General features: G+C 32.9%; 2 protein-coding genes across 2 annotated transcripts; one reads left to right on the forward strand and one right to left on the reverse strand.

Annotated features, from left to right (window-relative positions):
* Positions 1 to 5,857: 5,857 nt before the first annotated feature.
* On the reverse strand, positions 5,858 to 7,206 carry LOC106110318. Its single transcript, XM_013292086.1, has one exon. It carries the CDS (start codon positions 7,202 to 7,204, stop codon positions 5,891 to 5,893), a length of 1,314 nt encoding a protein of 437 aa, XP_013147540.1. The 5' UTR covers positions 7,205 to 7,206; the 3' UTR covers positions 5,858 to 5,890.
* Positions 7,207 to 34,839: 27,633 nt separating this feature from the next.
* On the forward strand, positions 34,840 to 121,602 carry LOC106110350. Its single transcript, XM_013292149.1, has 3 exons — positions 34,840 to 35,643; positions 99,485 to 99,810; positions 119,832 to 121,602. Exons 1-3 carry the CDS (start codon positions 35,493 to 35,495, stop codon positions 119,982 to 119,984), a joined length of 630 nt encoding a protein of 209 aa, XP_013147603.1. The 5' UTR covers positions 34,840 to 35,492; the 3' UTR covers positions 119,985 to 121,602.
* The last annotated feature ends 4,880 nt before the right edge of the window (positions 121,603 to 126,482 follow it).

A 126,482-nucleotide genomic window follows, 5' to 3' on the forward strand; every position in this document is an offset into this window, starting at 1 on the left:
GTTAACAAACATCATCATCACCAGCTCACTATACGTCCCACCGAGAGTCTCGGAGTCTCGGAGTCTACCCTAAAGTTAGGGTACTAGACCATAGTCAACCACGCTGGCCCACTGCCGGATGGTTGATAGATGAAGTTTGCATCACAATGTTTTCCTTCACCGTAAGAACGTCGTGTAAATTATCTACGTATGAAAAATCGAAAATCACATTGGTACAGCGGGATTCGAACCCATCACCTGTAGATTACAAATCAAGTGCTTATACCACTGAGTCACTGACTCTCCTTGTTAACAATAGAAACATTTAAATTGTAGAATTATCCAATTACAATTGATTTAAATTAACTAAAATTTAGTCAAATGTAATTTAAAGAAAACATTTTTGTCTAACATAGAATTAAGTCCATGGTGTATGTACGTCTTTACGATTCACAAACACTATACTGCAGATTGTCACAGTCTAGACAATGTACACCAGACGCCATAGATTGGTTTAGCTTGCACTGCACTACCCACCGAAATTGTACTTATCTATATAACTGCACTCTACTAATTACATCTTTCATTTGTACGCAATTCATTTTAGTAAAACAATGACATGCCTTTTGTTTCTAATCTAGTAAGTTATAACACGTAAATAGTTTTTTTTTGACAATTCTCTTATGGCAAAATTTTTATTTCACACTAGATTTCGACCGCGACTCCGTCCGCGTGGATTTTAAAAAAAGGTAGAAGCCTATTTGTTCTTCCAGACTATCCTCTACATCTATGTCAAATTTCATTGAGTTCTGTTTAGCCGTTTAGGCTACAAACTCTAACAAACATCCATCTAAACTTTCGCATTTATAATACTAATAAGGTTTAAAAAATAGCAAAGAGTCTTGTGAAAATTTAAACTAAGTTTCATAATTCAAACACAACCCTACCAATTATCATCTTTTAATAAAATAAAAATGCTACTCTCATTTCAAAAATCTGTGCTTGAAAAACAAACACGCCATAAACTACGCTAAATACTGTTTCGCATAGCAACACTATTTATGACTCACTTGTATTTATAAACACGCTGTATAACATGATGCAACAGATAAGGCGAGTACACACCGGCGTTAGCTTTTTTCACCGGTGCCTATTCGTACCAACCGTTCTACTTTGCGACCGTATGACTCATCTGTCGGGATAAAACGGAAATGTATGGATGCGTGTTGAATTTTAATTATTTAATTTTCATCACGTAGTTTGATTTCTTAATGAGTCATAGTTTTTTTTATTAAAACTGCTAAGGTGTTAAAATGTATTTTTTTATAGTATGATAGATATTTATCAATGAATAATTTTGAAGAACTGTTTTTCACATTAACTGACTGAGTAATTTACTTAGGGCCTGTCCCACCAAATTGTAAACTGTCTGATAACAATCCAACGTGGAAAATATGTGATGAAAATGACAATGTCGTCATTTTCAGCTACCTGAGCCTCTATCAGTCAGTAGTGGGACTGGTCCTTAATATTATCATATTCATTTCATACTTAACGTAATCAGTCATTTCATTTTTCGTTAATTTATAAAAAAAGAAACAGTATTGGAATGTTAACATATATCTAGTTCTTAATTGAAATAGTTAAAATCTACGACAATAGATCTTTTAATACCAAATGTGTAGTCGACTCAACGCCATTCCTTGTCCTTCCGCACTGTTGACCAAACCCGAGACGATGTCTTCAAACATTTTTTTTATTTGTTTGACGCCGAAAATATTTAACTCCTAAACGATTCAAATTATAATTAGGAACTTTTGAATAGTTCACATCGACCACGCACTTGTATCAATTTAAAAAATTACATTTGAGATATTATAAACTTTATTGCCTTTGAAATAGAGGTGTATGTTAATTTGATAAGTGACAACATAAGTTTGTTTATTGGATTGACTTGCGGTTGACCTGACAATGTTAATAGGGTCCAAATGACCAATATTAATCTTAAAATGTCTCCTATTGTGACCGAATGATTGCCTCTACCGTGCTATGATTTAATTTATTAACTGTTTAGTTGTAGCGGAGATGACTTTTCAAATACACGGATTTGACAAAGATGAATTAGATTTAATTATAGTTTTTTTACAATGCTTTACTTTGTGGTAGGTCTATTGGGAACAGAAAGTTCGATCTTTTTTGTCAATGTTTTGTCCTTTTTTAATTTAACGATAGATAATTTAAACTTAACTTACTGGAAAGTTAATTATTATATGTATTTTTTATATTAACTATTACAAATCTAACTAAGAATATGAATGTGAAAGTTTAGATGGATGTCTGTTAGAGTGTTTAGTATAAATTGCCGAACGGATTTTAATGAAATTTGAAAGATATAGAGCTTAGTCTGGAAGTCGTCCACGCTGACGGAGTCGTGAGCGAAAGCTAGTATCTAGGTATAATAATGTTTTTTTTATTGTATATGTACTTGGTAAATCCACTTAATAACTATAACATCCTATATGCACTCGGGCGATAACAGAAAGCCGGTACTACACTATTGGCGCAAAAAATGTGTACGGCGAGCGCACGGCATCATACATTGTATCTAGATTAGTTAATGAACTACCCTCAGGTTTAATAAAATGTAAAACACAAAAAAAACATTATGCATAAACTGAAATAATATTTATGTACGCAAGCCACTGAAACGCTAGTAAAAAACCATTGAGTTTTATTTAGCGTTTTTTTTTTAGATTAAGCTAGATTTAATTGTTTTTGTATTGTTAAAAGAGAAATAATAGAAAAAAAACTATGTAAAAATATTTATCTAATACTAAAAGCATGTTAATAGTTGATTTTTGTATTATTTCCTAGAAGTAAATTAGTTTTTTTTAATACAAACCGAACTACAATGGATTTAGTTCAATGTATGAAGCTGTCATTTACCTGGACAACTGCAGTATACCTTAATTACTTCATCTGCGAAAGTTTTGCGATATGCAGAACGTCACTATATTGGACGATATCCACCGCTTTCATTAGTACGATGGCAGAACTTTGAATTTAATCAGCCAGAAACTTACGGTAACGTTGATTAGTTCTGGTCAGTTTTAAACTCGTCATCGAAGTTGACTATTGTTTTGTTTCATATGATAATGTGGTGCACCCAAGAGATTAACTAAATTCTCTTGATCTTATTTTTATAACAACTACATAACTCACGCCTGTAACTCAGATGGGTAGACAGCGACCACGGATCTCCATTTGACGTAATCTCCCACTTCTATATTTACACATCAAAGTTTAAATTATTTATGAGTTTGCAGTGTATTTATTTATTACTTTCCTACTTTGAGAATACTGAAAAACTAGTTTTCGTCCGCGACTCCGTTCGCGTGGATTTTAAAAAATAACACAAGTGAGTAGACTATGTATTCTTCCAGACTATCCTCTATATCTCTATCAAATTTCATCAAAATCCATTCAGCCGTTTAGGCTACAAACTCTGACCAACATCCATCCATCTATACTTTCGCATTTAAAATTTTAGTAGGAATAAAGTATTTATGATTGAACTATTTGCTAGTAATTACTTTTACTAGTTCCTTTGTTTTTATTTGCATTTTAAAAACAAATTATTAAGCAAAAAGTAATAATTAAGTAACCCCAACTACAAAACGGTGTTTTAATTATATAGTAATAAGACAAAGGGTAGCCAATTTTATTTCACAATGAAATATTTGAAACCATATTAATTATTTTCTGTTTTGAAGCCGAGTCCTTATTGAACATAAAGCCACCTCGGAAAAGTTTGTAATATTGCCCCGCCCCACTTGTGGCTGTTTGAAATATTTTCAATTAGAAATTTTCCGCCCAAGAGAGGTGTCCCTTTATTTCATTTACCTCTACCATTTTCAACATAAAAGGTAACTTAACCCAAACGTAAAAGTCATATAATTTTAAACATTGTTAAATTTAAAAACATTTATTTTTAATGTAATATTTCGTTTATATTTCTTGATACCATTTAAAATTAGTCCAAATATTGACGTAAGTCGAAAAGTGGTTTTCAAACTCACGACCTCTACATTAGTATAGTTATTCCATTTGGTGGTTTATATTCAAATTAAGAGTCTTGTGTAGTTATCTTAATACTAGGCTTCGGCTGATTCTGTTGCAATTAAAAAAAAATAACCTATGTATTCTTCCAGAACATATTCTGCATCTATGCCAAATTTCATCGAGATCCCTTCAGCAGTTTAGGCGACAAACTTTAACAAACATTCGTTTTTTTAATGATAGTAAGAAGTAAGATAAAGTAGTTGATACAATCAAGTTATCTAATTACTATAAATAATTAATATTGAGTTCGGTTGTACACATTTTGAACACACTTGTTCTAATATTTAACAAGGATTGTTAAAACTACCATTTTGTCGTGCTATGATATGTTTGATTAGAAATAGAATACGGTTACCCCTTTTTGAGTTTGTATAGCTTGATGGTTGTTTCACCAAATATACGAGTATATAGTGCATTTTATGTCGAGTCTGAATTAATTTATCTAATTTATAAAGCTTAAACATTCAAAGTTAAATTACTATTATAATGTTTTAATTAAAATTCGCAATACTTTATGCAAATTTTTGCTTTCAAAGTTATGCTCATTGTCTGACATGACTCACTCTCTAATTACTCCCATTGGCATATAAGCGTGATGATGATTCACTACCTGTGGGCTATCACGAATATTCGTGAGAAAGTTCGTAACGTCATAGATTTGCAGCGTCTTCCTGGCGCAAAATACATCGACAAATCTACAAATGTCAAATTACGAATACGTTCTAACAAATGTCACGCAACTTTTCGCAATAGACCCTCTGTCAAAACTGTTTCTACAGGGTGTGGTTAGTTAATCATTACATCATACGATAATTTTGTGAATAAAAAACGCACATTTGCATAAAATAAGTAAATTTGTAACGATTCATGTTAATTCCGTTTATTACTAAAAAAAATATGGAAATGGTAAGTAAATTATATTTTTGTATTAAATAATACAGTTCTTAATTTAGAGTTTGATACCAAACGTAATATTTGCCTATCATATTCTGTAAGGCGTTGTGAAATTACAAAGTTTGTGGATTTAAAACTTTTGCAACTTAGAAAGACAGGCGAAAAGAGAGGGAGTGAACAGAGTGAGATATAATATCAAATGTCAGATTGAATGTAATCTTGTGATCTTGCGTAAAAGTGAAATGAGACATACAACAGTCATACATTAAAGTTCACATAAAACAATGAACTTTTTCAATACAATGCAGTCCTTTTAAGTGATGTCCTGATTACGAACTTATTCACGCTCACGGGGCGTAACGCGTAAATTGCGGCCGTCAAAATAACGCTAATAATTACAACGATTTAGTACAAAATGCAACATACTCTGTGCAGTTGATATTCCCTTATAACGTTAGTAATAGAGTTTAAATTACTGATGTTATCGTTGAAATTAAAATTGTATTTGACACGATATGTGTGCCAAGAGAACAGAGAATTGGCCGTGTTAAATATCGCAAACGATGATCACTTCGAGGAAATCTCGTTTTCACTGATTGCGTTTTGTTTTCGTTTTTGGCCACTGTTCTAAATCGCGTAATTAATACCAAAATATGAAAATCATTCAAAAATCTAATAAACAGGCTCTTGTTACCTTTTAACTTTTAATAAGAAGAATCCTTCCTTTTTAAAAAATCTTAGCTGTATATTATGTTATGTTGTTCATCTGTTAATCTTACCAACTTGCTGACTGATTGGTTGGTCTTCTTGTTATTCAATAAAATTTATTTTAGAGTAATTTTCTTTATTGTACAAAAGTAAATTAAAATAACCACGAGAGATTTCTGGTTTCAAATCAATAATATTCTTTAGGACAAGGTTTCTTACATGGCTTGTAACTGCCTTCGGAACAGAGATATGACCTTACTTTTTTGGCTAATGGGCAATCTAATCTACCGCATGGTCCATGCACATCTCTCTTGTTAACAAATTGTCCGTGTTGATATTTACCTTTTACAGTTTGTCCGTGGATAAACTGATGTTGACTACCACGGTAGTCCATTCGTTTCGGACAATTTGTACCTCCACATGGACCCTTAGGGAAGCCCATTGCTAGTATTGTAAGCTCACTTGATGTAAACGGCGCGGTATACTCTTCGTATACAACTGGTTCTTCTTCTGGTCGTATTGGCTCTTTACTAATATCAGGTGCACCAAAAAAGTATGCTACAGGGGGTAGAGCGTCAATAGTAGTTCCATCCCAATGCCTTACTACTTCTAAATCTTTTAGCTTCAATTCATCATTAAGATATTTACGTCCCGGTATCCGATCCATCTCCGGTAAAGCAACGAAATAACTGATCACATTATTCCCCATACAAGTCAATCGAATGTAGAATTCTATTTCACCAGAAGGTTTTAAATCCTCCTCGCATTGTAAATATCTTGTCAGTTCTATAGTATTGCTTATCATTTCAGTTTTTGAAGTATCTCTGAATTCACCTTTATCCATATTCACTGGGTTTAATTCTGCAGATCTTTTTAGACAGTCAAAGAAAGAATCGTGCCAATCGACTTTGCAAAAACCTATACAGTTAAATTCTTGGTCCCTGTTCCATACAGTAATAAAAATTGGTGTTTGGCTGAGAACTTCTTCGAGTTTTGATGGTCGTGATAAAAACATGACTGAATTACCTACACCGAAGTATGGCGGTTGAGGTAATGGGTCTGAAGGTAAAACTAGCTTTATCGGAGCAACGCCTTTTTTACCTTTCTTTGGTTTTTTAGGTTTTGCTTTCTTTTTACCTTTTTTTTCTGGAGGTGGTGGTGGTGGAGGAGCTACGAAGTTGTCATGTGCTACGTAAAAGTCAAACAGAGGCAGACAATTCATTTGCAACGTACAAGTTTGCATATATTTCATTTCTTCTTCAGATGGCTTCGGGGGTTCTTTGCCCTTTTTACCTTTGCCTTTACCTTTTTTCCCACCACCTTTCCCTTTCCCTTTACCTTTACCTTTTCCTTTAGCTGCGGCTTCCGCTGCCGCCAATGCTTCTGCTTCCCGCTTTCGTTCTTCTTCTTCCAGTTTTAGCTCATATTCATCCTTCTGAGGTGGTTCCACTTTTAATATAATCTTTTTTACGAATACTTCTATCATGAAAATTTGTTCCATTATTATTCCTGTATATAGTAAAAAGTTATTTTAACAATTACTTAATTTACTTTAAAATAGGTACCAATAATAACTAATCAATTAGATTGTTATCACCACCTTTTTAATTTATTATAATACCTATTTTTTTTTGTTGTCGCGGGGAATGCATTTACGCACTTAACCGTCCATGCTGCGGAGGCAGCAGGGACAGTTTCGTGTGGGACTCCCGGCCTTAATCCCGGCCGGACTACCCACTAAACCCCGCGGTGTTCTCCTTCGCCGGGCCGTGGCATCTACGTTAGTTTATAATACCTATAATGAAAACACTTACGTTGGGTAACTTTTTTCTTTTTTTCTTAAAAATAAATATGTGATTTTTAAGTATCATTTGAAGTAATTTTTTTTATTTTTCCATTTTTTTTCACACTTTGGATTTGTTTTAAGTTTTATGAAGACATGTTTGTTTATATACAGTGTTGAATTTTGTTGACATTAACCTAATAGATTTCACATCAAGATGACATATGTAACAAGAGTTGTCATATGTCAGAAAATATTTGAAACCTACATGGATTTTGAAAATTATATGTTGGCGCTAGTGTGCTATCGTAATTTAATTTGCTCGCAACATAAGAATACAATCTACAAAATAATCTTCCACATAAAAAGCATACAAAACATTGAGGCGTAGTCGAGTTCAAGCGCCGGGGTCACGTTTACGCACGCGGACAGCGTAGACGGGGGGAGCGGGGGAGAGTATACGCGGGGAGGGGACATGCGCCTGCGCAGCCGCGCTACGCTATCACGGACTAAGTAACCGTTGGATGCATACGTATAATTTAGTTTATTTACTGTCCGTCAGCGCATTTCTTGAACAAAAACATAATCTTTTGAGTGAAATATATGAGAAAATACAGAGAAATATATTTGAAAATGCTATCATATTATTACATTACATTCTACAACTATTACATTGTTCAATTATTTAATAGTTATTACAGAGACTACAGTCGAGGTCTCAAAGGAGTTTGTTGTCCTACTTAAGTTATTTTGTTTATTTTTTTTTAATTAACACATCAACAGTAAAGCTTTTGGGATATCAGACTATCAATAATACAAGACGGATAGATCTCCCTGTCTCGCTCTAACTATAGGTATTTACATTTAGAATCGCGAACGTCATTTGTTTCGCAGTCCACTGCGGTCAGGATGCGGGTTATACATTATTCAAAATCTATACTCTTTGAAGACTACAATTTAAGTTCATATAGAAATTACTTTACGAACCAGAATAAAAGTAAAAATCATGGTACAAACATGATTTTTTTTTGTTTATGTTTTGTACACTTTTCTTAAATAATCGTGTATTAATAAATTCAAATCTAGATTAAACATGGTTAAAGAATATTCTGATGTCAATAAACTTATGAATTAAATTACGAAATGATATAGAAGTTCCATTGTTACAATAAAATCAAGTTGTCTAATAAAAAAGGTTGGTATGAAATAAAATTTTCCGTTTGGTCTGACGATCGATAACGTAGGGCAAGTTGAAGTGCAGTGCGGGGGAGGGGCTGGGTAGGTGCGGAGGAGGTGCGGGAGGGCGCGGGGGAGGGCGCACAACCGGTAGCGAGCGCATCGCGCAGCTGCGCGAGCGCAGGTTAAGGTCGCGGCTATACTGGAAACGTGATTTGCTTATTGTCATTATTTATGTAAAATAACCGTATTTTAATTGTACGCGAAATATAGGAAGGTAATATTTGAGAGTCGATGCGATAAAAGCCCAAACATAATATTAATAATGCGATGTTTAAAATAGATATGTTTAAAATAATAAAAAAATATGTTTGTTAGAGTATGTAGCCTAAAATGCTCAACGGATCTAGATGAAATGTGCCACAGATGTAGAAATTATTGTACATGAACACATAGGCTATTAATACATTTTTTACTTCGCGTGGAGGAAATCGCAGGAGAAAGCTAGTAGCTTATAATTGCAATTTTACAGTTCTCGAAAGTATATGTTGCCACATTCTCTCTAAAGTTATCGATAGAAAAATACCACAAAATCATAATTCATTCAGTACATTCCTTGTAAATGTTGATTCATTTCTGTAACTTGATAAGTTTAAAGTAAGGTTTGAATGACTCAAATACTCGGTAACACATTTCTATTTTGTAGTAAATGCAATGTGTCATTGCTGGCGTTTGAATATTTTATAAAACCATACGATATCTACTTTGTACTAAGAATTGTAATTCAAAATTACTTTTATGGTTACGAGTATTAAACAGAAATGAACATTGTATGCTTTTTTGGTGTGTATAAAAGTGTGAACGCACCCTTAGTAATCTTATTGTAATAAATAGGTACATCGAAATGAGACGATGGTAAGACTTTATTGCCTTTGTACTGGTATAGGCGTAGCGTTTCTATAAAATACACTCTATACAATCTTACTAATGTTATAAATGCGAAAGTTTAGGTGGATGGATGGATGGGATAGATGAATGTTTGTTAGAGTTTGTAGCCTAAACGGCAGAATGGATCTCGATGAAATTTGGCATAGATGTAGAGAATAGTCTGGAAGAGCACATAGGCTACTTGCTTTTGTTTTTTTTATACCGCGCGGACGGAGTCGCTGGCAAAAGTTAGTACTGTTATAAATGCGAAAGTTTAGATGGATGTTTGTAGCCTAAACTGCTGAATGGATCTCGATGAAATTTGGTATTGATGTGTTTTCCGAATTACGTCCTATATTCTACAGTTTTACCAAATTTCATCCAGATGTATCGGTTCTGAATTTACGTGGTAATAAACATCCATCCATCTAAGCTTTCGCAATTATAATATTAGTAAAATAAAATAAGAAATAATTTAATTTAACAACATGAGTAAGTATTACATCCAGACACCATTTTTTATTAGAGAGTTTTCATGACTCCACCCTTAAACTCTTAAAGAACTATCCATCTGTAAGTGCACCAGGTTTTTTTTATAATTGATGTTCAAATGTTTTGTTATCATTATAATACCATTCAAGTATTTGTCTTCGACATTTAATACACCTTGCAGTGCACGTACTATCTGTACCATTACTTTTTATTTCCTACTGAGATGCACGAGTGAGATGTACAATTTGCCACAGGTTGGGAAATGATATTATGTATGTAACATCTCTTTTCTTAGTAAAAACACGTGGAGTCACGGACAACAGCGTGTTTGTAATAAATTAAATTATTTTAACTTTAGTGTACTATAACAGGTTGAACTATGAGCATTTTTTTTATTTTTTATTTTATAATATATAGTGGAAAACGAGCAAGCGGTTGCCTGAAACCACCAAAACGGAAAGCGGCCGCTGCCCATAACATCCGCAATTGCAGATGCGTTGCCTACCCTAAATTGACGGAGGAGAAGACGCACATAAAGAGGACATTTCCCCTTCCTATGCGTTCCCTCCACCGTCAAATCCACTTTTCCTTTTGCTCTTAAGAAAAGGGCGGAAAGGAAAAGGGACTAAAATTAGGTCTCCGGCACCACACTCATCAGACAAAAAGCGGAATTGCTCCCACTTCACGTCTGTTTTCTGTGTGGTCGTGGTATTACACCGGGCGAGCCGGCCCAGCAGTGCGAATATGTTAAAGCGGGCTCTACCACTGTTAAATATTATATTTTCTTGTAAAATGAAATAGCTTTTTAATATCATCAAGTTTGTAATTGAAAGACAAAGTTTCTCTACGTGTTGTGAAACTGTTTAATGTCCTCATCAATATCAATTGAGAGTTTCGTTCCCTGTGGAGAAAAGTTTAAAAAATTAAATGAAAAACGTTGTTGCAAAGTTGGAAAGAAGAACGACGAGTGTCATTATCGATTTTTTTTAATATCCGTATGAAATTAGGTAAAAAGAAACTTAGGATGCTGTTTACGTGAATATATTGAAACAGTATAAATTACTCTGTAAGAAGAGTGTACTATGTTGATTTTCAAGTTTAAAAAAGAACTCGTAGTAATGATTTACAAACAGAAAATTCATTAAGAAAAAAATAGATAACTTTTTCCTAACAAAGTATCAATAATAAAAATATATAAAATCTTCACTGACAACTATCATCATCATCACCATCATCAACATTATCAGCCTTTGTCTGCCCACTGCTGGACATAGATCTTTCCCAATGCAACCCCTTAATTGAACCAACGGCGGAACCAGAGGGGGGTCATGGAGGTCATGACCCCCCTGAGCTGGTTGGTCAAGAATTTGACAAAATACATTTACATATTTTGTCAAGCTCTTAACTTGACCACGACTATGTGACCCCCCCCCCCCTTTAATGTTGTTAATGTTGGATCCGCCCTTGAATAAAACCAACAGTGGCATTGATCTGTACTCAATATAGACGCATGTTATCTATTCAAAGTTTTATTGCAATGATCAACACAGAGTTAACAAATCACCCCCAGCACAGGTGGCGCTGTTTTCACAGACTACCCGGCCAATGTTTGCGCTTCAATTAAAACAAGGAATAATAAACACGAGGTGGTCATTTACGTTTGCTGTAGTTGGTTTTGAACTTAACGATTTTGTTGTACAAAACATAAGTGACAAGAGTTTAAAAATTCAATTAAAAACTTGAATCAAATCACATTATAATTTAACATATGAAGATAATACTTGAAAAACAAACGAAATGTACAACCTTGAATACCTTTGTTAGATAATACTACCGTTAATGAAAACATATAGAAATCATTCTTGTCTATTATGTTCATAGCTTTTACGTCAACATAGAGATGAAGCAGCAAATACTTGAATACAATTAATAATCGACTATGTTGAACTATAATACATCACAGCTGTTTTAACCTTTATAGATTTACATCTTCACTTTATTGATTTCAAAACAACTCCTTAGTAAACATTACATATTTTTCACGCTGCCGTTTATAACTTGGACCAAACAGCAAGGATTCCAGAAAATTTATTGGATCTGATTGAAAATATTGTCGGCTGGTTCATTTTATGTGCTTTCTTAAATTACGTTCATGTTTACTGATGGCAAATTATACTTAACATAAATCTTTAAGATGAGGACAAGACTATTATTAAAAAACGACATTAAATCACAAAAAGAACACTAAGTTCACGGGATTTATTAAGATGTTAACAAGTCTTGTTCAAAGTTTTTAAATAAGCGTTATGTTTTTAAATAAATAGTAATTTGACTGTGATTTTCAACAGTAGACTCCACTCTTGTGACTTGCACATATCTGCGAAGATATTCAAAGATATGGGCGAAGTCAAACCTCAGTGGGCCAGTGTGGATGACAAAGTAGGCACCGAACTTATTCGTGGACGTAGAGTAAGCTGATGGTGATTAAGTGTTAAGAATCAATGTAGATGGCTACAAACGTAAAGGAAGACCGAAAAAAGTATAGATGGATTGTGCGAAAGAGGACATATGTGGATTCAGATATGACAACTTATAGAAATGTATGGAAGAGCAGCACATACTGTGCAGACCCTTCGTAAGGATAAGGGGAAGTTGTTGAGGATGATTTAATTATATTCTATTCTTCACTTCACACTTCACTATATTCTATTCTTTACTTTATTTTAAAACCTTTTTTCAGCAGATTTTCTTATTTGCTTTAGTATTAAGGCACCATAATAACACCATTTTATATGTTAATTTTGATTATGCATGGACCATTTTAGACATTAAAATGCAAATATTTTGCAAGACTTCAAACATCACGTATAAACTCCATAGTAATTGATTTAAGTCACACATTAGCGAAACTGTCCTAGCCAGTAATAACAGTTCGTGTTTAGTCTCAAAACACCTTAGGACTAAAACAAACTGAGTCGTACAAACATTTGTGTCGAGGCGCCAATGCGAACTTGCGACGGGTTTAATTGACAATAGAAAGGTTATATTGCCTGATAGTTTAGAGGTCCTGTATAAACAATGAATATAATCAAATAATAATTTAGTTAGCTAATTTAATTATTGAATTAACTATTTGGCAAACTGCTCCTGACTTCCCCCGCATGAAATTAAAAAAAATACCCATGTTACTAGCTGATAACATAGCTTTTTAATGGTGTAATAATTTTTGAAAATGGTCCAGTAGTTTTCGAGTTATTTCAATTAAAAATACAAATCTTTCCTCTTTTTAATATTAGTATACATTTAATGCCACAACTAAAACAATGTTAATAAAATTTATTGGACAAAAGAAGTTAAAACAGGGGAAATAATTTACAGAAAACAATTGAAGAAAGAGTAGTGCCAAATGAAAAAGCATATTAGATAGATATTAGAGAAAGTCCCGGTTCGTTCTTTTGGAATCCCAAGACTTAATCGCACTCGATGATAGCCACTGCGAGGATTTTTTTGAGTAAAATCTCACATAACCTAATCTCACAGAATATAGTGTATCATTTGATAATTCCCTTCCCGTGACGAAAAAGATATAAGACAGGAAAATTTTATTAAAACCTGATTAGTAACACAATGAAAAAATAAACCATTTGATTACTAAATGGGAGAATATTTTTCGTCATAACTGTACAGAAATCTACTCAAAGCATGAAAATTCGAAGCTTACTCAAACCACGACCTTTCGCTATCAAAGCGACCATAACAAAAGACGTCTGTTTTAGTTTGCACGAAACTAATTGGTTATGCAAAATTTGAGTGGCCCATCCAAGTCCGGGCCAGATAGGATGGAGATCAACGTAAACATGGCGCCGTCGACAAAATAATTGGAGCCCGTCGGATGAATTTTATTCACAAGTGGCCTTTGTCTCATGATCCGGATAAGCGTTTGGTTTTTTTAATTATATTTTTTTGGCGAAAGTGCTGCCTGTAAATTTACCTTAGTTACAAATTTATGAGTGTCATTAAATATCTTTTGAAGTGGATTATTGTTCACATTTTGATGTTTTTTTTAATTCTTAATTAAAAATTACAATACAAATTAGATTGCCATTTTATAACAATGTTATAAAATTCTAAAACAATCACGTTTAATCAGATTTTTAAGAGAGTTTTTAAGTAAAAAAATACTAGCTATATTTATAACTCTATTTTCAATTTAACAGTGACGTCACGCCGGATCCATAGCATTTGTCCGTCATTTTTTACGTTTATATATTTTTTGTTAAAAACCCATAGAGTTGTAAAAATAAATGAGGCTTCGCGAACGTTGGGGCGAGGACAATAGTTGGGTCATTATACTCGGCCATTTGAAGCGACTTCGATTGCAGGGGAGGCCGGGGTCGGGCGAACAACCTGACATCGAGTGACGGATTAAAACTCATAGATTTAATGCAAATACAAAGAGAGTTTTTAGTATACGTATAATATGGTTTTTGCCCATGTACTTGTTAAACAGAATGACAAGTAACAGATGATAAGTAAATATTCCACTAAAACAATACCAATGCCAAAGTTTAGATGGATGGATTGGCGTTTGTAGCCAAAATTACTGAACGAATCTCGATGAAATTTAGCATAGATGTAGAGGATAGTCTGGAAGAACACATAGACTACTTTCTTTTTCTATTTCACTCGGTTGGATTCACTAGCTAGTACAATTATAAAATTATTTATATCCTCTTACGATTTCTATAATTTCATTCTGCTGAGATTGTATGAAAGGAAAATGCGTTCAAATTATTTCCCTATCAGCTAACAAGGCGTCGCCTTCCAAAAATTATTTCGTGTATCGTTACATTAATTTTAACTATAAAGCCTGAATTCCTGTTTGCCACTTAAAGGGGGACTCCAAAAGGCCTATTCAGATGTGGTCGCTATAAAAATTTGAACGAAAAACTCATTCAAATGTGAAGGGAACGCGTAATTGTTATTTTTAGTGTAGCGACCGATGTCATGGTTTAGAATATATATTAATATTATGGAATAGATATTACGTAAATTAATTTAATTTTAACTTATATACACAGATGTTTTTTTAAAAGCTAGTTTGTTCGAGAAAATTGTGATTTGTGGCGTTAACATCGTCCACTGTGTTCTTTATATTCGAATGTTATACTTTGTTAAAAATCATTATTTAAGAACGTTTTATTTCTTAGAGATGGGGTAGAGTAAAATTATAGTATACCTTTTGATATTATCTTGTTTATGACTCAAGAACAGTCCCCTAGTGTGTCCCTACCTTTCTATTTATTGTAATTGTTATGTTTATTCCGGTGTAATACCGCTTGTACGATTTGACGTTTAAGATGGCGGTGTAGAATTATTTCAGGCAATATGCTTTCCTACATAAAGAGGCTCAAGAAATTTAAACATTTTTCAAAGCAACTGTATCTCGAGAAAGTTGATTTTTGTTCATGTTTTGATTGTCTAAATCTTTGTTAAGGGTATAAAAACTAGAATCTAATTACAATTAGCACTTAACTATTGTACGTACTCGACCATAACGAGATAATCATCTTAAAAAAGACACGTATGTAGCGCGTGTCGTGAAATGAATACATTTTGAAGCAATTAACCATTTAACTAATTTATTAATGCTATACAAAATCATACCACAGTCCTTATCTCATTTGAATTAAAGTTCAAATTCGAATTAACATTTTGATTTAGACAGTAAAGATAAGTTGGTTTAAGAAAGAAATACTGAGCATTTACAAGCGATTATTATTGAAAACAATGATCGTGGGAATATTGTAAGTATAACGGGGAAAGCAGACGGACTATTGTATGCTGAATCATAATGTTCAGCTGCAAATATGTATGTAGAAATGTTAATAAGAAACGGTCTGTATTAACTTCCAAGCATTTACACTGTCTTTTTAAACTGTTTTTTTAAACTGTCGTATTTATAATTACTTATGAGTGTGGAGGGACACCGGTAGAGGTAGACCTAGAAAGAGATGGATGGATTGCGTGAAAGGTGACATGATGAAGGAAGAGATGACAGATGACGTTTGATAGTTATGTGGAGGACAAAAGCCTGCTGCGCCGACCCTACGGGAGTAGGCAAGGAGGAGATGAAAGATGAATGATGGGTTGCTGAAATTTTGCATTTATTTTTTCATTACCATTCATTACTGATTCATTAGTACTAGGTTGAACTAAGTTTTCTAAGGTGTAAAACTCAAGTTACGTATTTCCGAAAGGCATTTCATGATGTTATCGAACCAGTAACACTAACGAAATGTTAAAAGTAGCTGGGAAACCAACCATATGGAAGATAAGTAAGAAATACAGATGTTATTACATGTATTGTAGGTAATTATTTTCATTATTAATCCAAGAGAACGCCTTCCGTCTATTCGACTTCCCGTAGACTTAACTCGAATACTAATACCAAATAAACTGATCTATCGTACCAAATAGAGTGAACGAGTAATCAATATTTAAACAGCAATTACCTAGATGGAATCATGCTTCCGTAACTGCAAGCTCTATAAGCGAGCTTAAATTGAAGTTCAGTTATAAAGCTCTGAGGAGATTGTCGATAGCGTCGGAAATGATAACTCAATACAAGTTACTGTAATAATATCTGCTTATAGTTTGACCAAGAATATAAAAGCTGTCACCACATTAGGGAAAAAAATGGTACTCATTTATTTTTGAACATAAGATAGTGATTTAATAAAAAAGTTGATTGAAGCGCCTACACATTAGGATTTTTACCTTGGTTGAACTATACTTAAGACACACAGGCTCTTAATAAATGTTGAAGTTTGTAGACCAAAACATTTTTGATATGCGAAATTTTAAAACTAACATTCGGTCAATTCAATAGTTTTATCTCCATAATATTTATGCCCTGTATTTTATTTATTTTTTCACTACAAATAACTGGACAATTCTACAATATTTGTATGTCAATGAATTATATTACATTATTTTCTGCTTTATGTATTTTTTCCTCTATTTTTTTTGTATATTTTCTTTTAATACTACTACACTACGGAACGTACATCGCGTGTTAAAAGGCATGAAACAAAAACGCATCAGGAAGTTTGTTGCGTTTATGTTAAACGAATTTAACTTCTATTCCTTAGAGATAAAGTTTAATTTAAATGCATCACTTCTTACACACAATAGGTGTAGATTCATTTTTCCTGCTTACACGACTGGGTCAAGTTCAGACCTGTAGCTGATTGTAAGAAGTTCGTATAATTAAGACGTAACTGTAACGAAACAGTTACATGGAAAAGTGTGTTTCCACTGTCATCGTACATGTATCAAAACATTGAGACGTCAAAAACTGAGACGAGTATATTATGTTCTTGTTCAGGGTTTGTGATAGTAATTCTTGGTTGAATATACGATGGTCTTTTTTGTGTATGTTATAGTAAAATTACTCTAAAGGACACTTAATATATTATGTCCATTTAAATCAATTATCCTGTCAATTTAGTGATCCCTTATGGAGCATTTATGTGCCCGTAGTATTTATTTTACCAGGATGTAATTGTTGTAATAAAGTTCATATTTTGAGTTTAAATTTAGGAAGACCCTTAACCAAAAATACACTTAACTAAGAATGCTTTATTTGGTAAAAAATAGGCATTGATTATTTATTTGTTGTATAATTAATCACTTATCTATCCAATTTGTTGTAACAATCTGATTAACAAAGTACAATCGGGAAATCTGGCGGTGCTTTAAAGAAAAAGCCATTATCGTTTAAACGTTCTACGAGTACACATTGAGACATCTAAAAATAACCAATAGAACGCAGCTTATAAATTTGTCTGTACGAAAAACGGTCGTTTGCATAACTCACTCCTACCTAACTGGTTATAAGAAGAGACAGAGTTTACGTCATTGCATGGAACGAACCTATTGTACTGAAATTGGTATACCGCGAATTGCCGCCTCTGTACATGCATAAATTTGTTAAGTTCCCTTCGCTATGTATCTGGCTTGTTCTAATTATATTGCCAAGGTTCTGGCTTCACTCTATTGTCTTTGTCTAATGTTTAAAATTAGAATACAGATTAGATATTGTTTAGATATCTTGGCCAATTTATTGGCAATTATCTTTTGCACGTTCTGTCTAATAATTGTTTGTAAACAAAGTTGTCGTATACAATAGATAAATTCTGTTTATATAAAGTATAGCGTAAATTCTACGTATAACATAGCTACAATATAGCTTAAGACAGATATTTTTTACTAAGTAACTCGATGCAATTTGGTCTAGATGTAGATCATAGTCTGGAAGAACACATAGGCTACTTCCTTTTTTAATTCCGCGCAAACAAAGTCGCGGACAAAAATTAGTATGTTATCGAAAAAGATAAACTACACATAATTTCTAACGACATTTATTACCATTCTTAATTTACTTCCTCTTGCAGTTTGATTTATATTTCCTATTAAAGGAAACAATATTAAATAAGTCATAAACTTCAGATGAACGCCTTTATCTATTCTCTAGAGGTTAGCAGCGTGTTGTAAATCCAATCGGCTTTAAAATCAATCTCCACAGTGAGGGAAATACCAACAAATTAAACGTTAGTTATTACGTGGTTAAGCTACTGAACGACTCCCGTGACTGCTTTTATGTTTGTTTGTTTTTATATCTTTACATTTTATTGAAGTTACCTTATAAAGGATGCTTAATTAACAATTATGTAAGTCAGTTTGATTAGTATAGGTTAGTTGAAATTATGTTGAATACATCCGTACGCGACTCCGATTGCACAGTTAAAATAACTTAAGAACTATAGAGAGTATCGAAATCCGTTGTGCTGTTTTGGGGATATTTAGCTATGAATATCCATCCAATTAAGCTTTAAAAATTATAATATTAGTAAGATTAAAAAGAAAAATGTCAAAACTTAAAATCTTTGCAGTTCGCATTAAGAAAGTTTGAACTCTGTATTAATCCATAGTGATATTAGCTTACTAATGTCCAGTTTCTCAGCTACTTTTAAACATTCGTTAGCGTTATGGTTCGATAACTTCAAGAAATGCGTTTCCGAACTACATAATTTGAGTTTTACTCCAATGAAAATTAACATAACACTAAGGAATCGCTAGGTTCATCAAATAAATAGAAACTTCAGAAACCCAGCATTATTAGATATAATCGCTTTCTAAAAAAAACAAAGTTAAATTGTCATTTTTGTCACCCGACATTTCACCTATTATCCTAAACTCGGAGACGAATAATAAACTGCCTTTAACTACCAATAAAATATTTAACAACGCTCCGTTACTGAGGAAGCCTGATCAACGATACTTGATGTTTTTTGGTACTCAAACAACCATTATTACTTGACCCCTCCATCCCTACGTTCGGTTTAAAATTACCACCATTTCTCGCGCCACATCATTCGTGAGGGGTCAATTTTAATGGTTGAAGATTATAGGATGTTTTTTTATGGTACTATTTTAAAATATGCCATCTTAAACGACGGCACGGCTTTACAATTTATGGTGAACGTAATTTTCCTTGCTTTAAGACAATGGTTTTAATTATAAGAAGCGATAACTGTACAGAGCATTAAATGTTTAGTGTCATTTTGATTACCACGTTTTTACATTTGCGTATTCATTTCCATCTTAATGTGAATAAAACCTTATTACGAATTATACTTTGACCTGACATTAAAAAAAAATCTTTAAATCTACTCTCGTCCATGTTATCCTTCGTTAAATTTTCTTTAAAAACAGACATACATAGAGGTCCTTGAAGAAGCGAACTTGTTTCTCAAATCTTAACGCATCTGTAGTTTTTCTGATGCTGAGGATGTCCATGAACCTGGAACAGTAGCTCAGCATACCCGTCACACTTCTTTTAAACAAAACAGACATAAAATTATGTTTTCATATTTGATTTCTGACAGTAAAAATTCATATTAAGATGTAAATGTCAAAGTAAACAATCAACCATATTATAAAGGTACTTCTCCTTGTCAACATTCGTCACTTTTGTCAAAAACTGAACATGTAAATAATCAACCATATTATAAAGGTACTTTTCGTTGTCAACATTCGTCACTTTTGTCAACAACTGTACATGTAAATCCACATAACACTGTAATTGCTGTAAAAACACATAAAGCTAAAAATAAAGCGGTGTGTACACTATACGTCAAACTTAACGCAATAAACAATGTCCAAAGAACCGAGTGGTTATAATTGTCAGCTTTAAACATCGTAACTGCGGTGGTTTAAAGTTAACTTATTGTGTGATGGTTTATTAATACCGACTTACTGTGTGAGAGGGAAGACATGCTGTCTCTTTCTTATACTTTGCATGTTTAACAATAGGTAAATGAACTAGTTATTGACCACATTAATTACTTAGTACTCTATTTTTCAAATAAATATTATAAAGCGCTGCAATTGATTATTCAAATGATTTATTTTATACAAGCTGTTGCACGTGACTTCGTCTACGTGAAATTTAAAAATAACAAAAAAACGTTGCCTATGTTACGTGACAACCTAGCTTTTAATATGTAAAAGATTTTTTTAAAAAAGGTTAGTAGATTTTGAGTTATTTAAATACATAAAAAATCCGAACACATAAATCTTTTTTCTTTATTATATAAGTATATGATAGATATAATAAGAGTAAGGTAACATAAAGGTGAGTAAAAATATAGATGATGTAATAAATTATTTCTTTATTCATCTTACTTATATTATAAATGCGAAAGTTTAGATGGATGGATGGATGGACGGATGTTTGTTAGCGTTTGTAGCCTAAACGGCTGAACGGATTTCCATGAAATTTGGCACAGGTTTAGAGCATAGTCTGGAATAACACATAGGCTACTTTTTATCCCGGGATAAGTTACGGTTCCCGTGGGATTCATTAACTTAATTTTTTAATGTTTATTCGATCATTCTGCAACGGTTCAACATTTCTTATTGAAATTTGGCACAGATGTAAAACAAAATCTGGAGTATACATGGGATAAGCTTCATCCCCGAGGTATCCGGTTCCCGAGGGATACGTAGCTTTTTGTTTTTTTACATAGTTCGTATGTTTTCTATTACCATGCGGACGAAGTCGCGGGCAACAGCTCGTATAAAATAATAAAAAAAACATTTAGTTAGAAACAGATTTGACAAACGATTTAATGCCCTAAATATGCAACGGTCTTTTACCCGCAGTCCGTGCCTGGGAAAATCCAAATGAATCCATAAGTAAAACACCACGGATCATTAGATTAACGATGTCACAGTAATTGAACCTACCATGCGATACTATTATTAACTATTGAGTATTAAAACACAAATTAAGTCCAATGCTGAACCGAAAATATGTATATTATGACATCACATTAGAAAATAGGAACCTCAAAAATTAAGACAAGTCAAGAGCGTCGGTGGCTCAGTGGTTTAAGCACTTGACTTGTAATCTATAGGTCTTGGGTTCGAATTTTAAACGTACATAATTTACCCGACGTTCTTACGGTTAAGGAAAACATCATGATGCAACCTACACATATCGGCAAAGAAATTCAAAGATATGTGTGAAGTCAACCCGCAGTGGGCCAGCGTAGTTGACTAAGGCCTAGTCTAGGGCCTAGCCTAGGGTAGCGACTTTGTTTTCCACTCTAAAGAGATTCTACTTAATTCGTAAAAAAAAACTGTACAGGAGCCATTTACATGTTAAATAAAGGTATTTCTTTGCCGATATAGTAGGGAAGTAAAGATGCGAGTGAGACCAAATCTCTTACGCAAAGACAATACTTTTGGTGATTTGGATGTTGGGCCTTAGTAATATCTAGTGATGAATTGGTCCTATTGCTCCTGAACTAATTGATACAATAATTTATGATCTTATTTTAATTCTGTTCAACAGTAAATGTAGTTCATACAAACAGTATCTGCGGTTAGCGGGCTTTATGACCGGATGTGAGGTCACGCTTTTCAATAGATTTTATTATACTTTCGTGCGCCTAACGAGTCTTTTAGGTGTCATTAGATAAATACGAAGCCATATCCTGTTGTGTTGAAACATTTCCTCTGTTATTATTGATTTGAAAACAGGTTTGACTGTAACTATTAAAACCCGAGCTTCCTTTAAGTTAATATTGTTTTTTTTTTTTTAAATTATTATTAATAAACTATGCATTTATAAATTCTGAATAAGAGTGCACCTTTGACTAAACTATCGCACAACTTTTTAGTCGCGCTTTGATTTGTATGGAGGTGCGCAGACTACTCGATTTTTACCACAGTTGTGCCACTGAACAGTCGAATAGGCTGCGAAACAATCGACAATCGCACAACAGAAGCACGATACTTTAGTCAAAGGTAGCCCGGTCTTACACAATATACATTAAGAAATGGATTTGAAACTTTTAATATAGTTTTTTTACTTAATAATCAGCACAAAGTTTGTACACCTATTGTAATAAACATAGAGTAATAATAACTAGAGAGTACAGTTTATATTGGTCTGTCTTGAAAATATATAACTAAATACGTATGAAATAATACCATGTTCTTAATAGTGAAGAAACATCATCATATTTAAAAACCGATGAAGTATAGCTGCGGGTGAATCAATAAATTTAGTTAAATCGTCATACGTTATTTTAGCGCGCGTCTGTACACGGACACGCGAAACTTACATTAGTGTTTGTACAGATTATGTGTAGTTTCACTTTTAACATATGTAATTTTTTAAGTGCGTATATATTTCATAGTTGAAAAATCTAGAAATAGGGGATGTAGAAATAGAGCGAACTAAATATAATCTAGAGACAAGTTAGTATTGCAATAAAATCCCACATATCGTTTTAATGACAATCCAGTGTTCCAAAATAATTACTTTTAAAATTATTTATATTAATAATTTTAAAAGTAATTATTAATTAATTAATAATTAATAATTTTGTTTCGTGAAATGTTTCACTGTAAAATGTAATTTATTATAACACTAGTTGTTCGCGACTTTGTCTACGTGAAATTAAAAAATATATCCTATGTTACTTACAGATAAATTACCTTTCTATCGGTGAAGGAATTTTTAAAATCGGCTCAGTAGTTTTTGTGTGAATCAAATACATACAAAAATCCAAAATAAAAATCTTTCCTCTTCATATTAGTATAAACAAGTGAGCAAATTCAAAGTGACATTTCAATAGTACGATATTAAAAAGTATCATATTGTGTACAGACATCTACGGGCTCCTAAACCATAACGCGGGCGTAAGTGATTTTTTTCGGCGCCGAAATTTGTCACTGTTTAAACGCCGATTGTTAAACTGTTTGCTCTTAAGCAATTATTGTCGATTAAAATCACAATAAATACAAATTTTGATTCCACTTGCAGGATACTCGGAAAGCATTGATTGAGCAATTTTGAAAATAACATGCTCTTATTTAGTGTCAGTAGCGATAACAATCAGTATTACGCCAGCTTAAGTAATATTAAAGTAACAGAATTTGGATGAAATGACAGCACAAAACTTAATAACACATGTATAAAAATCAAATCGTCGCCAATACATTAAAAGTATTAATTGGCGAACACATATAATACCAACGTTATAAAGAGGAAAGATTTCTATTTTTATATTTTTGTGCTATGAAATTTAAAAAACTACTGTGTCGATTTCAAAAATTCTTTCACCTTTAGAACTTTTGTACAGTGGTAGAGCCCACTTTAACATCTTCGCACGAATGGGCTCGCCCGGTGCAATACCACGACCACACAGAAAACAGGCGTGAAGTGGAAGCAATTCCGCGTTTCGTCAGATGAGTGTGTTGCCGGAGGCCTAATTTTAATCTCTCTCCCTTTCCACTCTTTTCTTAAGAGGAAAGGATAGGAAGGAAAAGTGGATTTTACGGTGGAGATGCATAGGTAGGGGAAATGTCCTCTTTATGTGCGTCTTCTCCTCCGTCAATTAAGAGTAGGCAACGCATCTGCAATTGCGGATGTTTATGGGCAGCGGTCGCTTTCCATTTCGGTGGATTGAGGTGGCCGCTTGCTCGTTTGCCACCATATATTATAAAAAAAGAAAGGTAATTTAGCTGTGAGTAACACAGCCTAGGTCATTTATTATGTTATAATTTAACGGGGACAAAGTCTCGCGAAATTAACATAAAAAAAAAAATAATTTCATTAGTATGATATGTAAGCCCGACGTAGTAAGATAACCTCAAAATGACGATAGTCTGAACAAAAACTTGCCAAGTAATCATACAAAACCAGTTAAAACCGTACAGAACTAGTAAACACAGTAACATAGTACGACAGACGCGATAGCAAAAAACTAATCAATTCACTGTGAAGCCTCTACAAAGCCAATTTGGCCCAACTTTTTTTGTACTTTCGAATAGAGAACACCCTTTTGCACAACAGGTAGATATTTAAATCACATCTAAAATAGACTTTATCCATTTGGAATACGGTTGATATTCGTTATTTTTTATAAATTAGATCCTGACCTACCTAAAAGTTTTTGCAATGAGACCTTTGTCGTGCCTGCACGTGTTCAAGCTCGATACCAGAGCTTTTATGTTTGTGTAGAAGTTCGTACACATTCGACCGAAGTGTTTGTTTGAAAGGAAAGTTATTCTTGTAACTTACTCTTGGCTATTGTTATTCTATCATATTTCAAGTTGAAAGAGTTCTTGAATAAGTTAGTACAAAAGTTAAGGTTCATACAATCGGAAGTAAATACTTATTCAGAAATGCTTTAATACTAAAAATATTACTTAGGATAAGTTGTATTATAAGCACAGTTAGCTGAATATTGTTTAAATGACGAATTAAAGAACCGAAATGTTCCGAAGAATTCATAAAATATGGCCACACCTGTGAATAAATTTTTTGAGTGTCTAAATTATACTTCTGAAATATATTCATATAGATGTACTAGCTTTATTTTACTATTTACATTTTTCAAATTATCAATTGTAAATGTCAAAATGACATGACATGATGACAACCTTGCTTCCTTAATGTTGGCAGCAACTTATGGTCTCTTTCACATCTTAGGGCTTTTATCCAAAATATTTACCCCCTAAGTTTAATGGCGTTAAAATATATAGTCTAAAGCATGACGCAAGTGTAGGGCTTTTTATTAAAAGAAGAATTATTCAAAAATATTCTGTAATTGCTGACATCTTAGGCAACAAAGAAGTGTTTGTTTACGCTTAATTATAATAGAGAAGAAAAGATACAGATTACAAACTACCAAACCAATTTAAAAATAACTTAAGAAGACTAACGCATAAACGGCCGTACTAGAAATAGACAAGACTTACGGAAGCATTTGTTCTTAAAAACAAAACACTATTCAACAATTGAGATATCGATGATCATTTGTTTTTAATGATAAATAGAAGCAAGTCGATGGTGTCAAGTCACTCCCACGCGGATTGAGGATAGAAAGAAAAAAGCAAGGCCTAATCCGAGGCGATACAAAGCGAGTCAGCTGTGTAAACATCGTAAGTCAGAACCGCTTCGGTCGCTTCCACTTACAATTACGAGCAATTTTGTTATTAAGCTTTGTAATAGATTATTTGTCTTATAGTATTTGATATTGAATCGTAATAAAAAGACGTTTTTTTTAGACATTCATTTATGTATAAAGCGGTATTTATCTCAAATTACGGTAGCAAATTTTAAACATTGTGGTCACATTCCACAAAAAAAAAAACATCGAAATCTTCATTGTTTTCATTAGTATTAAATAAATATTACGTATCAAACATTTAATACGAAATACAATAAGCAAATTATGACTAAAAATAGATTACAAATAGACCGATAAATATAAATCAATTTGCCCTCTAACCAAATGTTTTCAAAGGACATAAAATGACCGAATCTGGCATCGAGGCTGTTTTGTATAAACAAGCCCTAAAGCCCTAGATCGCCGGATAACACTTAACCGTCATTCAATCAACCTAGATTCAGTTTAACTGCCTCAAGCGGATTCCTTTGTTTTGTAACCGGTCCTAACCGGTTTTCCATTTTAGGTTATAAAATTGAGTTTGCAGATTTGCCGGCACTCTGAAATTTAATTCAACATAAAATTGAAATCTAAAATTTTACAAGATTTTTAATAGATAATTTAATTATGACATCACTAGCTTTCGCCTGCGACTCCGTGTGCGTGGAATAAAAAAACAAAATTAAGTAGCCTATGTATTCTTCCAGACTATCATCTACATCTATGCTAAATTTGAGCAAAAAACGTTCAGTCGTTTAGGCTACAAACTCTAACAAACATCCATCTAAAGTTTCCCATTTCTAGTATTAGTATGATTTGATTTTGTTTTCATATTTACAATGTTTTCCAATGAAAGTGAGAATATTGTACTAACATTGTATACTGCCTGCATATTACGCATTGCTTATTCCGGTTTTTAAACGACCAATAACTGGGTAATTTCCTTTATCTACACAGTCTAATGGATCGGCTGTTATCTGTTAATGGGTTTACAAACTTTCAATTTTTTCGACTTTGTGTTTTTAAGAGCACGAGCACGCTTTTGACTAAGCTATCGCACAACTATTTAGTCGCGCTTTGATTATTGAGCTTATATGGAGGTGCTTACTACTTGATTTTTAGTTGCAACTAAACAGTTGAATTGGCTGCGAAACAATCGACAATCGCACAACGGTTTTGTAAAAGGTGTGCGCTCGCTCTAACCATCCATCGAGTTTGTTTTTGTACGTGGGTTATATATCGCGTGGTTCGTTATCGGTTTTGAGGTAAACGACTGTTGAATAATAATTAAAAAATACAACTTTAAAGTACCAGATTATCATTTTTACGTCACTAAGATGTCGGTTGTCATCCAAGAAAGGAATTTTTAATTCTGGTTCTAGATATTGAATTGCATCGATACTATCTAGATTTATGTCGCGATGGAAGCATACCCGAACTAGTTTAGATATGAGTTTAGGAGCAAATTTCCACTCTTTCATTAAAACAGGGTTCCTAGAAATAACAAGTTATACAGCTCTTTTAGTTCACAAGATAATCTATTACTACACTGTTACGTTTTTTTTTTACTTTACGATTTGTTTGTCAATATTTGTTACTTTATCTCCTGTCTGCAATGTCCGGAGGGTCAGAAAAACATTTTTTGTATCTCTCAGCTGTGGACGGTAGTTTTTGTGCTTCTTAATGTAACCTTGTTTCTTGTATTTAATGGTTTATTGCTCCCTTAAAATAGAGGTACAGATAAGCAATCATTAAAAGTAAACAAAAGTTAATGAATACCTGCTTTAGACGTCTATACTAATATTATAAGGAGGACAGATTTGTATTTTTAAATTTTTGTATGTATTAAAATAACTCAAAAACTACTGTAGCTATTTCTAAACTTCTATCATCATTAAAAAGATTTATTACTGAGTAACATAAGCTATATTATTTACTATTTTTAATTACACTTGGACGAAGTCGCGAGCAACAGCTTGTAGTAAATGTTAATATGTACTCTAAATACACTTTGGTGTAAAAAAAGACGCGTTATTCCTTTACACAATAATTGCATAATTAATTACATTTGAAAACAATGTAAAGGATTTTTAAAGCGACAAACGTTCGCTCTTATATGGCCAGTACAAGATTTCTCCATTAAATTCCCATGGCTTTCGAACGCAGTCCACTGTAACGGAGCCTCGACTGGTATTAAAGTCCACTGTCCACGCGTGGTAAATAATACGGATTGGTGAAATAACAGGTGCCGCGAATACGACGCAATCTACCGCCATAACACCGGCGCGTTGGATTAAATGTATATCACATAGAGCTGTAAAAACATTTTTAGATATTCACTCTCACTAACATTGCACTAGAAATCTTGAACGTAATGTCGAAGGTAACTAAAATTATATCGTAAAGCAGGATTAACAAACTTTGTTACATTCCCATAATAACCTTTTAATCTGTTAACTAAAAACTTTGATCCAAATTAAATCTAATCTAGCTATTAAACAAAAATAAGAATACTTTAACTATAAGGTAATTTTACTAATATTATAAATGTGAAAGTTTACATGGATGGATGGATGGATGTTTGTTAGAGTTTGTAATCTAAAGGGCTCAACGGATTTTGATGAAATTTGGCATAGATGTAGAGGATAGTCTGGAAGAACACATAGGCTATTCACTTTTGTTTTTTTTTTCATTCTACGCGGACGGAGGCGCGGGCGAAAGCTAGTTTAGAATAATTATAATAAAGCGTAAACGCACACTTCTTTGTTGCCTAAGATGTCAGCAATTACAGCATATTTATGAATAATTCTTTTTTTAATAAAAAGCATTACTCTTACATCACGCGTTAGGCTATATATTTTCACGCACTTAAACTTAGGAGGTAAATATTTTGGATAAAAACCCTAATGTGGGAAAGGGACTATAAACTACAAGCTGTCAACATCAAGGAAACAAGGTTGTCATTTAGGCATTCGAATTTTGACATTTGACAAATATAAACAATGAAATAAGTAACATTTCATGCGGATAAAGCCGCACGGGAGCTGCTAGTTTAGAATAAAGATTATAATTAAAAAAAAATTAAAAGTTGATAACATTGTTTAGGTGTATACCCAGTTTCGATATTATGCATTAAGATAAAGGTGTAAAAACAACTCTATGTGATATAATCGTTTCGTATATTAAACATTTCACGGGCCTGGACTACACTAATCTCCACGCATCACTCGTATTGCCATTTATTAACATCTACGCTATATCCCAAACTTATATCAATTCATAAAACGTGTCGTGTTTTTTACTATATTTTTTTTCGTTTTTTTTAAAGTGTTATAGCGAAGGGTGAAAGGATATTTGTTTCAACCGCCATTTTAGGCGATAGTGGCTTATATACCTATATATTTATTTAGAACCAGCGAATTTAAAATATGATATAAATACTGAAGTAACCAGAATTATAGTAATTTTAATCTAGAAGCTGTCTAAAAATCTTTCAATTGACATAATTTTCAGGATTCGATTTTATGTTTTTTTTTTCTAAACATGAAAAATTAAATGGCTCTCCTGTACATTTAACCTATTGGCGCTTAAATAAATCGCCTTTCACCCATCGATATCTCATATTCATTCTTATCCTTGACGGTCAAACCTTAACTGCTTCCCTCATTATTCTCTTTTATGTTTTACTGAGTTTCAAGGGCACAGCAAGGGCCCCAACAAAGCGTATTATTGTTATAGTGGAAATTTGTCTAGTATCTATAAGCTGTTTCAAGTTAAAACCTTAATATTAAAATCTAAAACAATATTCAAATGCATGCGTGCGTTTGAATGTTTTGTACACATTGAGATGACGAGGAGCAATCAAGAAGACGCAGTTTTTAAATAAGTCTGTTCGGAAAAAATAAACAAAGCTACATGCTTTTTATTATTATCCCGTGGTTTGCGCAACAGCTACCGAATTATACGAGTAAGAAGAGGCGTTGTTTGACTCGTTGCGAGGAGCAAAACAATTATTCTGTAAATGGAAGACCGCGGAATACCGCGACTGTACCTATCCTGAAAAGTATGTATTTGCACAAAAACTAATAAAATACAGATTTACACGTTCGCCATATTGAAAATCTGACTATATCATCCCCTCACTGTCAGTTTTCATTTTGTTCAATCCCTCGTCGTTTTATAATAGTTTTTTAAGCCTTCGAACTTTATGTCAAATATAGCGAAGGTTCAACTTTCGCAAGTTTAATATGTAAATTCATTTTATTGTGTTGGAAATGATTTTATGGTCGAAATTGATACCCATTAAAATATGAGGCTATTTTATACCTGGTTATAACTTTAAAATTTATTGTATACCGAATAATTTATCTTTATCGATTTATTTACTTACTAGCTGTTGCTAACGACTGTGTCCGTTTGAAATTAAAAAATAATAAAGGATATATCCCATGTTACTCACTGTTTATATAGCTTTTTAATGGTATAAGAATTTTTGAAATCGGTCCAGTAGTTTTTGAGTTATTTCCTTATATACAAAAATCCACAAATACAAATCTTTCTTTATAACATTAGTATATATATAAATGAGCGAAGATTGTAAGCTACAGTACCAAAATTATCTTTTGTAATTTTTTAATGGGGAGCGCTAGTGAGCTATCATATTTTAGCTTAACTTATATGTCCACTGGGTGGGATAACATGTCGTTCTATATGACATTTCTCTCATCTTATCTTACTAATATTATAAATGCGAGAGTTTAGATGGATGGTTTGTTAGAGTTTGCAGCCTAAACTATTAAACGGATCTTAATGAAATTTGGTATAGATGTAGAGGACAGTCTGGAAGAACACATAGGCTACTTACTGATGTTTTTTTAATTCCATATGGACAGTCGAGAGGGAAAATACAATATTCATAACTTTTGAAGTCAGTTGGCTGATTTTTCGTATCGAAACGTTAATTATGCTCGTAGTGTCGTATCATTAAAATTTGCTTTCAACATATTTCGCATTCCGTTTTACTGAAATCAACATGAATATTGTATGATAATATTATGATAATGGATGGAAGCCATAAATTTGTCTAGTGTACGCATCTGCGTTGTTAAATTGACAACTCGGAGTTGGCTTAAATCCATTTACATTCTGACGTATGTGAAATTAACAAAACATTATAATTCGTAATTATCAAGTGCTTTATGTAATACAAATACGAAAGTAAACGGACTAAGTCGCGGGATAAGTATATTAAGTACATTATAAGTACATTTGCAAACTCGAAACTCCAAAACACACTATATTTTGTTATATAAGATTGACATGACAATCTTTAAGTTTTACGTAGATTATTACTAAGTTAACATTTTAGGTGATAGGTTGAAATAAGGGGAGAATGTAAATGTACTTTTTAAACTCCACGCGGACGAAGTCGCGGGCAACAGCTAGTAATCTATAAATTGAAACCTTTCGTCATTTAAAAATCCAACGACTTGTCTATACAAAATGTCTGACAAAGTAAACACTTACACACGATTTGTATTCAACACAAGACACTGATGATATCAACACAGCTTTATTGCCTAAATGTATTTGTATGCAAAAAACTATTCAATTTATTCTCAATTCATTGTCCCTTTAGTAATCAAAGAATAAATTGCCTGAGATGTATATACGATGTCTACAATTGTAAATACAACTCTATTAAGAAAAGAAATATTTCTTAAAACTTTAACTAACTTTTTTTTATGACATAAGGTGGCAAACGAGCAAGCGGCCGCCTGAATCCACCAAAATGGCGAAGCGACCGCTGCCCATAGACATCCGCAATTGTAGATGCGTTGTCCACCCTTATCCGGAGGAGGAGACGCACATAAAGAGGATATTTCCCCTTTCTATGCATCTCCTCCACCGTCAAATCCACTTCCCCTTCCCATCCTCTCCCTATAAGAAAAGGGTGGTAAAGAAAAAGGGACTTAAATTAGGCCTTCGGCACCACACTCATCAGACGAAACACAGAATTTCTTCCATTTCACGCCTGTCTTCTGTGTGGTCGTGATATTACACCGCGCGTGTCGGCCTATTCGTGCTAAGTTGTTAAAGCGGGCACTACCATTATTAATTATTAGCTAGGTTTCGAACGCGACTTCGTTCACGTGGAATTACACAAAAAAAAAAACAAAAACAGATAGCCTATGTGTTTCTCCAGACTGTCCTTTTCAATCTATGCCAAATTTCATCGAGATCCGTACAGTCTTTAGGTGGCAAACACACATTCTAGCACATGCACACACCTACACCTACATACTTACCTAACTAATAACTTACAAAAAAAACATAAATTTCAAATTTTATTATTATTATTAAATAATGGTGAATTACTGAATCTGTTTTGTTTTTGTGAATTTTGTTATAATATTACACAAATTAAGGAAAGTCATTGGCTCCTTTAATACTGAGAATCAACCTAGTAAAGGAGCCAAGGATATATACGAGTAATTGAACCAAATACCGAATTTAAAATTAAAAGTGAAAAAAAAAATGGGAGAAATGTATTTGTAAAATTATATTTGAATTGTGATATTGTATGTTTGTTTGTATAAGTAAATAAATAAATAAATGCATACACATCTTTCGCATTCACGTTAAGTAAGATATTGAAGAACATTACGCTTTCCATGCATAATATTAAATGAATTTTCTGAAATAAATGGATGTCATCGGCTATAAGAAATTGACAAAGGGCAATCAGTAAGGCTAAGGACGTGAAATCGCGTTGGCTACCAGGCTTACAATACCGAGCCGTTTTTTATAAGTTTGAAGACAGCGGTGTAACTTTGTTTCTTTTTTTCTCGATGCGATCGCCCGGTAGCCTTTGTAACACACCACGATATCGCTTCGAAATTAACCGACTTTGCGATGAGGTCAAAGTACAGTTTTATTTTAAATGATTTTTTCTGTAGCTTTGTAGTCGTTTGTTATAGATATCGTTTACTGCGATTACTAGGAATTGTATATGTTATTTCGCGATTACAATTTTGTCAAATGTGTTCAAAAATTTTTTACAATGAAAAATCTGCCAAATATCATATAACCGTATTATTTTATTTCCAATAATGTAAATGTTCTAATGCATTTTAATGAAAGTTAATTTTTAATAGGGATGTATCTTGTGAAAATAAATCTGTCAACTCACTTATCACATTGGTCTAGTTACGACTAGTTACGCCATCTGTTGGCAGGATATTGTATTTAATTTTGAATTACACTATACGTTAAAATTTAATGTTACTACCATTACAGTTATTCCGAACATTTTTTTAAATTATTATTATAACATGGAATTATTTCAAAATAGAAGACTTTGTGAAAAATATTGTGTTAAGTTATTACATCGGATTACGGCTAAGGCAATAAGTACACATAACTTGTAAATAAAACATGTTATAAAAAAATGTTGAACTAAGACTAATGTGTTATTTTATTTTATCTGTTCAACATCATTTTCCTGACCTATAAGGCTAGTAACACTTGAGTTTAATATTGCTTACGTCCTAAGGTTATGTTTCAGAGTCGATTTATTTTCTTTTTTTTATAAGTGATTAAAATGTCCTCATTTCATGATACTGTATTACTATGAAAAAATCGTGAGTCTTATAATTGTTATAAATCGTGTTTTTTACTCTGCTTACTCATTATTTAAGCGACCTACTTTCCAGTTAAGCGTCGCGGGCAGGTTTGAACTTGAACGATGTTCAATATCGATGCGAGAACCTCCTTGTTGTAAACTTTATAAAGAGGTAAGTGCGGCTTATACGTAAATTGTCTAGAAGAAATATAGACTAGCAAAATTGGAATGATGTGCATTATTACCTTAGACAGTAATAGATGAATGTGTAATAACTTAATTGAAACTTAAGACTGTAATAATGTAGTTCGTAATGATTAAAATAAAATCCTCCTGTGTAATCACTTTCTCAAGTGGACATGTAACTTAAATGTAACTTAGTCAGTCTTTTACATGCTAATCAAATTCTGAAATTGTGTTTTTCTTATTTTGATCTGATATTTAATCAAATGTGAAGTTTATTAAACATATTTTGATAACTTAATATTGAAGTATGTTTTGTCCATATAATCGGCTCTAGGACCCGAATTTTTTTGGAATTTATTTTGTGTGGTAATTAACTAGTAATTTCATTTCATATACTAAATTTGTGTTATTTAAAAAAGTATTTTAATCCCAAAAATGAAGGTGCAAATTTATTTTCTGTCTAGGTTTTTTTTTCGTGTATACTTACGCATTCGAACATACATTTTGTTTTTCATATTTCCTGAAAATCATGAATTTTTTTATCATACCTTGTCCCCGAAACATATTTTCGCTTGTGACTAATGACTTAAACCAACTTAAAATTTGGGCAAACGTAAATATTTATCTAAGAGTAAACCGATAACTACATAAATTAACCGACAATCGTTAAAATTATTTTAGGTCGATGTTGCCAAACTATTTTACAACTCGTATTTAATGTCTAAACAAAGCTTTCCACTCGGCTCTTAGCGTCGATAAAACCGAAAGAACACACTTAAGTTGCACAAAACGCTAACAGCGAAACCGCGCGCAGTAAAATACTTTTTTATACGCGAACGCAATCTATTACCAAATCACCGCAATAAACCACACGCCTCGAACGAAGTAACGTCTGATTTTAATGCTAAAACCTCACTAACTTAACTGCCTGATGTTAGGACTAAACGTTTCACGTGCGCGTATCCAAACAAAGAGTTACGTCGTCGTATTACGCGAAATACTTAAGTAATGCTGCCTCGCAGGTCCAGAACCAAGTGAACGCTTTCCGTTTAACAACCCCATGCAACCGCTCCTCTGTGCTTACGTCACCTCACCCCATACTAAATTCGCCACCCGATTGGCCAATTTACTTTGCCGCGCTTTCTCATGCTACAGTAAGAGTTCACACAGTCTGTTCTTCTCTTTTTTAAATGCTTTTAAACCGTGCGTCAAAAGAGGAAAGAGTATATTCTACTACGCTCCCTTTCATAATGATGTAACCTGTTTAAAATAGGATAGATAATGTGATCGAGTACGCGATGGAAGGAGACGGGGCAGTGTGCCGTTGATTGTAGTAGTGGAGTGCAAAGGGAACGTGCTACCGTGCGTTCAACTATTTATAATCAAATGGGGCGCGCGTGTGTGCGAGTGTTCACACGTTATGCACTGCGCGCACACATCCAGAGGGCTCGGAGCGAGGCAATGATGTGCACGAAGTATTATCCCTTATTACACGTTTCGCTTCCGCGCCGGCCGCACGTACGATAGTGAGCCGACCCGCTTTCGAGTTGTGCGAAGTTTCCGTTTGTTTACATCGAATCCGCTACGATGCATACTGCGTTAGCGATTGTGTCATCGACCGTACGTTTATCGCTGGCCTGCGAGTGATTCACGGACAATGCTCGCCTCGGAGTTTTTTGCGCCGAAACTTTTTGTGAACTTGTGAACTCTCGGCGATCAAAAATTAAGATATCGTTCGCGACGAAACTGTGACGAGTCAGAACTTAGATACTTGTGCCATTTTTGTGTCAAAGTGAATTGTCAGAGAAGAGGAAAAAAAATTTTTCTTCAGATTTTTACAGACTATTTTTCGAAGAGAACTTTTTAAAGTGCTGTTGGAAAATTTTGATCAATAACTTTGTGAAATTTGTATTTTATTAAAACCGAATAAAAAAAACTAATTTGACTAACAAAGAAGACCGCAAAAGTCGAGTGCGGTGATCGAAGTCATCAGAAAATTAACGCATACAAAACAAACGACAATCAGTCGCAGTTTATTACCTAGAAAAAGTTTGGAGAGACAAAGATGGCAATAGCATTCAATCTGCCGAGCGAGAGAGAGGCGACAGAGGAGAACTTCTCGCGACTGAACCGGCTCCTAGCCGAGCTGTACGAGGTGCTTTGCCACATCTTGGTCGCACGACAGCCTGGCCAAGAAGTCCAGGAGAATCGGCGAGGTGAGTGCCCGCGGGAGCCTATCATACCACCTTACCACTTAAGATGCAATTCGACCTACATCGTGAACCTGGTTATGGTTGTGGCCATCCTAAAAGTGTCTCTCGCGTCGTCTCTCTTCAACACGATAAGATAAAAAAAAGAAGATCGTTTTTAGATAAGTATTGTTAACGTCGATACTGCTAAGCAGGTCCTGGACTATTGTTACATATTTTTAAGTCCATCCGTTTTGTATATTTTGAAACATTGTCCGGATGGGATGTTGTGTCAAACTGCACTTAAATTGTAAATGGTGGTTAAATCGATTTGAAATGTTTCGCCGAATCGATTCATTTCATATCGATTTGTTTTATGCGATTCTAACAAATGCGTTCGCTTTAACGGTATATTGCTTTTTGATTTTAAATTTGAGTGAAGTTCGACAAAACGCCACATTCACATTTCATTGTACGAAAATTTTAATGCATTATTTAAAAATGTAACAATGTGAGTAGTAACAATCATTTTTTTAATTCCCAAGTTTTTCCCGTTAATTTAGTATCCCGTATTTTTTTTTCCAACTGGACAGTACTGATGAAATTCTTAGATGTTTAGCATTGACAATTTTAGTGTTGTTAAGTTTCATTATTTAGTTACATTTTCATTTGATCTCCTATTTTGTTTTATCGCTTTAGTTTAATTTATTACAATTATTCGAATTAGATTTATCTTCATAATTAGCATTTATTTAATTTAAACCTTATAATGGAACAATTAAGTATGGATCTCAAATTTTAATTTAGTTCCAAATATCGATAGTCATAATTTCTCTTGTTTAAGTTCAAAGTTCTTTTTTAGACGCCAAATATTAGTTAAATGTATAAAATCTTAAGATTTTTATTCTATGGACGATCAAACGTTTTTCATTTGTTATCTGTCATCTATCAAAAAATCATTTAACTGTAAATAAGGATGTGTAATTTGTTTTTTTGCTTTTGTTCTGTTATCGATAAAATGTAAAAAAATATCGATGATTTAAAAAAAATTGTTTCCTAATTTGTATAAACCGATAGTATTAATTTAAAGTAGATCTAACTTTTTTACATGTAAATATTGCATTTAAATGTTTGTGATTTTTGCCGTATAAGCGTACTCTAAACTTTTTCCCTTATATTAATTTACTTGCATATAAGTGAAACATGTAATCGACAAATAAACTGGATTGTGTTTAACTTCCCGATCATTTATATGGGAGCATTGTGAAATAAATTTATTATTTTATCAAATAAACAATGCATTTTTTCTTAAGTATCTTACAAAAAAACCCAATACATCTACGTGATATAGACAATCGCTCACTCAACCAAATTTCAATTAAATGTTACTGTAGAAAAAACTGAAAGGTATAAAATAAAAATATCTGTTAAGTATTTATTAGGAAATTGTATAACAAATCAGAAAATGCAATGCATAAACAAAAAATAGCGTCAGGATCAACCAATATCAGAATAATCGCATCGATCACAACAAAAATGGGCCACTCGCCATTTGCCCTCTAATATTAGAACAAGACCCGTTTGGCTCACTATGAACTTGTTGTAACATGTTCCGATTGAAACAATGGACCGAAAAGGTTTTATAGCGCGTAAATTAAAGGGTGTTCTTTTATTTGAAAACAAGCTTTTGTTCCAGAATACAAAAAAAAATTAAACATCAGCTCAAAACATTCTGCTCTACAATTTCCAGATTTAAAATATTTAAGAAAAGTCTAGAAAAGTAATTTATTTACAATGGTACAAAGAATTTCTTTACAAACTTTTTCTTATAAGCTTATAAATAACTATAAGTTTTAAAAAATCATTAAGATAAATAAAAAAAATGTAAAGACGTGATCATTTCCGAACTTGATACTAAAAGATCGACGGAATCGTGTTTTCTGTCACGACCTTTCTTATAAGACGCAAATCGTAAGCGACAACTAAGTTACAACTTAACTCCAAAATGACGCGTCCTTAGAACAACGTTATGTTGAAGTATTTAAAGTCTTATAACAAAAAATAGACAATTAACAAATTATAACACATACTTTATTAAAAAAAAAATAGTTTAAAAATCGTATTAGATTTTTATCAATACATTTATTGTTCTTTAAGTTATAATAAAAGATAAAAACGATGAGATAAACTAAAAAAAATCATTGTAAGTATAAGTTAAGTTATTAAAAAAAGGACCTTCATGAATTTAAAATCAAAAAGCAAAACGAGTTACTAGTTATTTTTCAACTTACGTAATTTTATTTTACATTAGCTTTGGCCCGCGAATACGTCCGCGTGGAATTAAAAAAAATAAAAGCAAGTAGCCTATGTGTTCTTCCAGACTATGCTCTAGATCTATGCCAAATTTCATTTAGATCCGTGAAGCCGTTTAGGCTACAAACTCTAACAAACATCCATCGATCTAAACTTTCACATTTCTAATGTTACTAGATTTAACAGCATGATCTTCGTACTTTTTTCAACAAAAGGTAAGTTACGCTTTTATTCGATTGTTATTCGATAGAAAACGAAACGCTTCGATAATTTTAAAGCTAGTATTTTTTGTCATGAATCAAAATTAAATCGATTTTAAGTTCACACTTTTGTATTATAAATCGGTTTCAACTTTCTTTAATTAACATTTTTTAAAGTATTTTTTCAATAACTTACAAATTGACTTTATTCCTATTAGATGTCAAATCACCACTAATAGCAATAATTAACTTTTATAAAATTCTCATAAGAAAATTTCGAACACATTAATATATCAAATAACGCAGTTATACTTATGATTTAAGTCTAGATTTTTTGTTAACATATCAATAATTGAATTGGAAACTAAGGTTATTGATTTCCTAAACAAAAGAAAACTGTTTAATAGTCATCCTGAAAATAATATCCATCCAGACAAATGAAGCCAAAACGAAAGAGAAACATTATTCGTGTTAACAATGACCAGCAATAAACGATTCATCATACAGTTAGTTTCGATATATCTTTATGCGCTTATTTACATAATATATTTTAGTTTTATTTATAAACGGTGCATCATCACAGTTAATATTACTAAGGTTGTTACAGATTATTGCCGTGTAATATTACGTTACACCATGTAACGTCAGTAACCTTTAGGGCAACAATATTCAAATGAGTTACAGAAATATTTAAGATTAGCTTTTGCTTGCGACTTCGTCCGAGTGAAATAAAAAAAAAAGTGAGTAGCCTATGTGTTCTTCCAGACTATTTTCTACATCTGTACCAAAATTCATCAAAATCCGTTCAGCCGTTTAAGCTACAAACTCTAGCAATCATCCCTCTATCTAAACATTCGCATTTATAATATTACTTGCTTTCGTACGCGACTCCGTCCGCGTGGAAGTAAAAAAAAAACAAAAGTAAATAGCCTATGTGTTCTTCCAGACTATCCTCTGCATCTATACCAAATTTAATTGAAATCCGTTTAGCTGTTTAGGCTACAAACTCTAGCAATCATCCATAGATCTAAACTTTCGCATTTATAATATTAGTAAGATACGTAAGATTGATTGAAGCTCTTACTCGCGACTTTGTCCGCATGAATATAAAAAAATATGGCCTATATTACTCACAGGTCCAGACAATACAAAAATACAGATCTGTCCTCTTTATAACATTAGTGTATAATAGTATAGATGAAGAAAACCTAAGCTATAATAGTACCTATGTCCTGCTCTAAGGTCGTTGTACTACCAGGGTCAAAACCACTTATACAACAGCTGCCGTCAACTCTACTAATTGTATATCTTGAACTTTACTAGTACACTTTTAGTTTTTCTACAAGTTAGTAAAAAGTAAAAATAACAATGTTGCCTTAATAAGAGTAAGTTTTCATTACAAAATACAAGTACATCTACATTTATCTTTTAGTAAATTTAAAATGGCTCTCGCCCACGACTCCGTTCGTGTGCAATAAAAAAAAGTTGGCTATGTGTTCTATGCTCTACATCTATCCTAAATTCATCGAGATACGTTAAGCAGTTTACACTACGAACTCTAACAATCATCCATACATCCATCTAAACTTTTCATTTATCATGTTGGTGTGATTAAATATCAAAATATGTTATTTATAATTTTTTTAAACCTGCTTACTGTTATCACTTGAACCGTAACAAAACAGCGCTAGTAAAATTCCACGTAGGTTTATTTAGCGTTTATTACATTAAAGTAGTTTTAAGTTAAATAAATAAAACAATATTTAATCCTTGTCTACACTACAATAATGAATAAAAAAAAGTAATTAAAAACAAGATAATGAGAAACGTAACTAATGAAATGAAAAAAAAGTAAAAAGAAACATTTAAAATTAGCGTTGCAATGCTGACTGGATTGGGTCCTCGCTCAGCTATAAACGCTGGATGTTCCTATTGAAGTACCAGCGCTGATCTTCCGCGAGAACCCTTGGGATCATCCTTTTAAATATGAAGTCATCAATTTATCATGAATTTATGAAGACATCAAGTGACTCCATATATTTAAACGATAAATAAATAATAATAATAATGCAGAAACATTGCTATTTATTCCCTTATCAAATGAGCGAATTTCTAAAGCTACTTAGAGTCAAAATAGTAAACAAACTATACAATTTATTACAACACCATATTTCCAAACGATGAACCGCGTTAGTGTAAGTCGTTAAATTATTGTCCAGTCCGTATGTTAATTTCAGTTTATTTATTCTCCCAATTAACACTTTAACCGACCAACTTGTTTATTGCGGTGCATACTTGTTAAGCTTTGTATCACAAAGGGTCGTTTAAACGATATCTAAATATTTTAATAACTTTCCGGTCTTCGCTGCAAGGAAATCTGAAATGGTAACAAGACTGAAGATTAGAATCGATAAAGATAAGTTAAGTAATAAGAAATAAAGACAGAAGAGATAAATTTGTAGAGTATTGTATATTAGGTCAAACTGTGATAAATAGGAATAAAACGTAGTTAAGGAATAGTTGTAAAATAAATAGTTAAGGCTGTTCTATCAATAGTTTTACTGATAGTATTACGTTAGAATGTGAATTTTAAATAAAAAAAATAAAAACTGAAAAAAGCAACGTCCCTGAAATCATGTTAGGGGTAAGAGAGGGCGACACAGAGCTGCCCGTTAATAAAAACTTAATAAAGCCACGCTTATACTACAAATTTCAGAAAAATGTCCACAGACAGGTTGTAGGCGCATCATCACTTAGTTCAGTTGAAGTAGATTCTGGTCAAACGCTTTATTAATAATAATAATAAAAAAGGGGGGCTTGCGAAGCGAAATATTTATGTTTTGTTTTAGTGTTCGGAAAAAAAATGTTAATTGTTAAATCTTTAACATGAGGTACTTACTTTAAAATCAAAGACACGTGCAATGTTACACACATAGTAATACAATCAGTTGAATAATAATCATTAAGCTCTGCTTCCTGAGCTAGGTGAGGACCTGTATTACAGGAGGCAGCGCTTTCTCTTAGTCTAAGTACTTATGTGATCAAGTACATGTGTTTGGGTATGTGAGTGTGAGTGTGTGTGTTTATATATAAGTTTATACATATCAGGTTTTATTTCTAAGAACTATAGACCAAAGACAAGGGAAGGAAAGACGTTGAAAAGGTTCACAAAAATTGTTACATATTTACTATAGATTACGATAATTTAAAAATTAAATTAATTTATTAACTTGCATTCACTTTTCACTTAAAAATAAAAGTACAAGTGAATAAAACTGTTGGACGTTTTTTTAACTAACCACTCAGCATTAATATGGTAGGGGGATGTAATGTATTCCACAGGTGTTGTCCCAAACAGGTGCCGGGGTTTTTTTAGTCAGGTCCAGAGATGTTCAATAGAGCTTTGTCTGAGTTCGCTTGTTCCCCGATTTGGTGTATTTCAATTGTTTTTTTTAGTCCGTAGCTTCGTATGAATATTATATGCCAGTTTTGAATTTAGAACAGTTTAATATGAAGGTTTTATTAGGATATATTAATTACGTCCACCTGAAATTAAAAAAAAATGAAATAATTACAACCTATGTTACTCACAGATAAATTACCTTTCTAACGGTGAAAGTATTTTTAAAATCGAGCCAGGAGTTTTCGAGTTATTTCCTTACATAAAAATGCAAATCTTTCCTCTTTATAATATTAGTATAGATTGCTTTCATAATAATTAAGTCATTGTAAGTAATATTTTGATGTGAATTGTAAATTCAACCAACGTTACTAATATTATAAATGCGATTGTTTAGATGAATGGATTGTTTGTTACCAGCTGTTGCCTAAACTGATGAATGGATTTCCATGAAAGGCATAGATGTTAGTCTGGAAGAACATATAGGCTACTTACTGTTGTCTTTAATTCCACGTGTACAAACTCGTTACGCTAGCTAATGTATAAAAATCTTTCTGTGTGTTTTGTACAATAAAATAAAAAAGAATTAGCTCAAACAATATAGATTCCTCAACTAGTATATTATTACTACAGACCGGTGCGTACGCATGCGTATTAAAATGTCAAGGATGTTTTCGCAGTAGGCAAGTCTGCACTGTATAGGTCAATGTGTCAGATACGATTGTGTAGCATAAATGCATGTATTTACTCCACTAGTGAATAAATAGCAATTATTATTGCGTGAAAAGTGATATGATGAAGAGAGTGGTGACTGAGATGACGGATAGTCATTTGGAGGACGAAAACGCGGTGCGTCGAATATACGGGAATAGGATAATGAAAGCTGTTTAAATATAAATGATTGCTTCGGAATATACAAGAAATCTGAGTAGTATTTTTAAGGCCTTATAAATGTACAGTCATGCAGTAAAACACTATTAGACCAAGACTGCTGTTTTTTTTATAACATAAGGTGGCAAACGAGCAAGTGACCACCTGAATCCGACAAAATGGCGAAGCGACCGCTGCCCATAGACATCCGCAATTGCAAATGCGTTGCCTACCCTTATCCGACAGAGGAGGAGACGCACATAAAGAGGATATTTCCCCTTCCTATGCATCTCCTCCACCGTCAAATCCACTTCCCCTTCGCATCCTCTCCTTATAAGAAAAGGGTAGTAAAGAGAAAGGGACTTAAGTTAGGCCTCCGGCACCACACTCATCAGACGAAACACGGAATTGCTTCCACTTCACGCCTGTCTTCTGTGTGGTCGTGGTATTACACCGGGCGTGCCGGCCCATTCGTGCTAAGATGTTAAAGCGGGCACTACCACTTCTAAAAGTATGCAGTATATTGGCTATCCAATTTTGATCTCCTTACAACTGAACACTAAATAAGAGTAACCTATTTTGTAATTCATTTTATAGTTATTGTCTTATTATTTATTACATTTATTGTGATTCTCAAGATCAATACCTACATTATCGTTTAATTTAGATACGCTGGTATCTGCCTCGTAGGACCATTGTTTTGTTTTTGAGAGTTTTTCATAAAAAGAAGGAAATAAATTTATATGTAATATATTTGTAAGATATTAAACAAAACATGAAAAAGGTTAACACATTAAAATACAAAAAAAAGTATAGAAAAACTGGCCACACAACCGCTGTCGTGGGAGTTGTAACATGCATTAATGCAATGTACTTCATATTTAAAATAGACATTTCTGTCTACCTCAAAAAGAAGTAACAGTACACTAGTTTAAGCTGCAACCGACAGCTCTATTAAATAGCTTACGTAAGAGAGCTCTGGGGCACGATAATTGCGGCCACGTGCGACCAATTATAGCGAAGACAAAGGCTCTTTTGTCGACGTAATTGTCAACAACTTGACATTGTTTTACATCACGACGTTACCGATCTTACAACTTATAGATAGAGTAGAAACACTATGAGTTTCCACTGTTGTTACACTTGTATACAAACATATTACCGTCACTATAATTATTTTTCAAAAAACAAAGACAGCAACGTTTTAGTTAATACAAGTGGAGTTTCACGATAAGATAGTCTTATTGTAGAACATTATGGACTCTAGAAGGTTCTAGAATCTAGTATTCTAAAATCTAGACTATACTAATACTATAATTAGGAAAGATATAATTTTGTATCCATCGAATAAAATCAAAAACTACAATTAAAGAAGTTACACTATTATTAAGTAACAAAGGCACAAATTTTATTAGATTTTTTTGATACCTCGAGAACGAAGTCGCGGACAAAGACTAGTCTCATAATAATAGGTCTTTAAAATACACCTTATTCACCATAATAATATAAATTACTATTACTACTCTATGAACCTTGTAATTTAAAATGTTTTGTTATACGTCGCAATTGAAAACTTGATTTGACAAAGCGAGGTCAGGTAGTCTATACTCGAATGCAATATTACTAGAACGGAGTTCAAAGTGTGTATTATTAAATTATTTTAGATACTATTGTCTCATTAAATTATTTAAACTTTCGTGAGACATTTTATAATTAATTATTTACGGCTTACTCACGTATACTTTTCTTTTTCCGGTGACGGCACCGACCAGTTTCAGACCCTGCGGGGGTCCTTCTTCAGTGCGAGGCGCGACGCGAACGCGATACATACTTAACCCTCGCCCTGAAGAAGGACCCCCGCAGGGTCTGATACTGGTCGGTGCCGTCACCGGAAAAAGAAAAGTATACGTGAGTAAGCCGTAATTAATTACTATTGTCTCCTTAAAATAAAATTTCAAAATTCATAATCTTAAACCTTCATTACCTCCTACTTGGAAATAAATACAATTATGTATGTATACGAGTTAAATTTAATCTGTTTTCTGTGTTAAATACGCTACTAACTTCCTCCTTACATTATGAATGCGAAAGTTTAAATGGATGGATGTTTCCTACTATGTATCAATAGAACAGCCCAACGGATCTCGCTGAAATATAGCATGTATTAACATAGCGTCGAAGAACAGATAAGCATCTGATGTTTTTCCCGCGTGGACGGAGCCGCGGTATATAGCTAGTTTAATGTAATTTAATTCTTTATTCCCACATAAATGAGCTTATCTCTAACTATTTATAACAACGTGTTATTCTTAACTATCTATACTATTATAATAAAGCGTAAACACACCGTTCTTTGTTGCCTAAGATGTCAGCAATTACAACATATTTTTGAATAACTCTTTTTTTATTTAAAAGCCCTAAGTTTACGTCACGCTATAGGCTATATATTTTATCGCCATTAAACTTAGGGGGTAAATATTTGGATAAAAACTCTAATGTGGGAAAGACACCATAAGTTGCTGCCAACATAAAGGAAGCAAGATTGCTAAGTTTTATCATGTCATGTCATTTTGACATTTGCTATTGATAATTTGACAAATGTACACAATAAAATAAAATTTTTGTCATTTCATGCGGATGAAGTCGCACAGGAACAGCTAGTGTTATGATACACATAATGCACAACATAACGTTAAATTTCGTAGTAACATAAAACAATGCCTAATAACTTGTGGGAACTTACGCTTCATTGCCTGTGAATTATAATAGTTGAGTACCTTATTTAAATTACGGCATTATAAAAATATCTCTTGTGTTATTGTCGATTAAGAGAGAAGTTAATAGTCATTTCGTTGTTTATTTCAAGCCATTAACTAAACAAGTAAGTGTATATTGGACTATTAAATGTAACTTTGACACTTTACGTTACGAAGCTTACTCGCTTTTGCCTGTGATTCCAAATAAAAGAACATTTAGAGATAGGTCAGTTTGCTTCAGGCTATGCTCTACATTGTGCTAATATTCATCTAAATCCTTTCTGGAGGTACGTTATAAAACTATCAATCCATATAGATTAGTCTTAAGGGGAAATAAATGTTGACTACAAGAGACTAACTTTTGCCTGCGTCTTCTTAAATGTAATTAACAAGATCATAGCAAGTTCTTTATGTGTTCCAGACTGTATTCTATATCTACCCATTGCACATTTTTTTTTTATAACAAAAGGTGGCAAACAAGCAAGCGGCCACGTGAATCCGCCAAAATGGCGAAGCGACCGCTGCCCATAGAGATCCGCAATTGCAGATGCGTTGCCTACCCTTATCCGATAGAGAAGGAGATGCGCATAAAGAGGATATTTCCCCTTCCTATGTATCTCCTCCTCCGTCCAATCCACTTCCCCTTCCAATCCTCTCGTTATAAGAAAAGGGCGGTAAAGAGAGAGGGACTTAAATTAGGCCTACGGCACCACACTCATCAGACGAAACACGGAATTGCTTCCATTTCACGCCTGTCTTCTGTGTGGTCGTGGTATTACACCGGGCGTGCCGGCCTATTCGTGCTAAGATGTTAAAGCGGGCACTACCACTGTAAAATATACATATCATACATCTGCCTAGAGATACCTTCTTCCATCCATCCATATTTCGCATTTATATTAGTAAGACTTTACTTAACAAGATAATGTGGGATTCAAATTTCCTTTTCTGGTGAACATAATCAGGTTTAACTCAATATTAATATTTACTCAAGCTTTAAAAGCAATCAAAACTCTGTAATACGGCGATAATAATAAATTTGTATTAGGCTTAAGAAATCCTTAAGTTTTTTTTTTATAACATAAGGTGGCAAACGAACAAAGTTCGACACGATGTGCATTATTAAGTGCTCTGTTTCATTTTAGTAATTCAGTTTGTTGTTATAAAGTTTTTTTTTAAATGTTTTCAACCAGCTTTCGTCCGCGTTTGATTAAAAAAAACGTTAGTAGCCTTTGTACCACAAGACTATCCTCTACATCTATACCAAATTTCATCGAGAATCGTTCAGCCGTTCAGGCTACAAACTCTAATAAGCTTACTTACTTTTGTTTTTTTTTTAATTCCCTTGATGGAGTCGCGGTCAAAAGTTAGTATGGAATAAAACGGATTACAGTGCATACTAGCATAATGATTTTATATAATTTGCAAGTTAATTTTGTTTTAACAATTTGAGTCATATCCTCAGTATGATTAATTATACAATATTTCAACCAAGCGTAAAATGATCTGTCGTTTTTTTTTTGTGCAAATTATATGCAATAAAACTAACCGCGATAACTGATTCTTGGTACCCGACACATCGTTCCAGGAAGGTCTGAAGGAAAATCACACTGCTTTAATATATTTTTCGATACGTACACATTTACATTTTAAGAGCGCTCGCACCTTTGTCTAAACCATCGCACAACTGTTTAGTCCCGATTTGATCCCTTTGATCTTATATGGAGGTGCTTACTATTCGATTTTTAGTTGTGCAACTAAACAGTTGAGGCTGCGAAACAATCGACAATCGCACAATAGTTGTGAGGTAGTTTAGTCAAAGGTGTACCTTGTGTCGCTCTTAGTGTAGACCGAAGAAGGAAGGTTTTATTTTAATATTCTATGTATTTTTTTCTGCAACTGAAGCAGGGTATTATACTTACTTTATGTATTAAACATCTGACTCCTTTAGCTTAACTATATGTGTATTAATTTGAATTCTTTCTTACAGGTAAGTAATTCCAACATCGTTGCAAAAATCAACATCATTTAACGTAAGTAGAATTGCCGTTTGCACTGCCGAAACTGTCACACAATACATGTTTTTGTACCGCTTCATTTGTTTAATATCTCAACTATGTCAGAATGTGAGTGTCGATGTCTCAAAGGTTTAAGCACTTGACTTGTAGTCTTCAGGTCTTGGGTTCGAATCCCGCCATGTACCAATGTGATTTTCGATTTTCGAATTTCATATGTACATACCCGACGTTCTTACGGTGAAAGAAAACATCGTGATGCCTACATATGGGAGAAGAAGTTCAAAGATATGTGGCAAGTCAACCCGTAGTGGGGCAGCGTGGTTTATATGTCCTAGTACTCTTTACTTAGGGTAGACTACAAGTCCCTTAGTGGGGACATATAGCTGGTGATGATAAGTGAAAATGTAAATGATTATTTAATTATTTAAATTAACTCAACCATATAGTTCAATCACATTGAAAAATCTCTGTCATCTTTTGTAACCTTGTAACAAAAACTGTGACACCGGATAAAGCGATTACGATTTCAATCCATAACTATCGAATTCTAATCTAATCCTTATGGTAATGGATTATGGTTCATATTTGATTTAAAATTGTTTAGCTGAATAACAAATTCGTGATGACCGATCATAGAAAGCTTGAAGGAAAATTGATTAACTTTCATTTTGAAGTTGAACCAGCTTGAGACTCATAATACGAGTGGCATAATATCAACAAATAACTATATTTTCTTTTAGGTTTACTAAGTTTCCTATGAGGTCTTAGAATCCGCGCACAACCTTTAAGTAAACACAACTGTTTAGTTGCGCTTTGATTCTCATGAGCTATGGAGGTGCGCACACTACTCGATTATAATTGTACAACTAAACAGTTGAATTGCCTGCGAAACAATCGACAATCGCACAACAGTTATGGGACAGTTTACTCGAAGGTGTGCGCCCACTTACAAAGATGACACTGATGAAAGTTGGCTTTTATTATCTGTTGTTTGTATGCACTCCACCGTTGTTGCGGATTTATCACTGAACTCGACTCTACCATCGTTCTTAAATATATCAAATGCTATCCTAAAATTGTTATAATATTAGTAAAGACACATATGGAGGATGTTTTAACGTTTGTTGTTTAAAGTCAAAACAACTTATAAACTCTAGCAACTAGGTTGCTCTAAAATATTTGATCTCTTATTTATATCTGCAATCCTTTAATTTTCGATTAATGTAAACCTATAGATTATGAGTATCGTTAAGTTTTTATATCTTGATGGAAATCTAATCCTTAAATTAACTCTTGAAGTTATATTGTGTTAATCTGCAAAATAAAACTCGAACGAAAACCGGAACGAAAACATAAATCATTTGCAAGCAACACTCAGCGTAAGCCAATATCTGATGCAGTTTCGAAACAAACAAAGATTTAACACTAACACAGAAAACTGAAACTGTATCCCAACTGAATAGAGTTTAGATTCCTTTGTTTATGTAATACAATGTGTATGAAATAAGTTTGTAAAATAACAAAATAAGAAGATAGTATAGAGCAATACAAAACCTTATGGGTGCCACGCTTCATTTAGCAAAAGTATATCGAATTCATCTTCTGTAACGTCTGCCTGGCGTATGTTTTTACTAAAAATTGTGCTAGGACTTAATGGCAGTACTCTTGTACGTTCTGATAAATTGGCACTTTGCTTGCTTTCCTACTCGTAGTTTCATCTTTTGATATTCTATTACAAAAATAACAATATGGTTTATGAACTTTAGATGATTTAGTTCGTCGTAATGTTCCAATTTTAAGTTATATTATTTATCGTAGTTCGAAATATTTCAATGGAATATACGATTTGTATCAAAGATTTTAGAATTATTGCAAGAATTCTACATAATTCTACAACAATATTCTTTTTACACTTTTTAAATCTCCTTTCTTCTCAATTTTTAATCACACTAAGAGATCACACCCTATTGAGTCAACATAATTGATTTCACAATAGGGTACGTTAGTACTATAGAAATTCTGTAGTGTTTACCGTCCTCGTGTGAAACAATTGATAAACGTCAATGATAATAATGGCCAAAGCATTTGGTAGTCACGAAGTATTAAAGGTCCCTGTGGCATTAGCAAGTGCCAGAGCATTTGAAGTAACCCCTCTTTGTCGTCTTCACCTTTCATTTGTTTATTACAATAATAATTATTGTGGTATTAACAGCACATACACGTCACCATTAATAATGTGAGGGACATTTTTTCTCACCCAATGCATACAGGAAGGAAACATACTCTCTTTCTGTGGGTCACCTCCTCTATTTAAAGTAAGTAACGCGTAAGATACATTGCCAATTGAAAATGCCTATGGGTGTTCGTTATTTTAACAAAATCAGACTACTTGCTTGTTTTCTTATTATAAAAAATCAAAGAGAAAGAACTAGTTAAACATTAAGTCTTCACCATAAAGATCATTACACGAACACGTTACAACTACCTAACATTTGTAAATCACTGAATATTAAAAAGCTACCATCAATCTGTTATGGTCGTAGCCATTAGACCACGTGACTGGCGCAGGCGCAGATGTAGAGACGTCGATAATTATGTATTAAATTTATGCGTCGTCTTATGAATTTATTGTGATGCTTATAGTTGCTGTAAGATGTATTTTATTGTATAGTTATTCATATTTAAACGACATATTATTCATTCACTAGGTACAGACAGAAACTCCATTCGCGCGGAATTAAACAAAAAAAAATGCAAGAACCTATGTGTTCTTTCAAACTGTCCTCCACATTTATGCCAAATTTCATCGAGATCTGTTCAATCGTTTAAGCTACAAACTCTAACAAACATCCATCCATTAATTCAAGTAAATTTTCGCATTTATAACATAAGTTAGTTTAATTACTAAGACACCTTCATTGACTGGTAAAAGCGTAACATGATATCAAAGTTCAATGTACTTATAATCAACTTCTGCTAAATGTTTTTATCCTGCTATTCTTCGAAACTTATCTTATAAAAATGCAAGGTTTGTCAACACTGATACTACATTGTAAATCTTTCATTCCAACTACTCTTATTGGTATTTGTGCAACTGGCACACTTTTAATAAAATAGACAGACCATTACCTTGTAACATAAAATACATTAAAACAAGTGAATGTCCTTCTCATCTCTAGATATTTGTAACTCTGCTTGACCCAAAGTTGACCTGTCTCGTATTATCTAAAATATCACAGCGCGTGTCGGTGGAAGGAAACGGTTGACACTTGAAGACCGACCACCACACGCGACGTCTGTGCAACGTCAACGCGACGCGAACCTATAATGTTCATGATGGCTGATTGTAAAATAACAAACGTTTTTTATATCGACTTAATGGATGCTAGCTGACACACTGTCGCGTAAAACATGCAGCTTTTTATATTAAGTTTTAACTACCACAGTCAGAATTGTTTAGTACCTTATTGAGTAATAATTTTTCGTAGTAAATTTATACTAAGGTCCTCTTTTGGGTCGCAATTAACGCCTTATTAAATGCGGGAATTATTAGTATAGTAAGCTTATAATCTTTCATCCTGTTAGGGCCTGTCCCATCAAATTTTAAATTGTCTGATAGCAATCAAACGTGCAAAAAATGTGATGGAAATATCATATTTTGTTACCTTATCTGACAGTAACGCCATTTTTAAGCTATTTGAGCCTCTATCAGCCAGTGTTGGGACAGGCCCTTGGTATAGTTAATGTTTTTTCTAGAATTTTGAATAATGTAGTGCTCATGTACTTTTAGAGTTATAGTAATTTAACTCGATCTCTTTTCAACATTTGTTAATAGTATGAATTATCTATGAATGTTGCATCTCCACTACTAACGAGTATGTTCCCTTTAAAACATGTTCATCAATCTAACTGTCCGTGTGTCAGACAGTAACGTACTCGCATCTCAAGTGGCATTGCCTACGCACCGACGGCCGACTACAACGTACGGTTATGTTTAATGATCGGTAATCTTCGGTTAATTCGCCCTAATGATTGGGATAAGTACCCTGGTTGTATTATATGTTCACCTAGTTAGCGGTCTTCAAAATCTATTCAGTATGAAATCTGTGTGATTTCTTAACATGTGTATAGAGGCAGAGATTGTTCTATTCTTTCAGTTCTTAATATACCAGGTTTATCACACCTTGTATGTTATATACATTTCTAACTAGCGCGATACGTACCAGGTATTTTAGACCTGGTTTCGCATTCAACGTGTTGGAACCTATGTTCATTATTCCAATTGTAATCGTCTACAATACGTTTGTACCAATTAGCTCTAGTTTGTCTTAAATTAGGAGCGATTTCTTATTTTTCATCTTTAAGACACAAACTTGTCATTTACAGAACGGGATTTTGTCATTTATGGTTTTTGAGTCGTCCAGAAATCAAGTTTTTCTATGTATTATGCTTTCAGTAAAGAACAAAATCATTAAACCCGTATCTAGAAATATATAATTCTAATTCAATTAAATATTAATGGGGGTAATTTTCAATTCGCTTCGCTTTCTAATACCAAAGAGTTGAAAATGATGAGCTTCGTTCTAAGTAATCTGATTTACAATTATCTCATTCAGGTCAGTCTTAGAAAAAATAACCCTTTGAGCTGAATGCACTAACTGCAAATCTAGGGTCTAAACTAAGTCAGTATTAAATCATAGGAAATTACCGCGACAAGTACGAGCTTAACTCGGCTAAAGTGACGTCGTAAACTCAGCGGTAGCAGGGCGTACACAAAGACTTTTTTGCCGTGTATCACACCGCAGCGTAGTTAACTAATGTTTGAAATTCGAACAAGATTCTTTTTTTAGGATTCCCATTTTAAATTAACTGCACTTCTCCGTCGTCGTCTAATCGTCGTTCATGTCTAAATGCAGCTTAAACTATGACAACGGAAACAAAATTAGACTAGCAAAAAAGACTTAAATTGTTGAGACGACTTAAATTTATGTTATTTAGCATATAATGTGTTGAATCACGTAAAATTATCTTGACACATGGCACGCGAACCCACTATTTTATGAAGAAAAGTACAAACAAACAGTAATATTTGTTTCTAATGGTAGAGTCGAGCAGTAACTGGCATCATTAACGTTCAAAGTCCTGACCAAATTCTCTAAAAATCGTTGATACTTTGTTACTATTTTGAGTTCGATTTTATAATGTAGTTATTAACAAAAGATTTAGTTAAATTAAAAACTGTAACAATCCTTGAATAATACGTCTCACGAACATAGTTGTTCGTGTGAATAATTACAACATTACGATGCGGTGTAACAGACGGCCACTTTAAGTGGTCGCATAGTGTACTTCATCAGGCAACAACAGACTAAACAGCGTTTAAGTTTTGATTTATTATGCCATTGCTGGCAAACGGTAAATCCGTGATCATTCCGTCTGTCGCTTAATGTGGCTCGTGATAATGGACGATTACGCAACGGGTGATTTAAAAAGGCCGGTTGTAAATTGGAGTGGCAACTCCTATCTGTGCGCGATTGTTTTGATGGCGTTAAAATATTACATGAATGTTTGTGGAATATAAAAGTGGTTACATTATAATGTAACATTTCAAACGTCCATTAATTTTCCAGGCATTATTTCAAGTTCCATAAGAGTAACACATCAAACTTGTAACTTGTAATTTTTCCATACTATTTATTTATAAACTAGCTTTCGCCCACGACTCCGTCCGCGTGCAATTAAAAAAAAACAAAAGTGAGTAGCCTACGTATTCTTCCAGACTATCCTCTACATCTATACCAAATTTCATCGAAATCCGTTCAGCCGTTTAGGCTACAAACTCTAACAAACATCCATCCATCCATCTATCTAAACTTTCACATTTATAATATTAGTATGATATATGATGTGTCTATGCGTCGAAGGCTCAGTGGTCAACAATTGACTTGTAATCTGCAGGTCCTGGGTTTAAATCGCGTACCAATATATTTTCCTGTTTTCGTTTTTTAGCATTACAAAATCCGAATACAACGTAAATCAAAATATTATTTTCTCGGAATCTAATTATGCTTACGTTTGTTGAGAGGTAAATGCCACATCGTTTCTTAGAACCTATTTTAAACTTAATACTTTCTCTTGATTAAGTGATAACTTGGGATTTCCATATAAAGTGGACTTTCATCATCAATAAACAAAAGAACATCGTATTTTATTACTAACACTAATTTCTAAGTAACAAAAAAATTGAAAACGTACAAGGAAAATCCGTTTTCAACAGTTCCGTGTACTCACTACTTAGACAAATGTGTTGATGTTTATATCGAGAAGTAATATTTAAAAGGTTTTTGTAGTTTGTCAATATTGATGGCATGCATTAGTTTGGAACCGTTTTTAACAGTTCAAAAATTATCTGATTAGAGTAATGGTTACCTGACTATTTATGTATCTAATTTAGTCATGTGCAAAATAATGTATTATTTAAGAGCGTGCGCACACCAGAAACTAAACTATCGCAAAACTGTTTAGTCGTTCTTTAATTCCAATGAGATTATACGTAGGTACTACTCGATGTTTTGTTATGCAACTAAATAGTCTGCAAAACAATCGACAATCGCACAACAGTTGTACGATAGTTTAGTTAAAACTGTGCGACCGCTCTCAACATTGACCGTCTCTAACAATTCGATATTGTAAATACAATCGGAGAGTTCATCGACAAATGTCTTTGACACTGTTGGTGGGCATCTCCCATCTCTACACAATAAGGCAATAAATGCAATAATATTGAATTACAACTAGTGTCACCGCAATGGCGCGTGCCCTGATCAAGTCCATCTGTCATAATCATATCGCATCTTCTTACATAGAGTTGTGCATGTGTCGATAATTTTTTTATCGATATTTGCTTGAAATTTATTTGTATTAATTTTTATTCTCAATCAGTCAGTTGTGTTTTCTCCGTAATATCGAACTTTATAAAAACTTACTTTAGCACTAGTACAAAGTTAAAGTTACTCAAAAGTTATAAACAAATTCTTGGGTGGAATCGTGGTCAAGCGCTGATTTATTTATGTTAAAAAAAATTCACGCATGCACAACTTTGAAGCGTTTCGAGTCTTTACATTGATTTAAAAGAATTTGATTGAAAAGATTAACTCAAGCGAGATCTTCTAGATATCCCAACTATTAAAAAAGCATGATATAATAATTTTGTTACATTTATCACATTATCATATACTCATTTTACTTGGAGTAAATTAAAATGCAAAATATTTGTGAAGTTTGTCATGATGCGTTTTTAATAATAAAATGCGTCTATTACTGTTAACACTAATAGGGATTTAAAAGTATACGATGTATAACAAAATTTATCGATAAGTGATCGTAACATCACTATATTACTAGTTGTCGTTCGAACGGTGTTGCGGTATACGTAGGACATAATATTACGCGGTTTGTAAATGGAAAGACGACGTAACCGGATAGTGGTGTTGAAAGTTAATCTAATATTGAAATACGTAATAATGTTACCACTTCTTATATCAGATTTTTTAGGGTTCAATTAAAAACCACTGGATAAAATTTAAAATTACTTATATCGCTGTAAGAACTCTCATTAAATGTCAAAATTAAGACATTTTAGAGACACAATTGTTTAGTCTCTTTTTGATTTCCATTAACTAATATGGAGGTGCACACACTACTCGATTATTAGTTCTGCAACTAAACTGTTGACTGGGCTGCGAAACAATCGACAATCACACACAGTTGTGCGATATTTTAGTCAAAGGTGCCTGCTCTAACAAACAAGTAATTATGTACTGTTCAGGAAATATAAAAAGACATGAGTAAGACATTTTAAACGACTACAAAACTAGACAACTTAAGATACTCGTACAAAGTATGAAAACAACAGCTATGATGCTAGAAAATTATTGTATTGCCAGCAATCTGAGAACATACAACTAATATAATACAAACAACAAAGGCCAATAGCCAGCGACATTTGTATTGTTATAGTCGAGCTACAGTGCGTATCTAAGCAACCGAATTACAAGTTGGATAACGAGACTGCAAGACAGTATAGACAAATTGTATATGTACTGAATCTGTGTTGCCGAGACAGGGACAATTTTAGTCATACAGTTAAAGCATACTATTATTAAAAAAAAGTGGTTATTGTGCGACAACCGTAATAGATAGATATATGCTATCGCGGACTTTTATTTAGCAAATTTAATGGGCTACAATTCTTCAACACATCAGTTTTAAGTAGGTCTTATAGTTTAGGCTACGTAAGCAAAGAAAGCAAAAATGACCCGAAATTTCGTCGCGAGATTTTGAGCTAAACTATTTAACTACGTCGTAGTCTTTGACTCCAAAAATCAACCAAAAAAATGGGACCCACCTGCAAGCATTACCTTTCGGATAAAAAAAGAATTATCAAAATCGGTCCACTAGCGGCGGAGTTATGCCGTAACACACATAAAAAAAAACATACAGACGAATTGAGTACCTCCTTCTTTTGGGAAGTCGGTCAAAAAGGGGAGAGCTTAAGAAAAGAGCGTGTACTCTTCTGAAAGGTAATTGGTTTCCGAGGGGTGTGTAATTGTAGATTTCTACTGGTTCAACACTAAGGAACTTGACGATTTTGAAATTAGTATAAAGACATCATACTAATATTATAAATGCGAAAGTTTAGATGGATATATGTTAGAGTTAGTAGACTGACTACTAGACTATAGATGTAGACAATAGGAAGGACACATTGACTACTCATTTTTATTTTTAAATCCACGCTAACGGAATCGCGGGATGAAGCTAGTGTTAGTCATACTTTACAATTGAAATTTTGTATTCTTCAATGTATAACAAACGGATTGCAATTGATATCAATATTTAAGTAACATTTAATAAAAGCATTATTATCATAGTTTATTGTCCTTCATACATAATATTTAGTACATGTTTAGTACAATCAAACGTCTGTTCAGTTTCCTCCGATAACGCTCGTCAAATTGTATGTTGATATTTAATTTTTAATTTAAGGTGCTGTTGTATCAATGTCGTTTTTATTACTATTATATTTTAAATCCGTCTTCGTCGATAAGGTAAAAAAAAACATGGAGTTTAAAGAAGAATAGATGTGTGCTCCAAAATGAAATTGGACGTATATTTTTCCATACCTTCTATAAGAAGGGGATTAACAAACAAAGATTATTTTTAATTAATAGATCAAATAGTTAAAGATTTTTTTTTAATCATTACAATTGCGATTTAACATATCTACATTTAAAGACTAGGTTTTGTCCAAGACTGCATCTGCGTGTAATTAGAAAAAAAACAGGTAGCTGTGTTCTTCCAAACTACGTTCTATATCTGTGTCAAATTTCAACGACATTCAAACCTTCATCCATCTAAACTTTCGTATTTACTACATTAGTAAGATAAAAAAAGATTACTACAAAATCCCTTCTAGACTTGAATGTTCTCGTCCTTTTTTAATTCGTAATAGTTTGTTGTCTATTTTTTTTATTCTATTCTGACTGCTATTTTATAATTAAATTATTATTTTGTATGACAAGTGACTTCGCCTTAACAGTATGTAATACAACACCGTTTATCGCACGATGCGTATAACTCGGTTGTAAAATTATCTCTCAGTTGCACTATATGTTCATTACGTAGCATACAATTAACATAAAACTATATTATCACACAGATGTAAACGTGACTTTATCTCTAAGTTGTTATAAATTACAATTGCAAATTACATTTATTAAAAGCAACTAATGAGTGCTATAGGGTTGTCAATTAAACATGATTTATTACAAATAAAAACAAAAATAATTATTTTTGTCAGTTAACTGTGTCATGAAAATAAAAACAGTGTATAATATCTATCAATAGCTTTCGCCCGGGACTGCGTCCGCGTGGAAGTAAAAAAATCAAAACTGAGTAGCCTATGTGTTCTTCCAGACTATCCTCTACGTCTATGCCAAATTTCATCGAAATCCGTCGACCCGTTTAGGCTACAAACTCTAACATACATCCATCCAAACTTTCGCATTTATAATATTATAGTAAGTATTAAGTATGCGTAATAATAGCAATTTTTTTCATTAAGTTTATTATTTGCACTGCCAACATAACAGCACAAAAGGCTCTTCTTTTTCGTTTTTAAAAGATAATGAGCCTAGATATACAACCTCATTGATGTGGTTACCTCACCTTAAGAGCTAAGATTATTCTAGAAATAAAATAACAAAAGCAAATCTTGATAAAGAACCTTAACTTTCATAATGGGTCATATATATTACTAAACGCATGTCAATTGTCTCCACTTCGCCTAGTGTACAATTTTAGAGTAGGTTTCCACTAGGTTTCCACTTTATGTAAATTAATTTGTATCTATACTATTATAATAAAGCGTAAACACACACTTCTTTGTTGCCTAAGATGTCAGGAATTACAGCATATTTTTGAATAATTCTTTTTTTAATAAAAAGCCCTACACTGACTTCACGCTTTAGGCTATATATTTTCACGCTATTAAACTTAGTCGGTAAATAAATTGGATTGAAAAATTTAGGACAGTGGAAATCCACGTTAATATATTTAAATGTTTACATTAAATAGATTTAATAAATCTTAATTAATTATTGCGCTGTGATTTTACATCTTGCACGTTTTCCTTATATTATCACGTGTTATATTTTAATGCGTATAACGAAACTAAAGCATGCATATATTTCATTAGGTAAATAATATTAGTAATTAATTCATACCAATATAAAGAGGGACAATTTGTTTTATTACATGTAACATTTTAACTCTAAAACTATTTGCCCTTATCCCTTATGGAGGGTCGGCACAGTATGTGCTGCTCTTCCATACATCTCTATCAGCCGTCAAATCTAAAACCACTCCTTTCTTAAGCATATCCACTTTCACACAATCCATCCATACTTTATTCGGTCTTCTCCCTTTGTAGCCATCCACATTCATTCTTAACACTTTCTGGTTTATGTCCCCATCGTCTCGTCGCATAACATGTCCATACCACGCTTCCTTTTGCTTCTCAATTTCTCCACCACTAGCGCTTTCAAACTTCCTCTAATATACACATTCTTAATTTTTTCGTTTCTTGTCACACCAAACATCCATCTTAACATACGCATCTCAGCCACATGCAATCTCCTTTCATCCGCAACTTTGGATAAAAAAATCATTAAAAAGCAGTATTATCACGAATTATCTAAGGATATATTACTAGATTGTTTGTTCTACGCGGAATAATTCTCGTGAAAAGGCTATTATGTCCTATACGCGTAAATTTATTAAAAAAAAAACTGTAATATCTCATACATAAAAACAGCACATTCACAAAAGCTTTGTTATAGCTTCCCTTTAATTTTATAATGTACACAAAATTTTAAAATTAAATTTTCTATCTTATCAAAATTGTATGCACACATTTGCCAAGATATGCTAGATAATATTGGTGCGCAATAAATCTGAACGGTCAAGTGTCGGTAATACAACTGCACACTTCTGATATCATACGTAAATAGTTATGGGAAAATGTTGCAATACTATGATATACTATGGACAATGTATAGATGATAGAATATAGAGGACTCTTTGTGTATTAAAGAAGTGATTACAATGTAAATAATTGCTATGTCCCCTATATTTCAAACACAGTAATCTATACTCTATACTAATATTATACAGAGGAAAGATTTGTATTTTTATATGTATTGAAATAACTCAAAAACTACTGGGCCGATTTCAAAAATTCTTGCACCTTACACAATTTATCAGTCACTAACATAGGCTATGCATTTTAATTATTATTTAACATCACTGGCGAAGTCGCGAGTTACAGCTAGAAATGTGAAAGTTGGGATGGATGAGAGAGTTTGTAGCCTTAACGGCTGAACGGATTTCGATGAAATTCGGTACAGATGTAAAGTATGTTCTGAACGAATACATAGACTACTAACTATGTTTGTTTTTAATTCAGCGCGGACGGAGTCGCCAGCAAAATCTAGTACAACTATAACTAAACAGTAAAATGTAAATTAAAGTTATAAATACAACTTCGTACAACGGTACAATACTGACCTAAGTAAGCTGTCCGCGTAAACAGTAGAGGTACGCCTGGGATAAGATGATCACAGCCTTATGTGCTCTAAAAACCCAAGTTACGATTAAGTAAACAGAAATAAACACAATTCCAAGCCGCCAGGAAACCTAAGAAATGGCCGGCTTGAGGGTAACAGCTACTGTGCGGGATTTGGCCATTTCACAAGCGACAGCGGAGCGGGCTGCACGTAGGCACTTTAATGTTGAATAATATAACTAAATGTAAATCATTATTATTAAATTTATCTGTATAACTTTACTCACTTCTATAGTCAATCACACGATGGTTGACATACTTGACTTAACTTTTTTGTTGCTAAGCATAATTTTATGAAGAACATACAGGTCAATCAGTACAATGATGTGAAGGAATTATGGTCTATGCGCGGTAAAATCCACTTTATATTGAATTCGAACAACACGTTTTGTTTGTTTGTTTTACACAGAATCGTCAGTTTTCAGTTCTTCTTTTCTATACTTTTGTATACTAAAAAGATTAAAAGAAGGACCGCTTAATCACAGTTAATCTGGTCAAATCTATTTTAGAAGACGTCTTAACTATGATTAAATATTGTAATGTTAAGAATAATTTATTTCCAATATTAAAAAATATATTTTTTTTTCCAGATAAATTTAACTTGGACCACACATAATATACTATTGCGTAGTACAATATAGACGAGCGTACTCATATGAACTTTTGCAGGCGGGGAAAAGCAGAAGCGGTTCTACGACCGGTTTTTAGAATAGTGCACATCGACTCCGTACAAAGTTGTCGGAGGGCTCGCGAATCCTTGTCGATATTTCGTTGCCTTTAATATATCTTTATAACGATATGCTTTTGTGGATGCATTACTGGCGTTAAATGCTATAACTTTACCCACGTAAAATTAAAAAGAAATAAAAAAATATACTAACAGATAAATCACCTTTCTAACGGTTAAGAATTTTTAAAACCAGCCAGTAGTTTTCGACTTTTTTGAATACGTAAAAAAATAGAAATATTTGCTCTTTATTATATTAGTACAGAATACGGACTGGCTTTTATATTTTCTGTACCGTCTAATTTAATAAATGTACAGGGTTCTTATCGAATAATGATTTGTGTCTCTTATTGTCATCAGAATTTTTGATATTCAACTCAAATTACATAGATCCATTGTTAAAATAAATCCTAATTAATAAATACTATGAGATAAATCTATACTATTATAATAAAGCGTAAACACTTTGTTGCCTAAGATGTCAGCAATCACAGCACATTTTTGAATAATTCCCTTTTTAATAAAAAGCCCTACACTTGCGTCACACTTTAGGCTATATATTTTAATGCCATTAAACTTAGGAGCTAATTTTTTTTGATAAAAACTCCAATGTGGGAAAGAGACCATAAGTTGCTGCCAACATCAAGAAATCAAGGTTGTCATTATGTCATGTCATTTGACATTTGTTATTGATAATTTGACAAATGTAAACAATAAAATATTTTTTTTATAATTCCATGCGGATGAAGTCGCGGGCAAGAGCTCGTATTTTATAAAGGCTGTTGATGAGTTTTTATTCGTCTTACACGTATGTCAGTATTCAGTTTGAGGTTTCTTAGGTAAGTCCGGTCGTAGCAATTAACGCTAATTTATTGGCTAGCTTAGTGTAAATATCGTTTGTTTTTGCAAAGATAATTAGGAAACCGTTCGCTTTATGATGTATGGGTGGAAGCTAGCAGCCGTAGGCATGTTCTAATATCTGCCAAAGATTGATGTACCCAGTGTTTAAGGCAAGCAAATAGTTCAACATCCCGCAACTTAAGGAGTGAACATTAGCGTAGGTTAAAAAGAAGAGTAATCATGAATATAATGAGATAATAATCACCTCAGTCATTAAGTAATTTTAGTTTAAGTTGAAAATCGCATACTTGAGTATGTTCCTGAATGTACTAGGGATAGCTTTTTAATTTTTGTTTCGTTTATTGTTCAATTGTTATTTTCAGAATTATGTCTGGATTACTTCTTTTAGGAATTTTATCCAAGCTATACTTGTAAAGTTATTAAATTAATCCTTTTTATGGTATAAAAATCTTGGACACTGTTTCAACTTACTTTTGCTTAAACATACGTTAAAAATTTTATACCATCATTCCATATATTTAACTAAACAGTGTTTTTTTAATAACTTTACTTTACATATTACTAGTTTTAGCTCGCGACTTCGTCTGCGTGGAATTAAAAAAAAAACAAGTAAGTAGCCTATGTCTCCTTCCAGACTATCATCTACATCTATGCCAAATTTCATCGAAATCCGTGCAACCGTTTAGGCTACAAACCCTAACAAACATCCATTCATCTAAACTTTTGCATTTGTAATATTGGTATGACTGTATCGCGTCTTTTATTATTTCTCAACTTCAAAATAAATTCTTCGTTAGATGGTTTAAAACAATCTAACGGACCACTTACTGGTATACTAAAGATTTATTTCTATATTTGTTATGTGAATTTGCATTTCAGGCTTCATTCTTTGATTCCTTCGTATACTAAAGAGAATTACTAATCTCCCTTAAAATTATTCTCAATGCACAAAGTACATAGTTATTTTAATTAGTTATACATAAATGGTGATCGCTAAATATCTGCTGTGAAGCTGAGTTATGCTTTGACAAATTTATCTATGCTTACAACGAGTAGCAAAATAGTCTTTACTGCGTGGTCATAGATGTTAGTTTTCAATTCTTCATTAGAAGTTTATGATTTGTTAAACTTTCGCAACATACTTGTCTACATTCAGTTCTAGTATTATTGATTCATTTAGACCATTGTATTCTAATTTCGATCAACTCTTTGTCCTTTACGTTAAAGGGTTTTGTTTTGTTGTGATCGAATTGTCTTTTGATACTTTGGTGACTAGATATTAGATCATTGACCATTATCACTATCGAATTTTGCTTCTATATTTCCCCAACTAATATTTATAACCGTGTTGTTCTTTAGTTAATTGTAAAGTTGTAAGATTCTGAAAATTATATCCTTGTAACTCACTTCTAAAATGACATCATTTGAAATTTGACTATACTCCTATTTTGGATACCATATGGCAACAAATTAATAAGCCACCTGAATTCACCGAAATAATGAATCGGCAAAAGCCCATAGACATCCGCAATTGCAAATGTTTTGCCTACCTATTGGTGGCGTTGGTGGACACAAAGTGAATATAACTCATTCCTATTCGTCCACTCCTCCGATAAATCCATTTCCGCTTTCCATTATTACCCCATAAGAAAAATAAAGTAAAAGGGGACTAAAATGAGGCCTCCAGCAGGCACACTCCTCGGACTTCAATGTTTCTACTTCACTTATGGACGTGTAATGATTTTTGCCAACTGTCAAAAATGACATCAAAATCTATGATCAGGTTTATATTAAATCATATTGAGTTTACTAAATTAATTACCAATTACTATTGAGTTTTACGTAAGAACAAGTTGCGAACAAAATTTTACTTAATCAGCAAAATTGCGTAGGATTTATTTAAAGGAATAATTTAACAGTCGTTCATCGAACTATTATCGGTTTAACATTAATCAAATTTGAATGGAACGTCATAAAGCGGTGGTTAAATAATTAATATACTTTGATGAATGATAAGACTGGACCCGATTCATTGTTTTGATTTTAATGGTGACGACGTAACGTAGAAGTTAGATACATATTATGCTAGCGAATAAATCATCAATTTACGAATTGCATCTCTTGTAGAGTCTCTTAAGCATTGGTGCTTTAAAGGTATCAGCACTTGATTTGTAATCTACAGGTCCTGGATTCGAATCACGCCGTACCAATGTAATTTTCGATTTTCATATGTACTTTATGAACTTTGCCAGTGTGGTTGACTATGACCTAGTCACCCCCTTACTTAGTGTATGCTCCGAGCTCCCTCAGTGGGGACGTATAGTGAGCTGGTGATGATGATGATGATGATGATGATATGTACTTTACCCAAGGCTTTTATGGTGTAGGATAACATTGAGATGCCTACACATATCGGAGAAGAAATATAATGATATGGGTGAAGTCAACCAACCCGAAGTTGACCAGCGTGGTTGCCTATGATCTAGTCTCTAAAAAAAACTTTGAGTAGGCTCCAAGGGCACTGAGAGGCAATGGGGACGTATAATGCTAGCTGGTGATGATTATGGTGACACTTTTATAACGAAAATACATAAGTTAACACATTAAAACTCAGTTACTACTTTATAATCTATCGTGTATTTGAACCTGTAATCTAAATTTAATAAAATCAAACTAAAGCAAATTAAACAGCACCGTCGAAAGTTGTTAGATACGGAATAACATAAGACCTGCAAAATGAACCGGACTCGATCTCCCACGCGTGATCCGTGGGCGACCACCTTGCGTCCTAGACTCCTGTTATAAATATTCTCGACTAATAAACTAAAATCAAATTAATCCACTGTTTTAAATATTGGAAATATGTTAAAGTCAAGCCTACAGACGCTCAGTTTAATCTGAACAGTCGGATCGTTCTGATAACACTGAGCGTGTGTATAAGGCTTTATAGATTACGCAAAATTATAAACTATTTTTAGTTGATTTCAGCTGTACCATAGAGTCCACAAAATTCTTCATCTTATTTACAGCAGCGTTGTTGGTATTTGTACCAATTTTAAATATATGACACTTCTAAAGTCAGACAAATATGTTACTGTTTTGAGCTCCTTCATTTAAGATTTAATAATAAGATATAAGATAACTAAACTATCACACGACTGTTTAGTCACTCTTTGATTCCTAAGAGATTATGTTTTTTTTTTTTATAACATAAGGTGGCAAACGAGCAAGCGGCCACCTGAAACCGCCAAAATGGCGAAGCGACCGCTGCCCATCCGCAATTGCAGATGCATTGCTTACCCTTATACGACGGAGGAGGAGACGCACATAAAGAGGATATTTCCCCTTCCTATGCATCTCATCCACCGTCAAATCCACTTCCTCTTCCCAACCTCTCCTTATAAGAAAAGTGGTAAAGAGCAAGGGACTTAAATTAATATGAAGGTGCGCACACTACTTGATTTTTAGTTATGGAATTAAACAGTTGAATAGACTATCAAACAATCGACAATCGCACAACAATTGTGCGATAGTTTAGTCAGGTATGCGTCGCTCTAAAATTATACCTCTTGTTACAGCTAATTATTTTAGCAACAACAGATGCCAAAGACCGTAATTACCTGAACCGGTTAATACATCTTAGTTATGTATTTCTTAGAAAAATTATTCACAATCCGTAGCCGAGTTCTTGACCCACAAACGAACGTTCACGCAAGCTTGTAGGAAACTATTATAACAATACTGGTTGGTTTTCCTGCTATACTTTAGTTATGTTTTGATTGATCTAATAATGACCGGTTTCCCAGCTTCTTTTAACCATTCATTAGTGTTATTGGTTCGATAACTTCGTGATGTTTTCGTACGGAACTTGAGTTTTACTTTATTGAAAGTGAACCTAACAGTAATAAAGCACTGATTAAAGAAATTGGAAACTGCAGCAACTTAGCATGTTCACTTATTTATATTATAATAAAGCGTAAACACACACTACTTTGTTGCCTAAGATGTCAGCAATTACAGCATATTTTTTAATAATTCTTTTATTAATAAAAAGCCCTTCTCTTACGTCACGCTTTAAGCTATATATTTTCACGCCATTAAACTTAGGGGGTAAATATTTTGGATAAAAACCCTAACGTGGGAACGACACCATAAGTTGCTGCCAACATCAAGGAAGCAAGGTTGTGGTCATGTCATGTCATTTTAACATTTGTAATTGATAATTCGACAAATGTAAACAATGAAATAAAATTTTCATAATTTCATGCGGATGAAGTCGCAAAGGATGAGCTAGTACGATATAAATTGTCTATGTGTTGGACATTGGATTAGTGAGGACCTTCTATAATATTCATTACCTTAACGACCGTTAACTGTTATCTATCATTCGATTTTCGCATTAATAGTACTCGTCACACGATGTCCAAGTCACGACGCGTAACGGTGCACATTGCTATGCTAAAACGAAGCCTAGTTCTAACCTAAAACACGGCCTAGGCACCGACGTGTCCAGGTTCCCTATTGTGATATTACGAATAGCTGATTAAGTCACGAACTATGGGAAAACTGCTGGATATTGTTGGACATTCCGTCTATGTGTAAATTGTAATGTGCTATTGTTGTAGGTGCGTCTAACAGTCGACTTCGAAATGTCCGTTGATTATTCTCACGCCTAGCCCTTTCTTATTGTTCTGTTATCTTTCTAATATCATTAAACTTTCAAGCGAGACGATCACTCGATGTTACAAGCATGAGCAGAATACCCAGAAACAGCGTTGTTGCAGCAAGTTGGAGCGACAATAAAGAGCGCCAGAAATGAGACGCCTTTCTCGTATGGGCTTGTATTTCAATTAGAGGACGCCGTAAAAATATCGCCCAAGGCGTATGTAATATTAATCGGCCGTTAAAATTTCTACCAAAGCTATGAGAAATCACAGTTACCATAGAGTGGCGATACTTCCACTCTTAAACTGAGTACAATGTTTTAGTCAAACGTCATAAGATTTTGAGATAATTCTGGACTGGATAATTTGACATGTATTGAATTGAATCGAATGTTCCAATATGACTTACGGTTGTACAAGCTTTCGCCCGGGATTCCATCAGCGTGGAATTAAAAAAAGAAAAGCAAGTAACCTCTTTTCTTCCAGATCTGCCAAATTTCATGGAGATTTGTTCAGTAATTTAGACTACAAACTTTAACAAACATCCATCTAAACTTTCGCATTCATTTGACGTGTTGTTCGATAACTGTTGCACTATTTTAGACATACTTGTGCATAGTAATTGGAACGGATGTGTGACGAGCAGTAATGTTATTACTTCTCCGATCTTCCTAATCGGAGTCATTACGCGCGAGTGGATGCTCAAGCGCATGTATCATTACATCAAATTGATAAATAATTGAACATACGTACGGTATGGCGTTACACAACTAAATTTTGAGGTTATATTTCACATATATATTGCTTTATCTGTAAATAGGACAAAGGAAAGGAAAGAACATACTACAAATAAAATTCGACATGTTACATACAGTCATATTTTATGCAAATACCTAATTATGTAGTTGAGAAGTCAATAAAAATGTGAACCCTTTACTAAATATGTATGATGGAACGTAATAGAATTGTTGCATTATACTTTATATGGTAATAACATTTTAAACGCCATCATTGTTATCAATAGTTATTTTAACACAAGCGGACGTTTTATCTCGCGCGGTGTCGGCTTGCCGAAGCCATCACCAAACAGTGAGCCCACAGACAAAACCTGGCGTTCCTCCGCCGGCTAATTACTCACAAATTGAACGTTTACATCCAACTTAGCGATTGGTCCAAGTTATAAGCGGAAACACCTTTAAATACGGTGGACAGTACCATCATACATAAGAATGCACTCGCAAAACTAAAATGATTCAATTTTTTTTATAAACAATAAACGATTTATTTCATGTTTAACTATAATTTGGCTTTTACTTATGAAAGTTTTACAATAATTGTAGATGGCATATTAATTCAAACTTAATTTAGTTCGATAGAAGATTTAACGCTTATTAAAGGAATTTTTTTTTGCATTATCAGATAAGAAATCCTGATTATTTTGTAGAATATTTCCCCTGTTTTTTCTCTTGGACTTCCTAAAGCATTTCATCCAAAACCGCTAAATACTTGTACCAAACCAGTGTTGCTGTTAAAACAGACGGTCTCTTTGATGGCCACCCTTGAAATTTGACACCGTTTGGTAAACTGTCTGAACTTCAAACGCGATAGCGTAACGGTTCACTTCTAAATATAGACATTGTGAAAATGTCTAATGTTTCTTTGTATATGTAATGAAGACGAAAGAATAAATCAAATGGATTTTAACCCATTCGATTTAGTCATTTTACACATGACATGAGATGACAAACCTTGGCAATCTTGATTCCTTGATGTTGGGAGCAAATTATGGTCTTATTCTCACATTAGACTTTTTATCCCAAAATATTTACCCCCTAAGTTTAATAGCGTGAAAATTTATAGCCTAAAGCGTGACGTAAGTATAGGGCTTTTTATTAAAAAAAGAATTATTCAAAAATATGCTGTAATTGCTGACATTTTAGGCAACAAAGAAGTGTGTGTTTACGCTTTATAATAGTATAGATTATTATTCATCATAAACTTTTGTTTACGTAATGCAAGTCAACAATTTACATAAACCCTTTGTTATTTCAGCTTATTATTTTTCTATTTAGTTTGACGGAGTAAAGGTTCGCGTAGCCCTTGACACGGCGTAGATCTGTATAATTGGCGCAGGTGCGCCGCGCCAACAGACAGATTGGCTTTGCAAAGCCTTCCGAGGTTAGATGCCGTCTAAACAACTAAATTAACTGCAGTTTACTACTGCGTCGAATAAATGCTAATTTTACTAGTTTTATGACGCTTAATTTAAATGATTTACATTACGTTTTAAATTACTAATGTCTAGTTAATCTTGTAATTATACTAACCCCATATTTCGTACGAGCAATATAGAAGAGTGAAGAAGACATCGACGATAATTCTCATAATAGTAATTCCAACACAAATATCTGACGATCACTCTATCGATACCAAAAAAGGGTGGCATTCGATAGAATGATCTTCAAAAGATACTTTGTCTTAAAAACTTACTTACTTACTGCGTTAGCGCAGCAGCCCGAAGACGGTCTTGGCCTCCGACACGAGAGAGCACTTATGAACTTAATTTACTAAAATTTATGGTCACCCTCACGTATGAAAAGAGTCCTGGAATCTTCAAATCCACTGGTGTTTAGATCCTATCTTGCCTGGATCTGGCCTAAACCTTCGATCCAAAAATAATAGATTTAGTTTTGAATATAATAGCTTGAGAGTAAATATTGAATGCTATTATATGGAATGATATTACTAATGACATATGTTTATACAAAAGCGTCATGGTTTACCTTAGTAATAAAATTAAAAAAATTAAAGCACTGATATAAATTTTTTTTACAACTTAACGACCCACGTAATCTCACCGCTGTAAGTTATTTCAAGTTACACTACTGTAGCCCCCCTGTTTCATTTACATGCATATTTGTATGTAAAGTTTTAAAAAAATTAAGCATACATCAGTGATAATCAAAGTGATGCAATGAACCCCCTAAGGTCCAAAGGAGTGCTGCCAGATTTGCACGATGACAGAATGAAGTTTCGAGTTCAAAGATTAAAGAAGAAATTTTTAAGTAGAGGGGTTTATCGAAAACATTAAAATATTATAAGAGCGCGCTTGACGCTTGACGCTTGACTAAACTATCCCACAGAGTCTAGTTGCGCTTTGACTCCTATGAGCTTAGATGGGGGTACGCATACTACTCCATTTTTAGTTGTGCAATTAAACAGTTGAATAACCTGCAAAACAATCGACAATCGCACAACAGTTTTAAGATAGTTAAGTCATGTATGCCCCCTCTAAAGAAGGGGTCTTTGTGACAAAAGTTTGGGAACCTCTTGCACACACGAACCGTGCCAGATGCGGACGAATTCCGATATGTTTTACGACAAGTCCACGCCTCGGTATGAACACGTGCCCGTCGGTCGTGCGTGCATTATACACAATGTAAATAAATATGGCATTAAAGTTTTCTCGTCGCTCACAGTGTAAACACACCCTTACCTTGCATTCGGAGGCTAGGGGTACCGTTAAAAACATTGTCAATCAGAATTCTTAAATCCTGATCCTTTATTACCTTTAAAAATTAGTGTATCGATGGAAATCCATTTGTCTTTATTTTCTACATTTATTACTATAGCAAAGGAAAGCTTAGTGACATCTAGATTTGAACAAAAGCAAAGATTTAATTAATTATCGCAATTCAAAAGCTATAAAATGAATAGACAATATCATATTGCTATATAAAAAATATATTAAAACTGTAATAAACGTACGATTAAATTTAAAAAAAATGTACAGAACCCCACACTAAACAACAGGGTCGTACTCTTCGGAAGTTTTTTTTTCAACGACAACTCCGTGTGTGGTACACTTTGATGTTACTAGTGTTTATATTGTCTATTTTACCTTAAAATAAAATTATTTACATCTGTTCCGATCTCTCTCCCTTTCTAAAATACGTTCGCAGTTATAAACAGAAGTTTTTTACTGTTTGTAATGAGTATACTATTGTTGGGGTTGTGTTGACATGAAACACTACGTTAAATATCTAACATATTGATACCCACAGTTGACTAATAGTTTCTTAAGTAGTCCTACAATATCTGATACTAAAAATACTAAGGGATTTGTCATAGTAAATTAACCATGAATATGGCTCTTAATTTGTATAAAAGTTCATTAAGTGTATACCAATTGAACATTTATTTGAATGTTTACAGTGGTAGTGCCCGCTTTAACATCTTAGCACGAATGGGCCGGCTCGCCCGGTGTAATACCACGACCACACAGAAGACAGGCGTGAAATGGAAGCAATTCCGTGTTTCGTCTGATGTGAGTGTGGTGCCGGAGGCCTAATTTATGTCCCTTTCTCTTTACCACCCTTTTCTTATAAAGAGAGGTTGGGAAGAGGAAGTGGATTTGACGGTGGAGGAGATGCATAGGAAGGGGAAAAATCCTCTTTATGTGCGTCTCCTCCTCCGTCGGATAAGGGTAGGCAACGCATCTGCAATTGCGGATGTCTATGGGCAGCGGTCGCTTCGCCATTTTGGCGATTTCAGGTGGCCGCTTGCTCGTTTGCCACCTTATGTTATAAAAAAAAAAAAAAAATTAAAAAAATATGTTTGCAAATTATACTGAACCCAATATGAATAAAAGCGTAGTGAATTAAAAGCTTATTGTATTAACAACTAGCTGTTCCCGTGCGGCTTCATCCGCGTGCAATGATAAAAAATATTTTATTGTTTACATTTGTCAAATTATCAATGTCAAAATGTCATGACATGACAAACCTTGGCAATCTTACTTTCTTGATGTTGGCAGCAACTTATGGTCAGTCTCCCACATTATGGTTTTTATCCAAAATATTTACTCCCTAAGTTTAATGGCGTGAAAATATATAGCCCAATGCGTGACTTAAGTGTAGGGCTTTTTATTAAAAAAGAGATTTTCAAAATGCTGTTATTGTTGACTAATAGGCAACAAAGAAGTGTGTGTTTACGCTTTATTTATTATTATATATTTTAACACGTGAGTTATATTTCACAATAACACGATACTACGAATCTTAAATCTTGTCACAGATAAATTAATCTATGTCAAACGACTCTATCTATACAGTTAAAGCACCAACAGCCTAATAGTTTACGGTACTGATAGTCGATTTAGGGGTTTAGTTAGATGGATTCAAATTTGGCAGTTTGATTATTGCCGTGAACCATGTTAAACTTACCTGGAATGGGTAGAAGAAATTATCGTAAACGAACTGTTGCCCGCGACTTCGCACGCGTAGTATTTGAAAACATACAAACTATAGAAATTACAAAAAGCTTCGTATTCCTTGGGAACCGGACATTTCTCGGAGATGAAGCTTATCCCATGTGTACTCCAGACTTTGTTTTATATCTGTGCCAAATTTTAATAAGATATGTTGAACCGTTGCAGAATGATCGAGTAAACATTAAAAAACTAAATTAATGAATTCCACGGGAACCGTAACTATTCCTGGGATAAAAAGTAGCCTATGTGTTCTTCCAGACTATGCTCTAAACCTGTGCCAAATTTCATGGAGATCCGTTCAGCCGTTTAGGCTACAAACGCTAACAAACATCCATCCATCCATCTATCCATCCATCCATCTATCCATCCATCCATCTATCCATCCATCCATCTAAACTTTCGCATTTATAATATTAGTAAGATAAAGATAAAACTGCTAACTTGTTTTTTTTTTTGTTATGTCTGATTGTGTTGTAATGTTGCTTAGGATTAAATGTTGTTTTAATTTATCTTTATTTTCAATTTTTTCTTTAAAAGAATATTTTCTTATGAATAATACAAAGTTTAATAAAAATAATAGTGCACTATATGTATAAGGTAATTATGGAATTTAAAGAAAATAATGTAACGATCAAATAAACAAACTTACATAAAACTACAGTCATAAACTTGACAAGCTTTGGATTCTCGAATAACGCCAGATTGCAGAATTAATAACACAATAGCCTTTGTTGTAGAAGACAGTGGTTCTCAAAGTGTTGCATAAATTTTGTAATCTTACTAATAATATAAATGCGAACCTTTGTATGGATTCTTCTTAGAGTTGAGCCTACACTGCGGATGTCGATGAATTGATATATGCAGAGAACAGTCTGGAAGAACACATAGACACGTAGACGAAATTAAGGGCAAAAATTAGTTTAACTAAAAAAATGAATGAAATTTCTAATATACAATGTTTTAGAAACCTATCCTTAAACGTTTCATGTAAAAGAAATTGAGATCGCAGCCGTAAAATTATTAAACTTTTAGTACCACTGACCATTGACTTGACTCCGCTAATCGCAAAGCAACGTTCACCACGTCAGCCTTGCCGGAGTTTATTCGGTTCTAGTATTTATAGTGTCAGTTTCACTTACTATTTATTGCATTTTGTATAATTGATTATACTTATTTGGTTACTGCTTACACCGGTTTGAATAAAGCATATTACTATCTACTCACTTCTATTTATTTATTTAAATTGTAGCGTACAGCTAAATTCTCTTATTTTAAATGATATTCAAAATATGATATGAAAAAGACATTTTTATTGTTTAAAATCTAATTTATATCGTACCGCAGTCCATATTAATTCAAAATTATACTATCAACTATATACTATATATCATACTAAAGGCAGAAATACACGTGTCAGGTTCGGCCCTCTCGGGCGCCCTTGAATCGGAATGCTAAACGCGTATTGAGTGACAGCCCAAGCCGAGGTCCCCTCTCGGGGACCCTTGTGCCACCTCAAGCCCGGTGAATCTGTAAATGCCTCTTCAAGGCAAACAGTGACAAATCAGTCACAAAAAAAAAAAAAAGTGTCAGTGAAATTAGGTAGCGTTTGGCATGTCAATAAAATGTCAACGAGATAATATGAGACGTGTCAATTGGCATCACTAAATCAAACATTATGCTCGGTGTAACCCAGCTTAATATCAATAAAATGACGACAATTTGTATATCCATGTAACCGGTAAAGATACAATATTACTACAAGAATTACATTAATTGCACCACGACAAACAATTATCATAATAATAATCAGTTTACGCGATATTTTAATATTACACAGTACACCTCTGGTAGTATTCCACGGTGTGACACGCGGCCACTGTGTCGAATGCTAATAACACCATGCGCTTTGACTTCTTAACTAGTGATGTGATGCATTTAAATTATCGACTTATCGATATTGAAATAACTAGTTAATTAAAAAAAAGTAGACGAAAATGCTTCAGTCCTAATATACTAACAATCCAATGACGATTCAAACTTCAACAACAACTTCTGTTAGTTACATGAAGTTGCAAACAGACAGATATATGCCCGATTTCAATTTAATTGAAGACGAGTTTGCCTTTGTGTCGCATTTTTAATTAAAACAAGTGAAAGTTTTAATTCAGTATTCGCGAATATTTGGCAAAAAAAAATGTAAACAAAGAACCCGTACGAAACAATTTCGTCGAAGCAACTTCACAAAAGGAAGCTTGCGATATAGTGAAAGTGGACGCAACGAGTTCGCTTAATTTATTCATGGAAATCATTATCAGCGATAAAATTACAGGAGCCAACGTTCGATATGATGTTTCATTTAATTCAAGGACATTGTATTAATCCGAATTAAAAATATTTTAACCATTCTTTTATGTGTGTGTGATAGAGAGAATTTTGTGTACTGTTTTGATTTTTTTTGTTTAGCAATGTATTGTGTGTTTATCGATATGATAACATCACTAAAACCCGTTCTCACGCACTACGCACTTGAAATAGAAAAGTTATCGATAAACATGTTGTAAAAACACATAGAATCACCAATTACCATGATGAGTGTAGGAAAATTATTGCCCTCGGACCTATCTACCTCATTCTGTCTCTTTTTATTTTGAATTAAGTCATACGAGCGAAAGGGATAGATGGCTTAAATGACAGGTTCAGGTGTAATTGAACAAGTTCTTTTTGTTTTGAATGTTATCGTCGCCTTCCAGGTAGCTAAGATTGTTTTCATTTAAGATAACTGTAAATATATTTATTTTAATACTTTGAAATAAAATCCTATAGACTTATTTTAAGCAACACAACTTATACCCCAAAAAGGTAGGCAGAGTCCATGGACTACTCTTTGACGTAGTTCTGGCGTAGGCGCCTTAACTGAACTCAAAAAAATACTAGCAATTATTGTATGTTAAAAAGCGTATTTTATAAGTTTTATTTTAAATTACACTCGTTCTATCAAAGAAAATCAATAGTAAATACATGAGAATTAAAATATTCCCACAGGTATAAAAATAAATCAATAAAATCTCATTACATCCTAAATTTAAACCACAATCATCTAAACGAATTCTTATAACATCTTAATACAAGACATTCAAAACTAAACTCTAATTCCTAAGCCAATGAGCCCTTAATAGCTTGGACTGAGAATGGTTTTATCCAAAATGTAACAAGGAAAACTAATAATACAACACTCGAGGGTCGTTGTTATGCATTACGTAGTCAAGATGTTGTATTAGATTTAGAAGTACTCCATATTGAAGTTTATTTCAAGTATCAACAAAATATTCCCATGTCGCTCAAAATAAACTAAGTTGGTTATGTTAATACTTGTTAAGTTATACTTAATTGTTGTTTAATTATTGTAATTTGATTAGCCATCAATCATCTTCATTGTGAAATTTAATTAAGTTTTTTTTTTTTAATTTGTTAAAATTCTTTTTTTTTGTTATACAATGCTTAGTTTTTATGAAGTTATTTACTATACTTAATTGAAAAGTGTTTAATTATCGGCGTTTGAATATTTCATAATTAAATAGAAACAGTTTTTCTAACGCCTATTCTTGACAACAATCCTTGACATTTTATCCTTATTTTTTAAGCCTGGATGGATTAGTGTTGATCCTCGAAGCTTAAAAATAATGAGATGTCACCGTTAGTCTTGGGAGTTTTGGAATTGTATTTTAAAAGAGAAGGGGGCATACCGACAGTTAAAACACCGAGGTGATCAACGCCCATGAACATCCATAATACCAGAAGGCATAAAAATTAATTAGACCCTAACTTTTTAGTCCTTTATTATATTTTCTAAGGAATAAACGAAAACAGGACTTTTAGTAAAGATATAGGTGACGAGCTTTCGCCCCGACTCTATCAGCGTGGAATTAAAATCAAAAGTTAGTTGTGTATCTGTTTTTCCAGATTATCCTCTAATTCTATGACAAACATCAAGATCCGTGCAGCAATTTAGGCTACAAACTCTAACACAGCCATCTATAAACTTTCGCATTTATAATATTAGTAACTAAGATTAGCATTTTGTTTGAAATCTCTCATTCTTACGTGTAAATTGTTCAATTATTATATCGAGTAATAAATCATTCGTTTCATTTCGCTTCTCTCCATTGCCTCTAAGTGTCCTGAAGGATAAACAAGTGAGCGGTATAATGTAAGCTACGATCCAATTCAGTTTAAGCTGTATGGACACTGGTTATCTTTTTTGCAAGTCATAATATATAGAAACACAAGCCAGTAGAATGTTCATGAGATCATATGAGACGAGATGTCTTGTCTAGCTTCCTTTCTGCAACTCAACTTATATTCTCTTAACAAAATCAATGTCATAATAGCTATCTTGCATGCCAGTTATCGTTGACATATCTACAAATAAAGCAAGTGTTACAGCTACTAGCTATTCCCGCCCTAAGTGTAATCCAGTCTAGTGAACTCAACAAAATAATATGCAGCAAATTTTAATGTCCAATTCTAAAATATATGATAACAGTAATAAACTGCCTCCATTTTATCATCGTAACCTTTGTAATGAATACAAATTTTTAACCCAATTTACATAGCCTAAAACGTGATCACAGTCAAGCTCAGTCTGCGACCAGCTTAAGGCGTGTCGTTAGTTTTTATGTTACGACAGCTATTGAGCTAAATTGACATCTATATGAGTGAAGTTGGCAGCTTGCAAGGAGCCCAAGTCCACTGATAGACTAGAAACTTCTTTTTAAACTTCATTAATTTCTAAATTGTCCATGGTTAAGGCGATAACGTCAGGTCGTTGGATCTTAACGATATCGTCAGTGTTCGGAGTAGAATTTTTAATGTATTTTTCACTTTTGCTCGGATTTCTTATAACAAAGGTTATATCTGATGGTTGGAAATAGAAAGATATAGTTTTGTATTTACTTAAATTTTATTACAATCTGTGTAATCATTCAAAATTAAAACTATACTAAGCTCTCGCAAAACTGTTTAGTTTCGCTTTGATTCCTATGAGCTTGTATGGATGTGCGCACACTACTCGATTTTTAGTTGTGTAACTAAACACTTGGATTTGCTGAGAAACAATCGACAATCGCACAACTGTTGTGCGATAGTTTATTGGTTGGTTTAATGGTTTGGGTCCGCTCTAAATCATACTAATCAGACTATCATACTAATATTATAAAAGCGAAAGTTTAGAAGGATGGATGGATAAATGGATGGATGTTTGTTAGAGTTTGTAGTTTAAACAGCTGAACGGATTTCGATAAAAATTTGGCAAAGACATAGAGGATAGTCTGAAAGAACACATAGGCTACTCACTTTTTTTTTAATTCCACGCGGACGGAGTCGCGGGCGAAAGCTAGAACATCATAAGAAAATATTCACAAGACGGTTATTTAAAAGAAGCGATATATAATCATGGATCATAAAACCATTTCGAAATAACCAAAACTAAACATATATCGTTCTAACAATAAATCTAACAACACTGATCTAGTCTTAACTCAAATTGCCTTTCAACAAAATACCCTTAAGCGTAATTATACCCAAATTTATTGACTGTCTCGGTAGCCTCTTCGACTTCCTAAAAAACTCTTTGTAAAAAAAACAAGACCATTAATATCCGACGCCGGGTTTGTAGGAGCATTTTGTCTTCTGACTTATTTGGGTGTAGGATCATCCAAATGAGGGTGCCTTTGTCCCCACATAATTAATATTCGCTTAAGCTCTGCTTCTTTTCAGTCTGTATTATGTTTTTTTTTCGTTACACTATTTCTGATGTCAACTGTATTCATTATAGTAATATTCTGCTTTTGAATTATGGATTAAGATTAGTTATGACGAAATGACTAATATGCGTCTTATTTGTGTTTTAATTTGATGAAAGATTTCAAGTATTACGATTAATATAACTTGCTCTTGTCCCTACAGAGGGTCGGCACAATATGTGCTGCTTTATACACCTATCAGCCGTCATCTGAATTCACTCCCTTAACAAGCATATCAATTTTTTTTAAATCTATCTACACTTTCTTTGGTCTTCCTCTGCCTTTGTAACCGTCTAAATTAACACTAAATACTATCTTACTTCAAACTTACTATACAAGAGTTTAATTAGAATAACATAGAGATAACAACAGTCAAATCATAATAACACAAAAGAGTCTTATTCTTTGACAGTTATAAAAACAAAAGAACCAAATATTTTTTCCAGAAATTTGATATCTAAATAATTCCCATCAAAATTTTAAAATACACACAATGAGATAAATTAAGAAGAGACTAACATCGATTGTCAATACAAAAGTAGAGGACTATTTAAAGAAAGACGTGGAACACCCCAAAATCGTAGTTTAAGAATGACAAAAAATGTGTAACCTCTTGATAAATGGTCCGTCACTAGACAATGTGACAGGAGCATTGATTTCCGACATTTTAATTTCAGGTTAAATGGCAGTCCCCTAACGAAGTATTTCTGTAGTAACATTCGGAATTGCTTTTAGACAGGCCGGAGTGGAAAATGCGTGGAATTTGTTTTGTGCGATAGTTTGACGTGACGTGTCGCCTTCGATACTGAGATATACCAAAATAAAACATGTTTTTTTTAGTTTCCTTAAATTTTGAAGTTAGCCGAAACAGTTTGAAGAGTGGACAGTGGATGTGGCGATGGAGGAGACGCATAGGAAGGGGAATATCATCTTTATGTGCATCTCCTTCTTCGTCGGCAACTCTTCTGCAATTTCGGTTGTCTGTGGGCAGCGGTCGGTTTAGTAAAATAGATGTCTTTAGTATTTTTAACATTTGAATCATTGCTCTAATAATAACGTACTTCTGAGCAAGAACGTACTAATCCATGGATGTTATCATCACTTGATATTTTTTTGGTTTATCATATCTTGCATTTTCTTCAATTCAAACTAGTCCGTCTTCAGTTTGCAATAGAGTTTAAAATGCTTTAATTCGTACAATATTGTGGTTTTGAATGAAAACAGTATCTAATTCAGTCTAAATAAGACCGGGAATTGCATTCTATTCCTTGTCCGTTTTAGTCGACGCCGCTGAGTCTAGAGTGTCCGGTTATTTCTGTAGTGTATGGTGACACATACATTTACTCAGCTGGTGTTTGTGATTTGTAATAAAGGAATTCTAAGGATAAAGAAGTATTTACTGAAGTAATTAACAAGAATTACTTTACTGTAGATCTACCGAAAATTCAATACATAACCTTTCTAAAGCCTTTGTATACTAGTCTATATTAATGTTATAGAGAGGACTCAAAAACTACAGGTCCGAATTCAAAAATTGTTGCATTATTAAAAAGCTACATAACTACTGAGTAACATATATTCCACGCGGACGTAGTCGCGAGCAATATCTAGTCAATTATATTGATCAAACTTCGTGCCATCTCTTTCGTCTATCAAGTCTCGTATCTGTACTCAATCACTCGCATCTAAAGGACAAGGCATATATTAGTGACGTATTAGCATGACAAGCAGTACCTAAACAGTCGTGACCTGTTGCAAATTAAGCGTCGACCAGTCTCGTGCGCATCGTAAGTTTACGCACTTGTACAAAAACTGGCAGACCGCATGGTGCCATATTATGTTTGCCAGAAACACATGCAAAAAACGAGGACAAATGTGACACGTGCACATAGATAAGTTGGATCGCAAATTGGTTTTACAAGATGTTAAGTTTTAGTAAATTTGGTAACAAAATGTTGAAGATCACTTTTATTATGAAGCGAACTTCAAAAGATAATGTTATAGACAATTTTAAATGTGAAAGTCAAGATAAAGTTTATTCAGAATTAAATGAAATCTTACATTTTCTGTATTTTATAAGGATAAGAAAGAAATCCGATAAAAGGAATAATATAACTATAGCACGTCCCAACTCTTATGAGAAAATTAGTGATGAATTTGTCAAAGGTAACAAAAGGAAAAAAAGAACAAAAAGTGAAATAATAGTCGTCCTAATTGCAGAAAGAGGACTATCCCAGCAAATGTTCGTACTTTGGGGACCCACTGTAACCAGACTCTTTGTTTAACGTTGCCTCACGTTCCGTTCCCAGAGGAACAATACCCTAGCCTTTTTGTCCCTGGGACCTTCACACGGCCTTCGCAAATATTATTAGCTAGATGGTGCAATTTTAACACTCCTTTTTGATTTAAACTTGCGATACTGTAGTTTGTGTGTTACTTTTTTCTGTCGATATGTTTCTTTACATTTAGACAGTGTTTACTAGCGGATTTTAAAACTTAAAATTATAATTTCCATTGGTAGGTAATAGACTACTGTTAAGTGATATTATTCATAAGATAAGTTTTACACATTGTTTTAGTATCGTGGTAAAATCTAATACATAAATCTTCAAGTGTTAGAAGACTACCTATTCATTTGGTTAAAATGTTGGTTTGTTACTTGTAATTCTAAATATACTTTCCTAAAAAGAAGATGTATAAAGTTTCTTATGCGCGTATAATATTCCCTATAGGGTTTGGCAAACCGTTTGTCCGGCGCAGACGGCGAGCTGACAACCGGTTCTTAGTGCGACGCGACCGCCGACCCATCCTCACTCGATGACCTTTTCATCTTGGACACACCCACGCTTAAGGGCACGACTGGAACTGGCTTCTTCTTTATTGTAACCATAACAATGTACCATATTGAGTTATACATTGATTAATGCTGTGGCTACTGGATATTCGATACAAAGAGATTAAAAATATGACCAAAATGCTTCTTACTTCAGCAATCATTTTTTGTTTTCATGTCCTAGTCTTGCTGATGATCATACCATGAACTAGCTGTTGTTGGAAGGTCTAGAAGGTAGCTAACATTAACATAGTCTCATTTGAAGTAATTTTATTATACCTATTGTCCATTTTTCGATCATTTACAGTATCCCCAGCAGCTATTATAAATGCAAAAGTTTAGATTTTAGATGGCTGGTTGGATGTTTGTTAGAGTAGTGTAAACTGCTGAACAAATCTCGTTCAGATTTGGCATAGATGTAGAGCAACATCTGGAAGAATACAAGTCTATTTCCTTTTGGTTTTTAATTACACACGGACGAAGTCTAGTAAAATTGTTTTCGTAGTAAAATATTTAAAATACTTATCGTATTATTTTAAAGCGTATAGCTCGTGTCAAGTAATGCCAAGGCTATAAAACTAAGTGATTTTCCAGTTTCCATTTTCAGTAAAAACAAGCTCAGACACATTCGTAGTGCATATGAGTACATCTTAATATTTCTATAAAGTCATAACTTCCAATTGATTGTAAACCAATATAGCATTTATTGATAGGGTATAAAATCTATTATCGTCTGGCAAATGAATGTATGTTACGGTGAACAATGGCAAGTTCGTAGGGCTATAGTAATCAAGGTCTACAAGTTTGCGTGTTGAATGTCAACATTTTGTACACATTCGTATATAAAAAAGATCATCAATAATGCATTATTGGCAATTCTGTTTTTTGCAATTTATAATTTTACAATTTAACTTAACTTGTAGTAAATTTTAAAACATTTTACGTAATATTCAACTACGATCAATTCAAATGTGAATTAAAACATGTAAATAAAACACCAAATTAAAGTCCCTTTCTCTTTACCATCCTTTTCTTGTAAGGAGAGGTGGGGGAGGGGAAGTGGATTTGACGGTGGAGGAGATGCATAGGAAGGGGAAATATCCTCTTTAGGTGCGTCTCCTCCTCCGTCGTATAAGGGTAGGCAACGCATCTGCAATTGCGAATGTCTATGGGCAGTGGTCGCTTCGCCATTTCGGCGGATTCTAGTGGCCGCTTGCTCGTTTGCCACCTTATGTTTAAAAAAAAACACAATTTGAATTAACAAAAATTGTATAGCTTTGTATCTCTTTGTTTGAATTTATTGATGTTAATAGTAATTGAGTGCAGGCGCCTTGTCCTCGTTTAAGTCTCAGCAACAATCAAATTCGGCGACCTGAGCTGCCTCATAATGTTTCTGTAGGGACACTAAAATTAACGGGACTTTGGCAAGCCTGCGCATTCGAGCATATCCAAGTTATAACCGCAAGCGTTTTTATATCAATATTGATTTTATGTAAAGACATTCTTAAAGTTAAAATAATCTAATACAACAACAACGGCAATAAAACAAAACTTTTTTTAACCGAAAACTTTTATATTCAAACTGAATCAATTTGAATTCAATTTTGCTGCTATTGCAGGACTTTTTTCACTAAAACTAACTTTTGAATTGTATCATTCGTTACAACTTTCTCTAACATGCTTGACTAAAAGCTCTCTTATGTCATTCGCATTGTATTCGTTACTACTTTGGTTGTAAAGTAATATTTTTTTTCGAATTGCTACAACTTATCACTTGGGCCAGCGGTCGTCCTCTAAACAGGCTTTGGAGGCGAGCCTTGTGTTTGTTTACTGTATATTTTTAGCGATATCTGCCTGAATTATGATCTTTCGAATTACTGTCGTGTCATTTAAACGATCTCATCTGATTGCTCGTATAAATTTTTAATGCATCTATAATTACATTTTGAAATAAAAAAATTAAAATCGATTTTGGATTCGATTCGAAAATGTTCCAAAATTAATCGATTTCGGAAAGTTTTTTACGAGCTCAGATGAACTCTTTAATTTATTATCTTTTGAGGGAAATAATCGTAAAAATTTTGGGGTTTGTTAACCTAAATATGAACATGCCTTTGGCAAAGTTTATCGCAATGTTTTAGACCTGAAAACTTCCTGAATACATAGTACATAGAAATTTAAAAAAATAAACGTGTTATAGCAATTTCATAAAAATCCCTTTAAATCTAAGCACTATTCTGGTCACAATGAACTTAGGATCGCACCTTGAATATATTTCATTGCCGTGCCCATGTAGGGGCAAGTCGTTGATATTTTGATCAAAACAAAACATTGTTTGACTTTCACATCAATATATCTGTCTCATTCGAATGCGGGGGCACGCTCGCGCCACCTATGGGTCGTAGGATGGTCCGATTGCAACGAAACGTGAAGAAAATGTTAAAATTAACCACAATAAAATGACCCATCGTTTCTAAATGTTACTATAAATCGTGAACCTTTTTAAATTTGTCGATGTACCTGTATATCCATTTCGTAAAGAACTACCGTCTTTTACGTAGCGACAAACAGATAGTGAATTGATAAACAAAAATATATAACAATTCAAAAACATCGACATTGACAAAATTCAAAGACATTAGGAAAAAAATGACTGGCGTATTTTCTCTTACTAAAACTTGCTTAGGAGCTCCTTTAGTGACTGATACTCTCTGAGTACGTAATAGAATATCGTACAAAAGCCATCTTTGGAGTCGAATATTACAAAGTACTAATTGTTTAAAGCATCAACAGAGGGCGCTGTAAATGGTTTTCAAAATGTGCTTATTACCTGTCTAATGGAACGAAACCCTTCAAATTACTGAAGCAAATAATTCATAGTATGAAGACGTGGTCTGGGAGAGAAAAGATATTTTTTAGGAATATGAAATATGAGACATTTTTATTCAATATAGTTTACAAGACAATGATTAATTTAAATACTGAAAAATACTTTTTAATTGTTCTTTCCGAAAAATTCTGTCTATAGTAGACTTAAGTTTGGTTGCTGAAGTTTCCATTTATTTTATATATCTAATGCCATATTGGTGTTAGGTCAAATTAAATTTCAACGGAGTAAAATTCAAATTACGTGGTAAGGAAACGCATTGATGTTATCGAACCAAAAACATTAACGAATGGTTAAAAGTAGCTGGGAAACCGGCCTTTAATCACTCATTTGTTTACAGAGTTGATATAACATTTGTCAAGTTGTCATCATTTAGCAGAATTCCTAAAGAACTCACAACTAACCTTGCAAGTAATTGAAATTGTAAACACAAGAAATTAAGTTTGTTGTTTCTAACATTGGCGCTAACAATAACAATTTTGTTCCACCATTCTATAACAAATCTCATTCAATTCTCGATCGTACTAACAAATAAATCAGTAGTTTATTTGCAAACCAATATTGCTAGCAAACATTATGAAAGCAATAACTCATCGGCGGTAACTCTTTGAAACAGATGCAAGAAAAGCAACGCTGTAAAATAGTAAACAAAACTGTTTACTATTTCTTGTTATTTCCAGTATCATAAACAGAGTTTCAGCGCTTTTATTTACAGTTCTTCGTTCTTATTCCTATTAGTATTAAGTTCAAATTGCTGTTTATATTTTAATCTTTGTCTTATTGAGAAATTATAGAGCTCGCGTTGACGTAGGTCGCGGACATCTGGAGCGTTCAGGGGTTAACAACTGTTTTCACGTTTCGTTTTATTATTACGAATGTCTTCGCCTCTACGTCTGGTCGTCAAGTTTTAACGCCTATTACAATTAAATGTTTGCTTCTGTTGTTTACTGTAGTAAAATAAAAAAATATCCCCTGTGTGTAAGGGAAAGAGAAGGTAACATCTTGATGAAGTCCTAATTACTGTTGTGTTTATCAACATTCGATTGAAAAACATATCTGTGTGATTTGTCAGAAAAATATTGTCTAACAGTGTTCTTAAGTATAGCTTACTAGCTTTTGCCCGCGACTCCGTCCGCGTAGAATTAAACAAAACTGAGTAACCTATGTGTTCTTCCAGACTATCCTCTACATCTATGCCAAATTCCAATGAAATCTGTTCAGCCGTTTAGGCTACTGATTCTAACAAACATCCATCCATCTAAACTTTTGCATTTATAACATGAGTATGATTTGTAATAGACATAGAATTATATGTAAACTGTGAAAAGAAGATACTTTATTAGTTGTCAAGTTTAGTGCCACCAGAAAAGTTTATAATCTAACTAATAAAACCTTTTTCAAAATTATAATAAGCTCCATCTTTGACATGTGGTTTCGAGGTTCCATCAATAGTATAAAATGTTTCAAATGTAGTGGAAAATATGCCTCTTCTATATATTTTTTGAATCTCTGATTAAATCATAAATAGTGGCACAAACATCATTCAAAACAATACAAGTACAAAAGCACAGCACAAAAAAGAGAGTACGATACGAGCCCTGGGATCTCAGGTCAGTCACCTCTGTCCGGTAGCTCGGCTACTTTTTAATCTCTATCAATATTATATTTTAATTTGTATTTAAAGTATATTAAAATGTTAATGCATTTTTTGTGTTGAAATATACTTTATAACACACTTGTTTTGGACGTTTTGGTATACTAACGATTAAGGGCGTCACAGCCATGTTATGCTTTAACAAAATATAGTCTTCATTACCTCTTATGTTTTCATCCAATTTGCACAAAATAACCTTACCAATATGGCCGTCGTGTCGTCGAGCTAATGCAACACCCTTATTTTTGACATCCGACTACTATCCGATTATTAACATAACAAGCACAATTACGACATTTTAAAAGCATGACATAAATATTTTAAATAATGCTTTTGATCACAATTACAAAACCTATATCGTTATTTCAAATTATGAGAAATAATATTGATTTATAGCACAGACTAAATAACCTTCAAGAATACAGAATACATAAAAATAGTTAAAAAGCTAACACGATTGTGTAAGAAACAAGTGCTTAATATGTTAAGATTTCTATGACAGTTTTAATACTAAACAATAATAGAATATAACACATATATTCCTAAAACATTTAAGAAATACATTTTAATGGAAATATTATATATTATATTATTTTCAAAACCTTGTGTATTTATGTTTTAATAAATGAACGTAATTTTATCGCTAAATGGTATAGTTTCCAGGCGTCAATAAAAGTTCTTTTTGTTCTAATTTTTGTAGCAAATTGTAATAATCAATTATCGATTATTTAATATTTATTATATAACAGATATGTGGTATTAATAGACATGGGTCAAGCATCTATAGTTTTAGCGAAAATCTAAATAAACCAAAAGTATATTGAATTACATTCACACGATTTAATATTCCAAATGTAAATATACTAATGAAATCTAAGACTTTATATCCCTATTACTTATTCATATTATAATTGAATAGTCACAAAAAATCTGAAATCGCTTCAAGCAAATCAATTAGATTTAACACTCGCTTGTCAACGATCCCAATCTATTAAATGTGATAAATCGATATACTCTAATCATTGTATGGAGATATTCAAATTTTAGTAATAAAAAAGTTAATTTTAAATTCAGAAGCTGGGGTTATTTTTTGTCGTATTTGAAGGACAGGTTAACCTTTTTTCATGTGGTTAATGTTCTAAAAAGTGTAGACGTCGATATCATTGCTAAAGCTTTTTTTAATATCGTGCTAAGTTTTAAATCTACTAAAGTATCTCTGTTTCGCATTGATAATGTAGTTTTTTTAATAGTAACTACAAGATTTTTTTTTATTATTATTTGTTAAGCTAACGCTTGACCACGATCCCACCTGAAAGAAATGACGATGCAGTCGAAAGATGGATGATTAATTTTAAAGGTGATTTTTAAAATTAGCCCAGTAGTTTTTGAGATATTTCAATACGAACAAAAATACGAATCTTTCTTCTTAATAATTTATGTCTTTTGCCTTTATTGTACTATATAATTAAGAAATTCAAATATATCTATACTATTATAATAAATCGTAAACACACACTTCTTTGTTGCCTAAGATGTCAGCAATTACAGCATATTTTTCAATAATTCTATTATAAATTAAAAGCCCTACACTAACATCATGCTTTAGGCTATATATTTTCACGCCATTAAACTTAGGGGGTAAATATTTTGGATAAAAACCCTAATGTGGGTAAGAGACCATAAGTTGCTGCCAACATCAAGGAAGCAAGATTGCCAAGGTTTGTAATGTCATGGCAATTTTGCCATAAGCTATTGATAATTTGACAAAGGTAAACAATAAAATATATAATTTTATGCAGATGAAGCCGCACGGGAACAGCTAGTTTTTTTTATAAAATCACAATCCACAGAGTAAGCAACATACGTGCTGCAAACGAAACAAGCTGTCGGCGCGCTCATAAATCAATTGCAGTCTGTGACAAGCGCAGCATTAGCGGACTTCAGACGTTGAGCTTTACTTTGTTACCCCCTTGTCAGATCCCGGAGTGTAACGCGTCAGGTTTAAAGAAATCACTACTGGTCTCGCTCGAAAAGATGAAACAAATTTATTATTGAATACTCTTAAACATTTTTAACATTATAAAAAGTTACATGTCGTTTTTCTGTAGTAGTAGAAAAAAGTTTTTGTAACGTAAAACAAAAGATATTTTCTCTATTTATAATCTCAAAAGCTCTTAAATACCTTAGCTGCAAACTAGACTATGTTTATCATTTGGATGTTACCTAAATTTCCATTATCTTATTTAAATTCATATTTTAATTCAAAATGCGTTTCTGGTATTATTTTTTATTTTTCCTCGCTTATACAAATTTAACTTGCATTTCCGATAGTTGCAATGGTTTTAAGTAATCGTTTAATACTATGTGTGATCATTATAAACTTGTCGAGTTATAAAACATGACAGGCTCCTGAACCGCTCGTCTCAGTTCTATTCCGGTCGACAACAATAAACTAACGCGATATAAGACGTGGAAGACTTGTTAAATGATACCCTAATGACTAATTTAATGATTTTCGCTTTTCACTATAAAATACGAACGTTGGTAATCTTTGCTTCTAACAGAGTTTATCTATACTATTATAATAAAGCGTATACACATAATTCTTTGTTGCCTAAGATGTCAGCAACTACAGCATATTTTTGAATAATTCTTTTTTTAATAAAAAAAACCCTACACTTGCGTCACGTTTTAGACTATTTTAATATTTTAACGCCATTAAACTTAGGGGTAAATATTTCGGATAAAAACCCTAATGTGGGAAAGAGACTATTAGTTGCTGCCAACATCAAGGAAGCAAGGTTGCCATGCTCTGTCATCATGTCATGTCATTTTGACATTTGTAATTTGACAAATGTAAACAATAAATAAAATTTTCATATTTTAAATCGGATGAAGTCGCACGGGAACAGCTAGTTAACCCATAATTTCACTATTTTTAGCAAAACCTCGTACACCTTACCAACTAAATAAATGCGAAAGTTAAGATGGATGTTTGCTAGTGCTTATCGCCTAAACAAATAAAAGGATCTCGATAAAATTTGGCATAGTTGCAGAACAAGTTAGGAACATAAAGGCTTCATTGCAACAATCTATATTAAATTAGACTTAACAAAGATTTTAAAATGAATTCCAACAGTTTCAATAGTATGTCATCGAGCGTATTTTTATTTTAAATATTCACTAGTTGAAGTGGACACTCAATGTCCATATACGTACAATTTGTAGACGTTGTGTACACAGCAACGAAACACCGTCATCAAATGGTAGCAGTATTTGTATGTGGTGTGCGTTACCGATTGAAAACGATATCGAGACTCGTCTAGTAGTGTACGATTATTATGGATACGACTTTTATTTATTTAATATTTGTAGTCCTTACCATACTTCTAGTATATAGGAATGGTAACACTCTTCTGTACTTGTTTCCATGATATTCAAATAAAATGAAATCTAAAAGATTTACCCCACATGATCTTGATACATTTTTTTTAGAACAGAAGCTTATGACAAATTTTTCTTAGTTTCCCTTGCCTTATTGGTGTGATCATGTTTCCTGTATCCAAAAGTACATACTACATTTTATTAATAATATAATTCAAGGAATGTCCACACAAAACTTTTGTTACTATGAAATGCATTTTGGTTAGTAGATTCAGAGATTTGTTTAGGAGCCTTTTAATATAATATTATTCAATTCAAGAATAGTTCAGTGACTGAATTACAAAATGAACTATAGCTTTTTAGATACAAATATGAGAATTTTGCTGATTTTTGCCTTCAATATTTGTACATATCTCCTTATAAGAAGTTTCTGAAACTGAATTTTCCAGATATTGCAATAAGTCTAATTTTAAATATTTTTTCCTTATTACTATTTGATTTGTGGCCTCGATACGATTGATATCTCTTTGCATTGTTCGATTCTCTGTTATATAAAATGTACATACATTTTATGTATCCACGTACCATATTTAACATATGGCATCTGTTAATATTTACAACAAATAGAGTTTTTTAATAGCAATAGACCCATACTGCTTTTAGTTAATGCACCTGCATTTTGCTCGTTTTTACTTGTTTTTTTTTTTTGTAATCTGACACAATATCCTTAAAAAAAACTATAATTTCGCAAACAAAAGCTAAGCACAATTTACCCTACATTCGAGATTTTAACAACGGGATTATTTTGGACAACAGGTGTTCTTTTATTATTACGATACATTAGTTTACGCATTAAACTAAAAAAAAAACTAAGCCTTCGAATTAAAATCGGTATACGACAATGATTGCTGTACGTCGAAAAGTTACACATCAGTAATAAATTACTTGACAAGTAAAAATAAACTTTATATCAGCATGTTAGAGCTTATTATCGGATAATGATTTCATACTTTTATACCCTTCTGGTATAGAGTTGAGTAGAGGTCGTTGGTACTCTGGGGAAACTAAAGCACAGGTGTCCAGCGTTCGGCCCGAACGACAAAGACGGTAATATCGAATATCGCGTTGTCAGAAAGAGACGCAACCAAAATAAACGTTGAACTTGTTTACCGCTTTTTTCTTTTTTTTTTCTTCTCTCCCTAGCCTATGTTCGTGACGGATCTTTTTTTTTATTTTTCGTTTCGTTTTGTTGGTCTCTCGGTTTCGTCTTTTTGGATTATTCCGTGGCTTTTAGCTATGTTTTAAACTAACTTGACCAATTAAAGTTATACACTGTTTATTTTATCTGTGGTTCGAAGAGTTGGTCGGCCCTTTTGCGAGACTTATTACTGGCAGTCATAATTTACTTTGTAATTATTCGAATACTATTGAATCGATTTTTTTAATCGTTGCGTTCTTTTATTAATGGCCAGTATTTTTTCTTTAAAATCCTTCAAATTCTTTTATTTATGTGTTGTTTTTGTAATAATTTTATTCTTGGAATCAATTTAAAGCGCATTATGTTGCATTGAAATGACTAACTCTTCATAAAGTAACTATGTTGTAATCTTATCTTACTAATATAAATTCGAAAGTTTAGATGGATAGTAGGATGTTAGAAGGTTAGATGCGGAGTCGCGGACGACAGCTAGTTACGGTATAAATATTGGATCTTGAAGTTTTTATAAAGTCTTTACACATATAACCTAAAACTAAACCACTTATATAACCTTGTTCCATTTTCTTTGGTTCTTTTATTGTTTTTTTTTTAATATTAAAAGTATATTCGAGTTTCAATTTATTAAAAAACCAAAGCTTGTCTCAGCGTGAAACAATATAATTGTGGCATAAAAATAATTCCCGGTATTGAGGTCTATTATTTGAGGATGAAGCAGGATTATACCACCCTAATGATATTTCGGCGCCAAATCGTATTACTACAGATTATTCACTTCTATTGTCATATTAGAATTGTTAATTTACCAGCTTTTACCCGCGATACCGTCCGCGTGGAGTTAAAAAAAATAGCCTACGTGTTCTCCCAGACTATCCTCTACATTTATAGCAAATTTTATCGACATCCGTTCAGCAGTTTAGGCTACAAACGCTACCAAACATCCATCTAAACTTTCGCATTTATAATATTAGTACAATATGAAAGATGTAATATGAAACCTTATTAGGTTAAAATTTGAATTTAAAATCAATACAAAATACTAGATGTAGCTACGATTTCGACTTTACGTTTATTCTACTCTGTCCGTTTTCAAAAACAAAAGACGAAATATGCATTGATCTGTATATATGGATAGGCGATTGTTTGGAAGTGACACCTTTTGTTTCGTTTCTATTTAAACCCGCCTTTTTATGTTATTGACAGTTCCAAATCTCTTCACCTCGAACACCATTTATCAGGGCCAAAATGACGAAAATCAAATAGACACAAAATACCACAACCTACCCATTCATAGAAGTCAATGTTATTACGAAATAATATACGTATGTAATAAACTATAATAGTAACATTAACATAGATTAAGTTGTAAATTAAAAACGAATAAAAAATATCGTAATAAAATTTTAACTAAAACACTAATTATTATTCATAATCCATAATACTAGATATTGAACATTTTTATTCGTAACAACATAAACCAAATAACAGTATAGTCGAGTACACACACAAGTCACGTGAACAGAATTAACACGCACACATATTCACTGCGTAAAACCAGTAGCCGACCAGTTTATACGTAACAGAACGGTAATCATATTGTGTACAGATAGAATGTGAATATATTTATATACTAGTCGTTGGTCGCGACTTTGTCCGTAAAATTAAATAGCCTATTATACTCTCTCATAACGTAGCTTTTTGATGGTGAAAGAATTTTTGAAATTGGCCCACTAGTTAAATTATCAATAGACAAAAATACAAATCTTTCCTCTTTATGATATTGTAATCAAATGTAAATATTAACCAAAACTTTAGAAATAGTGGGATTTACTACTAATGCAAGAAATTGAAGATTACAAAATTTTGAACGAAGTCAAAAATTGGTAAACAGTCTTATATGATTTTACTTCAAATTTACTTACTTACCAGCATTAATTTCTTATTAGTTATTACCTTCGGCTGCATCCGCGTGAATTAAAAAAAATCTGAGGTTTTTAGAGTATGTGTTATTTAGTCTGTATTTTTTAATTTCATAATAAACGTCCATCCATCCAAACTGTCATTTTTGTTATGCGAGTAAGATTAAATTCTCAAAATTTAACTAACATTATACATACGAAAGTTTAGATACGTCGATGTTTGTTAGTTAAGTTAAGAATGTCGTTGAAATTCCGCATATATGTAGAACATATAATGTACTGTTGAAATACGTGACAAAGCAAGTAAAATAAGAAACGTCAAAATACGAGTCAAAGAGTCCACTAAAGATTGTGAATATGCTAATCTTAACTCTACATTAATTGTTTAACCGCAGATATAATAAAGATTTCTACAAAACGTAACCTAAACTAAACTAAAAGAAATTATGCGCGAATAGATTCGATTTACAATCGGATTTTATGGTCAATAAAGATAGGAACAATAAAGTTATATCTTTTTATTTTTTGAAAACCGTACCAACACGGCTTGATCGCATCTTCGACACGTGGTATAAGAAAGAGAGAAAAATATAAACCCTTTAATTTATGCCACGATAGTACTTGTATCTCGAAAATAAAATATCATCTTATACTTTTTTGGGTCAGTGGCCGCGAGTGACGGGCTTTGTGCGGACTTATCGATATCTTTTTGTTTTTTTTTACCTTTTTTCGTCATTTCAGATTACGACGTTATTACTTGTTAAAGCACTATCTCTGATTTTTTTTAAATTACATTGTGATATAGTTATATATTTTTAAGTTTTATTAAAATTGGTGTAAGTGTTTGTAGTCATGTCACTGTTAACGTCTTCTATATTTATACTAATATTATAAAGAGGAAATATTTGTATTTTTTTATGTATTGAAATTACTCATAAATTACTAGGCCCATTTAAAAAATCGTTCACCGTTAAAAAGCTACGCTATCGGTGAGTAACGTAGGCTATGTTGTTTATTTTTTTTTAATAACACGCTAGCAAAGTCGCAAGCAACAGCTAGTATTAAAATATAAATCATTTCTAATTTAATTAAAATAACAAATCGTCGATATTCTAATAGTCGTCACTAGTGGATAGCTGGAACGGAAGCAGTCCGCCGCCCACGCGAGCCGACACGTCACAAATCAAACCATAGACTCTCGCTTTTGAGTTTTTATGAAGATCGTAAAAAAAGAACCGCATCGTTCAACATTCGAACGCAATACTCGAACACCACAAAAAAATTTGGTACCATCGTAATAATAATTCAAAAGTTCACCGAGAGTACGTTTGTAAACCACAGCTACCTGAATTAACGTTCCGATACGGGCCGAAATATCACAGAATGCAATAAAAATTTGGGCGTGAAAAGTCGGCGGCCATGTTTAGTAATGTGCGGTGGACCACAGGTAATTTATTTATGCATATACGGGCCTAAATTTCGAAATTGATTGCTGTTTGGCCGGTGATTGGAGTGTCTCGAATTTATTGGAGCCAAAAATAAGTTGTAATTTTAAACGAAATTATTTTCATTGTAATTAACAGAAGAATCACTGACAAATTATATTCTTTTCATACGCATGACATGACATATCAAACCTCTTTTCATGGGCTGAAGTCGTCTCAATAAACCTATACCTTCTTCTAAGTATTAATTAAATCTATATATCCTTATTAAAAAGTATTCATTAAAGTTCGAAATAATTATTCTGTATTTACTGAATTGTAAATAATTCTTTGATAACCATCTTAATATAGACACAACAGTCAGTAGTTCTCATTTATTTTAATAGCTTTAAGCAGCTGTTTGATAACCAGACGTTTGTTTTTGTCATGACAAGTGGCCATCGTAATTTAAAACCGTTATGATTATTGTTACACTATGGTGCATGTGTACAAAAATTACAAGCCATTAGAGTCATCTAGTCCTTGAATTTTGTACACTGAAGACATCAAGAAGAGACTCATGAAATCATAGGATTATAGATTACCTTTATTCAGAATAGTCTTGACACATTTAAGACTTAGCGCTAGTAACCTAATGGTTTGGGATGCTGACCACCTACCGATCTTGGGGTCAAGGTTTCGAATCCCGTCATTCGACTATTGTCGTGAACCATCCTAGCACAAACCAAGAACTTAGTTGGAGTGGTTAAAGGAAATATCAGTAAATGAATAAAAATCTACTAAAATAAAATAAAAACCCTTCTAAATTCATACATACTTCATACTAATATTATAAATGCGAAAGTTTAGATGGATGGATGGATGTTTGTTAGAGTTTGTAGCCTAAACGGCTAAATGGATTTCGATGAAATTTGGTATGGATATAGAGGATAGTCTTTTAATAGTTTTAAAGCTAGTCTATGTATAAATCGAAACACACAAAAACGTAACGTATCTAGAGATGCAACCCTTTACGTTGGTCCGCTTTAAAAGCTCTCTCCGAAACTCTTGACACCATTTGTTCGTAAGTCACCTATAACAATGGTACATTTGTAAAATGTTTTAAGTTAGAAATAGAAAAGATCTTTAAGTTAACGTCACGTGCGCGTTGAATGACAAACATAATTACTTTAAAACAAATTACCATCGAAATGGTCGCGTAGCGCGGTGGCTGAGTTTACAGGGCATTGTTAACTCCGCTAGAGAACCGGTCTACGTACTATCCAATAATGGTGTTCCATGGCCATTTGGAAAAAAATAGCACATGCGGCTACCAACAAAGTTTATGTGTTATTTTTAGAAATCTATTTTTAATATTACACCTGAACAAAGGTCTCAAGCAAGGGTAGACGATGCTGTTTTTGTAATCGATGTTATCTCAATTTAGATAGGATTCGTTTAGCATGATAGTTAAGAAATCACAACTGTAAATCGGCTATAAAGCTCAGATTTACCTTAGATGAATCGCTATTTTTTTATCATAAAGGTCGTCAATAAGCAAGCGACCACCTGAATCCGTCAAAATGGTAGAGCCACCACTGCCAGTAGAAATTCGCAATTGCTGATGCAAAGCCTACGCTTAATCGACGGAGAAGGCACAGAAAGAGGATATTTTCCTTTCCTATGCGTCTTCATCACCGTCGAAACCACTTTCTCTTCTCTTCCTTTCCTCTTAAGAAAAGGGTGGATAGGATAAGGGACTAAAATTAGGCCTCCGGCACACTCATCAGACGAAACGCGAAATTGCTCCCACTTCACGCCTATCTTCTGCGTGGTCGTGGTATTACACCGGCCGAGCCGGCCTATTCGTGCGAAGATGTTAGAGCAGGCTCTACCACTGTTAAATGATAGAATGAAATAGAATATAATCATCGACAATCAATCAGTACAGTAACCTGGCGTCTAAATGACACAAGCAATTACTGTAACATACAAAAGCTCAGTTCATTTCCCAACGCGGTCGCGTCCAGACGTCCCGCATTGTATGCAAATACGCTTCGAGCCTCAAACTTATTAATTATTGTAGAGAAGCGACGTCGTGAATAATGAATAGTTCACAAGAACGCTCGCTGCGGACGACGCCTTCCGAACTGATGTGAGATGAATCTTGTATTTTTAATAACATCATAAACCTTCTAATAATTATTGAAAATGGCTGTTATGCATGAAAGGCCTTTAGCAAAAAGCGAAATTCTCTATTGCATACGCAATTATATCATCATAAAAGAGAATTTCTTTTAGAGAAGTCATGTCTCTTAAAAGATTAGTAAAACTTCCTGTACTTTCTCATACATCTCTGTCAGTCTTCTCTCAATATACTCCGTTCTATTACTTTCCATTCGCTCTTTACTAGCTTCAGTTTTCTTCTTGCTTCGTAGCCATCAATCTCTTGTGTTTTATGTTCCCATCATATCTTCGCATGACTTGTATCTATGCGGATTTAACTGGACCCTCTAACTTTATTGTATCGTTAGATTTAGTTATGAAAGCTATATAAGAATAACTAATGCCATTAAAACCAATCAAATGGCCGGCAATTCAGTAGTCGAAGTTATTTCTCTCCGGATCATTAAATAAAGCACCATTGTTACTTGTCTATGGGAAAAGTGATGGTTTGATCACACACATAATGATACTACCATGGTTTGGTATATCACATTAGTATAGGTTCTGCATTTATCTGGAAAATATAGGACATGTGTTTTTTTTATTCATTTCGAATTTAAATGTTTTTTTTTTTCAATTTCTTGCATATAACGTGACCAAATCTGAATCCCTCGTGCTTGAACTTTTGTATGCAAGTAACTTCGCATTTTACAGTTCATCATTTATTATTTGGGATTGTCCATCAAACTCGTAATACACAGACACCTATAATAATCCATCCAATTAACTATAATAATAGGTAATTGCTATAAACGATTTTTCCTATTATAAATTCGTGGCTACTTTTTATTTAACAATTTGGATATCTGATATATCTTCTATACCTTCGTGTTTACCATTGTTCATCAATGGCTTACTCTGTAATTTTATCGTTATTATATTATATATAAAACGTGAGATAAGAATTTATAGACACACTTGAATAGTCAGTAGCATTTTTTATATCGTTATTCAAATTATGTTCTCTTGATGCTTTGCGATATTCTATTCTGATCTGATACTATTAAGGTATTTAATTGCTCTTCTTTTGTTAATTCTTTGACACTCACTTATAGAAAAATTAATGACTTCCAGCACTAGTTTTACTTTGATTTTGCAAAAAACAATTGAATATCGGATGAATTGTTTGACAGATTATAAAAGTATAGTAAAACTAGAATAGATTGAGTCCACATTAATGGAAAATATAAAACCCAAGACAGCAATCAGACACTTATAAAGCCAGAGAAATACACCACAAACAGCTTGCAGCTATCGATCCCTATATCAACTTTATAATGCTATCAAGTAGCCGTCTTCTATTTAATTGTTGCTAAAGACTTAATCCTATCCCCGACTGTAACTGTTCAAACCAGTTTGACCGCACAAATGATTACAGTGATTTTAAGAGCGGTCGCACACATGAAACTAAACAATCGCACAACAGTTCGCTTTGATTTCTATGAGCTTATATGGAGCATTCTACTCAATATTGCTTTGCAACTAAACAGTTGAATGTATTGCGAAACAATCGACAATCTCACAAACGTGGGATAGTTTAGTCAAAGGTGTGCGCTTGCTCTAAAGTCGAGTAGACTCAAGACATGTGGCTACCGGCGAACAATCTTAGACTGTCTTAGCCTCGGGGTAGCTTCCTAACTATTAGCTACCAGTTTAATTATAGTATTTCTATTCTATGGTCTAGCGTTGCTTACTTCATCAGACTTCTTTTGAATACCTTCTCGTTTTACTTATATGATTATGGGCATGAAAAACCTTTTCGTTGGCACTGGAGATTTATGATGAATATTTGCTACTTTACAGTGGTAGTGCCCGCTTTAACATCTTTGCACGAATGGGCTCGCCCGGTGTGCCCACAACCGCACAGAAGACAGGCATGAAGTGGAAGTTATTCTGCCTTTCGTGTGTTGAGTATGGTGACGGAGGCCTAATTTAAGTCCCTTACTCCTTACCACCCTTTTCTCATAAGGAGATGATGGGAAGGGGAAGTGGATTTAACGGTGGAGGAGACGCATAGGAAGGGAAAATGTCCTCTTTATGTGCATCTCCTCCTCCGTCAATTAAGGGTAGGCAACGCGTTGAAATTGCGGATGTTTATGGGCAGCAGTCGCTTTCCATTTCAGTGGATTCAGGTGGGCGCTTTCTTGTTTGCTACCTTATAAAAAAATGTAATGGATAAACTGAATTACACAATCTATAGGTATTTTACGAAGATTTATACAATTTACATTATAAATTCTGGTTTTAACGTATTAAAGTACGAAATCTGATTATAAAAAATTCATTTTAAAACGTGTTTAAGATCAATGTACTTTGATACTTGCCATCTGGAATAATCCTTATTGTGATATCGAATAAATCTTACGTATTTAGGCGAATCCAATAATGAACGAATGAATGACTTTAAGATTAGGATGTTTTGTGACGTTAAAAGATGTTCCCTATTACATTGTCTGTTAGGATGCGAATGATCAATTAATCATTCGTTCACTTGTATTTTGTTAAGTCATCACTTTTTCTGTTGGTTTCACATCGAAGCGAGACAAAGGCGAAGTCGTAAGTCCATTCATTCAGTTGGACAGTGGTCAGTGGCGTGTGAAAGTACGGTCTAAACATTGATTCCTATGGGAATTTTTATTAATGAATTGTTAATCTTCGTTGATGGTGTTTGGCTACTTTTAAAAGCATTGAGTAGTCAAGCAGACGTCTTTATATAATTTAGTCGTGACTTCGCCTGCATGAATTTAAAAATTAATAAAAAACATAACCAACGTTACTCACTAATAACGTAGCTTTTGAAATCGGCCAGTAATTTTTGAGTTGTTACAATACATACAAAAATACAAATTTTTCCTGTTTATAATATTAGTATAGATTTCAATCCAGATTAATAGTTTTTAAACAAACAAATATAATGTTGGTCAAAGGTAATCATTGTTATTTTGTGAAAAAATTTTCTGTAAAGCATAATATGGATAAACGTTATATAATTTAAAACAAATGACTATCAAAATTATTTGTATCTAATAAAAGCAGAGTTAATTTTGTTCACTTTAAATTGGAATAACCTATACAATGTTTAAAGCATAATAGGATTATTCAGTTAAAGTTTTTTTAAGCAAGTATTTCATTGTTGCGTCGAACTGCCGTCGATTCGTGATTTACGACCGCAGTAAAGTTGACCGTTTTATAGCATTCAGTGTTTGAAGTTCGATTTCTTACACCTAAGAGGATACTTTCTGAAGTATTAAAAGAGTTTATTTAGCTGACGCGGTTTCATTTGATAGTTGAGAATGCTTAGCTAACTTTGTTTTTTAAGATATCGAACACTAAAAACCGTATTTTAAATGTCTCAAGACCTATTGACGTTCAGAAAAGATAGCCACTACTATTCATGTCTAGTTAGGTTATGTCTATATTACCAAACACTTAAATTCACATCAGAACTATAGTATTGTTACTGATCTGTATAAATGGACAGGCCTTTGCTTGGAAATTGAAAAAAACAGCTATTGATACGCTCCTATTTAAATACGCCTGTTATTGATTGATCTACTCTATTTGTAATATCAATCTATTATTTATAAAATTAGTTCCAATTCACATTAGCGTAAAAAAGACAAAAATCAAATAAAAACATCACGTCTATAGCCTGTCCATTTATTAAAATCAGTTTATTTTTTTTTTAAATTCCCGAGTTTATTTTTACTCTGTGAAAGATGTTATCAAAATCATTAATACTAACTGCTGCAAGTTGTGTTTAAAAATGAAATACGTTCCTTGTAAATATGCATAAGTTGTACACCTGTGTTACGCGGCCAAGGAGCTAAAAAATCCTGTATCAACGTATATCAAGACAGCGTACTATGGATTAATTTTACTCCAGTACTTTATTGACAGGCTCTTAATACAATAATGATTAAAATCTTGATAAATCTTTGGAACAAAGTAAATCATGATTTATAACTCACAATTCTATTACACGCACTAGAGATAATAATACAACGTAATAACAATAGTGTATACCAAACCGGAATACTGACGTAACATAAAACTGTCGCCTAGACTGCGGTCAGGATAGAGAGGCGCATCCACAATATTCTGAACGTTGCACTTTAGAGTGAGACAACAATATCTGACCTCTTTTTCCTGCGGTCAGTCGCTGCACGTGCGCCACGACAAAACGAGTTCTGCCCGCGGACGGCACAAGATTTTATTAATTTGTGTTTCTTATACATTCTGTATATTACTTCCAACGGATTCATGCTATCCTGGTACTTGGACCATCGATTCCATTGATAACAAATTGCCTTCTTTGTTCTGTCTCTGAGTCTTGTTTTGCTTTTTATTTTTAAGTAATTTGTCATGGTACTTTTGATTTCTAGAAATTATTTTACATGTTTATTTTTCAAGATAAATTAAAAATAATCAATAATTTAAAAAACAATGAAATATGGATACACCTACATTTTAATTCCTGACGTCATAAAATAAGTGTCCATTGGTAATCTTACTAATATTATAAATGTGAAAGTTTAGATGGATGTTTGTTAGAGTTAGCCTAAACTGCTGAACGGATCTCGATGAAATTTAGCATAGATGTAGAGGATAGTCGGGAAGAACACAAAGGATGCTCACTTTTGTTTTTTCTACTTCCACGCGAACGGAGTCGCGGGCGAAAGCTAGTTAACATTTAAAAATCTAATTGGAAAAACGTATTCTAGTAAGATTTGTTTGTAAAATTAATGTTAATATACAGTGTTAATATTTATACTTAAAAAATCAATTGGCAGAACGAATAATATTGCCTTAACTGGCTAAAAATAAAACTGACCGCCCACGTCATGTTGACAAGCACGTTTGACGTGTAGGTGAAATGGCGCTAATAAACATTTAATTCATATTCCATTATAAGTGTACTCTATTGTGACAATGGAAACAAGAAGATAAACGTTTTAAAACATGAAAAAAACATGTTCAAACTCGTTTGAAGTCAGACAAAGATAACACTACGTGTTGTATTCATGTATTCAATCCTATGTATTTTGACTAGGATTGATATCGCTATTGAAATACAACTTTTTCGCACTGGACTAGTAATTTAGTTAAAAGCTTTTATTATTATGATTTACTTATCTACACAACTGATGCTCAGACACTTTCTTGTAGCTAAATTACTAACCTAAAGCAAACTAGGCCGCAGGGCCTGGATAAAAATCATCAAAATTTGCAACTAAAACATCCTTTTTTCCACAGATCGTCCATACTCCGAATCGGATATCGAACGACCAGCACCTCCCCCACAGCCATGTAGAAGATCAGCATCATCTCCACCTCTCACCCTGACCTTGGATTCCGATTTAGAAGACGATGTATTCGTAAGTCCAAGAACGAACAGTGGAAGCGATCCCTTTTCGACTACTAATCTGGAGATATTTAGATACGGAAGTCCACGGACTCCTGCGGGATTACTTCTGAGTCCAAGAAGGGAGAGAGCCTTTACGTTCTCCGTTACGAGTGAAAAGCACTGGAGAGATAAGGGTGGGACGGACGTAGCTGATGGCGTTGCCAGTGCGGATGTGGTAAGTTTTGTTTAATTACTGATTAAAGAACATAATCATTACGCGAACACTCTTAGTTAAATTTCAATCTTCTACTAAAAAGGTATTAAACACACCAAATCTTAAATATAAAATTGTCAGCTTATTGGCTTTTTGCGTTTAAATATTTTGATATGATATTATTTATTTAAGAAAAGAGACGATTTTACTAATCAATATTGAATTAAATGTTTCCTGTTCAATTAATTATTGAATTTAAAACGCAATAGAAACCACAATGTAATAAACATCTCTTCGTTGAACTATATTCAATATTTGAAAAGTTATGGTCATAGATTAAAACACAAAACGCAGACATTATTTTAGATAAAAACTAAAATTGTATGTCGATTAATATTTACCTACTCACTATGTTATAAGTATTTAACTTTTTAAATTAAAAAAAGTGTTTTAGTAATAAAGTTCTCTCATTTTCTATCACGCCTTGAATTTTAAAATTAAATATTTTGTCCCAATTTAAATGCTTTAGTATAAGGGAGTCGATTAGACAATGTTAAGATTCTAATCTATTTAAAATGTCATTAAAATTACATAGCAAAATACCTAAAACCCCGTCTATACTTTCATTGTTCTGTGACTAAAGGTTAACAATATTAACGTAAATAAACGCTCGTTTGCGGTTAAAGATATAAAAACAAAAATAGTACGTAATGTGCGAAACATCAAGTCGAGGCAGAATGTTTTGCTAAAAAGTCGCACGTGCGGACCTTTGTCCCGCCGCGAGTGAATCATATGTCGATGAACTACGCATTATGTTTACTACGGCTTATTACTAGATTGATGTGTTTGTGGCTTAAAATACACACATAAAACACCCAACAACCACATACAGACATCTTCCTCGAGGGATTTAATTTAAACGATGATCACCCTGATATATCATAAACTAGCTGTTGCTTGCGACTTTGCTTGCGTGAAATTTACTCACTAATAACGTAGTTTTTTAACGGTGGAAGAATTTTTGAAATCCGCTCAGTAGTTTCTAGGTTATTTTAAAACATACACTAATACAACTGTTTGCTCTTGATGTTATTAGTATAGATAAAGAGAATTTAGTAACGTAGGTTTAGTAATAATATATATAAATCTAATAAACCTAAATGTTTGCAAATCATTTATTAAATATTCTTTATCAGATTTATAAAAGCAATTCCTTATCCTTACAAAAAATAAAAGCAAAATATTACTTAAAATGATTGCTATTCCCAACCATCAGGCGTTTTAAACCCAAACAATAAACAGGATCCGAATGAAATAATCTCAATAACATTGTACAATAAGATTCCTCTCGATCAATGAATTAAAGTATACCTTATACAATACAATTATATTGTTAATGCCACTATAAAATAAAAAGTGCTGACTGAAACAGGAAATTAAATCTCACCGAATGCGCACCGGTTTACGCCCAAATAAAGTTTAGTGGGCGAGTGTTTCTTTTGCCAGTTGCTGTCATAGAGTGGAGAAGGCTTTTTTTAAACAAATGTTGTAAGTCGTGCCCTTCATGTAGAATTTTTAACGAAACTGCAAATAACTATCGAATAGGATTTCTCTGTTCAGTAGATTCATCTGACTGTGATGTCATTTTTAAGCTATCTGAGCATCTATCAGCCAGTGGTGGGACAACCCTAAAAGGAATTAGTTCGTTTGTTTTTTTCCTTTTGTATTGGCGCTTAAAATATCACACTGGAAGTATATTCAATGAAACAATGTCTTATTATTATTCCTAAAGCGTAAAATTTAAATTTAATCCTACGATGGCAAGGATTGTTGGCATTTTGCCAAACTTTGTATTTGTATCTTACTCGATCTGTGTCAACCACTTTATATTACCGTAAAGTTATATTTGTTTATACTAGAAATATAATACTAGCTACTGGGATCATTTCCTACAGATTTAAATTTAAATTCTTTTCATAATAATATAAAGAAAAAAAAATTGTATTTTTATATATATTGAAATAACTCAAAAACTACCAGGCCGATTTGAAAATTTCTTACACCATTAAAAAGCTACGTTATCGATGAATAACATGGGCTATTTTTAATTTTACATAGACAAAGTCGCCAATAATAGCTAATACAAAAGTAATCCTTTTCATAGAATATCATGTATTTAGTAAGACCTTAAATGGGCATTAGGTAATTCACACATATACATATACAAGTCAAGTGCTTAAAAGCCCAAGGCCACCGACGCTCTTGTCCAATGCATGCAGGCAAAATAACTAAAATCAAAAGTTACGTAATAATGTAAACATCACATTATTTTTGGCTTCACTTCATTCCTTATGAAATCATTTGTATATTTTAAGTAACTATATAGGTCACGTATAAAAGCATCGCCTATCCTGAATCATAATCACCGCCCTAAATAGATAATTACTTGACAAATTGTTAATATCTTTCAACTATGAAAGAGTCTTTGTACAAGTTTTGTGATTATAAATTGACCTTGAGCTACAAATTCTTCATACTTTGTAATGTTGGCTTTTTAACTATATTGATATATTCTGTATTCTTGAAGATTATTTAGACTGTGATATGAATCATTACCTTTGGTCATAATTTGAAATAACAATATAAGCTTTGTAATTGTGATCCAAAACATTATTTAAAATATTTATGTTATGGTTTTAAAATGTCGTAATTGTGCTTGTTATGTTAATAATCGGATAGTAGTCGGATGTCAAAAATAAGGGTATTGCACTAGCTCGACGACACGACGGCCATATTGGTAAGGTTATTCTGTGCAAATTAGAAGAAAGCATAAGAGGTAAAGAAGACTATATTTTATTAAAACACAACATGGCTGTGACGCCCACAGTAATTACTGGATATAGTATTCTTTTATTTGTTTAATATTAGAATTTGTACGCAACTTCCTTCGCAAGAAATTAAAACAAAACCTATTAAGTTACCAATGTGTTCTTCCAGATTTAATTTTCGTCAAGATCTTTGAAATGTGGAGATACATACTAACAAATATCCATCCATTAGATTGAAATATTCCGTCACATATATTTTTAACCTAAATTGCCATTAAAATAATTGGATTGAAGTAATCGTCTCATAATAATCAAATCAAAACAATTTCCAACATTTTTCTGCATTATACATCATCATCATCATCAGAGGCTTTTTTTTTCTCCATATCGGTCTTTCGATTTTCAATCTTGGGCTTTATGTTTCCAGTTTTTAAGATCTCTTTCATCAATCTAGCCATCTTAGTTTCGGCCTCCCGCGTGGTCTACGTCCCTCCGCTTGATTCTCTAATAGGCATATCTAGAGAATTAAAATACAGCGATCATTGTAGTTTTATTTTTACAAAAAGCCTCTTCCCAACTTTGTTAGCCCTCTTCTTTCAAAGATGACTTTCACTCTCATTGTAACTTTACTTTTAGTGTGAAATAAACTTATTTTAGTATTTAGTACGAAATTAATTGCCCCACAAAACATCGAACGGTACAGTAGGAGGGGGATTTACGCCTTATTGGATGGATTTGATGGGAGCTTAGGATTTCGGGCAATTCATTCTAGTGTTATGTTTCATAAAGCTTTGTAATTTATTGACTATTCGGAAATGAATTGTTTCTAGTCTCTCGCTTTTTATTTGTTGTTCCTTTTTCATTTTTTTAAGTTGTAGAAAAAAGCACATTTACGTGTCCTTATTTTGACAAATAGAATATCAGTTATACTAATATTATAAATGCAAAATTAGATCGATGTTTGTTAGAATTTGTAGCCTAAACGGATTTCGATGAAATTTACCACAGATGTAGAGGTTAGTCTGGAAGTATTCATAGGGCTTCACTTTGTTGTTTTTTTTAATTCTACGCGGACGGATTGTCGAGCAAAAGCTAGTTGTTAATAAATTAATATTTGCAATTGAAATGTATTTCAACTGAAAAGCTGACTACATACTCGACTTTTTAATTCAATGGTTGAATTTAAAAACTTGATTCTAATCTTGTATCAAATACAGTTCTTGCGAAATGGCAAAAGTCCATACAACAGTATTGTATTGAGTTTATTTTAGTCACAACTGCTCAGCGGGAGAGATCCGACTCATAAAGTACAAACCACGTTCGTTTGGAACCTTTCGCAATTAAGCTGTGTCCTACATCGTACTAGCCAGTTGAAGAGAAGACGTATAACTTACTGAGACATGGTTGCATCGTTTTATAGCACGGTTTATTATCTGTGCACAGTCGATTGTTTGTTCTGTACGTGATTTAGTGATGCTCGCTAATGCAAAATTTCAGTACAAATGTATATCTCCTTATATAGGATAATGAAATTTGATTTTAGATGACCTTGAAGTATATTATTGTTTCTTGGAGTTGTTAAGACATTATTTGTTGGATAGTTTTCCGGACAAAAGCTTACTTATGTTATTTTGCTGAAGTGTCCATTTATCTTATTACTAGCTTTCTCATGCGACTTCGTCCGCGTGGAATTAAGAAATCAAAAGTAAATAGGCTATGTGTTATTCCAGACTATCCTATCTATGTTACATCTATACCCAATTTAGCCGTGTGAGCTACAAACTCTAAAAACATCCATCCATCTAAACTTTCGCATTTATAATAGTAAGATTACCTAGTGATTCATTAGTGTTAGGTCGACCTAAATTTCAACTGATTAAAACTCATGTTACGTACTTCGGAATCATCATGAGGTTATCGAATCAATAACACTAACGAATGGTTAAATGTAGCTGGGAAACCGACTATCAGAAAGATACGTTTAAAGATATAACTCAGTTTCCTATAATGAAGATATTAGGATTAAATCTGAAGATCTGAACACATAAATACCAAATTTTTTTTGTAAAATCTCACTCCGGGCAAATAAACAAAAATAAGAAATGTTAAAAGCATCAATCTACAAAAGGTAGTTCCACATCGTGCAAACAAAATATCATCCCATGGAGTAACTTAGAAAACGGTATCGTTGGAAATCTCCCATTTTAATACGGTAAACACTCTCAATATTAAATGCGTACCTTGGAGAGTCCTTTACCGTTTTGTCATCCATCAAAATATATTTTCACATTTTCAAGGATCAGTGGAGGGTTCGCCGATTCTTTGTTGACGGTGTCCGCCTTTTTTTCAATCGGTTTTTTACGTTTTCCATCTACCCGGTCTTTCCCTTTTCTACGCGATTAATATTCATAAGTAAATTGGTGGGATGATCCGACGTAGCTTTTCAATGTTGGATGTTTTGTATATTCATCTGGTTGAATAAATAATACGTATAGAAAATAATTAAAACACACATACCGGTTTTGTACAATTTAATGTTTACATTTGATTTTCATCTTAAAAATTACAGCATTATGGGAATAACCTTACTAATGTAATAAATACGAAAGTTCGGATGGATGTTTGGTTTTAATCTAAACTGCTGAATGGATATAGATAATTTGGCATATAAGAGGATAGTCCAGAAGAACACATAGACTACTTTTGTTATTTTGAATCCACGTGGACGGAGTCGCGGGCGAATGCTAGTTTTTTTTTTAAGTGAATCCTATCATAATGTCGCATCTATTTAAATTAACTCTCTCTCACTATTCAAAGAACTATTAACGTAAATGAGTAAAAATGACGTCACTATTTCTAGCTTAGATTTAAAAATCCCTACGATGACTCACTGTCATTGAATCCTTTGCAGTAACGTTCTACATACGTCATTATCCCCCGTCCCACCCTTTAGCCCTTTACAAGGATGAATCACATCCCCTCAAGGGCAGAGACAAGGTCTGTTACAATTCCATAGCACGTACATAATTCAGGTATCCTAACATACCTGACTCATTTAAATATTCCCTCAGCCACCCCTAGATACAGGGTGTTCTTGAGTCCAAGATAAGGGATTAAAAAGAAAATGCCATCCCATTGTAGCTACGCCCACTTGTGCGCGACCGAGCAATCATCCGAGACGTTCGCGACGGGGAAAAAGGAATATTGTAGCGGAAAAAGATAAAAATGTATGCAAAGGAAAAGGTAAAACAAGTTACACAGGGTGTGCTTTTGTGGAGAGTGTAATGGAGACAAATTTTGAAATTGAAGAGCGAGTGCGTGACGTCACTCCCTTTTACAGTAACGCATTTTAAAGGAATTGCATGTTTGTAAACATAATATAATCTAAATGTAAATAATAAACTATGTTTTAATTTAAAAAAAAATGTTTAAACCTTACAGTTTGCTTAATAAAATGATAATAAAAATAGAATAGATTGAATTTGTTTTCTACTAAATCTATACTCATATTATAAAGACGAAAGATTTGTATTTTGGGATTTGTATGTATTGAAGTAACTTAAAAAATACTGGGCTAATTTTAAAATTCTTTCACCATTAGAAAGGTATGTTTCTCTGAGTAGAAGAAAAGGATACTGTTATCTGTGAGTAAAATAGACTACATTTTTATAATTTTTAAATTTCACGCGGATGAAGTCGCGAGCAACAGCTAGTATGTTATATAACCAATGACAGACTCCTTTACCCTGCCAGATATTATGTGAACATATATCAATCTCTAATATTACTTATGACTTGTAATCAAGAAAAAATCATAAAACCAAAAAGTACGATAGCTTCCCGGTTGACTGATCCCAAGTCTTGAGGTTTAGCGCCCAGGCAAGTCGAGACGTTTCTTATTCATTGCGAAAAAATCCGGAAAACGGATCAAAAATAGTAGAAAAAATCGAGACATCTCCTACTAGCGTCTCAAGCCTCGAACCTTGAAGTCGATGGCCCTCTGTTACACCGCAACATTTATTTTACTTGCTTTTGCCCGCAACTCCGTCCGCGTGAAATTAAATAATAAGTTCCTAAGTTTAATAAAAACAAAACATATATCTTATTATAAATAAATATAAATAAAAATTAAGTAACCTTTTGTTCTTCAAAATTATGTTCTAAATGTATGCCAAATTGCATCGAGATCAGTTTAGCAGTTTAGGCTAAAAACTCTACCAAATAACAACATTAGCATTTATAATATTAGTAAGATAAACTATGAAATGGAAGACTTTTTTTACTTAAACTTGAAAAAAATTGAAAATGCAAAATTAAAATTTTGAATGAATAATAAGTTAATTGAATAATAAATAAGTTTTTTTTAGGAACTGTGATAAACAATACCTAACATGGCTATTGTATTTAAAGAGACAAATAATTTTCAATAATCACACTAATAATCTCAACTATAAGTATTATACTAGACGCAATCGCTAGTTTCCGTGTTGACAACCGAATTCGAACAACGTATCGGTGTAAATGCGTTCTTAGCTTTGTTTCGTTCGCGCCATAGCGTATCATTAACTCGGAGTGGATGCGACATTTTTTGGACTTTTTATCGTTAATTTCTTTTTTATTTACGTTATAGCGTCGCCTCCGATGTTTGAGCCGTCAAGAGGTACTGCATCCCGAGGGTTTGCTATTAATTAGTCAGAGGTGTTTGGTATACGTCGATTTTTTATGATATTAAAGTAAAAAAAGCACAATATTTGTTTGGCGGGATATTTTGGCGATATTGAAATTCGTCTGCATTTCCTGTTTCTTATTAATATTTCATTAATTCTATTTCAAGTCAATTTAATTTAAACTTACGGATATGAAAAACATGTAAAGTAACTTAAGTAGAATGAAGATATTGGATTAAATTGAAGTACATACATCTTACTAATATTATAAATGCGAAAGTTTAGATGGATAGTCAGAGTTTGTCGTCTAAACGGCTAAACGGATCTCGATGAAATTTGGTATAGATGTAGAGCATAGGCTTGAAGATCACATACACTACTTAATTTCGTTATTTTTAATACCACGCGGTGTTGCGGGGGAAAGCTAGTATAAAAAGAACATAGTAACACTTAAATTACTGCAATCTTAAAAACGAGATATACTAAAATAGATAAACTGCACAAATTTTAATTACCATAATACTTAGAGTTAAATTAAATTAAATTTGTCCTGTTGGTTTATCTTAATAAATAAATAAAAATAAAATTAATTGTAAGATGTAATAAAATAATGTAGTATGCAACGATCTTATTAAAACCGCACGGCTATCGGATACCTATTGTACGTTTCCATTCCCATGACGGCGCCGTCAGGTGGCAAGAAAGGGTTGTAACGCCTCGTTATTGTCTTTTTAATTTTTTATTAGCAATGTTCTTTAATTTACCGACGATCATCAATTGTTTGTTTCCATGACAACCATACACGTGCTTTATTTAATTAACAATATAATATCTGTAAGTAAAATGACTTAAATACCCTAGGACTCAACTGTCCTGACGCTTGTTATATTTTTTTGGATAAGACAAAATCACGCTTACCAATCGTTATCGCTATATGTTAACACTAGCTATTGCTCGCGACTTCGTCCGCGTGAAATTAAAACATAATAAAAAAACAATACTACGTTACTCACACTTCAATTACCATTCTAACGGTGAAAGATTTTTTAAGATCGGCGCAGTAGTTTTTGAGTTATTTCAATACATACAAAATAACAAATCTTTCCTCTTTATAATATTAGTATAGATAGTTTATGTTTAAGCCGCAAGAAACAGCTAGTTTCTTATATAAGAGTTTATTATTCGCGTAGATAATATCTTCATAATAATGACACATCAAAGGCAAAATTCAAATCAAATTACTCATATCTTAATGCGTAAGGTATATCATAATGAGATCGGCAGACGACAAAAATGCTCCCGCACAAAGACTTGGAAATAAAAATGTCTACGCAAATACCGAGATGAAATTGGACGGATAAAGGGAAATATTTGAAGGTACGCTTTGAGGCGAAAGGTAATAAAAATATTTTCATTTATTTAATTTATGGACAGCATTATTATGTTTTGATATCAACATTTGTGCGTAAGCGTAAGCTTTTACTTTTGAATTACAGGAAAAGATGGGCTACCTGCCCATAACTTAGTTAATTTTTGCTATCTTTTTAACCATTCGTTGGTGTTTTTGGTTCGAAAACTTCATGAAATACGAACCACGTAATTTTTTACTCTGTTGTAACCTAAACGTAACCCTAATGAATCATTAGGTAAAGAAAAAAAAATAGAAACAGCAACCCAGCATTAGAGTAACAATTTATTTAATGAAATGGAACTTTTTAAAACAGTAATATAAAAAATCGATACTGTACATATATTTTAGTAGTCCATCAATATCAAGGAAACCCCCCCCCCCCGTTCTCAACGGTAACGACGGCCGGCAACGCATCTGTATCCTCGCAACGTGTGTGTATCCTCTGGTGTTGCGGATGTCCAAAGGCATAGTTGACCACCTCGGTGTTCTCGGCGTTGCGTCCCATTATTAAAAAAAATACCACTTTCAATAACAAGGACCTATACCTTCTTGAAGTCTGATTCGAACCTGTAATAAAATATTAAAGCGTTTGTCTTTTCATAACTACAAAAGTACGTCATCTCTCTTTACCCTAAACGTTTCATCTATATAGAGAACTAGAAAGTGACATTATTTCGTGGAATCAATAGATATGTATGAAGCTTACCTCGATACTTTTTATTAATCTTACTTTCAATTCGTAATATCCCCTTAAAGAAAATAAAACAAAAAATGTGTTTACAAAAAATTGAAAACTTCAGATATAGGTGAGTGACGCCATAACTCTGAGGAAAATAATAAAGATAAAAAGGAATCAGACCTTAAAGATTTCCCCCGCGGATTCGGTGTTTTTATTTGCGACGCCTTACCCATCAGATAGGGGCCTGTCGCCCGGATTGTATGAATTTGAATTAAGTATATATGATTTCATTTTTACTATAATGAGGAAAGATGTGTATTTTTGTTTGTATTGTAATAACTCAAAAACTACTGGACCGATTTCAAAAATTCATTCACCACTATCAAGCTACGTTATCAGTGAGTAATATATATTTTTACATTCACGCAAAGTCGCGAGCAACATCTAGTAAATAATAAAGAAGGACTTCTTATGAAAGACAATCTTTTAGGGTTTTTTTATATGATTTAATGGAATTTAAAACGCATTATCAACAAGTTTATTAATTTTGAGTGACCACGTTTAAATTTAATTTAATTAGTTTCAAAATGTACTTAAATCTTTCATCATCACTAGCTCACTATACGTCCCCATCGAGGGGCTCGGAGCCTACCCTAAGTTAGGATGACTAGGGCATAGTCAACCACGCTGGCTCATTGCGGGTTGGTTGACTTCACACATATCTTTGAATTTCTTCGCCGATATGTGCAGGTTGCTGTTGTTGTTTTCCTTCACCGTAAGAACAGCGGGTTAATTATGTACATATAAAAATTCGAAAAATCAAAAGTCATATAAAATCCATGGCGGGATTCGAACCCAAGACCTGTAGATTACAAGTCAAGTGCTTAAACCACTGAGCCACCGACGCTCGCTTACATCATACTTAAATCATTAATTCGTTTAAATTCATCTTATTTCGCTTAGAGTGGATTTGAGATTAATTTACATGTAATTTTTTTTCACATTGCTTACAAAATCCGTGAAATCTCATTTAATCAAGGTATTTATTTATTTAATTTATTACTTCTGACTTTATCATTAACATTGTAAAACGTAGCCTAAACAAAATCTTATTTATAATAAATATTATCTTTGTAATAAGCAATAATCGCAAAGTCAATAAACACAACATACGTTATTGCTTAGCTTTACCCCCTTTGTAAAATGTTTAAATGCGCTGACTTCGTAAAATATTGCCATAACAAATGCGTCACGCGTAAAAACACTTGCTTATTGTCGATATCTTGAATACGTAAATGCGAATCGAGTTATACTCAGATTTTGTTTATTAATGACTAGCTTTCGCCGGCGACTCCTCCCGTGTGGAATTAATAAAAAGTCGCCTATGTGTTCTTCCAGACAATCATCTATATCTATGCCAAATTGCATCCAGATTCGTTCAGCCTTTTAGACTGCAAACTCTAACAAACATCCATCCATCCAAAATTTGATCCATCCAAACATTTATAATATTTGATTCAGAATTTAATTATTGAAAAATTATACAAAACAGTAATGATTAACATTAGCTGCAATTTCTTCACTCGGACGGAGTCGCGGGCGATAAGTAGTAAATGTATATGTTGACGGAAATGTATGAAATCAGTCATTGTACACAATTCCTAGGCAATGTATAACTCCTAAAATCGCTTGGAATTATTGAGAACCCACAAATGCTATTACATTTAACAATTATATTCATAGGAAAAAAATCTACAAAATGTGTAATTACCAGGATATGTGTGTATTTAATGATCTTTTAAACATTTTACATTGCCAAAACAGCTGCGAAATTCTATACTTTTCCTAGACAAAGTATACAATTCCTAGTTATCACACATTTCCGGTAACATATATATTTTTCCACACACGATGTGTTCCGATGGTACGTAAAGCCGCACCCCAGTCGAAGCATTATTATAATCTGTGCAATAAAAACGATATTAAATTTAGGACTTTCGTTTTTTACAACAGAAGATGGAAAACTCGAGTTTCATATCAGTTGTTAAAATAAACGATGGATTTAGACGACACACGGCCACGTGCTATGGCAATGTAAAATGACGAATGTGACGTTACGTTGTTTAATAGTTTCTAAGGAATTTAAATTGGATTTAGTAAGAAAATTCTACAATAAGGAGCTAAAAAAATAACCAATGCTTGGGTCTTAACTTCATATAGTGATAGAGTAATTTTAGTTCAAGCTGATTAAAAAAAAACAAATTACAATAAAAACAAAACAAAATCAATATATAAACAAAGTTCGCGTTATTATATTTCCAAAAGTCTATTTATTACAATGGTATTTTTATGGTTCCCTTTTATTCGCTATACCTTTTACTGTTCCGACATAAAGTAAAAGAATAAAAGATTTGTTATAAAAATTAAACTCTTAAGAAAACCCCCTTATCAGTCGCTTGCAAAAGAACAGGCGTTATGTTTTTATTATTGTTCTAAAGCTGATCGCATTTTACAGCCGCCATTTTGTTTTAGATGTTCGAATTTTAAAAAGCTTGAAATAAAATGCGCGTAAAAATGTTTGGGTATTGTTTTTATTGTCAGAAGGATATGAAAAATTACGCCAAGGGTGTTAAAAACGCCCATTGAAATTATAATTTTATCTTGTACTAAATGTTATAAATCCGAATGTTTGTATGTATGGATGTTTTTTCAATTTAATTAACTACCGCTGCATATATCTTGATAAAATGTGGCATATATATAGAACACTTTCTGGAAGAATACACACTATTTACTAATTACTTTTTTCTGCGCGGACAACGACGCAGGCAAAAGCTAGTTTTAAGTAATTCTTGCATTAAACGAAACGTCAATAGTCACACAACAAACTGCATTCATCTACAAAACTAGTTAAAAACCCTCTTTAGCTGAATTACAGTTAAAAAAAACTATTAATTAAATAAAAAATGGACAAAGGTAATCTTACTTAGTTTATTTTTTGTTCTCAAACCACCACCGCATCGAATCAAGTATTTATTTGAAAGTAATAAAATTAAATTCACGACAAATTTGAAACCTCGTCAAGTCATTAGTGTCTTTAACTGTCGATAAAGAAAATTTAACGACCACTGTTGGGCGTCGACAGCGGTCAAGCGTGAACCAGGCATAAAACATTGGTTCTTTATATATTACTTCTTACTAATATTACAAATCCAAAAGTTGGATGGATGCTTGTTAGAGTTTGCAGCCTAAACGGCTGAACAGATCTCGATGAAATTAAGCATAGATGTAGGGGATAGTCTGGAAGAACACAGGCTAATTATTTTTGTTTTTTTTTTTAATTCCGCGCGAACGGAGTCGCGGGCGAAAGCTAGTTAAAAAATTATATAGTGATCATATGTAGAAAATATAAAAAAATAATCTTAAACAATTTTAGAAATTCAACTAACAACAAAGTTCATCCCTGTCAAGTTAATGCAATTCCCTAGCACATAATTCTCATGTAAAGCATGTAATTTACAAAACATTTTTTTGTGATTCATCGCAATTTTATGGTGTTAAATTTTTTTCCAATAAGATTCTTGTAACAGTTTAACTATATAGACATAGACTTATTTAAACAATAAATAGTAAGTTCATTTTAGTTCAATAGGTTTTTTCTGTCAGTAAAAAATATGTAAACATCGAAATAAGACTTATGTACACCTCCCCCACATTGCCCTCGTTATGACCATCCAAAAAGAAACAATAATATCATAAATCGAAGCTGTCACATGTAGAACTTGTATAACCGAATTTTATACGTGATTTTATGCCCTCGGCGCGTGCGCATACGTTAATGACGTCACGTCATTTTATGAATAATATGCGTTGTAACATTTTACGACGGGACTGAATCGCAGTGATAAAGCGCTCGATACATTAAGCGACGTGTTTAACGCTAATTGGAGTTTTTTAGTGCCGTTACAAATTATAATTATAACCGTTTTAAGTTATAACTTAAAAGGTTTATTCGCTTTTTTATCTGAGCAGGTTCTTTTATCTTAATTACCTATAGTTGATGAACCCATCAATTATGATATCGAATGAAAGCGCGAATTGTCAAGGACTTTAATAAATAATAATTTAAATCTTACGAAGTCTGAAGTTTTTTTTTCTCAAAGCTAAAAGCTAGCATTTTCCCAATTTATCTATACATATAATAAAATTGGAGTGTTTTTTGTAATGTCAAAAGAAAAATTCAAGATTTCGGGGAGTTAATGTATTTGCGTTGCTGATAACGACAACCGCATCTAAACTTTTTGTCTGTCAGTCCGCAAGTCACTTTTTTCCGGGTAACCTCCGAAAGAGATTACATAGAGTCGATATTATATGCTACTTTTTTATCTTAATATTGCGTGAACGAAGACAAGGGCAACAGCTAGTTAAATTATAAAATGGTACAATGCGATGTCATTTATTCTACAAACAGATAGAGCAAATACTACTCTACACCTGTATATACAATATGTAGAGTAAGTAATGTACCTCTAAAATTTAAATAAAAACACTTAACACTGACTACTTTCCGTTCCGTTTCACAAAATGAATGAAACAGAATAATCCTTAAGCAAATAAAGATGTCTTTATTAGTCGGTGCATTATTGCGTATACGACATTAAACTATGAGCATAACCGGGGAATGTATTCCGATCTATAAACAGTTTATGAGGCACGTCGCCGGTACATTTACGAGGCACGGTATCCCGCTTTACTACGGGACAGCGATTAGCCAAAATCCTTATGGCGCGATCGTAAATAACGTTTAAAAAATCACTGTTTATAATAATAATGTTGTCCCAAAAAGGCAGATCGACTTTTAAATCTCGAAATATGAAGCATTGATGACGTAAATCTATACTATTATAAAGAGGAAAGATTTTTATTTTTTTATGTATTGGAATAACACAAAAACTACTACACCGATTTAAAAAAAAAATTCCTTTAGAATGCTATATTTTTTTTTTTAATTTCACGCGGAAAAGTCGTGAGCAACAGCTAATGCCTTATGATAGATGTCTTCCCAAGGAAAAAATTTTAAAATCAATACAAATCTCAAGGTTTTTGTTGACTCATAATTTACTTTCATCTCTTTCTTTGAGTTTGGATTCCACTCAGATTAAAACAGTAAATGTTTTCTCATTATATCGATAAAGATTGTAAAACCTAAAAGTAATTGCAAAGATTCTTTCAAAATATATGGCTGAAAGTTGAGTGTTTTGATAAATTGAAACCATACATAGATTTAACAACACATTTGTATATAAACGGTACCCTACCAAAGAAATATATCGCATGTTTTTTATTGTGACGCGTTTATGAGTGCAGACATTTTTTTTATAGTGATGCGACACACGTCGATATTCAGCTCGATATTTTTTATGATCGAGTTTAATTTATTTGTTGAATCGTAAACGTCGACGAGGAGTATCGCTCGTTGCCTGAGAGATTATTATTTGTTGCCGGCGCGGTTTTTTAACGACCGCCATTACATGATTGCTCGCCGATTCCGCGTTTGCTTGTCCACTAAAAATATCCTATGTCTTTTGTTTATCAACGCTTGGGATGAACGCTAGTGACGAATTACTAAATGATTTCTTGATTTTTTTTTATAACATAAGGTGGCAAACGAGCAAGCGGCCACCTGAAATCGCCAAAATGGCGAAGCGACCGCTGCCCATAGACATCCGCAATTGCAGATGCGTTGCCTACCCTTATCCGACGGAGGAGGAGACGCACATAAAGAGGATATTTCCCCTTCCTATGCATCTCCTCCACCGTCAAATCCACTTCCTCTTCCCAATCTCTCTTTATAAGAAAAGGGTGGTAAAGAGAAAGGGACTTAAATTAGGCCTCCGGCACCACACTCATCAGACGAAACACGGAATTGTTTCCATTTCACGCCTGTCTTCTGTGTGGTCGTGGTATTACACCGGGCGTGCCGGCCCGTTCGTGCTAAGATGTTAAAGCGGGCACTACCACTGTTAAAATTGATTGATGATTCTACATATCTTATTAGTGGAAAAAGAATTTCCTGTCTTTGCCGCTCAAAGATCGAAAATTTGTATGAGATATGCCGATGTACTTTATGATACTTTCTCTCAAAATTTCGTGTTAGACCCCTAAATCAAAATTATTTTGTAAAAAGGCCTCTAACTAAACTTACGAGAGAATAGTGAGATACAGTATCTATCTCTTTTCCACATCCCATTTATTTAAGGCCCAATACAGCTATTTCAGTTTTTTCAGGAACTGTGAATACCTTTGTACAGTTTGATCAAAAGAAGTACTTTTTAAAGTTTTAAAGGATTTAAAACAGTGCTCTCCTTTCATGTGCCTTAAGCAAGTTAGTATGAATCCAGAAGGTAACACCAACTTCTGATATCGCTAATAACAATAAAAACTTTTAACTTTGTTAGCGAAAGACAATTAAAAAGATACTCAAAGAAATTGGTAGTAGAATTGCGAATACAAAATCAACAATGTACGCATTACGTTCATAAAGTGCTACATTGAAAGTTCAATAAAAACTGTCGACTTGAAGACTTTTATCTGCGATTCGATATTTTGTTATTGCAGCTATGAATTCTTTATCAATCGGTAAACGGTTGGAATCGGGAGTTGAACAGAATTAATACTAAAAAGTTACATTTGTACTACGAAAATTAATTTATGTTACGAATATGTGTTTATTTACATTACATTAGAAAAATTATCAGTGTTTCTCTACTATATTGTGGACTGTTGCTCGCTACTTCGTCCACGTGGAATTAAAAATAGTACAAAATATAACCTATTCTTTCATTAATAAGGCAGCTTTTTAATCGTGCAACTATTTTATAGTTTATATAGTTTTTCAATTGTTTCATAGATACAACAATACAAATCTTTCCTCTTTAAAATATGAGTATAGATTAAGTAGTGAACAGTATTTTGGTATTATACTGTAAGTGATACTATTAGACAGAGCTATACTAAATCAAGTTTAGTCAAAGATATTAGACTCGGCAACCAAATGCGAGAGGCGTAGGCGAGAGGCCCTGCTAACGAGGTTAGTTCTACCAGAAATGTATAGAGCCTGCATAGGTATAGAAAATATCATAAAAGAAAAATAGGTGATAGCTAACGAAACGGAGCTTGTGACACATTTTTGACATTGACAGCATGGCGCTAGTGAGCTTATAATTTAGTCTGTTTTTTGTCCACCTAGTTGCAAAACTATCTATCTGCAATTTAGAAAAGAAAAATAAACTCCATCCGAAACCCGTTTATGTATTTGATATCTTTATTATTTCTTTTTCTCTTCATACGTTTATAATAAACCTCCACAGACATTCAAACGTCAAAGTAAATCAATTTCTTTTGCGACTAAGCAGAAAAAGTATTTCGAAATTAAATATAACTCATTTCGAGTCTCCTTTCATAAAACCTCTTTCCTAACGCGACATTGTAAATAACCCAACAGATTGTATCACCGAAACTGCGTGCAAAATTCAACCTTAACACCTACTGTTTTGGTTCAAATTTAAATGTAGATTTGTAGGTTTTTTAAAGTAGCAGGATCGGTATCGAGTGAAAATTATCCACCCCAATCCCTTTGAGGCGATTTGTCGTGATCCGAGGAGTCTTTTGTTCCACTTGAAAGGTATTTTTCTGCGCGCATTATTATTACGCTTACACGGGTCGAAAGGATTTTAATACGATTGTTATTTTCGTGTTCGATAATTTTTTTAAATTATATTTTCTTGCGAAAGATCAAAGGAATATGACGTAAAGAGTAAAAAAACAGCAATATAAGTGTAGTGGTTAATATTTTGTTTTGTAGTGACTTTAATAATCTTCACCGATTGAAAAGTTCAATTAGAAAAAACATTATTTGTACCAAATTTTGTTTATTGAATACAATATCAAGTCGCTTGATGTCTATGTACATTTTACTTGCAAATCTGTTTTTCTCTATTCAAACAAATATGATATCGGGAATATAGAATCAAAGACTTTTAATGCATTCCCAATATTTGCGAAACCATTGCGGAGTTTTATTTGACCCTTATTTGTTTTGACAACCTCTATCAGATAGTTTGGCAACTAAACAATCTTTGTATTTGTACACTTCTATATTTGAAAGCCTATAAACTTCAAAAAGTCAAAGGAAATTCGAATTTCGTCCTTAAAAATATACGACTCAATTTAAAATGTCAATTTCAATTGTATTTAAAATTAGGTCTTCAATTGTTTTTCGAATTTGCATCTTATTACCATCTGTTTAAGTACAAATTGACTTGACGTGCAATCTAGGGGTAGAAAAATTGCTCCTTCCTATTTTTTATTTACATAAAATGTACGCGAATGTAAATGATTCCATTCGATTGATGCTTTGTAAGATTATCAGGTGAATGTATTCTCTCCCATTCTATCTAATTTAGATTCGTATTTGTTTTCCTTATCTCTTTAATACTGAAAAAAGTAATTTGGTGGCGGTTTATTGTTGAAGGAAAATTACGTTTAAGCAAATTATAGAGCAGTCCTTTAATGTATATTGATGCTAAGAGGATCGCGGTGTTCTAATTTAGATTATACGGATCGCTCCCCACCTGTGGTTATATTAAATTGGATCCTTGGTGGCTTCTATTGTTTGAACATCTGTCAAAGGTGTTATAGCGAACCAGACTATAAACTAATCAAACACTTTAAACAAAACAAGCCCTAGCAATGTTCGAAACTAATGTTTATTGGGGGTAATCATCACCAGCTCACTATAAGTCCCCACCGAGGGGCTCGGAGCCTACCCTAAAGTTAGGGTGACTAGGCCATAGTCAACCACGCTGGCCAAGTGCGGGTTGGTTGACTTTACACACATCTTTGAATTTCTTCGCCGCTCTGTGCAGGTTGCATCGCGATGTTTTCCTTCACCGTAAGAACGTCGGGTAAATTATGTATATATGAAAATTCCAAAAATCGAAAATCACATTGGTACATGGCGGGATTCGAACCCAAGACCTGTAGATTACAAGTGCTTAAACCACTGAGCCACCGACGCTTTGGGGAAATACGTGTGAGAAAATAATTTCCTCTTTCTACAAAACTACTCTATTACTCATATATCTAATGTAAGATCACATTTATTTGCAATGCATAGTGTATTTTGTAATCAGTGTCGTGTCCAAAATGTGCCCAAAAAGGTTTGGCATTCCTGACCAAAAGTATTATTCAGTAGATTATGAGTATACTATCTAAAGGATTACCTCGTTAACTTGAAAAAAAAAATGATTTTTCATGAAAATCTTTTTACAATTTTTTTTCCGGATAATACTATCGAATATTTTATAGTCGACTTTACTTTGAAGCAATAGCAATTCGCTTACAGCCTAATAAAAACACAATTCAAATTATTCTAATAATAAAACGCCATCACTCACATGAATTACAACTAACACAATTTTACACCATACGATTATTTTTAGAAAATCGTTACCGTTACGTCCCCGTTACAACACTATTCAAAACTTCTCACATAAAACCGACACTATACAACATTTATAAATGCCAATAAATTATTTACATTTACACTACAAAATTGCGATGGATATGTAAATCTTTTTAAACATAAGAGATTTACAAAATAAAAGTTTACTTCCACTTAAGGCGTAGCCGCACGATTCTTGCTGCGATCGTCATTTTGATTAGCACTGCAACCGCACCAGTAGTAATTTGACTGATTTACTACTAAAAACCCCACATGCGGCCAGAATCGTACGCTAGGTCTTATGCGATTAGAAAATCGTAAGGTATAAATATTGAATCAGTGCAGCAAACCCTCCACTAAAGTTTACGAGTGCATTGTTTTATTAATATCTATAAAAAGTGCTTCCCAGAAGCATTCTTATAGCTCCCCGCGTTCGCAATCTTTATAGAGTCGCTAAGTTTATGACTGTATGCCAGATTAGATTTTGCTATTTCGATACGGAATACTTATAAGAATGTTATTTAAAATTTATTGGATAGTTTAGTTACGATGTGATAAAGTCATTTACTAGATTATTTGTAACTTGTGAGATATTTCTACTGTTAATAACTGTAATCTTATGTGTTCTTTCAGACTATCCTCTACATCTATGACAAATTTCATCGAAATCCGTCCAGCCTTTAGGCTACAAACTCTAACAAACATCAATACAGCCATACATCTAAACTTTTGTATTTAAAATATTAATGAGATTATAAATTACATAATTTAGACGAATATAGAAAATTGTCTTGTTGAAATTTTACACAGATGTAGAACATAGTCTGGAAGAACGCACCTAGTAACATTTTTTTTAAATTTCGTTGAACAATCACCAGCCAACGTTGGTCTATATAAAAATACGATGTAACCGAATAAAAGTGTCTCTGTAAGTTATTTTATCTCATTTCAGACTGATTCATCATCACCTGAAGAACCTTACCAGCCGGAGAAATCATCATCAGAATCCATTTTCTCTTCTATAATACCAGATAAGTTATCTGGCTCCATATGCACTGCTGTTCTCTTTATGCTGGGATGGAAACTTCTAGCGAATAAGCGATGAATTTACATCAAACAACGAAGAAGTAAACAATAAATGTGATAAGAATATGTTAATATTATTCTGTTAATCACGTTATTAATAACAGTTGTCTAAACGGTTATATAACAATAACTCTTTAGACGTCGCTACCGTCAACGATTAGACGTTTTGTATATTTATATGTATAGCCGAAATATATTAATCGAAATCGCTTGTTAGTTGCACTTAATGCTCTCGATTTAAATTAAATTTACAAAATGTAATCCAAAGATGTTTTGAAATGATTAAAAAAATGTTATCATTATTTTTGAAATGAAATCGATTAAAATTATAATGATTGATTAAAATTCGATGACTTATATCACCAAGGCGCGAAAATCCAGCCAGTAATATTTTTATGTAATATTTTAGGGCACAAAAGTCAATTTACTTACAATAAATGGAAATATCAATTTTAAATGACTTTTTTAATTAATTGTCAACCAGACTAAAATATTGTAAATACACACTTTTACTTATAAATTTTAATGAGCTGGGAGACATAATAAATGATTTACGAGTTTAGTGTTTTGCTGCTAATAAAGTTTATATGTTTTTTAAAGAACATTTTCTTCATTTGTAAGTAAAACTATCAGAAACAAAACTTACGGCGATTGTTTTTGAAATGGATTTATTAAATTAATTAGAAATAAATCAACGAGAAAAGTAATAATGTAATACTTATAGAATGAAATATGCTTTTGGTGTTAAATGTAGAATTTCGTATTGACAAATTTTAATGCACAATTTATATAAAAAATATTTAATAAATCTGTAAGCAATTTTTGATAATTATACCGTACTGAAATACATACGTCGATTTAAACGTTTTAATGCGAAATATGCCTATAACTTTATATAATATTTGCCTATTGATTCTGATTGAATCAATTTTTATTTAAAAAATAATCTTACCACACAACAAAACTCACAGATATTGTATAAGTTTCATGCGTACTGTGTCATCAAATTAAATTTTTTTACTGGTTCTTTGTCTGTATGTTATTGTAATTCAATTCAAATTTGTTGTTTATCTTGGTTTTTTAATGCTCTGAATCATTTAAATGGAAAATATTTAAGTTACTATACTATAATATTACGTTTTACTTTGTGTGCCAGCCGTCTACCAGTTTCTAAACCCAAACATAATAGTGGCTTAATACATGTTACAAAGTTGAATTACTTATGAAAAATTGGTAACACAGTATGTTTGAGCTCATATATTTTTACATTCCTAAGTATTGACCAGTCGCGGATTTGTGAAGAAAAAGATATTTCGTTTTCTTAAATCAAAAACACGTCTTCATTTGTTCCAAAGAGAGCAGCCTAAAATTATCATCGATTGATCTCATTATATTATTTTTGTATTAAAAAACTTTTATACTAGTATTAAATAAATTAGATTATTATTTAGGTTACGTGCCAAGCCGTTTGAGAATTATATCTGAGGTCTATTTTATTACAACTATATATAATATATTGATGTAAATAATTTGATTTAAGTGAACGGTAGTCCGTCTTTTTGTATCACAACATAATTTAATTCTGATACGTCCTATCCATACATCGTAACGTAGCCGCAGCAACAATATTTTAAAAAGCAACCTGTCAAAATTACAGATAATGAAATTTTAAATTAAAATGGTAAGAAAGAGAATTCTGACTGGGCTAGTTACCGTTTGTTTATAAGATTATTTTTAAATTGTAATTTTATTAAGTAACTAATCATTAAAATATATTAAATATATGACATAGTTCTTCGCTAGCTGATTACTCAATAAACTAAGTTATTAAGAGGCTTCAAATTTAAGTATTTTTATAATTGTGTGGTTGCGAGGAGATATCAATCAGTTCCGTTCATAGCAACGATATTAAAAAAAAAACAATGTGTTTAAATCAGTTTGATTTTAATTCGCAAATTAGACAAAAGGTATTTGGTTATTCGACTAACATTATTTTAGAAAAAAACCTTAATAATCAAATTTATTAAATATCAAATACCATAATTGGTTCTAGGTACTTGTGATTAAATAGTATTTTTTCAGAACTATTTTGTGTCTGGGAACAACACATATTGGGAACAATTTATGTTATTTTTTTAGCTGTATTATAGTTTATTTAGTTTTTGTGCTTAGTTAAGGTACAACAAATTACGGAAGGATGTGTTCAAATGTGATATATATTTATTTAGGATGATAAAATAGATTGTGAAAAAGAAGTTTTCCTAATGATCTCTCGAAAACTCTTATTTGCCGTTTATTGTCACGTTCCATATGATGTACGAGTGAATATGAAACATTTAATAATTCCTCACATTCCATTAAAATGTGAATCATTAAACTTTAATGAAATCATTATAATATTTATTGTCGTAGAAAAACATAATAACGTTATTCTGTAATAACTAAGCATTTAAAATGTATTTGCAGTTTTTTAATGTGTCATATTCACTAGTACTTAGAACAAAACAATTAAATTAATACGATGCATAATAAGAGTTTTGTACATAAATTTTAATTGGTATGCTTATTGCTCTTTGTAAGGAATTGTAGAGAAAATTTCTAAATTTCCATTAATAACGCTTTATATCACATATATTTTGTGCAAAAAATGAAAGGCATCGGTCATACAATTTGTAAAAATTATCATTAAAATTTTAATGAATCATTATAATGATGTTAAACCATTCAATTATTAGATTAGACACACAATTCATTTATGTATTTTAATATTTCTTGCCTTACATTTTCTGTGCATAATAAATGTGCTCGCTTACTGCAGTACTAAGTGTCTATACTCGTACCTAACTATTGAATTCTAAGCAATAATAATATTTACTCTTAGTTTTAAGGTCTCACTACCACGTATTTCTTATTCTCAATGTCTTTGAAATTTTTCTTTCCTCGTACCTTAAGTTTGATAAAATTTCGTATAATTTTTTTTGTCATTTATCAGTGATATAAATTATGTAATTATTTTTTCATTATACAATTTTTATTTAAAATGTATCTCTAAGAAGGCGAAAGATCTAGATTTATTACAAGAAAGCATAATCGTGTTTACTTTTGCTTCATTATATTTCTCAGTTTTTGGAGGAGTTGTAAATTTAACGTCATTCTTCGGTTGAAATATAGACGAGAATTTATTTTTAAAATAAAATTTTACAATGCATATACACTGCCGACTTTACACAAATCTCCCCCTTTCTAGGGAGATTGACTAAAGACAGAGGTAACATGTTTCGCCATTAAGAACTCAAAATATAGAATATTTTCATTTGTAAATAACTTGAATCTGTATGTAATTCATATCACTGCGTATTATTTTTAAAATTGTGTGATTAATTTAGCTTAATTCAAAGGCCTGTATATTTTAGATAATTTTAATTTAGATTTTTAATTAGTGTTAATTTTAATCTATATTTTCGAGTCATACCAATTGACTTTAGTAAGTTTGTATTTTTAAAGCGAGCGCACATCTTTGACTAAACTATATCCCAACTGTTTTGCGATTGTCGATTGTTACGCAGCCAATTCAATTGTTTTGTTGCACAATTAAAAATCGAGTAGTGTGCGCATCTTCATATAAGATCATAGGAATCGCGATTACACAGTTATGCGATGTTTTAATCAAAGGTGTGCGCGCGTTCTATTTCAGAACTGCCAACATTATTTCTGTTTTCACTATTTTATATTCTTTATTTGAAAATAATATAATTTTGTAATTAAAATTTTAATGAGTTTTATTTAAAGTTTTGCGCATTTCTAAATTTGAACCTTTGCACAAATAATTGAAGACGACTTTGCACAAATAAGAGAGAGACGAAGATATCGAGGTCAAAGGCCATATTGAATCCATGCCTTAAAATTAGCCAAGCCATTAAAACTAGAAAAGAAAAAAATAATCATTGCATAAATAAATATAGCATTAAAGTTATAATTCAATCTGGAAAAATAAACAAAAGATTTCTACTTTATGGAAATTCATTTTCATAAATATATCTGCATAAATTTTGCAAAAACTACACTTGATTGTTAGAAAAGTTACTTCTTTCCTTTTGAATATGGCCTTACCATTCAGACTTTAAAAAGCACACTTCATGAGTAACTATAGTTTCACTTTTAAATAATATTTTCCTTCGCAAACGAGAACTTTACCAATTTCTTCTCCTAACGACGTTAAATCTGTCCATCAAAACTTTCACATGTACTGGAAACTGCGGTAACTTTGAAGTTTAAGTTACCACTGCACATGTTGTAAAAGTATCATCCGTCTAAGTTAGATCACTTCATACTGGAAACTACAGTTTGCCACTCACATTTGAGAAGTAAGTTTAAATTTCAAGTTTTAAGTGACCAAGAAATAAGCAATCCGAAAAGAGTTACAGAGATCGTGAATGTACTGTTCCGAAACATGTTGCGCAACAGTATAGTAATAACAGTAATAACACCCTCATCTTACTATTATCAATGTGAAAATTTAAATGGATGGATGTTTGTTAGAGTTTGTAGTTTAGACTGGAAGGATCTCGATGAAATTTGACACCGATGTAGAACATATCTGCAAGAATACTTTTATAAAGTTTTTTTCCGCACGGACAGTTTTTTTATTTAAAAAAATGATACCATTAAATGTATTAAAAAAAAGCTTGTCTTGGTAAGCAAAAAATAATAATTTTCATCTAGAAATTACTGAAAGCCTTTATTTAGCCAGCCAGTCAGACCTTCGTGCTAGTGTAGTACAGTATACAATTTTCATTATTCCCCACTGCACGTTTCCATTATCAAATAACTTGGTTAAAAACATATCGTCATATCTAGATGTATCATAATCAAAATAATAGTGCCCGCTGTAACATCTAAGCACGAAAGAGCCGGCACGACCGGTGTAATACCACGACCACACAGAAATCAGGCGTGAAATGGAAGCAATTCCGTGTTTCGTCTGATGAGTTTGGTGCCAGAGGCCTAATTTAAGTCCCTTTCTATTTAACAACCTTTTCTTCTAAGGAGAGGATGGGAAGGGAAAGTGGATTTGACGGTGGAGGAGAAGCATAGGAAGGAGAAATATCCTCTTTATGTGCGTCTTTTCCTCTGTCGGATACGGGTAGACAACGCATCTGCAATTGCGGATATCTATGGGCAGCGGTCGCTTCGCCATTTTGGCGGATTCACGTGGCCGCTTGCTCGTTTGCCACCTTACGTTATAAAAAAAACATAATTCAAAAAATAAAAACAAAGTAATTATTTACGCATCATTATTTCTGATCAATTAATATATTAACACAAAGGATTAGATAAAAATCCTATGCATTTATTCCTTATTTAATAAACACCATATACAATCGTAATTATGACTTTGACATTTACAAAACATCAATCAATCACGATTATTGGCAACCGTCGATTCCTTGCATCACCCCATCGAATCTTTTGCATACGTAATATTAAAATATCACCACGCACTATTAGTTTTTCGTATAAAAAAACAACAAAATAACCAACTCATTTGAAATTCAAATATGAGAAACGAACCATGATTTATTTGCATATAGACAAGGTGCAAATCATCAATCAGATATTATTTCGATATTGTTCGATATGGCGATTAAAAAGTCATAACGGGAGGGTTCTTTTTACCAATCTTGTAATTTAGAAATCTCGACGAAAACAAAACTATTATACTACTGCAAACGTTTTATGACTTCTTACAATATACTAGCTAGGAATTTGTCCGGATGAAATAAAAAAAAAATAGTAAGTAGCCTTTATGTTATACCAGACCATCTATGTGCCAAATTTCATTGAGATTCGTAATGAAGTTTAGGAGATGTCTAGTAACATCCATGGAATCGTTCGCATCTATATTAGTATGAAGAATGATGTTAAAGCGAGAGGACAAAGGTTTTGTAACCGCATTGAGGTGTCTAAAAACCTGACGCGTTACAAAACAAACGCTAAAAGGTATCAATTATGTCCCCCAAAAATAACCTAAAAATAACAAAAATGAAAAAACCTCAGTCCTTTATAGACGAATTTCAGCGACAATAACAGAAAAAAAAACGACTATAAAATACAAATCCTCTTTTCATACCCACCTTGCGTACGTCTATAAAAGTTAAAAAAAAAAATATTCGTGCATCATAAAAACCACAATGCCACGTTTTATTTGGGCGGGTTTCTGCGGCGGGCCTCTGTATGCAAAATTGGTACGAAATTGAAAAACAAATTTGTTACATATTGCTTTTTTGATTCGGGGTGCGTTGTACGGATCGAGTTTGGGAGGTTATTCTGTAGCACAAAGAATTTATGCAAAAAAACTCTAACCTATTATAACCACATTTTTTTCCAATTTAAGTAATCTTCCACTGTTTTCGATCTAGGTTATCCTAAACATTTAGGGTGAGTTGCATCAAATCGCTGGTTATCGTAAAAGTTATAATAGGGTTACAAGTGCAAAAACATATTCTCACAGAGGTTT

Source organism: Papilio polytes, unplaced genomic scaffold, assembly GCF_000836215.1.
Source record: "Papilio polytes unplaced genomic scaffold, Ppol_1.0 DF820678.1, whole genome shotgun sequence".
Taxonomy (NCBI): Eukaryota; Metazoa; Arthropoda; class Insecta; order Lepidoptera; family Papilionidae; genus Papilio; species Papilio polytes.

Coding starts and splice junctions, on each gene's coding strand:
- LOC106110318 (XM_013292086.1), bottom strand. CDS start 7,204: ATGGAACAAATTTTCATGATAGAAGTATTCGTAAAAAAGATTATATTA.
- LOC106110350 (XM_013292149.1), top strand. CDS start 35,493: ATGGCAATAGCATTCAATCTGCCGAGCGAGAGAGAGGCGACAGAGGAG. Junction 35,644..99,484: donor AGTCCAGGAGAATCGGCGAG/GTGAGTGCCCGC, acceptor TTTTTTCCACAG/ATCGTCCATACTCCGAATCG. Junction 99,811..119,831: donor GCGTTGCCAGTGCGGATGTG/GTAAGTTTTGTT, acceptor ATCTCATTTCAG/ACTGATTCATCATCACCTGA.